Source organism: Sceloporus occidentalis, unplaced genomic scaffold, assembly GCF_023333645.1.
Source record: "Sceloporus occidentalis isolate IW3139 unplaced genomic scaffold, rSceOcc1.0.p SCAF_7, whole genome shotgun sequence".
NCBI classification, from domain to species: Eukaryota; Metazoa; Chordata; class Lepidosauria; order Squamata; family Phrynosomatidae; genus Sceloporus; species Sceloporus occidentalis.
The window spans coordinates 61,834,367-61,950,586 of NW_028316987.1; the positions used below are offsets into that span (position 1 = coordinate 61,834,367).

Here is a 116,220-nt window from a genome sequence, read left to right on the forward strand (position 1 = left end):
GTGCCTTTTTTTTCCACTGAAGGGTTTAGTTTACATGGGAAGAAAGAGAAAGGCTTTGAAAAATATTGGCAGCATCAAGGCCACTGTTTAAAGAGCAAGCTAGTGCAGTTGATGTGTCATGAACAAGTCATGTTCTATGTCCAGATGCAAAGGGAGAAAATGCACACCTAAATTGGTCAAAAGGGAACTCTCTCTTGAATGTGCCTCAGAACTATTATGGTGGACTATTATTGTTGAAAAGTGGCATACAAATATTGACAAGAGATACTTTCTCAGTATTTCTGCAACATTCAATTTTTTTTTTCAGAAAAGGAATCTAAAGCCACTTTGGGTTTTCTCCACAAGATGCACCAGCATTGGCTATTACTGGGTATACCCAAAAGTGTCTTCTACATTTTTCTCCCACTGATGCCATTTCAGTTTGCCCTGCACCTCCTCTGCCATCTCTGTGGAATTTATCACAGGTAGCTGGTGGCTTTAAAGGAGCTATCCAAGTTTTGAAACTATGTGAGAATAAGGTTCAGCCCCTCGGATAGCTCCTTGAAAGTCTGGACTGACGCCTGGAGCAGATACATCACCCCACTGACATGGAAGCCACAAACCATCATTGTTTCCTTCTAATGCTGTCAAGGATCCCAGCAGGACTTGTACTGAACACTGGAAGTATCATCTCTTTCCCACTGCTGTGCCTGCTCCCATCCAACATGGCAAGTGTGACAGTCCCAAACAAAACCTGTTCCCTTATGTCTCCCTACCCCTGGTTTCCAAGCCTTCATTGAGTTACATGTTGATGCATTTTGTCTGACTCATGTGTGGACTCTGTCCCAAGTTTCCCTATGTGGGCTTCTGAGTTTATGTTTGCACACTGACAGATTTTTTTAAAAAGCTGTTCCTGTAGAGCATCTGTTCACCAATGACATTTGAGTCAGGTGTGGGGTGTGGCTATCAAGTGTCCTTTGCTTGCTATTTCCATGGATGTGCCAATTAGGAATGGTTTTAGCAGTGAGTACCCAGTCCTATTAATGGTAGACTTCAAAAATATAGCCATGTTAGTCTGTAGAATAAGTATGTAGAGAGATCTTGCACCACCTATGAGACTAAGGGCCTGAACAGACAGACCAAAATAAAACTGCTTCAGGTCACTTTGGAGGTATGATGTTTAAATTACACATGCATCTTAAGAGACCAGAAGATGCACCAAAGCTGAACTCTAATCCTTAGGACTGTAGCGTGGCTTTGGCATGGCTTCCGGACTTTTAGGACGCATGCAACATTTAAACAGCATACATCCAAAGTGACCCAAAGCAGCTTTATTTTGGCCTGTCTGTTCATGCCTTAAGTGAAAGAAAAACATTGGCGACATGAGTTTCGTAGACTTAAGTCTACTTCCTCTGAGAAAGTAGTCTTAAGTCTATGAAAGCTCATGCTGCCAACTTCTTTTTTCAGTTAGTCTCAAAGATGTTACAAATTCTCTCTACATACCCAGTCCTATGCATTCTACTAAAGAACTTTGGATTCTCAGTTCTCAGGGCCTGGATCTTCTTCTCCAGTCTTCAGCGTGAGGTGTGAGGAATCTCAGAGTGAGGGCACTGTCTTGGAAAGTGCTGGCATATATTTTTCCTAATTTGTTTGTTTGTTGTCGTTGTGTGCCTTCAAGTAATGTCTGACTTATGGTGACCCCACAGCAAATCAACAACAAAGTTTATTGATTATTCAACAGACCATATCAATGAAAACCAAAAAACAAAATATCAGGGTATCAAAATACATGCATACAATGTTAAAAACTTGATCACACCTGAGGCTCGTATAAAATTAACTAGGAAGTTAAAACAAATAAAAATTGAATAAGAGCAGATTTAATATGATAGCAAACAGACTAAATGAAATAAAATAAAACCATCTAAAACAGGGTGGAGGAAATCAGTAGGAGGATTTAAATAAACTCATCACCATGGCACGGGACCCCATTTTGTAAGATAAATTGATCTCTCAGGCGAGCAGCTTTAACAATGAATTTTCTACAGCAATTCTATCACGGGGTTTTCTTGAAAGAATTTTATCAGGGTAGGGTTGCCTTTGGTTTCCTCTGAGGTTTTAGATGGTTTTATTTTATTTCATTTATTCTGTATCCTATCATATTTAATCTGCTCTGAAAGAATATGAATTTCCCAGTGGATTCCCATGTCCAAGCAGGGATTCCTAGTCTCCAAAGCTGACCTTCAGCACTCAAACCATTACATTACATTGTCTCTTCATTTGTTAGATATGATTTTTTTTTTTTGTTTGACTAGCATTGTCTGTGCAGTTGTGGCTGGTGCTTAATGAATCATGCTTAATGACATCATGAGAGGTCTTCAGTATAGGCCCTGAGATCTTAGTATCTGGGATGTTCCTCACCTAGGAAGCCTTAAGGAGTCCATAGTATGGCGCTCAATGGGACTTAATTCCAGATAATTGTGGTATGGGATTGTGACCTAGGTTTATGACCCTGGATGTGAATTGCAGAATGAACATTGTCTTGGAATTGCTTCAGAGTAATCATGCCCTGCTGAACAAGTATTTCCCCTTCTCTGGGTTACTTGGACCACCCGGAATATTTTATTTGTTCATAAAATTTTCCAGAACCGTGCCACATGCTATGAGCAATTATTTAATGCATTTTGCATTTAAGCCCAAGAGCTATACAATCTGCAGCTGAGAGCAGCTGTGAGACTGCGTTGCATGCACAACCATACCTTTAAGCCCCACTGAATTTCCATTTGTCTATGTGACAGCCTGCCATTCTGCACTGATCTGTGTATGTCAATGCTAATTTTTGGATTAGTCCTTTATTCTGAGCACAACAGAATCTAGTGTAAGAGCATGCAGAGAACAGCTGTTTTGTGCACTTGAAACGTCTTTTCCTCTTTGTAACACATTTTTTGAAATGCAGTCCTTGTTTACACCTTATTCACAAAGATGTTCAAATATCAGGAACAGAGTATTTAGAAGGCAATTTACAAAGGGACCAGCAGTCCTGAGATATCAATGGCATTTCCTAGTCTTTCCAGAAGCACAGTACTTTACAAAAACACATATTTCAGTGGAGCTAGCACAAAAGCAAGTATCAACTAACTGGAGGCATGTTCTCTTTGTCACTGCTTTGAATTTTTCAGCATTGCCATCCATTGTCCTGATCCTCTTTCAGCATACATTATTAAGAAGTGTGATTCCTCTCATCATTAATTTGTGACAGTATTTTTCTCACTCATCTAAGAGGTGGAACAGCAAGCAAGCACCACTGCTGTAATCCAAAGAACCTGTATTATTATTATTTTTATAAATGTAAGGTTTTAGGGAAGGAGACTTGGGAGGATTTGAACATGAGCTGCGGCAACTCCCAATCAGTTTTCCATTACTGTCTCCAGTCAGGGGTGAGCAATAATATGTAGGACCAACATGAATGCTTCTTTTCATTTAGATTATTATAACATACTCTACATAGGGCTGCCTTTGAAGAGTGTTTGGAAACTTTACCTGGTACAAACAGGTGCAGGGGTACAAGGCACCATAAAAGTGCTCTGCTTCAACAGCTCCATAATCTGTTTCCAGGCACAAATCAAAGTGATGGTTATGATTTATGAAATCCATTATGGATAAGGTTTAGGCTATCTGACAGACCATATCTCCACATATAAGTCTGTTTGCACCCTGAAATCTTCAGAAGAGGCCCTATCTCCTGTTCTTATCAGGCATGCCCATGAAGGTGGGGGCCTTCTCAATCGCTACCCCCAGACTCTTGAACTTTCTTCTCAGGAAGGGCACCATGGTCCCTCCTTTCTGTTCTTCTGATAAGAAGGCAAAGTTTTTTTTTTAATGCCAATAGACTTTTAGGACTGAAGGCTTTAAACTATTTCCCCCCCGTCAAATTATAGAATCATAGAGTTCGAAGAGGGATCAAGAACCATCCAATCCAATTCCCTGCCATGAAGGAAGACACAGTCAAAGCACCCCAAACAGATGGCCATTCAGCCTCTGTTTAAAAACCTCCAAAGAAGGATACTCCACCACTCTCCAAGGGAGTGTATTCCACTGTCAAACAGCTCTTACTGTCAGGAAGTTCTTCCTGATGTTGAGGTGGAATCTCTTTTCCTATATTTGAATCCATTGCTACATGTCCTATTTTCTGGAGCAGCAGAAAATAAGCTTGCTCCATCATAAATATGACATCCTTTTAAATATTTAAGCATGACTATCATGTTACCTCTTAACCTTCTCTTTCCAAGATTAAAACACCCATCTTCCTTTTTATCCTTTTTAAGTGTATATTCTAAATTGTTTTAATATTGTGAAATAGTTTAATTCTATCATAATACTGACCTTTGTATGTTTTCAGCGATACTGTATTTGAGGTTGAATTTCAATTTTGGGGAAGAGAGTATGTAAATAAAGAGGAAGAGGGAGGGGACAATGATGTTGGCATGAAAAACTAGTCCCAGTCTTGGGATGCATTCAGTACCTGCAAAATGGTGACGAATTTCTACAACATTTTGGCTGGAAAACTGGTAATGTGAGGCTCCTGAGCCTTCTGTGAGCCATCAGTTGAGACCCTACATCATCCTTACATAGTGTAAATCTACACTTATGTAGTTAAAGGATTGGTTGCACTATACCACTCTTCTGCTGAATACTAACCAATGGTATGTCTGTCAGTATGCTTGCTTTTCCCACACATCCAGTCTCTCAAGTAGTACATTGAAGGTACTGGTGAGTAGTTACACACTGATCAAGAATGTGAAACTGCTTGTGCAGCAGTTATGCTTGCAGAACTCAGCTTATACAACTGTAAGATGAATACAAATGTTACACCAAGACAAAAAGAGTACAACCCCATGTGTAAGGAAACTTACATATATGTAAAAGATCAACAAAATATCAACCACAGTGAGGTAGGGAATTGAAGAAAAAGAAAAAGTCATTATACTATCAAAGGTGAAAAATAATGTTAAGCAATGTATTAGGTTTAAAAAATCAAAAGTAACTTTTTTAAAAAAATAAAAAAATCAATAGACTATTGATTCTATCTGCTACAGGTTGGAGGACTGTGTTCTCAAAGAGTGAAGCTACATCCTACCCATTCCAGGAATATTTAAGAACAGCTACTAAAATGAGTGAGGTGCAAATACACAAATTCAGACAGTGATTTCCATGCACCAGATGCAACATGTGGCTTATTGACAATGTCTACATAAGTTTGTTACTTGTGGTTCTGTTCCATCTGTCATATTGCTCCTATGAGCAGACTTGCAATGTCTGTAGTCTTCTCTTTGCTTGTTTTGTTTGAGTCTCTTCTTTATCCCTGCTCTGTCTCACGCACAGTCATTGTTCCATTCAGGGCCCTTCATTGTTTTTCAATAGCATCACTGGCAAGTGGATAATGTCCAAGCAGTGTGAACCGTCTCTTGCATGGGAAAGGGCAGGAGCTTTTCTCTTGCAATTCTATGCTTTCTCTCCATCTCACTGAGTGACTTGCATGACAAATGATATGGTGAGGGGTTTTTGTTGTTGTTGTTGATAGAACCGATGATTACAACCCCAAGGCATCTGTCCTTTTTATAACTCATTTAGACTTTGCTATTTCAGTAGATTTCAAATATGCAGTTATTTCCACAGTTTAGTGCTACTGGCTGATCAACCATAGGATACCTTGAAACTCTCAGCAATATATCTGGTGTTTTTAATCGGGGGGGGGGGGGGGGGGACAAGACAAAGATCTGCATATGCTTTGTTTATGATCATCTATGAGAGAAGACGGGCTCTCAAAGAGAGGTGCCAGTCTTACATTTCTTCAAAAGACTGCTTAGTGGGTGTTCAGCTAAAAAGGCTCAATTGAAATTATGCACCAATTGTCTTCTTTTTATTAAAATCAGAAAGTGGTGATGATCGTGGGGATCTATGTTACCCCAACTGGGAGCGCTTCCAAAATGTGAATAATTAATCAATATATACAGCATATATCTCTCTCTGGAAGCAGAGGGCAAACAATGACACAAGAGAAAGTAATAAGAACATATTCTGGGTGGGTCCATTCAGGAATCTTGTCTACTCAATACATTTGATCCCAGCAAGGCACACACGCAGTGCCACATAAGATTGTTTCATAAGAATGTGGGTCATCCTAGATCAAAGATCAAAGATCATCCTAGATCAAAGACCAATCTTGTTTGTGAGTTTATTCTCACAATGATCCAGCCAAATGCTCATAGAAGTCTGCAAATAGGACACAAGCATGGCAGTATCCTCCCGTTTCTGTTCTTCACCAACTGGCAATGAAAGGCAAACTGTCTTCTATTCTTAAGATAACATAATGCCATCATTATTTCATATTGTTCCATGCTGCCCTTTCCTCAAACAAAGTCTGGCTTCCTTTAGGGAAGAAAGACAACTGGAGTGCCTCTGTAATAATTAATTCATTTACAAACCTAAATATATTTCACTCCTAGTATACAAATTTAATATTAACCACCTCCTTTGCTAAGCAATAAACTGCATAAGGCCAGATTTCCACATTAAAATAGATCTGTCTGATCCAGTTATGTAGGTCCAAAGCACACTGCAGAAATAATCCAGTTTGAGACTACTTTAACTGCCCTGGCTCAGTGCTAGGGAATCCTGGGAATTGTATTGTAGTTTATTGTGGCACCAGAGCTCTCTGACATAGAAGGCTAAATGTCTCACAAAACTGCAGTTCCCAGAAATCCCTAGCATTGAGTCGGGGCAGTTAAGGCCATCTCAAACTGGATTATTTTGGCAGTGTGTTTTGGATCATAGACACAAATCTAAAGTTTAGTAATGATGTTGTTTATATTTTAGAAACCCGTCTCGTAGCTAAGATCAAGTGTTGTATATTTTAGAGAGATAGCAATTTAGAGAGAGAGTATATTTTAGAGAGATAGTGTCCCTGTAGCTAAATGGTGGTCAACCTAAGGCCTTTGCCTAATTTCAATGAAAGTTAATAAATTCAAGTTTCCTCTGAAGTAATCAGTCCCTTACTCACAAATTTTGTGAGAAACAGTGAGAGGGAGACTTGATTTCCTTTGCATTCTTTTACTAATTCAGGGATGCAGAACCATGTTCAGTCCAATGGAACACATTTCACTCTGGGAAGGATCTTGGGGGCCACATTCCAGTTGCTGGCAGTGATCAAGGCCAAAGTGAAGCGGTTTGTACCAATGTGGCCATTTCCCCCACCAACTATGCTGAGTATGGCTACATTCTATGCAAGCCTACTCTGGAGTAAGCCTCAATATGTTTTTATCTGTGGTTTTGTCTTAAAGGAAGAATGGTCAGTGGATGAGCAGTGATGGCAGAATGATGTGGTCTAGCTGGTTGCATTTTGCACAAACGCTGAAACCAGCACTAGTCACTTAAGACAAGCCTGATTAAGAATTTTTATGCCCTTGAATGTTTGCTCACTTATTTGCAACTTTTTAGTGGAGCCCTTTAAAATTATTCTGTTGTTAGTGTGCATCTGTGGTTTTGTCATAAAGGAAGAATGGAAAGTGAATCTGGGAGTAAAGTACTATATGATACTAGAAGTATTTCCTGTCTCAATTCTTTTTCTCTTTCTCCTCACCTGTCCACTTGCAACTCCCTCTGTCTTTCCCTCTGCTCACTTAATTCCTCTTCTCTTTGCCATATAACAGGGATTTTGTTGCTTCCCTTTCTCCCCTGCTCTCATGTTCTATCTGTTAATGGTTTGAGGAGAGTTGTGATCCTGCAGAAACATGCACATCTTGTAGAAAAATGACAATCCCAGGCATGCTCCAAGCTTCATCTTTGGCAGTTAGGGAGGCCTGCCACCTAGTGCCTTGAGATAGTATTGCAAGTGACAGTTGGGTTTTAATTAATTAAATTTAATTAATTTTTAAAAAAAAAAAAAAAACCCACCTTGAGATGCACATCTCTAGGGTCTCCTTAGTGTACACACAACATTCCAAATGACTAGGCTTCATATTTTGTAACTATGTTGGAAGCAAACACATATGGACACAATTACTCTCCGATTGCTACAGATTATAGGTTTTTTAGAGTGAATTTTATCCATCTAAATTCATGGCAGTTGGATGATCTTCTTCTTCTTCTTCTTCCATTTGTGTAGGCAATTATTTTTCCAGCAACAGGGTGCTTGTTAAGCTGAATGTGTATACTGCAGGTTGCCGTGCAGGTGACAAATCCCCCAGCGCAGCACCAGATAAGGCAAATTGCAACCATACTTCACAGACTAGGCCCCTCTGGGTGGTGACAGGTTGATATCGCCCAGTGATATGGCAACAGCTGAGAGCGAAGTAGAAAATGAGACCTGCCTACTGTTAAATAAAACATCACAAATTGAAAATGAAGGTCTGCTTAATAAGCTTGAAGGAACTGGAGAAGCATTTAACAGCCCAGAAGGCTTCCTGCTGTGCTGCCATATGGTTGGAAAAGATGTGGAGAGCTTGGGCTCAGAAATGTAGCTGTGTGAAAGAATCTGGAGAGCCTGGAATAATGTTGAGGTAATCAGTAGGGTTTCTTTTGTTTTTCTTCTTCTTTTTTTTTACCCTTTCCTTCCTTCATGAAGTGCAGTATATCATACAGACAAGGTTCTGACTTTCTCTCTTTTATGTTCACATTACCTAACAAGGCAATTAGGTAGGGAGAGAATGACTGATCATAAGTCATCCAGGGCTCATTCTCACTTACACTGAAATCGCAGTGCAATTCGCATTCACTCCATGTTGGTAAATTGATTCCAAAAGGTCCCTCATTCCCACTATGAAAATGGATCTTTTCATTACCCACCCACCCCCCGTAATTGTTTCTTTTTCAGCACGATTGTCATCCCCACTAGTTTGCACTGCTTCAAATTGCATGTCAATCATCTGTGCATCATCAGTGATGTATGGCCAATCCAAGTGTGGCAGAGGGGAGGGAAATGGCAGGGTTCCCTCCCGGGCTCCTGCCACTCTTCAATCGGGCGATCCAAGCATGGGGAGAGGGAGACCCACGGGGGTCCCTCCCAGACTCCTGCCACCCTTGGATCGCCCAATCCAAGAATGGCAGGGGGAGGAAGACTCCCAAGGGTCCCTCCCAGACCCTTGCTGCCTTTCTGGCTGAATTAAGATTTAAACTTGAGTGTCCCAAAACATGGTCTCTCACCCTTCAACCTGCCAAAAGTTCTGCTAAATGGTCTGATCTGACTATGTGGAATCCAGTAGTGTACGTATGTGTCAACAAATGAATGAACATTTCTGTCAAACCACCACCACCCAATGTAGAAGGTCTTGAGACTACAACACATTCTCTTCTTCCGTTCACCTCACCTCTGGGGCAGAAAATGAATCAGTACTTGCACTTTGTTGTTATGTTCCTTCAAGTCAACTCTGACTTAAGGTGACCCTATCCTAGAATTTTCTTGGTGAGAATTATTCAGTGGAGGTTTGCAATTGCCTTCTTTTAAAGTTTCCATTGCTGAGCAGGGATTCAAACCCTGGCCTCTCAAAGTCCTATGCAACATTCAAACCACTACACCCCACTGGTTTAATACTTGAACTAGATGACATTTTTTCTACCGATGAATGAATTAGGCTGTATTACAGAACTATAAAAATAACTGAAAAGTTGTATTAATACTGCAAAAGCCACCCCTTCTTTAAAAAAATATCCTTTGTTAAATTGCTATCATAATGTAATGCAGTTGTACTTTGCTGAGATGTGGGCAACTTTCATTCAGCAAGAGGGCCAACTTTCCTGTTGGCTAAATGCTTGTAGGCTCATGACCCAAAGATGTGGCCTAAGAGGAAGAGAAAAAGCTCATTGAATTTTTAAAATAATAAATGAATCAATAGAACTACTTGTCCATTTATGATTGTTTTTATATTTTAGTATTTTAATTGTACAATTAATCACTGTCTGAAAAGAGTACTTCATATTTTTTTTAAAAAATCATTATCTATTAACAAATATTGTCCTTCTCTTACTCACACTTGATTAATTAGTGTTTTGAAATATTCATTTAATTATTAAGAAATACAATCTCCCCCACTCATGCTTGATTCAATATTATATTTATATATAAGTGAATTTTAAATGTACTTAAATTAATGTCATTGACTATACTGGTTGTAATAAATATGGTATTGACTGTGATAGTGACCATCTTACTTACTACTAAAGGCACTACAGTACTGATATTATTGATAATTATAGCATGTACTTCCTTGTCGACTACACTGCATTTAGTGGTGTGCCAGCAAATTATACACACACACACACACACACACACACACACACCACTAAAGCGTCCAAAATGTCTTGGAGGAACTTTCCAGCTATACTTTACCCATATGTGCTTTAGCTGCTAAGGAAAAGAATTAAAATAATTTATTATTAGTAGCAAGTTGTAATTTATTAGTAGCAGCAAGTTTTGGAACCATCATCTTTCCTTCCCCATTCCATTTTCTTTTCACATCATGCCCTTCCAGTTGTAAGGCTAATTCATTATTATAAAATAGAAACCAACTTTTAAAGAAAGACAGCACATGAGTGTAGTGCATAAATATAAGTCTGCTTATTTCGTTTTGGTTTAGTGGCAAGAAAACAACACTGAATGACAATTTTGATGTGTTTGGTAGTCAGATGCATAGAAAGGAATTTGCACTGTCTGCATGTAGCACTCCATAATTTACACTAGAGGGCAGACAGAACTCAATCCTAAAACAAGAGTGGAAAGTTTCCAATATTTAGAAAGGGAGCTTCCTGTGCTACAACACAACTGAGCAACTTCACAGGCTGGTACTTTCCAGATGCAGAATACAGATAATATTTCAGATTATTTCATTTCAAAATTTAATGTACCATCCATGGTGGTGATGCTTCTTTCTTTCTTTGTTTTGCACTAATTCAGCCAAAATGAGTATGGGAACTGGGCACACAAGCTCACTCTTAAATCATAGTAATATCCAGTATTTAACACTATTGGTGTACCCAGATGGCTTCCTATTGATTTTTCCTGGAAATGCCATGCAAAAATGAGTTCAGATTTTAAAACTTTGCATAGTTTCACAGCACTTTGCCATGTGCAAAAGGAACAGGGCAGCTGCTCTCCATCTAACTTTGGACACTGGCTCTGCAAGAAAAAGGGACAGACATTGAGCAATTCATTTCATTTTGAAACAGTGGTGATGTATATATGTGCATGCACATAAATAGAAAAATGCACTATGATGTCACTTTAACTATCTTGGTTCTATCCTATGGAAGCCCGGTACTTTTACTTTATTGAGGAACTAGAGCTCTCTGGATGTGCCACAGTGGCATAGTGATTTGAGTGTGGAATTAAGGCTCTGGAGTCCAAGATTTAATTCCCCACGCATCCATGAAACCCACTGGGTGATCTTGGACAAATCCCATGCCCTCAGCCTCAGAGGAAGGCAATGGCAAACCTCCTCTGAACAAATCTTGCCAAGAAAACCCCATAATAAGTTCACTTTAGGGTTTCCATAAGTCAGAAATAATAATAATAATAATAATAATAATAATAATAATAATAATAATAATGTTTTATTTATAACACCTCTTGAACAAAGAAAAGCACAGCTTCTAAATCAAGCCAAAGGTCCAACAACTTGTTTCATTCTGTGAGCAAACCAGAGTGTGGAAATACTACGTTTTGGGATTATGATTCCCAGCCACTGGCCATGATGGGTGGGAGATTCTGGGAATTGTTGTACCCAAAAGTAACTTTTCAAAATTGTGGAACAGAGAGATATTCTTCCCAGCAGAAACAAACACAAAAACATGGAAGGTCTATTTAACAACTGTAGCCAACAGGCCTAACCTTCCATCTTAACTTGTGAGCATGAATATACCTTTGTTGCTCTTCTGTGGCTTCAAGTCATTTACAACTTATGACAACCCTAAGGTGAATCTATCACAATTTTTAGGGTTGTTTTTTTTCCCCAAGATGTGTTCCAAGGGGACTTGCCTTTGCTCTCCTCTGAAGATGAGAGGATGTGTTTTGCCTAAGGTCACTCACTGCATTTCTGGTCTGTAGAGTGATAGTCCAATGCTGAAACTACCACATCACACTGGTCCTCATGAATATATCTTACAGCTGTGAATTTCATAAAAGATAGGGAGGAAATATTCTTCACCCACTTTATCCAAACTACTTTAAAAAAAAAAAGCAGCTCAGGAAGGTACACAAACTCAATACTACTTGAGAATCATGGTTGCTAACTAAAAATTAGCCCTAGTTATTTCAGTGCTTGGAACAGAACTTCCCATGCACTTTAACTGAAAGGAGCACAGAATCTGGTTAATATCATTTCCTTTGGAAGCTTCACTAAAATAACATTACATTTATATAGTGCTTTCCACTGTTTACAACTGAATATCTACTTGTAATCTCTGATGTTGAGAATGTGAGAACATGGTGCCCTGAAGTAACATTGAACTGAAACTCCCTTCAGCCTCATCTATCATATCCTATACTGAGTTGCTATAGTGGAGATAAAAGGATAGGGGGAGAAGGGGGAAATAAAGTTGAATGGAAGAGAAAGACTTTAGCAGCACCTTTGGGACTAACTGATTCATTTTTGGATGAAGTTCAATGGATTTATTTTAAATAATTTTTAGCCTGGAGCTCAAGCCATGCCAAAGTATGGCTTTGCCCACTGCTGCCCAACACACTGGTAACCCAAACTTCTGACAATGAGGTGTTCAAGAAAATGCATTTTATAACTGCATCCTGTTTTTGAGCCAAATGTGAGTAGTTGGCTTCTTCCTTCAACTGCTTACTTTGAAGTTGGGCCAACTTGGCCTATTAAAACACTGTAACTAGTTCCTTCCATGACACCACCTAAGTTTTTTTAAAAACTTCAGTAATGTTCCTTTTCCTCAAACATAAACACCAAAACTCAATTCAGATTATGGATTATAAAAAAAGACCAGGAACAAAGCACCAGATGCTGACACTTTTTAGGATTTCCGCTTAGGCCCTGGTAAATCTTCAGGAAATGACTACAAAAGCAGACATTTAATAACATCCATTCTATAATGGAGCCCTTGTGCTGGATAATTTTCTCTTCCATTTTCTTCAGTTTGCTGTGCTGCCTACACAGCATGACTCACTTTAATATGTTCTGAATGAGAAAGATTCTAACATACAAGTACCTTTACAGAGCAATTTTAACCCAGTCAAAAAAGCAAAGTGGTCGTTTCAGTAAACTTACTTATTTGAAGAAGGTATTGCATGCTGTGGCAGAAAATATTTGATAGTCCCAACCCCAATGTTTAAATCAAAAGTTTGAACAGGCCCCATTAGTTGCAGTTCAGTGCAGTTAACGCAAAGATGGAAATTATCTGGAATGCCCGGTGAAGGCTCCATAAGCCACCCCCACAGACCCCCTAGGACCAAAAGGCTTTGGGACCCCAAGTCTCCCAGTAATATGAGGCACAGTACAGACCACTCCTTTTTCCATCTGGAGGGACGCTGCAGCTGCCAGACCACACGGCGTCCATCTGGAGTAAAAAGAACCCAGAAAAACATTACTAGGCCGCCGGCACGTACTAGGGTTAGGGACCATGGAGTTGGTGTGCGGTCTCTAACCCTAAAATCAGCGTCAGCACGGTGCATTTAGCTCATCTGTTCCAGGCCATGAGTCTCCATTTTAAGGTGACAGAATCTTTTGAGGGACCTGAAATAGCCTTTATTCAAAACAGGATACAACTGTCTGGTTATTTCTAGTTTTGAAAAAAGGAACACATATGGGCTGCAGAAATTTGGGAAAGGAAAGGCAATTAGTTGTTCTGCATCTGCCCATTCCTGGGCTGAAGCAGTATCCTGGGCCTGAATTCAATCCCTTGTCACAGGAATTAGAAGTAGCTCATTGATATCCTCACAAGAAAACAAGCCAACCCAACTATCAGGCAAGTGACCATCTTCGACATACTTTTCTTCTGCAAAGGTTTCTTCTCCATAGCCTTGTTTCCTAAATAATTTGATTATGCAGCAACTACTACTTAGCAATCTGGACATTTTAAATTACAAACACAGGGATTTGATGGGTTCTCAGTTCTGTAGTTCCTTTTGAAGTGATGCTGTAACTCCATGGATGGAGCACTTTTTCCATGCCTATATTCAATCCTAATCATTTCTAGTTAAAAGGATCATGTAGCTAGTGATGAAGAAAACCATCCTAAGTAGTTTCACCCCATGGGGTGGGTAAGCTGCAACCCTGGGAGTGAAACTACTTAGGATGGGGACACATGTAGCCTCTGAGGTTTTGTTTGGGGTTTTTTTTGTTTCTTGCAGGCCTTGCCCCCTCCGGAATGGTGGTGGTGGGATTTTCTGACCAAAAGTAGGCTTCATCTGCTATTCTTCTAAAGGTGCCACTTCACAGTGTGCTTGTATGAGTTTGCTATTTTCAGCAGTCTGTAAGGCTTCTGGAGGGATGAAGAGGTAGAAAAATGGCCCACAGATCTATCACAGTTGGCCACCCTTGTTCTACTAGAACAGAGAACCCTTGACTAGATGGACTATTAAGTGTCCTAGTATAAAAGCAGCTTCCTGTGAAAAACTTTGCCTTTGTTGTGAAGGTTGAGATGTCAAGAGAGCAAAGGACAAACTTTACCCAAAGCAAAGCCTAAACTATGCATCCAATAGCCTTTCTCCAGACCTCCCATACCTGTGGCCAAAGAGAGACATGAGGTCCACTCCATTGAAAAACAAAGCCACAGAGTGCTGTCAAACTTGCAGGAACCCACATGTTGACTGGAGAAATTTTCATGGGCTAGCATTCTGTCTGTTTACAGAATTGTTGTTTTTTCCTGTGCATCTACCTCTCCAGCTCACATCCAAATGTACAAATATTTGGCAGTTATCTCACTACTTCAATGCCTTAAAAACAGTAACAGCAACTTTTAAAGGCATCCCATAGTTTCACACTATTTCACCACATGGTTACATTCTGTTCTGTTAGTAATAATTACATTATTCAGTTGTCATAGCTTTCAGAAACCAATGTGCTTTCAATTGTAAATTTGCTGACAGCTGTCAAGCCCATAGAACGGTCTTTGCCTTCTTATGCTACAAGTTGAAAGAATGGCATACTATTTTATGTTTCAGAAGACAAAAATATACAGTATTTTGAATTCAAGCCAGTTGTCATCATGGTTAGGGTGTCAGACAAGGACTGGGGGAACATCCACCATCTCAATTATTGTGGAATTTGTACTATCGAATTTATAGTGGTGACAACCAACTTGAGCCGACTGTAGTTGCAAGGGAATTTGACAAACCAGCCCTCATCTTACAGAGAAAATAAGAGGATCCAAGACAGAGGTGCAAAGCATGGTGTAGATAGAGAGATTCCCCACCCCTTTATGTCTTGCACTTATACTATTATAAATCTGGGTCATTCACTAAAGATGAATGATGGAAGATTTCAGGAAAAAGAAGACGACATTCTACTATGCAAAGTGTATGATGGAATTATGGAATCCTTTATTTCAGCATGTATAGGGATGATCACTTATGTGAAATGGGGATTATTCAAATTCTTGTCAGACAAGGCCACCAATGGCTCCTAGTCATTGTGGATATACACACTGTGTGTGTGTGTGTGTGTGTGTGTGTGTGTGTATTCCTCCATTCAAAAGATCCCTCTGAATATCAATTACTAGGGAAACCGCAGGAGGGCACTACCACACTCATGTCTTTTGTCTAGACCAGTGGTCTCCAAACTGTGCTCTTTAAGGGATTTTGGACTTGAGCTCCCAGAATCCCACCCTATTGGCCAACATGACAGAGGTTTCTGAGAGCTGAAGTCCAAAATCTATTAAAGGGCACAATTTGGAGACCACTGGTCTAGACTTTTCATTTGGTGCTCTAATTGGCCATTTGAAGAACAGAATACTTAGTCTTTCCTTTGACCTAACATGGCTCTTCTTATATGATTTCAATCCTCACTTAGCCATACAGCCAAACACTCAGTGTTTTAAACAATAATTCTCTCTCATGTGTCTTATAAGGGTAAAATACAGGATAAAAGGAAGGACATATTCCACCTTAAAGAAATTGCAGAATCAAAAATATTTTGTAGGCAATCTGCTTGATGCAGGAAATCCAATGCAGAAAAGTATCACCAAATAGATGGCTGTCTCACATCTGCTTGAAAACATTCAGCAAGAAGAACCTAGCTTAGATTTAGAAATCATCCCAAATTCTGGAGATCTATGATATTTAGAGGCAGGATGTTTAGAGAGGCACAGTGGCTGAAACACCTTTGGGAAAGACAAATGAAAAAAGCATGAATTTGTGGGAAAGGAAGAGTAAACAGTGAGTGTCATTTAAAAGAATCTGGTTAAAACAATTAATAGATCAGATAACTTTACTGATTAATGAGCTAAATTGATTCAAATTTGCACAAGGTAAAAAAACAATAGTCCTAAAGCAAGAAGCATACTTCAAGATGTGTCATGTCAGCCAGTGTTTTCAGGCAGAGGCAGGGTATTAAGGGGCAAAACAGGCTGCCCCTTTGAGCCAGCTTGGGGACATTGTCAGAGCATGGCATTTAGACACCGCAAACTCTGATGCCGTCCCCAAGCCGGTGTCACCCCGCCTGCCCACTCACAATGCAGGCAGCTTTGGCACTGTGGTGTTTAAATACTGCATGCCTCAGGAGTGCTGCAAAGCTGCAGTGGCCATGGAAAAGCCAGCTTTTTGCCAGCTCAGAAGTATTTTGCCCCTTATTTTTGTGCCAGCAAAAAGCTGGGTGGGGGGTGTGGTGTACAGTTGCTGCTGCCCCAACCCTGCTTTCAAAGGGGCAGCGACAAGCTGTCTGTTTCAGCCCTAACTGTTTGTCTCCAACTCTCATCAACCCTAGCTAGTACAGTATGACTGATGGTTGAAGATGACAGGAACTATAGGCCATTGTCTGAAGAGTCACAGACTCACTATCCCTGCAATCATCTCCAATTTGACAGAAAAAACAAATGACTGTTTGGGAATGATTCTTTGCCATTTGCTGTTTTAAAGCATATTCTGTCTTATTATTATCATTTTAAAAAAATCAGCCAATTAAACAGGAGGGCTTTTAATCAACAAAGGTATTTTAATTTATCGATGTAACCAATTAATTGATTAGACATGTAACAATTAATTGATTGGACATGTTTCAAACTCAGTACAATGGAATGAAATATAGCAATATGAGAAAAAGATGAAGAAAGATCACTATTTCCATCTGCAGGGGTACAAATCCAGGAGTCCTCTAGGTGTGACTCTCAGGGGTATTCTGGATAAGGCTGCCAGGAGTTGCAATCCAACAGCATCTAGATCCCCACATGATTTCCACTCTACCATATTATGTATCCCTATGGCAAACTACCTCCCATTTCTGGTAATGCATCACCATTGGATTTTATATGGAAACTCCCAATGACTCAGAAAATTCTTATATCAAGATCAAGCATTCCTGGAGGTGTCATATCGAACAATGGAAATTCTCCATGCAAACAAACAGACAAGTAGCTTGCCAAGTCAATAAAATAAAATGCAGTCTTGAAATTTCTGGCATCCCGCTGAAGAATTCCAATAGTAGTTTAGCTACTTCTGAAACAAACAAAAATGAGTAGTAGCATAAATTAAGTTATAAAAGCCATTTAATTCCCCAAAATGTGGCCATGTCAAATCACATACACAAGCAATATTGAGCTACAGGCACAGATCAAACAACCCTATGGACAGACACCAAAGTACCTGAAAGATGCTAATAAAAAGGAGTCCTTAAGTAATTTATTTCTGTTTTCCTGTATGTTCCCTTGCTGAATGTCCCTGGCCTACATTAGTGTACAGTGCACCAAATGGAGAGTTTCAAGTACAGCATCTAACATCTCAAGGCTCCAAAATTTATTCTTCTAAACAAAAGGAAAGCCTAGCCTAGAATTTTCGGCATGACACTGAAATAAGAGTCTTTCACGTGGACAGTACAAAATCCTCCAAGTCAGACGTGACTTTAGTTTTGTGCTTCATTCAGCCATCTTGATTTTCTTCCCCTTCTGATTCAGATTCTAAAGATCAAAAGAAAAAGAGGGGTAAAGATGAGGCTTTTTTCCAACTATTAAAACAGATATTGTGGAAATATTTAATTTTTAACTAATTTCAATTGCTGTTTGAAATCAATAATTCAAATGTGTATGTGTCCAGATTGATATTAGCCTGAAAACGTCCCTTCATGATACATGACTATTCAGCCCATTATAAACGGAAGGGCAGCTCATCAATGGAGAATCCATGAGCTGGAGCTAATGAAGTTAATTCTGGCATGTCTTTTAGAACTTGGTGACAGGGAATTACTTAAGAGCCTGCTTTGAGCATCAGCATATCTCATGAACAGGGAAGAGGTTTGCTAAAGATTCAGATCAAGTATTACCTTCCTCAGCATTCTGTAGCCACTCAACAAATTTCTTCATCTGGTCAAGGAAAACACTTTTGCCTTTAGCAAGATGTGCCTCTTTATACCATTTCAAGATGGCTTCTTCACTTAGGACATCCGCTGAAATTCAAAACCCAAAAGAGGAAGAAAGCAATCAGATATGTGTTTTGGACAGAGAATTAACTACTAAAATTTTGCTTTAAAAATAATTAAAATTTTAATTTTAATTTTTTAAAATGACCACAGCACTTGAAACACTATCAGCAATGACTGAAAAACAAACAAACAAACAAGCTTCATTTACATACCGCTTCATACCGCCTAAGCGGTTTACAACTGTAAGCTAATTTGCCCCCAACAATCTGGGTACTCATTTTAGTGACCTCGGAAGGATGCAAACCTGAGTCAAGCTTGAGCCCTTTTGCAGGTCTTGAACTCGCAACCTTGTGGTTTTGAGTGAATGGCTGCAGTATAGGCATTTAACCACTGCGCCACCAAAGAAATCTTAACTCTATCAACAGTATCCAGTATTGAACAAGATAATTCATTTTGTGTTTTGCATGTTACTTAAAAGAGCCAATAGTGTAGTGCTCAAAGTGTTGGACTAGGACTCTGGGAGACTAGGCTTTGGCCCTTCCTTGACCATGGAAACACACTAGCTGGCCTTGGTCAAAGTCACACTCTCTCAATAACAGAGAAAGGAACTGGCAAACCCTCTCTGAACAAACCTTGCCAACCTTGCTCCTGTGATAGGTTTATCCTAGTGTCATCATAAGTCGTAAGTCACAAAATACTTGAAGGCATGGAAACAACAATAAATGTTACTTAAAGTCACCATTTAGAGTTGTTTGAACTACAATTCCAAGAATCAGTGCTAATGAGTGAAGTACTTCTCCTGCTGGTCTGTCTATTCAGTCTAGGCATGTAATTCTTCACTAAGGGCCGAAACAGACCGAGCAACAAAATCTGACTTCCAGCTGGCTTGGAGACATGGCGTGCAGATGATGCATACCCCCAAGACACCTGGAAGCCAGCTTCATGCCGCTGGCAGCCCACACATGGACCGGTTTCTGGGTGCTCCAGCAGTACAGTGTTTAGATACTGTATGCTGCCAGAGTGCCGGGAAGCTGCCCCTGGGCTGTGGCAGAGCTGGAAAAGCTGTCTTTTTGCTGGCTTAAAAGGAGTGGCTTTTTGCCGCTCCTTTTTCAGCCAGCTTCAAGGTGAACTGGGGGTTGCGGTGTGTGGTTGCCATGGCCCCAATCTACATTTGTTGGGGCAGCTTGAATCTGCCCCTTCAGGGCCATCTGTTTTGGCCCTAAGATTCTTCTTGAATGTATCAATCAGTAACATCAGCAATTAGAAAGTTTTTGAAAACTAAGTTTTCATAGGCTATTTGCAATTCAGGAGTTATTCTATGAAAAGAAATCCCACATGGTTGTTTGTGCAGAAACCAGCATTTTTCTGCACAGGAAACAGCCCTTTCTCAATGGGAAAAAAATATATTTCAACGGATAAATATTAATTCCTGTACACAAAATGCCATTTTCTGCTCAGAAAATGTTGTAATTGGGGATTTATTCTGCATAAAATCATACACAGTTGGTTTACACCCAAAAAGAGCATTTTCTATGCAGGAATTAATATTTCTGCACTGAAATATTATTTTTCATACAAAAAAGGCTGTGTTCTACACAGAAAATGCCGTAATTGTAGATTTATTCTGCATAAAGTTTGCACCTGGTTTATCTCAACAGAAAACAGGATCATCTGTGCAGAAAATATTTTCTGTGCAAGAATTAAGCATTCTGGACTGCAATATTTGGTGTTTTAACACTGTTAGTCATCTTGAAATTTTCTTTTATTAAAGAAAAGATAAATAGAAAAAATGCATAATCTCAAAGTGATCATAAATTGATTAATACAAATCAATGCTCACAATAAGTGATCCAGTCAGATAGGTGTATCCTGATTATATGAGTATTTCTGTACTTGCTATAATTATTTCAAGCTGTGAGTAAGTTTATTACATTAATTTCAGGCTATAAAGACTGTGCTTCGTGTTAAATTTATTTAAAAATGCCATCTATAGTAGGCCTCTTAGCAATGATTTTAAGAAGAAAACAGCAAATCATAAAGGATTTCATTACCCTGAAAACATCTTGTGGTACAGCTGTATAAAGAGCATGAAAAAGTATTGTTTGGACTACGCTTCTAACAATGCTCCAGCCACTGTATCCAGTGGCTATGACCCTGGGTGGATTCTAGGAGTTGCAGTCCAAAAACTCAGCCTTCAGTCTCTGCCTGCACATTTCTTAGGGATGAAACCTATTCATTGCATGTGTACTGGAGAAGAGATCCACCATCACCCAACAAGACAATTTTTACACAAGTCTTCCTGGCTTGGCTGAGAAGCAGCCCAGTCTTTACATTTCTGTTGAAACAGAGATACTGTAATTAATTGCTAGGCAAACGTTGACAAGTATTCTGTTGAGTGCTCTATTTAGATCACTTAGCACTTAATTTAAATATTATGTGAAACCCTATGGATGCTACAGGCATGCAGGAACACATGTCAAGTTCAGGTGCTGCCTTGGAATGGAGCCTGTTTAACTAACACCTTCCTAGGGAAATAAGAGTACTGGAGTTTTTAAAAAAACTGATCATGATGGAAGAGGAGAAGGAACATCTGTATTATGCGCTCAAGAAAGAACAAAGATGATTCAAAACATGCCACAGTGAGCACAGAAATAGAGTGAAATGAGTCCGCAGTATGAATCAGGAGATCAACTGAACTTTCCCTTTATTTTGAGAAAAGGTTATTGGCAATTTATTCATGCTTTCAGTAACTCCAAAAAGATAATATTCTCTTGTCAACAGAGTGGGAAGAAAGAGACAGAGAGAGAGATGCGCAATTAAGCAATCATGCAGGACAAGGCACAATTAATTATATCCCTAGGTTACTTTCTGCTGTGCCAGGAACACTGGGGATAATTTATATTTAGATATTTATGATTAAAGATGATTAAGATGACATTTTAAATATGGCTGCAATTTTAGCTGAACTTTTGTGGGAAGCGTAATTCTCACTGCAGCCCCAAGTAATGTTGCTCTGAGGGAAACACACACACATACAGAGTGAAGAATGAAGAAAACTCCCAGTAGCTGTAACTGATTCCAGCCACCCACTATCTCAACCTTAAGGGATTTTTATAGACATGCAGAGAAAAGACACACATTGGAAACAGGTAGGGAAGCTGTGCAAGATTGGGAGACATTTTCTGATTTATGGAGCTAGGACACAGCTGATTAAAAACTGAATTAAAAGACACTTATCTCAATCTCTTTGATGGACAGAAGCCAAGTGGACTAGGTTAGGTGGTATGGTTAAGATTTTTTTAAAAAATTCCAAAAAGACAAAAGTATACAAGTAGCCAAAAATGCAGGGAATTGATAAATTTTCTTTAGAATAAGATATAGTTCTTATAAGATATAGGAATGAGATTACATTGCTCTTTTATGTATTTAAAATAATAAAGCAGAAATGCCACCACAGGACAAGAGTTTGGTTTTTACTAAGCCTACAGAAATCAAACCAATAACATCTGTCTGGCATAAAGTTAAGCAACAAGCATAACTTTTCTTATGTCCAAAACATACTGCAGAAATAATCCAGTTTGAGACTACTTTAACTGCCCTGGCTCAATACTAGGGTATCTTGGGAACTGTAGCTCGTTGTGGCACCAGAGCTCTCTGACAGAGAAGGCTAAATGTTTCATAAAACTACACTTCCCAGAATTTCCTAGCATTGAGCCAGAGCAGTTAAAGTGGTCTCAAACTGATATCAGTATAGGTAGGGGTTGGGAGATCAATGACTGAGAAACATACGACTTCTTAAAAATCTTTATAACAACACAAAATAAAAGAAAACAGTGGCCATTAAAACACTGGAATGTTTTAGGATCTGTTACAATTGATGAAGCATCACAAGACTTCATATGGTTGTTGGGGTTATCTTCTAGACCAGCCCCTTGCCACACCATCTTTCAAATAACCTGCCTCCCAAAGGAAGAAGTGGAAGGCATTCTGTTTCTGGACCACCTGGCAATGACAGGTAGAGAGGAACATAAGAAAATGTCTGTAAGCTGAACCTAACTACTTGTATAATCAACCTGACTAGACTTGTTCGTACCAAAAGCATTATGCAGAACATTCAATGGAAAGTAACAGGTTTTAGCATTCTATCCAAGATTCTTAAAGTTAAGTTTCTTACTTTATATTGTCTGTTTGTTTTTGTTATGTAGTAGTTTTTAGAAATGATTTGTGTTTGTTTTGTTAATATTTTTAAAAAGAATCTTAAAGCAATGCACTTAGGGTTGCTTAATGCACTTGTTTTTGTATACTCAGGATTTGGTGCTTCAAGCTTGGGTACTTTAAAGCAGGGTTGGACAAAGGGTGGCCTTTTGGGTTTTTCTGAATGTCAAATATCATCTTTCATGTTGGTGATGTTGGCTAGGGCCAATGGAAACAGCCACATCTAGTTCTGCCTTGGTTTAAACCATCTCTCTCACCTGTATCTAAAATAGGGAGCTCTAATTTAATGTATAATAACTATAATCTTAAACCATGGTTTGATCAAACACCAGAATTTTAAGTGAGGAATGGAGTCTCCCATTTTGGATATGAAGTAGAATTCTGATTTAACTGGATCAAGATTATGCCAAGCAAACACACAATGGGTAGCAGAGCAGGAAAATAGTGATGGAGCTCAGCTTTTCTTGGCTTGACCTGCAAGTTGGGATTGTTATATCCAAAATGGCCCAGCATTGTCTTATCTAAGTTCATTATCCTTTCAGTACCATATTTCGTAATGCAGGGTGGGGCGTGCGACCAGACATTGAACTGCAATGCTCAGCAGTCCCAGCCAGCACAGCCAATGGTAAGGGATGATAGGAGACACAGTCCAACAACATTTGGAGGGTTTTGTGTTGCCCAGTCGAGCATTAAAGGAATTTGAGTGTTCATTTTCTGAACTGAACTAGTGGGTAAGAACAGGCTTCTTGACTTTCAGGAGTCAGCCCAAAGCCCACAGTCTATTGTGGTCACCATGACACAACAATTGATAGAAAGAAAGCCCATTATGAAATCTTTTTGCAGAAGTTTTCCTCCAATTCACCTATTTATAGCAGCGATGTCATGTAACACTCAGCAAGAGACAGAGTTTTTGTCTCTATGACAACTCAGGCTAAACTAGCTATGAACCCAATCTTTATATAAAAGGAAAACTGGGGGAGGGGGATTTGGAGGGAAGGAGCCAATGGTTTATCCAAAGTATTGAGTGTCTTCTTGTATCTTTTTGAACGAGTCAAAAGATGTGCTTTTATTTAGCTCTTCCAGAGACACTCTTCCATCTGTATATTTAAGAGCCCATTCAATCTTTTTAAGAACCATAGTTACTTTTCAAACAGAAGTGTGATTCATGTTATGCTCAGCCAGCATGGGAAAAATCAATCGATTGAGACTCCTGAAAGGCACCTTCTGGCCTTTTGATGTTCAGAAAGCAATTCAAGGAATGCCTCCCTGAATTTCCAAGAATAAGACCCAAAATAGCTATTCGTACAAGTAGAAATGAGCCAACACCATTGCTACCGCCCCTCTCTAGCCAAAAACAAAGTCAGGTCCTAGACAGGGGAGTTTATCACACCGGAGGAATTTCTCTTAATTTCAAATGAAAATAAAGTGGGGCCAGAACGCATTCACGTGAATTCGCTAGTTTAGCGAATTTACGTGAATGCAAATTGCATTTGAACTGGCTTCCCATTGCCTGAAAATAGCATGCCCTTGCCCAAATTTGCGTGTGGTAGTCTATCACGCAATAACGTTAAACCCCATGATTGCATTCAGATTGCCATTGGATTATACTTCCAATTTCCCTTGTCTGATAAACTCCTAAGAATGGGGGAAACTGTGGTCCCTAGGCTGCACGTGGCCTTCAGACACCACATTTTTTTTCCAATTTTTGATACCTACCTAGTCCTGTTTCCCACAGCTGCCCAAAAGAAAACCCACAAAAAGGAGATACATACGAAAGCAACATCTCTCACCAGTATTTTTCCACAGCAACTGGTATTCAGAGACATGCTATCTCTAATCCTGAAGGCAGCATACTGCCATTGTGACTAGAAATTACTGACTAAACTGTAGACTAAGATTTAGTCAGCAATTAAACTGCCTGAATGAGTAATCTAAACATAATGCCTATGATTTGTAGCTTTGGAAGCTGTGATAGGATCCCCTTGCAGCTAAAGCAATGTCCTTAGATATTTTTTTAGTAGCTTCAATAATGAGTTGAGAAGCTACACACACAAGCAACAGATAACACAGGAGCCAGTGAAACCAAATCTTTCCCTGCTTCGCAGTATGCTTCTGACCGGGTTCTTCTCTAAGTCTATGGAATGCTCTGCAGAGTAGATCATTTTCAGTATATCTTAGCTGATTCTCCAAGATACCCTTTTTATTATGGATGTTTAGCAACTCTGAATGGCATTGTATTATGTCTGCACTATGTAATATGCTAGATAGTGATCACTAGGAAAATGCTTCCATTACATCTGCCATATATCTTCTGAAACCTGTCACACTCTCATTTTAAATGGAAATTCTCATGGGGGTTAGCTATTAGGGAGGGCAAAATGAAGACTTTCCCCCCAAAATAAGAATTCTACCCCATCAGTTAAATTTTTCTTTAGTCTCTAAATTTCTAGTATTGCAGTAACCTAGAACTTCAGTTGAGCATTTCAAAATCCAGTTTAGGTACCCAAAGAAAAGAGGCAGGCAGAATTAGCAAAGGAACACAAACAAAGCAAATGTAAGAGGGGATGCTTTGATTGAGAGTTCCTGCATGGCAAGGGTTGGACTGGATGGCCCTTGTGGTCTCTTCCAATTCTATGACTCTATGAGTATTTGCAGAGATGTCTCACTCTCCCCTCCCCTCCCCTCCCCTCAGCTATTGTCTGACCTTCTCCCATGAGTCCATTTGCTCTCCACATATTCTGGAAAGCATGGCAGAATTACTAAGTAATCCTCTGGAGAAATCTTTTTTAAAAGAAAGAAATGTCAGTAAGAGCTGCATGGCTTAGTGAAACAACAACAAAAACCACTAAAGGTGAGGTGCAAAGTATGCATACTTTGCTATATAAAGTGACTTCTTTACTGAAAAAGGATGAGACAAAATTGGAAAGGGGATAATGCAAGAAACAATGACAACAGGTTCCCCTTCCACACACGTGATCCATGACTGTTTTAAATGTAAGGCTACTGTTCAATGACATTTTCAATACTGAAAACTGAAGCTATATAATGAGCTCTCTTACACTTGGATCAAGTTTTAAAGCATAACAGTTCTATAGCTACTGTGATTCCTAGCTGTGTTCTGCTCATATTTCAAGAGCAAGATGATTTGTTATTATTGTAATGAGAGTGCTAGCATTACAGATGGAGCCACAGAAAGATTTAGATCATTGCAGTTTAGTGACGATTACTACCACATTGAGACTGCTCTCTCAAAAGTAAAGAGACACAGGCAACATCATTTGAGCCCTGGTGGTGCAGTGGTTAATACCTGTACTGCAGCCACTCACTCTCAAATCATAAAGTTGTGAGTTCAGTACCAGCCAAGGGTTCAAGCTCGACTCAGGCTTACATCCTTCCGAGGTCACTAAAATGAGTACCCGGCTTGTTGGGGGCAATTTGCTTACAGTTGTAAACCACTTAGAAACTGCTTAGGTGGTATGAAGCAGTATATAAATGAAGCTGCTATTGCTATGTACACCAAAGTTTTTCAGCCTTTAGTTCTCTTCAGAAGCTTTGGTTTTCAGTTCCCAGAAGCCCAGAACCACTGCTGTGTACCATAATAACCTTCTTAAACAAAGCACTCTATTACTGATCAACAGATGTTTGATTTTGTGCAGATTTTTACATTTTACCTAAGCTATTTGACATTAATTTAATATATATTTTTAAATAAAACAAACCAAGTGAAACAAAACAAACTGGGGATAAAAAGATACCTTTATAAAAGAGCACCACAATCTTCTGAAAGGCTTTCATAAAGTGGATGTTATCATAACAGTATTCTTGAACCTTCTGGAGAAGGATCAGCTCTGACTGGCCCTGGGTGCTGAAAACAGCCAGCAAAGGTGCATATTGCTAAAACAATCAGAGGAGAAACTAGTTAGTTATTGAAGAGACCATTATCTGACTATTTAAATAGAAAAGAAAAATCCAAGACACTAGGCCAACGGATAAAGAAAATATTATCTGCTGTCTTTTCAAGAACACACTTAGATGGAGAAAAGGGGATTTTTTTTTAGTTTTTCTAGATATTTTGGTTGGTGTTGTTATCTTCCCTGAGTGGTTTACTATGCCAGATGGGCAGGATATATATTCATATACAGAGCAAAAATATTTATTATAGATGACCTGTAGGAACCACATGTACATTTGTAAATGAAAAGTGATTACAAATTACTTAAACCATTTCTTTAGGATCATCTGGAAATCACTTCCTAAAGTCTACATCCAATGGACTTGGGAACATTTGACACTGCAGCATTACTGGAAGTTTGTACAAACTTGGAATTAATGGTATGTTTTTATTATTGTGAGGGGGCCCATATGAACAAGTTTTTAAAAATTATTATTAGACATGACTTCTATGCCTTCCTACAGTCAATAGTTAAACAAATGTGCATGCACAAACAACTGTGCCCACAGAGAACCTCTGCAGCCAATCTTATGTCCTTAGCATACAAACATTCCACTCTAGTACACCTTTAAATGTTTAAGTGCCTGCTCAGCAACCAGCTCTTCTTTCTTGTTCCATTCAACAGCATTCATTATACAGGTCCACAGGAGTCCAATCACTGCTGGCTCCTGCAGATCATTCCTCTTCATTTCTTCTTTTACATAAAGCACCATCTGCAGGGAGAGGTTTTTTTAAAAAAAATACCTTAAAACGATCTTCTTAAACAACATATCCTTGTCTGCTGCAAACCCCTGCTAACAAATAGACTTCTGCACAGTGTTAATCTAGCTATTGGTAGCCTCCAGAGAAAATGGAAAACTGACAGGAATATTAAAAAAAGGAAGTATGTCACTGTAACTCTGAGCTTTGCACGTGACTGAAGGCATGTTTTAATAAAACATTTAAAATCAGAGAGAATACTAACAACAGGGGTTCACTACACCTCAGTCTGCATACAGCAAGCAAGCATTCATGCTGTTACAACATACAACCAGGAGTAAACACTGGGCCCTGTTTTTTCAGTGTTGACAAATACTTTTCAATTTGTGCAGTCTGAAGATGTGGACAGGATTCTTGGGAGTGATAGCCACCACATATGTACTAGACCCTTTCCCTTTCTGACTAAGCAGGCCAGAATAAGACTAGCTGAGTGGAGAATGGAGGTGATTAATGCCTCTTTACAACAAGACAGGGTCCCAACATGTCTGAAGGAGGCTGTGGTAAGACCAGGAACGATTTTGCACAATTAAAGCTCATGCACCAACTATGCCTGTTCCTGGAGAATTTCAATCTGGCCACTTGGTTACTTCCTGTTTAAATTACTATAATGCACTCTACCTGGGACTTGTTCCCACCTCATCAAAACACTCAGAAACTTCAGTTGGTCCAAAGAGCTGCAGTCAGGTTGTTAAGTGTCGCTGGCTACAACTCCTTATTGCAAAAGCACCATTGGCTGCTGATCCATTTCTATGCACAATTAAAAGTGCTGGTCTTTACCTATAAAGCCATATAAAGCTTGGGTTCATGTTATTTGAAGGACCATATCTCCCTTTATGAGCCGATGACAGTTCAAGGATAACCTGGATAGGTGCTTCTTTCTGTCTCATCACGTTTTCAGACTCATTTGGTGGGAACAAGGGAGAGGGCCTTCATAGTGGCAGCTGCCAGACTTTGGAACTCCTTCCCTAGTGAGGCCAGGATGGCCCCATTCCACCTCTCCTTTTGAAGGCAAGTAAAAACATTTTGTGCTGTCAAGCTTTTCCTAATTGATGAGGTTTGGGCTTTGTGATTCAGATTTTAAGCTTCTATATTTTTTAAAATGTATCTTACTATTTTTAATGATTAATATTTTAAACTCTATACATTGTTTAATTGTTTTTTAAAGTTTATACTTATACTTTTTAAAATGTGTTTCTATTGTTTTTATTTATGGTTAGCCATCATATTATTATTATTATTATTAACCTTTATTTATATATTGGGAGAAAGGTGGGCTATTAAATCAATCAATCAATAATTGTTCTATTGGCAGCCAGTAGGCGGCAGATATCACATGAAGCTATTATCTCCTTTGGTAAGGGACTGCCTCAGACTGTCTGGACAGCTTTCAATACAAAAGGTGGAATGTTTTATCTTCTAAAGCATACGATAAGCCTTATTGCACAATGAACTATTCACACACACCATCAACATTAATCTTCCCTCTTGACAGTAGTTCAGCATTAACGGTGACACTACCAGTGACAACTTACTTCCAACAGCTGGATAGCTAGAAGCACCTAACATTACCTTTCTACCACTTGCTGTTTTTAAATGGCATTCTGAATAAAAACCAGAAGATGCTTAGCACTTCAGATACCTTGGATGATATATCTTTTGGACTTGCTTTATCTATCAAGCCCCTATTCTGATTTTAGGATTATTTATAAAGCAAAAAAGCATCAAGATAAAGCTGGTTGCTGAGAAGACAAAGAGTAGGAAAGAATAGAATGGGCAAGAATAGAGTTTTAGTTCTCTTTCGGTGATAATTTACCAAAACTGTAAAATTTAAATATGGGAGAAACCAAAACACACAGATTTGCCTGAAGTTGTGACAAATCAGGATGATGGGGTTAGTAGCTGGAATTTTAGGTCAAAATGTATGTCTGTTCTTCCAGCACAACAATTAGATATGTTGTTTCTTAATACTAACAAATAATTTGTTTTATCCTGTTTAAAAGACCGAGATGGCACAAAGCAAGGTAGGAACTATGACATGTGATCTCTGGAAAGTATTCCTACTGGGGTTTCTGAGATTTCACAGGAAATTGCTAATGCTGTTCACAAGATTGCATGTTTATTTGTACCAGAATTGTGAGAAAATATATTCTATTAAAATTTAAGTACACATTATAAGAATTCTAAGAATGTAAGGAGCATGCTGGATCATCAGACTGTCTTTCCAGCATTCTGTTCACACTTCTAGAAAACCCCAAAGTTGGGCATGGATAGTACCCTCTTCTATGTGCTCCCTAGTAACTGGCATACAGAAGCATAGTACTTGTATTTGTCCATCATGACTGGCAGCCTGTGATAGCCCTGCCTTCACGAATCAGCTTTTTAAAACCTTTTTAAAGATGACCAGATTGGTTGCCCTTGTCATCTGTATATAATGCATATAGTAAGTGTTTTCATGATTAATTTTCAAGGACATAAGTTGTTATAAAAACCTAACCAAAGCAATAGCTGCAATAGTTCATTTGTTCATTTTATATCCTGCCTTTCTTCCAACAAGGAACCCAAAGCAGGACACAGCATAGATTAAAACAAAATACAAGAAAAGAAAGGGGGAAAAAAAACAAATCAACTATCTTATTAAACACTACCACATTTTTTTCATATATCCTTTTTAGCAGAGATGTGAGTTTTCCAGAAAAGTAGAATTCTTATTCGAAATGGCACATTTGGCTTGAATGTTACATTGAAACACATTCAAAGAAATTATTTTATTGGACTATTACTAACAAGCTAAAGAGAATAGAATATACTTTCCTTATATTTAACAAAAATTTACCATACCTGAAAGAACACTATTTTTAAAGATCTCATTCCTAAAGAGAGCTGTACCTGATATATATCAACAGTTTAACTATCTTTTCCTGAAGTATAACTGTGCTGCTTTAAGATTCACTCACTTACTATTTGCAATACTTAGCAATACAATTTCAAGCTGAATAAAATCTGCTTCAGTATAACTAGTTGGACGTTTTTATTTCACTAAACGATTTTGTGATTCTGTGGGTATAGGCATCACATTTTGTCTTCTCTGCTTCTTGTACTTTTACTGATTGAAAAAGAAAAGAAAGGAAAGGAAAGGAAAAGAAAAGAAAAGAAAAAGTAGAGATTTTCCATGGAAAAATATACAAAAATATTTCCATGAAAAAATTTCTACCCCACAACTCTGCTCCTTAGGTATTCTAATCTCAACAGGTACATTATTCCTCTCTTCCCATAGTCTACACTCACTTAAACTGTTCCATTTTTCTTCTAATTTGAGTAAGAGAAAAAACAATTCCTCCACCTCTTTAATGGGGCATTCCTGAGAAAGACGTTCCTGGAGTTCTTTTTGTAGCTCTTTCCGAGTGCCCAGGGACTGCTGGACTCGGAGGAAATCTGAAAGCTCTTTGAGGCCAGCATCAGTGAAGTACTTGGCAAAATGCTCCACATTTTGCCGGTTGGGAGGAAAGAGTTCCTGGAAGGAAGGAAGTTGTAAAACATATTAGAATAATGTACAAAGTCATACCTAATTTTGTGAAGTTTGAGAAAACGTATATAAAACAGAAACACAAAACTTGAACTAGTATAAACACGCACTTTGCTGCCTAGCTGTGGCAAGCAGTCACTGTTTTAGGAGAGCACTTCAGTGGCCACTAAACCTGAATGGAAAAGTAGACAAACATTGGTGAAAGTTGCTTTTGAGGATCCTGGGACTGCATGTGGGCCTTTTTAATTTCATTTAGTTTTAATTTAAAGAACTGGGAATGTTTTAAAAGGCAGAAGGAACTCAGTAAACTATGGAGACCTAATTTCTGGCTAGGAGCCACCTGGAACAATCTGTAACACTTCCTAGTCTTTGGGCAAAGTGGCACAGAACAGGGATGTTCACATATGAAAGAGGCACATCTCAGGATTCTGTGGTGTATTATTATTAAAATGCCAAAACATTTCAGCCTTCAATTACTTCGAAGCCTTCTTGAGCAGTTTGCAGAAATCTCTGATAAAAGAGCTCCTATATACTGTAAAATGCTAGGGATGTTTTCTTTTCTTTTATTTAATTTTAGTAACAAACACTCCTAAAAAAGGCTTCAAAATATTTACAGGCCAAATCATATCAGGTATTTTAGCAATAGAACAACATGGAACACTGCAAAATTTCCCCCTCCATGACAGATTCCTGCAGGCTATACTCATGCACACTGATGGATCCATGGGAAAGGGATGTGGCCATCTAGACAATTTGTTGCAATGGGTCCCCAGGAGGACCCTATTTGGCCCTAGGACCTGAAGAGTCCATCGTTCTATTTACTGGGAACTATGTTTATTCAAGGATTAGCCTGTTAAAAGTATTTGCCAGTATTCACAGTTTCAACCAAAGAGAGAAATTTGGTGATCACTATGCCAAGCACCAAGTTCTCATAGCTATGCTTCCTTGGGAATAAGATCAGTAAGATTTTCTTTCAAGTCAGCATAGATCAGATTAGTCTGTATTGTCCAGTGAACCCCTTCTTAGGCACCCAATTTTGTTGAGCAGCATTTTTTAAGCTAGGTACTTCAGATTGTCTCTCTCTTATCTGAAATTCTTGGGACCAGAAGTATTTTGGATTTCAGATTTTTAATTTTTTTTTTGAAATATTTACATATTCATAATGAAGTATCTTGGACATGGTACCCAAGTCTAAACACAAAATTCATTTATGTTTCATATACACCTTATACATATAGACTGTACTTTTATACAACATTTTTCAATTTTTTTGTGCATGAAGCAAAGTTCTGTACATTGCACCATTGGAAAGCAAATTTGTCACTATCTTATCCACCTATGAAAAACGTTTTGGATTTTGGAACATTTTGGATTTCAGATATGAGAGAATCAACCTGTACCTCAAAAGCTCTCTCTTACTGCTTTCTTGGCCCAATCCTGATGTAGATTCAATTCACAATTGAATTGGCATCAGAAAGGAGACTGGGCTTGTCTTAGCAGTTCTCAGCTCCCTCAAAGCTGCTTATCTCAAACTCTAAAAAAGCTGAGCAACTTGAAAGGTCAAACAGCTTCCTGGATAGAGAAAGCTGGTCATCTAAAGCATTTCCTATGCACCTATCAGGAGGCAAGGTGAAATCACAAATTCAATACTAATATCCATTCCACAATGCTCAAGGCATAGCAAAAGAAATTCTTGTAAAGGATGGCCCCTAGAGACAGGGCTATTTAGTTGTAGTGATTGATTGTAGAATACCTTTCCCAGAACGTTTGCCTGATGTCACCACTGTGATCTTTTGCTTATCAACAGAAGGCCTCTTTACTTTATCTGAGTTTTCAATCATAGGACCTATTAGTGCTTTTCAAAATTATTTTTAGTAATGTTATGTCCCATGGCTTTTATTTTAGTTTTATATTGTTTTTGTATTTCACTTCTTTCATTGTTCTGAACTGTTACAAACTATAAGTAAACCTACATATTGGGCAGTTCACTAACAAGAACAACAACTACAAAATAAAAGAGGGAGGGAATACTTACTAGCAACCTCTTGTCTAAGTTAGCTTTTCTTAAAGAGGAGGTAACTGAATTGGCATCTTTTTCTAGCATCCAGGCTTTAAAAAGCTTGACCGCAAAAGAGGCTGCAATACCTAAAAGAGAATGAAAACAAAGCAAGCAAGAGTACAGATAGACACCAACTTAATTTATACTCAGCTGGAAACAATTTCCAAGAATATAGATTTAGAAGCAATAAAATTGATGACAGGCTGACACCGATAGCAAGAAAAAGTTGCAGAGAACATAGTGTTTCATATGTCATCATATTGAAGGATCTATACTGTATTACAGATGGCTATGTACAAAATCATAATGTTTGAAGTGTATACAGCATAAAAAAGTGTGCCAAGGTTGAAAGGCAATACCATCTGTACTTGTTTATTGTGTTTCCATAAAATATACAAGGTTGCAGGCTTTTTTCCCTTTAAAAGATATAAGTATGTCAAATGGCTGTTTCAATAAGTATAGCAGATGGATATAACATATCTGTTCAGAGTGAATTGCAAGAACCTGGTCTATAGTTACACAGGAGTTCACAGATATGACAAGAAATTTGGATGATCATGATGATTTTTAAAGTGACTGCATGTTTGATAGGCCAAACGTCTTATAGCACATTAGCCCACCTGCCCGGAAAACCCACATGAAAGCGTGTGAATGAAATGTACAAATCTTATTTGGGCAAGTGCAAGATCCAAGTAACTGAGTTACCATGGTTATCAGCTGCTGATAAAAACTAAAATATACTTTCCTGTGAGAGGCCTTCTGTGAAATAGAACAGGGGCACAAAGAGCAACAACAAGCTTTTATTCTGATTTAAACTGGCTGGGGGCTTTCATTTAGCTCTAGGATGCACCCCATATTCAAACTGAAGTCCTCAGCAATCAAAGAGATTTATTTCCAATTAAAATTTCTGAGTAACAGGGTAATAATATCTAAAGTTTTATCTGCAGCCCTGAATCATCCACCCACAGGTGCAGGATGCTACATTCAACCTCAAAGTTTGGGGAATGTGAGCAAGATGCCATAAAACAGTCCTCTTGACATGAACTAAACATACACAGAGATACAAACACACACATATATGTAACAGCTTCATCAGAGTAATTCATAGTCTACCACTAAAATTAATATTTTGAGCAGTGTCAATGGAAACAAATTTAGAAGTCATGGCCATTCGTATTTCCTAGTTGCCATGGGTCAAAGTCAACTTGAAAGCAGTATACAACAATGACAACTTATTTCTTTTCACCATGAGGTTACTGTTCAATCAGACCCTGATGTGTTACCTTCCATTATCAAAGCAAGTGTGGACAAATTTAGTGGGCCAGCAGGTTATCTGAGTAGCCTACCCAATTTGCTTCTGTCTCAAGTGAGAAGACCATCACCTCCTCAAAAAAGAGTGCTTCTGAATGGGTTTGAGTGTTCTTTTTTCCTTGGAACCCTGGAAAGGCAGGGAAGACTGCTGGGTTAGCAACTAGGAAGATGAGAACTAGGAATTTGACTCATGTTTGTAATCATGGTACATGATTAATCACAAGGTCTTCACTTGAGTTTCCCTTCCATAATGGATTTAAGTGAACAAAGGAAGATAATAATGATGATGCTCTGCATGCTTTCCCAAGTACCCTTTTATATCTAAAAAGGTCTAGAAAATATGAGGACAAAATATCTGTCAGAAGGCATTCATTTTGCCTCACTGGGCTCTAGGAAAACCATTTCTCACTGTGCCTTACTACCTCCAAGCTGAAGAAAGCTCAGAGGTCTATGAAAAAGCAGCAACTTACTCTGCCTTGCTTCTGTGAGAGTGGAATGGAGGGCCTTGACTCTGCTGTTTCCTGTTAAAAATGATCCCTGTTGTGCTTCAGCTTAGTTGCCATTTGACCTTTCATTCCACCTACAGGATCCTGTTCCAAATCAACACTATATTCCCAAGTTGTGTTTTGGTAAGATAGATGTATTATCCAACCCTAAATAATTATGTATTTATAAATGTCATTGCCTTAGCCTGTAGTTGGTCCCTTAGGTTAAGGCAAGCCAGCTGCTCTGAAATATCTTCAAAATTATTTTAAAATATCTTATTCTTCCCCCTTCTATTGATAAGACATCTCTCCCTTTTGTCCCCCTAGCATATACAAGAAATATGCAAAGCTTTAATTCAGAATGAGCACTTCTGAAACTTCTTTCAATACAGGTTCACAAAGAAGTGGTCACACTACTCAGAATAAATCCTATTAGCATAACCCCTGTGAATGATTGGTTTGGACCTATGGGTGGGGAAACTCTCAAGAGGGGTTTGGTCTTACTAGTTTGGGTCAGAAAGAAATGGAGCACTGGAGAGAAGAGGAGCTGCAGTTGACAGACTAATCATTAGACCCTTTTCATCTTGAATAAGGCTGTTGGGTTTTCAATTATGTATTTAGGAAGAGACAAAAGGGTAAATTTCTTATAATGGAATTTCTATTATGCATTTCCACTTATTTTATATCTTTTATTTAGGTTTACACCCAAGATTACAATACTACTTAGCAGTGCATGTAGAAAAGTCCTACAATGAAGTCCTGCATTGGCACTTCATTTGGACACATGCAACTTTTGGAACTTTGGATACATGCTCAATTTAGAATATAGTTTGTCACATTGTTGTTGGGGAAAATGGCTTAGATTTAAATTAATAATTGGCCCCAAAGAACCCAGAAAGAGGTACAGTACATTAGCACAATATGAAACTAGCTGATCAATTAATTACATTTTTAAAATGAGCAACAAAATAATTTACACATCTCAATCTATTTCCAGAAAGAGGCCGAAGATTACAAAAGACCTTCTTCAGAGCCCCAACACCCAAGCCTCTGGGAAGGCAAACTCATCTCCAAACCAGAGTTTAATATATCCTGCAAGCACTGCCAGAAAAAAGCAAGTTACCTTCTTTGACAATATTGTCAGTGAAAAGGCTTGTTAAAATGGTAGAAGGAAGCGTCCCGTTGGCAAGCAAAATCCCAGTGAGCATTGCCAACTTTGTCTGCTCCGTTTCAGAAAAGGCTTTAAGGAACAACAGGAGCTGTGAAACAAATAACAGACATACTTTTTAGAAACATTTTGGAAGCACCTAAAGCATTACTAGTGGTATGCACACACCCCTGCCTTCCATGAAATGCCAGTGCTTGCACAGATCCATGATTAAATATGAGCTCAAAACCTAGTCTAAGCATAAAACATAGATGTTACATTAAATGCAGAGCATCTAGTTCAGTGTTCAAAATCATGCAGCTTTCCAGAGGTTGTTGGAATGCAATTCTGAACAACCCTGGCCAGCACACCAATGATGAGAAGTTCTGGAAGCTGCAATCCAAAAACATCTGGGGGCCACAAGATTCCCACCCCTGATCTGTCTCTTAGATCCTTTCTTCCTAGCTCTTTAGGTAGCATATAGGGGCCCTGGTGAGAACAGACTGTGCAGGGGATAATTCCTGGGACATGAAGATACTCAGAACCAGAAATGTAAAACCAAGACTGCTTATGTCTAGGAATTTGACACAATCTGACAACTACTGCAATTTCTGCATTAGAAATAAGAATCAAGCAGCCCTTGAACAAGAATTCAGCAGATATTGCTGAACTGCATTTCCCAGAAGTCTTCACCATTGATTATGCTGGTTAGGGCTGAACGGAACATAAGGAGGATGGTAAGATTCCCAAGTCCTGGTCTCCATAATACATGTGGGGCAGATTTTAAGCACTTTTAATAGTCCTTTTGAGAAAAGGAGAGTTAAGGACATGCCAAACACTTCCAGTGGATTCAAACAGAATGCAAAACTGCTTCACTGTGAGAGAGACCCAATAGCTTTTGTGGTTTCTTTTCATTATTATTAATTTTTATTTAAGGAAGCCTGGATGTTAATGTTACCCCATAGGCTATGTGAGTTCAAGCAAATCTAAATGCATAAAAACAGCATGAATGATTTCTGCATGGATTTCTTAAACTTTACCATGATTCTGAACAATTATGAAACTAATTCTTATATGGTAATTCAAGATCACATGTAAAAGACATATTTGCTAGAGTGCAAAGCCACAGTAAGAGAAGAAAAATGAGGGTTAAATGTTTAATCTGCCCAGTCAAACTGCAGCAATTACATAAGAGAAGCTGTGAAATTATAACCTGCAAGAATTCTAACTGACTTGGTTGAAAGAACATTCACTATCTATTTTAGCAGGCATCTGCCAATTACCAGAATTTTCAAGTTAAGAACATCCAAAAGCAACAACTCATGTTCCATTTTAACCTTTACACAAGCCAACTGCATCTCATAACTTATTTCAAAACAGTTTTGAAAAATAAGATGACTTTATATTTCTCTAAGATGCAGGGCTTGAAATTGATACTGATTACTGGCTAGACTATAAAAAGGCATGATGTGGGGAATGGGGAGAAGAACTCTTGTTAAAAAAAAGTTTTAGAAAAGACTCTGAACCTCCTGGGGGAAATTATTTGCCTTCAAGGGCATAAAAGGCACCCACAGATTATCCTGTTCTATATGCAGAGAGAATGGTAGCATTTAAAAGATTTACAGTTCAATATTAATGTTTCCTTATCAGACAGCCTACAAAGAGTTCTCACAAACTCTGTCTCTTGTCATTGTTTGAAAGGGAAGAGAAATATGACACTCTTTTATGATACCCAAAACACAATAATGGGAGCTGTGTGGCTTACAGGCTTCATAAAGCTCTGGAGGCTTTTGCTTTCTCAAGCATTCCCAAGCTTTCAAGCTCCTAGACCTCTCCTCTAAAAAGCAGATTACTTTTTTGCCCCCAGGTGGTAGATGTCCACTTATGGAAGCTTCCAGGGCCTATCAAGACATGGAACCCAGATGCCACTGAGATTAATGGTGCCAAACATGGGACAAAATTAAGAGTGCCACCAATACTAGGGAGGTGCTATTTCACAGTGATCTCCTTAAGAGCAGGCCTTGGCTTCATTTAATTGTAAGTCAAGTGAGAATACAATTTGGGGCATGACCTACAACCAACAGCATCTCTAGCCAGAATGTTCCACTGTGAATGTCAGAAGAGTGTTGGACTGCACATGGCACAGTATACACAGTTTCTTCAAAATATTTTTCAAAACACATGTGGTGGATTTATCAAACTATTTAACAGAGTTTTGCATATGCAAGATATTTGTGGCATGTCCTGCTAAGGAAACATCAGTTCTAAATCTACAAATGGATATTTTTTAGCCTTATGCAAGATGAAACATATAATTGTTAATTATGGATAAATAATGGAACTGACAAAGAGTGTCAGACCCCACTTCTCAAAATAGGGTGTGCTCAATTTCTACATCATGGATTTTTTAAAACCACAGTTAGAACATCAAATAAAAACATAAACACATAAAATAAAGATCTGAATGTTGCAGGCCAACATGTAGAATGCAGTACTTAATAGAGGTCAACAATCATGCCATTCTCCTTGTCTCAAAGATGACTAGTATCATGAGATACTGGCAGAGGGCCACATTAGGATGCCTTTTATTTTATTTTTATACAAGGAGATCATTTCCCCTTGTTCAAAAGGTATTATTTGTTCCTGACTCAGTTGTTAAGCATTGGCTGAAATAGCTTCTGGGGGGGAAAATCCAATTCTAATTAACCCACTTAGAAAGCACAAAATTGAACAGTGTTCAGCTTCAGGTTGTTATTAGCCTCACCAACTTGCACAACTGATTGCTTTCAGTGCAGTTCTCCTCCTATTCCCTATACAGCTTTCGTTAAGAGCTCTATAGGGGAGGTCTTCAAACACTAGAGTGTTTCTGAATAATATTGCCCTCACACCCACTCAGCTCCAATTTATTTGCTGCCAGGCAATCACTGATTTAACTATAGGTGCTATACAAACAAGAGTTTGGTGATTACCTTTTAATTCTAGTAGGCTTTTGGGAATTGACTGTTTTACATTAAAAGAGCTTTCCTTTCTTCTTTTTTTAGTGTGCTATTGTGCTTTTTTTGTGAGCCAGCATGGGGTAACGGTTTGGTCTGAGCATTCAACTATGGCTCTGGAGACCATGGTTTGATTCCCTACTCAGCCATGAAACCTACTGGACAAGTCACATGCTCTCATCCTCAGGAGAAGGCAATGGCACACCTCCTCTAAACAGATCTTGCCAAGAAAATCCCAAGATAGGGTCACCTGAGAGTCACCATAAGCTGCAAATGATTGCTGTTTTTCATCCTTTCAAATTAATATGTTAAACTGTTTTCATTTAAAACTGTTTTAAACACAGTTTTTGTATGCTTTTAACCACAGCTGCAATCCAAAATCCCCTCAACCTAAGCAACCTAAATGAAAGAAAAGCAACACTGCATAATACTTGCCAATTACTGGGTGTCACTGTGCAATGCACTACTACAAGATGCACTATTGTTGTATATGCAACTCTGCTTTTGCTGAGATCAGCAGGAGATGTCCATTGTGCTATGCCCCACATGTGTAGAATGGGTTATGCATGTGTCACTAACCGATATGTGTTTTTATCTGTTGTCTCCTCTGTTTTGTAAACCCCTTTGAATCCCAGCTTGGTAGAAATAAGGGCCAGCATAAACATGTGTTGGATAGATGAATGGTTTTATTTTTAAAAATCATCATGGCAAATTTTTATTCTAGTGTCATGATCAAATTAATTCATTTTCCAGCATGAGGTTAAAGAAGACAATTAATCATTGCATTATGTGTATTGCAAAGGGAAGCACAGCCTATTGGCTACATGTGACAGTAATCCCCTATTTGTGACCTACTCCAAGTCTGTCCTGACTCCCAAAAGCGCATATATGCCCACAGTTTTTTGGGGTGTTTTTTTTTCCCCCAGGAGAAAAATGCCTCTAAGATTCTCCAGAAGTGTCACATGAATTCTTAAGTGCTCACAACCCTCCCACAACCAGAAGTTCATTCCAGTTCCAATGTTTTACTAAAAATGGATGTGGGCACACTAAGTGTGAAGGGGCAAAAACTGGCTGCATCCTTGGTACAGTTGCACACTCTGCCTCTAAACAAAAAAGCCAAGGTGTAAGGCTCACTGCCTTTTGCATTGCCAAAACTAGATGGAGGCCCAACTTTTTCTTTATAAACACATATGGCTCAATGACACTCTTTTTCAAAAAGACCTAACTCCAGAGCTTGGGAAACTTACATTTTCGGGCTACATGAATTCCATAAACAGATTCTGAAGGTTATCGCATCAGTGCCTGAAACGTTTCTATTCTGTTCCGAAAACGTTTCAAGATGTAACGTTATGGGAACGGATATTATCGCATTCGAAAATGTAAAGCGTTCCGAGAACGTAACGGGAACACAATTTACCGCATTTGTCCTTATAGGAAGCGTGATAAGTATGAGAACGTTTCAATATTTGCACATGCGTATTTGTAACAGTGTATTCTTGTTCATGAGTACCACATACACAGAACAAAAGGCTTTTACAGGGAGATATTTGTGCAAACACAACCTAATCTTTTTATATACAAGATACATATAGACACACACACACACACACACACACATGTATACACACATATAGTCCGCAATCTATATATACAAAAATTTATTTATATATATATATATACATATATATATATATATATATATATAATATGCATATATATGTATATATTGTGTGTAATATATTTATATTATATATAATATATATTTTGTATATATTACATATTTAAAATATGTATATTGTATATATGTTGTATGTATACTTTTAGACACACACACACACACACATATATATATATACATAAATGTTATACATATACATAAACATAGGGTTGCCATCCCTGGGGACCTCCAAACTAGGAAAAATGTAGGACAATGTTTTAAAATGTAAGACTTTTTTTTAAAATTTCCTGGCCAGGAAATTTTAAAAAGAAGGTCCTACATTTTTAAACCTTGTCCAGGGCCAGGCTAGAGCTGGGGAGACAGCCTCTCTCAAGCTCCAGCCAGGCTTTGGCGGACTCTGCAGTCGAGGAGCCCCATCCAGGGCCAGGCTAGAGCTGGGGAGACAGCCTCTCTCAAGTCCCAGCCAGGCTTTGGAGGACTCTGCAGTCGAGGAGCCCCATCCAGGGCCAGGCTAGAGCTGGGGAGACAGCCTCTCTCAAGTCCCAGCCAGGCTTTGGAGGACTCTGCAGTCGAGGAGCCCCATCCAGGGCCAGGCTAGAGCTGGGGAGACAGCCTCTCTCAAGCTCCAGCCAGGCTTTGGAGGACTCTGTAGTCGAAGAGCCCCATCCAGGGCCAGGCTAGAGCTTGGGAAACAGAATGCAGGGAGGGAAGTCCTTTCAGCCAATCACAACAAGGCAGAACATGGGAACGGAAGTAAGAACGGATTACATTACCGCTCTGACATTTCTTGGACCGTTTTAAAAACGTTTCCACAAGCTTGGATCACTTTCTCATCCGTTCCCTCCGAGGAACACATATGGAACACTTTGAGGGGTATGTAGAACGCGATGGGAACCCGATGGGGACAAAAACGTGCGGTAAAGTTGAAAGTGTTCCGTTCCAATTGGGTTCCAAAAATGTTCTCGGAACGCGATGCGATAAACTCCTCTGTTGCACCTCAAAAGTAACATTTCTAAGCGCTACCTAAATCTTCTTTGAGTGGATATTAAAGAGCAATTTCAGATAAAGGAATTTGCAAAAATCTCTCAGGAATACAGGAAACTGTCCTATGCATATTCAGACCACTATTCTATCTAGTTAAGTATTGCCTACTTTGACAGGCATTGATTTGCCATGGTTTCAGACAGAAGTCTTTCCTAGCTCTGTCTGGAGATACTGGAATTTTAACTTCAGTACGTAAAGCATGTGTGTTTAACACTGAGTTATCGGCTTTTTCTAAGTTCACGGTGTACTGAAGACTGACATGTACCCTTTCCAGATTATGATGTCAATCATTTCTTGTGTGATATATCTTCAGAGTCACTAACTTACTATCCCAGATGTAGCTGCAATTATTCATATCTCTGAAAGAGAAAAATAAATGATGGGGAAACCTGTGGCCATCCAAGCATTCTTGCATGCAAGTTTCATCATCCACCACTACAAGCTAAAACTGATGGATATTCTAATTAATTCCAGAAGATGATCATTCCTGATTTAAATGTAAAATCAGCAGACCAGTTCCACCCAACACAGATTATGTGTGTTGATGAGACTAAAAATACAGCCACAGATGCATGGGACCAATCCACTATACAACATGGTTTTCTTCATGGGTTCATTACCCATCACATTATGGCATGACTCTGGCTGATTAGGAGGAGTCATTAATTCATTTTCCAGCATACACTCTTTCATACATAACTTTTAATCTGTTAGTCATCAGAAAAAAAAATATGCTAGGTTGGTGACTGCTTTTTACTTAAACTGAAAGCCTTCAATAAACTCTAATCTTGAAGTATTTTTTAACAAAGGCTTTTGCATTTACGTACATGGAGCACAGTTTGCCACAACTGTGCTAAATATTAACAATCAAATATCCCTGGATGAAGTCAGCTGGGTGGGCAGTGATGGAAAGGAAAATGGATAGCTTAAATGAATATAAAGTGCTTTCAGCATGTGAAACAGAATGAATCAGTATTACTTCTAACAACAGATTATTGTAATTAATAGTAAAGGCAATGTTTGTAGAGTGTCAACAGCTGAATAGAATGAAGGGTACCCAATATTGAGCAACAGTTAAAAGGTAGTTTTGCTAGACCATCAGAAAATTAAAAGAACATTCTTTTAAAAACATTATCCATTCCCAAAAAGCCAAAGACTGGTTTTGTTTATTTAGAAGTTGCTATATATGCTTTCAATTTAGCATTCTGTGTCTCAGAATAGATACTGATTCCATACATCATGGAGATATTTTTTAAATATTTTTTTAAAAAATAAGCCCCAGACCATAAATATTAGCAGCATTACCTTTTTAATTTCATCTTCAAATGCCTTTTCCAAATATTTGTATCTCCTGATGAGTTTATTGAAGACCTAAATATAAGAAAAATATCCAGTATCAATGGAAACAGAAACTAGCAGTTCCTATATGTGCCCATAACTAATCTGCAATAAAAACGAAACACATATAAAAAAGTTTCCTTTAGACAAACTCAATTGCCTTGCAAATAGCCCAACCAAAAGTATATTTGACACTTATCCCCAGAGCATGGATGGGAGATATGCAGACTTCCAAATGTTGTTCATCTACAACTACAGAACCAATGTTCTTCACTTTTGATTATGCTATGCTATGCTTTGCTGTGTGGGCTGATAGGATTTCCAGTTCAACAATACTGACAAGGATATGTAATTCCCATCCCTGTCTCTGAGTCATGTTTTGTTGAAAAAACCACACAGAGGTAGACAGCCATTTTATGGCACTAGCTAAGAGCCTGCATTGGGCACCAGTGTCTGCAATGTGGAAATTTTAAAAAAAGAGATTTAAAATGATTGGGGGTATTCTAGTTTCCTGGCAAAGTAAAAGTTACTGTAGTCCATTCTTTGTGTTCTCTGTCCAAACCTGAGCATAATGTCGGAGGGCATCGTGATCTTCTTTTGCAGAAAACACACAGTGATTGGTCATCTTCGTCTTGTCATTGTCATCTATTCGAGTCCCTCCTGGGGCTGAAAAAACATAAGCAAAATAATCTCAGAATTAATGGAAAGATGTTATTGTAAACCACACAATATCATTTTAAGTTAGAAATAATGCATCCACTTTTTGTTTTAGTATCGGAAATGTTTGGTTAATGGTCACACCCCCTACAAAACTAATATACTGTATTTTCTGGTGTATAAGACTACTTTTTAACCCAGGAAAATCTTCTCAAAACTCGGGGGTCGTCTTATACGCCAGGTGTCATCTTATAGGGCAGGTACTGAAACTTCCAAGCTGGACTGGAGAATCTGCAGTCGCCACATGTGTAACTGAAGGGCAGAGCAAGGTGCAGGCGTCCAGAATGCCCGGGGTATGGAAATAATAGCCATGTTTGCAATACCGCTCTGATAGTCTTGGAGACAAGGAGGACTGAGCAGGCAGGGAGAGCTGACCAATCCAAGCAGGCTTTGTATACAACAAGTTTTCCTGTTAAGTATCTGCATGTCATAAGCATTTGAATTAAAATTACCATATTGAAATCAAATCTGATGTTTTTTAAATTTTTATTTGGTGTGCTTTGGAAGAGGGGTAGTCTTATACAGTGAGTATATCCCAAATTCTATATTTTAACTGGAAAAGTTGGGGGTCGTCTTATATGCCCAGTCGTCTTATGTGCCGGAAAATACGAGTAATATCTGAAGATGAAGAAATCTAATTTATACTTTTTAAGCTACAAATTGAACCATATACAATACTGCAGGTAATTTTTTTTTTAAGTTTTTAACTCAGTACATAAAATGTCAATCTAAATTGAGCAGTTAGATTCTAATTCAGAAAAAAAATTGTGAACTACTGTAAATTGTAAATTATGTCCTTTTGATTAAATAAACAATGACACTACTATCTATGGTCCAAAACACACTGCAGAAATAATCCAATTTGAGACCGTGTTAACTGCCCTGGCTCAGTGCTAGAGAATTCTGGAAAGTATCATGTTTATGAGTCATTTAGCCTTCCCTGTCAGAGAGCATTGGTACCGCAACAAACTACAGTTCCCAGTATTCCCTAGCACTGAGCCAGGGCAGTTAAAGCACTCAAACTGGATTATTTCTGCAGTGTGCTTTGGAACTGAGCAACACAATCACCTACTACCACTTCTCAAGGCACACTAGAGCTGGTTGATTGATGACTTGTAATTCATCACACAAGGATACAAACCAGTATTTGTCACACTCCCTCAAATTCCATCTCACACTCCCTGGGGATGCAGGGACCCCAGGCTGGGAACTTCTGCACTATGTATATATTTGCCAAAGTGTCATCTGTAACATAAAGACTATCCAAGCATGTGACTACAGAAAGACCCGAGCATCAGAACACTTGTTTGCCTATTTATTTGTTTGTCTGTTCAATTTGTACTCCATCTTTCTCTCTGCATAGGGTCCAGGGTGACTTTGAACCAATTAAAACAAAATACAACTAAAATTGTTTTAAAGCCAAAGTTTAAAAACAGTCTCTCCCCATCCACTGAAAATTACACTGTGCAAAAGCCTGAGGATAATGCCACAGTACTGAGGAACTTCTAATAAAAAGTCACAAAACAAATGTGTAAAAAATGAAGTGAAAACTATATGCCAGAAACTTTCCAAAGTAAAAAATTGCAGGCTTTATACATTCCATCGACCAACTTACTTTATGCCACTGGAGTCCACTACATTGTTGTTTGGATTCAGGCTGAAGAACAAGTGTTGTGACTTGAGATGCTCTCTGCATCTAATTTTAGCTTCCATCCTAAATATTATTTCACCCATTTGCAGTAGTCATGGATATCAAAACAAAGTCTATAAAAATGTACCAAGAGGTATGAAAAGCACGAAGATGAACTCAAGACACACATGCACACACAGAGCAGAAGGGAAGGGAGCTGAGGCAGAAGTAAATCATTACCAGAAAAAAACAAGAGGGCATGTTTCCAAGATTAGCTCTGAAAGTCGTGAAGTTTTCTGTGTGACAAACATACCTAGCATGCTGCCAGCTATCAAGATGTCAAAGAGAGTGTCGGCATAGCGGCGATAATCTAGCCTTGAGCCTGTTGCATCCAGAAATTTGGCTACAGCTTCCAAGTCATCACCAGCTTCATTGAGGCCTTGGACAATTGTATCCCGGAAGACTGTGGGTTCAAATTTCTCCTTTTCATCTAGAAGAGAGAACAAGTGATAATCACCTTGTGACATCTGCATGTCTTACTGAATTTCTCCATCACTTTCAAATATCTGTGCTCCTCAAGCATCAAATGACCTTTCTTAAATTATTCTTTCCCCTTTCAGCACATACATTTTAATAAAATGTTCTCATGGTTGCTGAATTTTATAGGATATTACTAAATATATGCTCTTTTCTATTTTCTTACTTTTTCTTCTATAACTCAGTTTTGTTTTAAGTTTATTTAAGGTCAGCTTCTCAAGATGAGACTGAATAACAGAGCATGTCAGAGCTATGAATTTAATATTAATTATCCACACTTAATATTTAATATATAAAATGTTGATAATTAATATTAAATCATCCACATTTTTATACTATCATAGTGGGTACATTTTTGGTATGCTGCTCTCTCAGTCCCAGAGAGCAGAACACAGGAGTAAGGAAACCAACATATCTCACTAGCTCAGCCTCTTGTGGCCAAATTGGTGGGGCAAATGAACATTTACATTACAGAATTTCTCCCTTTTTTCTTATGAAGAGTTTGTGGGAGTGTTACATAAGGATGCTCATAATGACTTGGTCTGCATGAAACACTAAGCCACAATTTAGCCAGTATTATCTTCTTGGGCTTGTGCACTATCTCACCCACTCCAACTATAGCAGAGCTGTGAGAAGGAGATCAGAAAATACACTTCTGTGTTCAACTGATCTGTTCCATACAAGCCAGGAAGTGTAGTTAACTTTAACTATGGTATACTGAAACAAGTCAGGATCCCATAATTTGTGTGGTATTTTCTGTGCCCAGTGACAATTTCAGTGTAGTTAGGATCAAGATTCCAATGTATACTTCTTATACATTCTGACTGTGGTGAGAATTCTGGCTCAACAAGAAATGCTAGTTTCTGAAATGGGGCAATATACTGACGATCAATACATGTCAGTATTACTTCTTGCCTCATGGTTTGATGAAAAATAGCATGGAACATTTTTGTGTGTCAATACACAAAAATGTCAGGATTTTAAAAGTTCATCAGTGGCAAAAAGCAATGCAAGTGTTGAATCTTTTTTACTTTTTGTTGCAGCTATTTTCTATTTATTAAAAAAATGGACAAGGCAGCTAGTTGAAATTTGGAGAAACTACGTATTTAGAACTGTTCAGCTGATAATGCTGAGGAATACCACATTGTAGATTTATTTCCCAGGGAATTCTGCAACAGAAAGTGGCCCTAGGGGACTAAGATGTCCCATCCTGATGCACAGGAATGTAAATACTATTTTGACAACTAGGAGGGGTATTGAACAAACAAACAAACAAAAAACCCCAATGTTTTAAATGTGTTTACTGTTCTAACATTGTGTTTCTCATTACAGTGTGACCTTAGTATCTGCAGACTCATCATCTGTGGATTTCAGCATCCACGGATGGCAGGCTCCCATTTGTCCCCAATGGCAGCATGTGCATGCAGCCACGGCACCCTTAGGGATGACGGACTTCACCTAATGTTCCGCTAACCTTAATGGTGGCATGGCTGCATGCATGCACCACCACTGGGGACAACGGAATTTGAAGATCCACAGATTTTGATATCCGCAGGGGTGATGGTGTCCGGAATGGATCCCCGACAGATACTGAGGTCCACTGTATTGACTTTTTGGATAATTAAGATTTTAGCTATACTTTGCTGGAAACTGCCTTGGTTTCCTTGCTGGGATAAAGGCAGGATATAAATTAAACAAACGCACACACCATTGATAGGGTTCAATAAACTTACAGCTATGTTTGCAAAGTGAAATGATCAAACTCACCCCTCTTCCTAGTTTTGAACCGTTGGCCTGTTAGCACCGGCTTCTGATGCTTATTCATAAAATTTCTGGAATACAAATTTAAAACATTTTAATAAAGAGGCTATAAATCAAAAGAGTATAAAAAATGAAAACTTAATGTAATATAAACTATCAAATACATTACATTAGGAGCAGTACATATGCTATATTTCTAGGTTGATTCAGGAAGATGACTCATAAACATGATACTTAATGCATGCCATGTTACTGCTATAATCAGTGTATGAACAGGTCACCCTACAAATTCCAATCCATACAGCCTAATGTTTGAAGCAATCCTACATCCCAAATCCCAGGCAATTATGGCCTTCCATTTTCTCCATCTGTCTTTCACTTTATTCCCATCTCTTGTATCCTTGGTACCCCAACTGTTCCTTCAGTTTCCAAAAGAATTTTTATCTTCAGCATCCTTGTCCTTCCTTCAGAAAACCCCTCTCTTAATTCTTAAATGTTATTATAAAATATCCACCTGTTCTAGTACCATATTTTCAAAATGAATTTTCTATGAACAAGTGGCCTCAGGCAAACCCCAAGCCATCAGCCTCCTTCCTTTCATTCTTCAAAACAGAATAGTGGAGGATTGTAGGATTGTCTCAAGAGATAACATGAAGCATGCTTGAACATGTAATATAAACTACATCAATGACAACCATACAATATTTGGAGTACAGGTGAAACAATATATTGCAGTTACTTGGCTTTTGTTTATTAAGTTCATTTGCTGGAACAGCTGAGCAACCTAATACAGACCAGTAAGCCTGCTATTTAAGTATAATACAGGAGTCCTTGACTGTGAAACTCCCTAGCCAAGGAAGTTAGGCTTCTATCTCTTTTAAGCTTCCAGCAGACAACCTAAAAAGGGCTGTTCATGGTATTCAGTGACTGAAATTTCAGCTTCACTGTTCCAAAACTGGTTCTTTACGTTTGTATTGTTTATTTCTTCATTGTCTCAGAAACCCTTGTGGCCTGGGTGGTGATATACAGGTGATACAAAATGTGTGTGTGTGCGCGTATTTCCAATAAAGGAAATAAAAATCAAATGTTATCAATATATGAGAGAGCCATCATGGTGTAATTGTTTGTGTGGTGGACTAGGACTCTGGAGACCAGGGTTCAAATCCCTGCTCAGTCATGGAAACCCGCTGAGTTACCTTATATAAGTCACACACTCCCAGCCTTAGAGGAAGGCAAAAGTAAACTCCCTCTGAACAAATCTTGCCAAGAAAACCTTGTGATAGGTTCACCATAAATCAGATATGACTTGAAGAAACACAAAAACATCATGGTATGATAAGGTGCATAATTGCCATTATCTACTTGTGGTTATACTACTACTACTAATAAAAATAAATATTATAGTATTATTAGTATGGTTAAAATGCTTGTGATTATACACATATTTCGCTTGACCAATTCATGCTTTTTCTTCCCAGTAATAAAAACTGTAACATTCTGGCAGACATATGTACTCTGCTATTCTGAATGCCAGTTTTCCAGCCTGAATGACACCAGCTTACCCCAAAAAGAATTACGGTAAGGTTACCTCTTGCACTTTTTTGTAATATAATGGGATATTTCTTCTCTTAATACTGATAGCATAAGCTGTGACTATTAGGAAGCAGCATATGGGTTGAGCAATACCAGTATTAGGCTGCCAAAATGGTCTGTTTCAAAACACCGGGATTACCTTATCATGAGCAAAAAGACTATTAGTCATGAAGGATAAATATTCCCTCCAGTAGTGGAAATAGTGGAAGGCTGTGTATAAGAGGATGCTGTTGCATTCCTGTCTTGCTTCTTGGTTTATCACTACAGGAACAGAATGCTGGATAGGCCTTTGGGCTGCTCCAAATTGTCTCTTCTTATGTGCAAACAAAAATATGTGCACTAAACAAACAAAATAATTGTATTTATATACTATATCAAGCTGGTGGGGGGGGGGAGGAAATGTCTTCATGTAAATGTAAAGAGGGCCAAAAAGTATAGAAAGTTTGAGAACCACTTCCCTAGAAGGTCCAGTACATAACAATAATAGAGGGCTATGAACTAGGATTGCCATGAGTGTGTGTGTGTGTGTATACAATATCCATTATAAAATAAGAGGACATGGATTTGCATAAAACTGCATATACTAATTTGCACATATAGGTGCAAAATTAAACATAACTTCTTATAATACAGAGCATTACAGTACATCTTAGCTGAAGAAGAGATACTGTGACCAGGTGAACTGTGTGTGCTGGTTGAGTCTGAAATTCAACAGCTAACTATGGGTAGGTGACTTCAAGGTCTTTGCTTGCCTTCCATATCATTCTTTATCTTTACACCACACTTTGTCTCTTCAAATAGAGGGCCTCTTTTAAAGGGGGAAAAATTGTCCTCTGGCAGCCCTTCAAAAAGAGGATTTGTCATCTGTAAAAGAGGATACAAGTATACCCTCATGTGAACATTTGCAGGATATTATTCTCTCACCATTCTGTAATCCTGCAAGTGACCCGCTATGGAATCCAGAGTCTAACCAGAGGCTAGAATTTTGAAATGCACTTGAACCCTGGCATAATACCCCATTCCCTGTGTAGAAACGCCACTGGTTGGAAAGGAAAGCAAATCAGAATACAGCCTCCCAGAGAATATTCTTCTGACTCCCATTCCACTTGGTCTGGCTCCTAAAAAAATTCTGAGTCCCAAGTTTTATTTTAAAACAAATCAACCCCAATAATAGTTCTCACTTTAGCAATCTGCAAGGACAGTTTCACATAGATTTAAATACTTACCTTCTAAAAACTAACACAAGATTACACAACTCACATTACCCATATTGGTAACATTTCTATTTGTTTTTTTCTTTGAAGGTGGCAGGGAGAATCTCATCATCTCATCTAATCTTTCACTTGGGATGAAAGATTATTCTTTGGGCAGTTAAATATAAGGGTTCATCAGTACAAAGCAAGGTAATAAAAATGATTGCTTAGTGTGATAATCAAGATACCCCCTCTCAGAACATACATGCAGATCACTGAGTCAACACTCCAGCTGCTTGACTCTGGAGCAATAGCAATCTAAAAATACATAAAGGTATTTATTTATATGTAAAGCTCCCTTATCCTTTATAACAAATTGAGACAATTAGACTGATAAAGCCTGCTAGCCTTTCCACAGGATCAAAGTCTTCTGAACAGATGTTCAGACGTCTGTTCACCATTGTGGTTTCTATTCATGTATATTTTTCTTTGTGGGTGGCTAAGGGGAAAAGAAGACAGAAAAGGAGTATTTCCCCACTCATAAAATAAGACTTCAAAAAGGGGAACGAATGGGTAGTTGAGATAAAGAGGTGGGGGGAGACTTAATAATAATAATAACCCAAGAGGAGAAACCCAAACTCACCACTTGCAGCAAATTTAACAAACTGACTTTCAGTGCAAAACAGGATTGTCACTCCAGAAGATATTAGTACCAAAATAGGATCTGGCTTCTATATTTAGCTTTAAAATGCATCACACTCTAATCTGCTTTGGCCAGGCTTTATAAGGTAGTTGCTAAAGCACTGGTCTAGGAATCTGAATTGGAGGGAGTCAGAGCAAAGGACAAGGCAAAAAGGAAAAAATATTTAAATATATCTCAGGCAAGGTATGTTAGAATCTGCATGAGGAAACTCTCACACAAGGAGAGAAATATAAAAAAATATACAAAAAAGTGGCAAAATTGTCTGAAGTTTTATATACACCTACCTGTGAGTAAGGTCCAAAACACACTGAAGAAATAGTCCAGTTTGAGACTGCTTTAACTGGCTCAGTACTAGGGAATTCTAGGAACTGTAATTTTGTGAGACATTTAGCTTTCCCCCTTGGAGAGCACTGCTGCCACAATAAACTGCAATTCCCATGATTTCCTAGCACTGAGCCAAGGCAGTTAAAGTAGTCTCAAACTGGATTATTTCTGCAGTGTGTTTTGGATAATATTTTTCCAAGATACTTACAGTCATGTATAATATTTCTCCTAGATATTTACAGTCAGCCATGGAATATTTTGCACAGACTGCACAGTATCAACAAAGTGTTCCAATTCAGCTAAGGACATCCATACTCATAAATATGGTTCTGCATGTATATCATTTACCAGATCAAGAACTATGGGCATAAATGGAACCCATCCTGGCATAAATCCAGCCTATCCACACTGCACTGCTTTCAAAACATATTTCAGATTCAAATAAGCAATGCAATTATGCATTCCCAACTTGGCACAGCTAATCGTAAAGCATGATTAAAGCTATGTTTTCTAAAATTATGAAACCATAAGAGAAGGATACAGTGTTTGATATAGTTCCTACATTTCCCAGGCTATTGGATAGATATATCATTACTTTCTCCTGGATGTTCCCTATTGACCTGAAGTAAAATCTGCAGTGGTCAGAATGACAGTGCAGTTAGAAAACAGATCTTAATAGAGAGATGTGCTCTGTTCTAGAATAATCAAGAGACAGGCAGCTGGGTTTTTCATGTTCTAATGTCAGTCCTTTGCAGTCTTGCCACTAGAGAGACCAGGAGCTAGCCTACTTCATTCTTTAATTAAAATCAAAATAACCCTGGCCATTGCAAGAAAATGATACCCTCTCCATAAAGCAGGAAACACAATAGGAGTTTACTGGTCAAATAGGAACAAGTGAAGAGTATGGAACTGAGATTGGAGGGATAAAAAACAACCAGTACAACTGGCATAAAGTATTTATTAAAAGAAATGTGGCAGGAGGATGTGCACCTACCAAAACTTCTTAGAAAATCTATTTGTATTTAGTTTGAAAATTACAAAACATAGATCGGTGTAGAACTAGCAAAGTCTTCATGGTACAAGAAAAAGAACCAATGCAACAAACCCAAATTAGTAAAACAAGACCATGACCACTGTTGTTACAGTTTCTCAAAAACAGCTACAGGTCTAAGAGCATCCACAGGTTCAAAACATTTTTAAAGAAGGAAACTATAAGTATGTTATTTTCACTGCTGCTCAAGTTCAAATTTGCAAACCTAGCTTTCCTAACCAGGACATGGATACTCAAAAATCTGAACCTGGAACGGAAGATCTCCTTTCCTCTTCCAATGTGGGTTTTCCAATCCATTTCCAGTTTTCTCCAACCACGGCTGGATGTGACACTCAATTAGGCCAACTGTGACTAGAGCCTTGACTGTAGTCATGTAAAATTGTGCTCATGCATGGTTTCAAAATAGCCCAAAATATAAAATTTCTGGAATTCTGAAACCATGGAAAAGCATATTTGGGACAGGGAGCTGGGGTGGGAGAAAGAGCAAAGTTAATGGGTAAAACTGAAATATATAGAATATTTTCTTAAGAAGCCTAAAACTTATTTCAATGCTCATAAAGCACTTGAAGCAAAAACATTTTACTGCTTCAACAACTGTAGTTACCATTCCCATTTTTACAAGTTGCCACCTAATGTAATCTAAGTATACTTTAGGGAGAAGAGGGTAATCCAAGTTGAAAATACAGTAGAAACTGAGCAGTAAACAAAATTAAAGTTCTATTATCTGAACTTATAAAACTGTGTAAAAACCAAAATATTTCCATTTAAAAAAAAAATCAGCAAACAAGCACCAGTCACATAATCAAGGACCAAGGAGCTAATTCAACTACACTTAAGGTCTTGAGCAAATCCAGTGAGATTTTTCACTTCCATCTTTCAAACAGGAGACTCCTGTACTATAAACAGCTTTTGACTGTCCCCTCATTTTCAGAACTAGTTTGCCAAGAGTTGGGCTTGTTAAGAAATGCAAATGTATATGCTTTTTGATATGTTGGAGAACGAAACAAGTTACACATGTCAATACAGAGCCAGGAAATTATTTGTTTATTTACTTAATTCCAACAATTCTGAACAAGGATTTAATATAGTAAAGCCATCAACCACAAACAAACAAAATTAGTACATTTAACTAAAGACAGGCTAAGTTATATTTACCATCAAACCCACAAGCTTTGGGTTTAACTTACCAAGATTTGTCTCATATTTCTGACATGTCCATTAATATATATATATTTGGAAAACTGATCTAGTTTTGACACTGATGTCACAGACAATTTTGGATCTTTTAGTAACCAAAGTAGTACATTACCTATGCATTATCTTAATAAAGTGGTTGCTGAAAATGACTAAGATCATTTAGGCTGACTGACCATTGCTTATCAACCAAAACACCAATCCTATACTCCAGCTGGGAATCAAACCCTGGTCTCCAGAGTCATGGTCCAGCACAATTATTTTAAGAACAGCAAAGAGACAAAACTGGTGTAAAATGAAATCTGAATATAACACAACTATCTGAAATCCCATACTTACCCAAACTCATATGATTTTCTCTGTAAGCATCAGTGATTCCCAAACGTTGTTCCTACATGTGTCTTGGACTTCAACTTCCAGAGGTTCTAGCCACCTTGCCCTACAGTCAGGAATTCTGAGAGCTGAAGTACAAAAGACCTAGAGGACCAAAGTTTGGGAAGCATTGCTATACTCATTTAGTTTGGGGTAAGTCTCATTGAACTTAATGACCCTAAATACATGTGCATAGCATTTCATTCTATGTGTGAAAGGGAGAAAATGAATCTCAATGGCATAGTCATAGAATGACAGGAGTTGTAAGGGGTCTCATGGGCCACCTAATCCAACCCCCTGCTCCATGCAGGATCTACAGTTAAAGCATCCCCAGCAGGCACAGAAAGAGACCCCGCCACCTCTCTAGGCAATTGATTTCATTGCCAAACTGCTCTTACTGTCAAGATGTCCCCTGTAATGTTCAATTTCAATCTACTGTCCTTTAGCTTGAAACCATCAGACCTGGTCCTACCGTCCGGGGCAGACGAGAACAGGACTTCCCCATCCCCTTTGTAACAGCTCTGGGGGTATTTATTTATTTGAGGTATTTAGAGTACAATCATGTCATCCCTCAGTATGAACAAACTGAACATGCTCAGTTCCTTCAACCTTTCTTCATATGCTTTGTTTTGCATACCTCTTATAATCTTTGTTGTCTTTCTCTGAAACTGCTCCAACATGTATATATTCTTCTTAAAATGAGGTACCCAGAACTGAACATAGTACTCTAGATGAGGCCCGAGCAGGTCATATAAATATTTCCTGACCAAAACCCATTGGGCTAATTAGTAGAACTAGAAAAGTAAAACTTTTAAAAAATACATCTTGAGGCACAGACTTTTATTGCCATAAAGTTTATTGGATACTTCTAACTAAGTAATTAACATTTAATTTGTTTCAAATGTTTCTGTTTTTGAACATTCAGTCCATCTAATAAAAGTTTATGAAACCCCTTGTGGCTTCGTTACATCACCTCCTTCTCATAGGTCCCTGCTTGAACAGATCCTTATTAAGCTCTGTTTGCTAGCCTGTCTTAACAGTAATTGTAATCTACCTTTATCCAAAGTGTAGACGTACTAGCAAAAGGTGACCAAGTTCACAGGCATTTGTCTGCTGCTCCCAAGCTCCAGTAAACTGAAGCCATTATAATCCAGTTACTGGTCAAAGGCTTTGCAAAGGTGCTTCCTTTTGCAAAACATTCAGCAACACCAAAAGAACCATAAAAAGTGTATCGAGGTAAAATTCTGCCCTGTGCTGAGCAACTTCATTAATATATTTGCTTGGAAGAAGTTTTGCATAAGAAGCTTTCTTGTTTGAATACTACAAATTTTCTACTTGCAGATCAGAAGGAAGGTATAACGCAAGCAGTTGCACAATTTTTTGCAGCTGCCATTGCAAATCGTAAACAGTTTGTTAAACAGATGTAATATGTTATAATATAATCTCAAAATCTGTATAGATGGCTTAATTTAACGGTAAAATTTCTAAATGAGGAGGCATGGCCATATTTTACCATACCGTCAAACTAATCTAGTTGGGGACTAAAGTCTAATGAAGCCACCCTAATCAGTTGCATCTGATTAATGGCATTTTGTAGTTTAACTCTTGCTTGGACAGGGGATATGATTGTGATTTTGAATTTATATGTCTCGAATGTGGTGCTCTATTATACAATATGATAGAGTTGTTTGCGAGGTGATGGCAGCCTACTTATTGTTGTGTGTTCGCCTGATCGTGCAGTCCTATCCTTGCTTTTTATCCTTACTTTTTATAGACCGTCAATTTTTTATACTCTCCAATCTGTACATGAACCTATGTTGTGTTTTAAACTGGAATTTTGTAATCGTGCTGGCCAATTGGCCGTAATAAAGTTATTATTATTGTTTGAATACTGTCCTGAAGATATTTGTCATTTTGGGGTGGGTGGGTATAAATTAATTAAATAAATAACAGGAGAGAGTGAAATGATAAGCTGGCTATGAGGAAAATGTTCTGTTTAATAATATTAAGATGGTATGTTGTTGTTCAGTTACTGTTCAAGCCTATGGAAATTTAACTGGAACTTGCACCCACCATGTTCAGTGGGTCTTATTCCCACCTTCAAGATTGTAACTTAAATTAGGTTTTGATGTTGTTGGATGCAAAATAGATTTTGGGATATATCACGAGCTACTGGGATAGAGGAAAATATGAGACTTCAAAAAAAAAAAAAGAAAGAAAGAAAGAAAGAAAGAAAGAAAGAAAAAGAAAAAGAAAAGAAAGTTTATGCAATGGCAGCAGAAAATTTCTGTAAGATTTTGTCTCAGACCAGTTAAGACAGGGCTTTTTTCCCCCCTGACAGAAATACATACGATACAGACCATGTTCCAAAGGCCCAGTTCAACCTTCTATGGAGGCATTTTAGGAGGGAAGAGATGGTGGGAAAGTCCCCCCCCCCCTTAAATTCTTTTAACATGCATTGCTAGTAAAGCCAAAACGTGGCTTCGTTTCCTTCCACTTGTCTGTTTATGAAGTCTTGTTGTTGTTCTACAATTGTAAAGAATTCTCAGGAATTGCAACAAAAGGTGTCTTCTTTAAGAGGGTTACAAGTTTTTGTTACTGTTTTTCTCATATAAACACACTGATGCTTAAAGAAAAACCATATGGATTTGGGTAAGTATGGGATTTCAGATTGTTGTGTTATATTCAGATTTCATTTTAGACCAGTTTTGTCTATTTGCTGTTCTTAAAATAATTGTGCTGGACTACGACTATGGAGATGAGGTTTTGATTCCCAGCTCAGCCACAAAACCCACTGGGTGACCTTGGGCAAGTCACACTTTCTCAGCCTCAGGGGAAGGCAATGGCAAACCTCCTCTAAACAAAACTTGCCAAGAAAACACCATAGGGTTGCCATAAATTAGAAATGACTTGAAGGCACACAACAGCAACAACAAATTACTACAAAAATTATCATTATTTTTAAAGGAATGAAACAAGATTTAATCCAACTTGACAATTAACCTTCACAGAACAGATATCAAGACTTATCAATGTCTATAATATAGTTCCCTGAATTCAGAAATTTTAATGCTGGTAGCTGGCATTCAGATAGATGTTTTAGTACTGGAAGGCAGTGATATAACCCTTATGGCTGATGCTATCTTCATTTCTGCAAGTTAGAAAATAGTTTTATCAACATTTTCTTTCAGATAGATTTAACAGATTCTTGTCCAGTGACATTGCTCTTCCCAGCCATCCTTTCTTGAATACTGTATGCCACGTAGGAGCTCCTCTGTACATGCATATCACTTCAGCTTCTAGATTATTACTGGGAAAATGCATCCTTTGAGAATGAGGATAAGAGTTCATATCATGTCCAAAACACACTGCAGAAATAATCCAGTTTGAGACTGCTTTAACTGCTGTGGCTCAGTGTTAGGAGCTCCTGGGATTTGTAGGTTATTGTGGCACCAGAGCTCTCTGACAGAGGCAGCTAAATGTCTCAATACTACAGTTCCCAGAATTCCTTAGCCAGAGAAGTTAAAGCGGTCTCAAATTGGATGATTTCTTCAGTGTGTTTTGGACCACAGGGACCTCAACCTATGATATGAAGCCAAACTCAACACTGGACTGTTAAGGTATTGTTTTTTTTTAATGGTCCATTATCTTGGGGGTGGGACAAAGTAACAGTGGCTTACGAATGGAAATGATATTCTTCGTTAATCATTTCCCAGTCATGAATTGGGTTTCTTCACAACCAAGAAACTCTATTGGGGAAAAAATAATTGAGCAGTGAGCCTTTTGTGTGTCTGTTCAACTTCCCTGAAGTAATTTTTCCAGTAGTAGGCCACCTGACAATTGAGTGTTTCAGACCATAAGAAATCTATCAAATCATCTCTACCATAACTCACAAACCCCTATAGTTAGCCAGCCAGCCAGTACAAAACTGACTGGGAATGTGTGGCACAGGCCTATATCATGCGTACAAGAGGAGGGCCTCTCACAAGATCTGTGGGTTCCCAAAAAAAAAAAAAAAAAAAAAAGATCTGTGGGTTCCCCAAAATCACAACTTCATAGGTACCTCCAAACTTATGTAGAGCTTGTTATGGCAGGCCCACCATTTGTGAGATAAGAAGGGTACACAATAAGGACATTGCTTAGCTTGGCTGAAGAGGAGTAAGAGTGGGTGCCTCTAAAGCTGCAGTCACAACAAATGAGTCCCCAGCACTTGGTAACTTGTCAGTTTGCTGCATACCAAATACTCTGTCATCATTCTGCGGTGAGTATAGCTGGCATCCACTTATTTCTCATCAAGAAATACCTCTCTGTAGAATAACATCCCACAAAATGCTACAGGATTTTCAAACAAGGGGAGAATCCTGGAACAGAATTTCTTCCACAGTGAGGGAGAAAATTACATTAATTATTCAGCTTTGTATGAACTGTATCCTTACAATGACTGCACAGGACCTGGCGTTCCCAGACAAAACCATTGTTTCAGATGGATAATCCTAGGTTCTAGTTTTGAAATTGGGAGTTTTAAGATTTATAAAGACAGTATGCTTCAACACACCTACAATCAGGAATAGATTACTTCAATGGCAGGGGGGGATCCTGTGATGGAGTCCAATGGGGAGTATTTTTTGATTGAAAATCATCTCTAAATGCAAGCCAAGAATTGACCCAAGACTACAGGAGTTCCTATTTTTATTTTCTGTTTTTTGGATGGTGGAATGGCTTTCAACAATTACATACGAGCGTGACAAATATAAAACTGCTTTACATGGCATTTTTGTGTAATTTGTGCATCATTTTATCACTTTTATATTTTTAAAAAACAGAAGGATCTGGGAGCTTGGAGTGCCCAGAAGGACTAGGGAGGCTACAAAAGGGAGTTCAGGCCATGTTGTCACCATTTGTGGTATACAGTGAAAGGTTTGTTCAGTCTGTAAAATTATGCTTGTATGTAGTCATGTTGGATTTACATGCAAAATAAGCAAGGTTGAGGCCCCCAGAAAAGGGGACTATAAATACTGTACCATTTTTTTAAAAAAACAAACTGTATTTCACATTTTATGAATTTGTCAGAATAATACATTTCTTTCTTTCTTTATTGCAATGTTCTGGGCTCTCTTAAATTTGATACTACTCAGGGTATTATTGCCCTCTCATTCACCCTCAACTAATCCCACATTGGCTTATACTTTAAATATCATTGCAATGACCTTGGCCAGCAAATTCTCTAAAAACAATGCTTTGGCAGTACATTAAAAAATATCTCATGCTTTAGTGCTTTGGTAGAGAAAGCTATTATACTAGAAGAGGAACTCAGATATGACTAAAACATATCTTTGACGATCACTGAACTTTTCTCAGCTCAAGGCAGCACATTAATCTCTACTTGTATGATACATATACAGGGATATGAAGTGTATTGTACTTTACCAGCTTTCTCACAGAAAATAAGTGAGTTAGGCATTCCATCTAAATGCATTTGAGTTGGCAGTTTGACAATGATATTTCACTGGATCCAGTTATAGTTGTACATAAAACAGACCCAACGAATCATGACTGACTTAAGTTCCATTGATTTGAGAGGGAGCATTCTAAGTATGACTAAGTATCTGGATCCTACTCAGTGTATATATTTATCTGTATAGATAAAAATAACATTCTCCATAGGATCATGCTTATATTTGCCAAATAAAATATGCTTACCATAAATAGAAACCTACAGTACTTTGTACAGTTTTATCCCTTAATGTTCAGAGCTTGTTCCTGCTGTGCCAGAAGAAACCACAGAAGGAAAGGACGAAGTGTCAAAACAGTATCTTAGATACACGAAAGAGTTTCACAACAAGCAAAAGATGCAACAATTGCAGAAGATGAGTTTTTCTACTGTAGGGAATACATTCTATTTAGTTTAACCCTCAGCCAGGCAGAGAAAGGGTAAACTTTATGACTCTGTTACAAGAAAGTTGTAAACAATGTCCCTGACATAAAACCACTTTGTTGCTGTGTGCCCTCAAGTGATTTCTGACTTATGGCTACCCTAAGGTGAAGCTCTCATGAAGTTGTTGCTGTTTTGCAAGAGTTGTTCAGAGGGGGTTTGTCTTTGTCCTTCTTGAGGTCAGGAGATTGTGACTAGCCCTCGGTCACCCAGAGGATTTCTATGACTGAGTAGAGATTTGAATCTTGGTCTCCCAGTATCCTAATACAGTGATTAAACCACTACACAGCACTGGCTCTCCTGCCCTGTAGGTATTCCTGTTTTGTCACATATAAAAAAAGTACTATTTTTGAAGATACAGAAATTAGTCAAATTTCCTTTTTTGTTTTGTGTGGTTTAAATTAACTGAGTAGAAGAATTGGTTATAATCAACATAGAAACTTCACACAACTAAAAATCATTAATCTATTATTACTCTGTTCCAATTATGTATTGTATGTATTGTAATTGAATTCCTTACCCAATATCTCCGTCAAATAGGTAACCAATTAATCAATTAAATAGTTGATCAATGAGTTAACTAGTTAATTAATTAGCTAATCAATTCAGTCAGTGAATCAATTGTTAGTGAAACTGAAATAATGGCCATTGATCTGTGTTGAACTAACATTTTCATCAACTCCAGGCTGGGGGGAAATTGGTCATAACAACAGATTAACAAGCCCTATGTACCTGCACACCTAAAGTCACTCAGCTGCATAGCTGCTTTTTTCATTTATTTACAAAACAAGAAATTATAAAGCACCTTGAGATGTAACAGAAAATATATGTACTTAAATATGATACCAGTGTGGTATAGTGGTTTGAACACTAGACTAGGACCCTGGGGGACCAGGATTCAAATCCCAGTTTGATCATGGAAACCCATTGGGTGACCTTGGCAACTCTCCGCCTCAGAGGATGGCAATGGGAAGCCCCCTCTGAAGAAATTAGCCAAGAAAATCCTGTGATAGGTCTCCCTTAGGGTCACCATAAATCAGAAACAACACACAACAAACAAAAAAATTATGACACTCACATATAATAAATTCAAGACATTTATTGTTGGATACCTAGAGATTTTACCATTTTAAAGAAGAGATCATGACTATTTTGCATTAGTTTTATCTTCCCTTCTTCGGTGGTATCATCATCTTTATTCGTATCCTGACTTTTCCTCAAGACTGGAGACTCAAGGTGGCTGTTTTTCAGAAACTCTTCAACACCATGTTCAGAGGGAACTAGGTTACTGTATTATATGCACATCTTCAGTCAGACAAATATCATCAGGCTGTTCCATAAACATTAGGGAACAAGTTGTATAAACTATATCTGACAACTGTTTGCAAGTAACAGATGAAAAACACTCTGAAGCTTAGTCTAAATGGTGGGAGTGGGGTGGACTTCTAAATAGTGTTGGACTACAATTCCAGACAGCCATAGCCAGCACAGCCAATTGGAAGGACTGTTGGAAGTTGCAGTCCAAAAATATCTTCAGGAAAGCCTAATTCTCACTCCTGGTCTAAGCAGTTTAGCAGCAATTACAACCATGAGAAAGGCTCCATTTATCAAGCCAGCCTTTTATGATATTTGACTAAAAGCCATTACAAGCCACATATGCAAATGTTTTTTACAATAATAGAAATACATGCAAAACCTCAGGTTAACAAGTCCCCTGTGCAGACCACTGCAGTAGCAATCATTGGTGGCAGAAATACCATTTTATCAAACAAAGCTGCTTTGTGCTTGAGGTATGGGGTCAGAAACTGACAGTAACCAGTGTACCTTTACAGAAGGACTTTCGACCCAATAAGGATTGCTAAGATCTGTCTCAGGAATCTCTCCCTGAGATTTTGTTCTAAGTGGCAGTAGTGTGAGATACTGTCTGTTTCTCCCATCCTACAAACACAGGACTTCAAACTTCTTGGGAAATGCCTCCATCTTCCATCCAAAAATGATTTGGGCACAGTCTGAAAATGTAATTCTGTAAACGCAGTTTTCAAAGAGGCAAAATACTGAACTTGTTTGTAAAAGTTTTCAGCAAGCAATACAAATGGCAAAAGTACTTATTAGTACCGTAATACAGCTGACTAAATGTTTCAATATATTTTTCTGTTAAACTGCAGTCTACAGCTGCCTAGATAGCTTTTATTACACACCTCACAGTGGCATTCCAATAGGCATATAAAATCATTTGATTTCCGCCCAGAAAAAAAGAGGGTTCAAACATATTGGATGCAGGAACATTTCAGACACTGAGAAAGGATTTTCCATTTTGCCTCAGGAACCTGAATAAATTTAAACTGTCGGTCAGGTGCAAAGAATCTTAATTGACACCCCTGTGGGATTTGGAACTATTTTACACAAAAGATTTTAAGTGACTTTGGTACAGAATTATGAAAATGTCAAACCACAGCACCTTCATTTCCCTCCGTTTTTCATACTAAATGTCATTTATAAACCTTTAATAATGAATTATCCCTTTTAAATACACAAAACAGTTCTTACACAAAACATGCTAAAGAGCCAAAAAATATGTTACGCTGTTTTTCATAAACTTCATAGTGAAGTGAGAAATCTTCTAAGGCCATGATTCTCATTCATTAGGAAGAAAGTGTGTGTGTGTGTGCCATCAAGTCACCTGCTAACTTATGGCAACCCCATTAATTTCATAGGGTTTTCTTAGGCAAGCAATACTCAAGAGGGGGTTTTGTCAGTTCCTTCCTCTGAAATATAGCCCACAGCACCTGGTATTAATTAGTGGTCTCCCATCCACATACTAACCAGACTGACCCTGCTTAGCTTCCAATGTCAGATGGCATCTGGTACCTTTACGACATTTAGGTCTGGTTGAAAAAGCAGGTATATGCAACTGTAAATGAAACAATGGGCCTGTACAGACAGGCCAAAATAAAGCTGCTTCTGGTCACTTTGGAGGTAAGCTGTTTAAATGACACACACATCTTAAGAGGCCGAGGCTACGCCAAAGCTGCACTCCAGTCCTTAGGACTGGAGCGTGGCTTTGGTGAGGCTTCTGGCCTCATAGGATGCATGCATCATTTAAACAGCATACCTCCAAAGTGACCCGAAACAGCTTTATTTTGGCCTGTCAGTACGGGCCCACTGTGTAACATGTGGGAAAGAAAAGGGCGTGAATTTGGGTAACTCCTTTCTGGTTTTCCCACGCAGGAAAATGAAGCAGAAAAGAGGTGGAAGAATAGACTCTGATGTTCTGGGTGTTTGTTTTGCTTTTACTGACATGGAGATTTTACACAGGAACCATTCAAACATGGCAACCCACAAAACCTTGTTTCACTTTATGCAGACACCAGCCTGAATATATTTTCCACACTCCAGACTCAGAAACCACAGACACTGGTTTGTATCAGACTCTAGTCCTGAAGCAAGGAAACACCACTGTTACCACTATTCTGGACTCTCCAGCAGTAACACATAAGTATCTCCATGAAAATGTAGTATCTTGAATCTAGGATTTCAGCCCCATGGAACGTAATCATACAGCTTACTACAAAGTGAACATGTTTATGATTAAGTGGGCAGCATTTACTATCCATGTGTCTACTGTTCAAGAGCTATATTAAAATTAAATCACGTTAGGTAGCGTAGCTATGGAAGGAGTCTAAAAGTAGTACTCGTACTCAGAAAGCATGCCTCTCTACAAGTCACAAATGCCGAATGGAAATTCCATTAATCCGCAGCTGAAATAAAAGCAGCAAAAAGCTCTCAATTTATTTTGTAGGTCAACTGTAATTCATTCAGGCTACAGCCCACAAACTCATCCATCTAAAAAAAGAACTTAAATTTCACTAGCATCAATGGGGTTATATTACTGACCAGTTGTGGAATTATCTTCTCCAGGACTACTACAACCCAATGAATAAAGTCATTTAAAATGATCTTTGGTACTTTTAAACAGCTAGTTTTCATGCTCGCTTTCTGCTAAGGTAAAAAGAAGGTGCAAACTTGAGTTCCCCTAAAGAGCTCAAATTTCCAATTTACCATAGGAACTTGACCTCATGTATAAATTGAAGGCAGGATTTTGATATGCCCAGTGGATAAGTCAAGGGTAAAATTTAGGGACATGAACCATATATACTCAACTATAAACCGAACTCATGTATAAGTTGAGGGCAGGTTTTGCAGACAACTTATGGATTTTGATATGACCCATGGATAAATTGAGGGTAAAACTTAGGGGCATGTAACAAAGAATCTAAAGAATGGAGCAAGGAAAACAATGCCAAAGAATTTACGGTATTCCAGCAGCCATAACTGTTTGTGCTCACACTAAAGCCTGAATGGATGAGAGAGTAGAGGAGGGCCAGTGCTTCCAAGACAGATTTCACTCTTGCTTTTCACCAGGGAATAAATTGATTTTTAAATAAGAGTTGCAAGTACGTATTTACATTGACCCATGGATAAGTTGACTCTGAATTTTTGGGTCAGTTTTTTGGGTAGACTTATACATTGAATATATACAGTAATAAAGGATCTCAAGGATGAAGCAAAGGAAAACAATGACAAAGAACCCAGAAAATTCTAGCAGGCACAACTGTGCTCACACTAAAGGCTGGATGGATGAGAGAGGAAAGGTGGGTCAGTGCTTCCATGACAAATTATACTCTTGCCTTTCACCAGGGAATGGTTCCCTTTATTCAGAAGAGCTAAATGACAGCACAGGACTTATCAGTGGATAAGTCAACTCAGGTTTTTTGAGTTAAATTTGCTTACTAAAATGTCTACTTATCCATGAGTACATACAGTAATTTGTGCAAAAAGTGGGCAACTTCACAAAAAGGAAAAACGCAACACAAGATTTTCTTTTTCTCTAAGAGGTTTTGCAAAACAAAGAGGTTTCCTTGAAAATACTTTAAAAACAGACAAATTCCCATGAGCAAATCTTGATTTTTTTCCCTTTTATATAAGGCAAGCCATTTTACTATGGCATTATACTGAGTACTTCTTGCCTAAGAAACCCTGAGAGTCATGGGGTGTCCATCAGTTGACAGACCATCTGAAGGCACACAGACACATGAACCTGTCTGCTCAGAGGGGAACCCCACTGCCTTCAAGGGGACCTAGTCCCAGGCTGGGCGTGCAGATTCTCACAACCTCCTGAAACGCGACCCGAAGCCCCGGGGGAGCGAGGCATCCTTGGTACACGACGCAGGTTAAGGTCGCCTCCACTCCAATGGCGCCTCTGCTAGAAAACTGCGTGAGCAGCAGCAGCATCAACAGCCTCCTCCCTCGCACCGATTGGTTCCACAACTACACAAGTAAGGCTGCATCCACACTGGAAAAATATTCCGCTTTGGCCCCGCTCACTCTTTGGTAGCTCAAGGCTACAAGCGGAGCACTCTGGGCCCCACAACCAACTCCCAGAATTCCATAGCCTTGAGCTACAAAAGAGAGTTAGCGAGGCCCAACCGGAATATATCTCCAGTGTGGATGTAGTCAAAGACACAAACACACACACACACACACACACACACACACGGGGTGACCAGATGTCCTCCCCACAAAGGAGGACCAGGCACCCTAGAATGGAGGACCTTCCAAGAAAAAGGGAGGACCCGACCCAAGAGAAGCTTCAGACGCTCAACAGAAACCCAGCTGGCCTTCCATATCCGCGGGTTGTCTAGCCACAGATTTAACCATCCACGCTTTGAAATATATGCCACAAAATACCTGAAGTCCCCAAAGCAAATGGGGGTACATTGGGGATTTATATAAAGGGGGGGCACCATTTCACGATGCCATTGCGTTCCATGGGACACGAACATCCACGGGTTTGGGTCGCTTTGGAAGTTCTGTATAGGCTGCCCTTCATAGCCACTGATCCGACCAGAACAGCTTGAAAGTCCCTTTGAAAGATACAAATCCCCCCCAAAAGCAAACCTTATTTTAGCCATTTGACACAAGGGCCACCATTTTGCTGTGCCATTTATGTATGTATGTCCTGGGACAGTCCTTGCCCATAGAGAATCATGGGGACGAGGGAGTCCTTCCCCCGAGATAGAGAACCATGGGGAATACAGGCCCGTGGACTAGCATCAAGGAATCCCCAGCGTTTCCTATGGCTTCCCTATGGGCAAATCATCCCCACGAGGCTCTCTGGGGAAGCCTGCTTCCTCTCTGGGCGAGTCGTGTCCTTTGGTTTTAGTAGCTGCCCTATTCTATTCTGATGGCACTGGAGCAGCCACAGCTTTTGCGATCCAGGGGGTTGGGGGGGGGGGTAGTATCCTGGAACCCAAACCTTAGCAGACCCCCTGTGTATCCAGTGGTGCTTCTTATGGAGGACATGTAAGGCTGGAATGGAGGACGGGTCCTGAAAAAGGAGGACGCACTAGAGACCACCACCACGAAGTTAGCCACAAACTGTCCTTCACACACACACACACTCACACACACACACACCCCAAACTGCATTTGAGTTGCCTAAAACTGCATCAAAATGGACCCCATTTGTGTGACAGGAAAGAAAGGGGGAATAAACCCCCCTTTTCCTCCCTCGGCTGCCTCTTTTCTGCCTTGGAGATGGAGCTAGACCCCTCAGCCTCCCTCCTCTTCCAAATGATAAGGCTTACCTCTCTCGGGGAAAGGGCCTTTCTCGGGGGAAAGCAAGCAGAAAGAGGCGGCGGCGGCGGCGGAGGAGCAGCAACGCGACCTGCCTCAGCCCCAGACAATGGAGAAGAAGTGAAGGGCAGCAGCAGCAGCAGCAGCAACATTGACACACAAACACACACACACACACACCCTCCGAGCCCTGGGCTGGGCGGGCCGGAAGTACCATTATTCCCAACACGGGGGGGGGTTAGGTTAAGAGGAGCAAAGAGATGCTGAGGGATAATTCCCTTTGGACAACCCACACTTTACGCTTTGGAGAGGGGCCGAAGAGGAGGCCTACAATGCCCACTTTGGGGACCAAATGGGAAAGAAAGGAGGAATGTTGTTGTTGTTGCTTCACTTCGCCCCCAACCCCCCCTCTGTAGGAATGGTCTCGCCCAGCCGGGGTCGGCAGAGGAGAGAGAGGAGGGTCCAAGGAGGCTGGAGCAGGCGGGGCTTGCCTTGCTCTCGGGGCGCTTGGCTGGCTCCAAGCAGGAAGAAGAAGAAGAAGAAGAGCTCCATTTGGGGGTGATTATTAGGAAGAGACGAGAGAAAGCCTGCCTGCCTGCCAGCCATGGCTCCGCCAAGGAAAGGGGACCTGAGCCAGGAAGAGCGCCAATTGCTGGAAGGCATTGGCCAAGGTAAGGCGGGCGCAACGCTGGGGAAAACCCTTCCTGCGCTGTGGTTGTTGGGGTTGCTGTTGGTGTTGCGTGCCCCCTTTCTTTCCCTTGGGGCGACCCTCTTGCTGCTGCTGCTGCTGCTACTGCTACTGCTACTGTGTGCCTCCAAGTCATTTCTGACTTATTTCTGGACCCTGTCGCTTGGGATGTATAGGAGGCCCCCCCCCCTGGGGTTTATGGAGGCCTGAATCAACCTCAAGGTTTCCCTCTTCCCAGCTGTTGCTGTCTGCCTTCATTTCCCACTTCTTTATGGCCACCCTAAGGCCACCCCATCATTTGGGATATATAGGGGGCCCTGGGGGGGGTGGGGTTCCATGCTGGATGCAACCTTTCGGGTATTTATTTATTGAGGCCTGAACAAAGGGCCTTTGCAGCTGTGACTGGTTTTAATGTCGTATTTGTATAATACCATATGTTTGTGTTTTATGTATATTTGTAACTATACGCAACTTATATACAGATGTTTCTCGGTAGAGGATGGAGGACAAATGCAACACCAAGCGCTGTCATCACTGTCAGCTTTATCACTCACCAGAAAGAGTGCTTCTCTGATCATTCTTATCCATGCCATTATAGATTTGTATCTTTCAGTTTTTGGATCTTGTAATATTTGTATCTTGTATTTAGATGTCTCTGGAGCGATTTTTATGGGTCTATGACTGTAATAAACAATATCCTGTGTTGAGGCCTGAACAAAGCTATTTCCGACTTATGACGACCTTATCATTTGGGATATGTAGTGGGTCTTGTAGGGTTTTCCATGCTGGATGCAACTTTTAGGGTATTTACTTAGGCCTGAATAAAGATAAAGGTTTCCTCTTTCCAGTTCTTGTCATTTCCAACTTATGGCAACCCAGAAGGTAGAAAAGGAGGGCCTCTGGGCACCCTGTTTGGAGGGAGTGTGCCATTGCCTTCCTCTTAGGCTGAGAGAGTGTGACTTGGCCAAGACCCTAGTCTCCAGTCCAGAGTCTAAGTTCATCCTTCAGACCACAACGCACATTGGTTCAAATGCTTCCTCTAGGCCCTTTAAAAACCCAAACCAAAAGGATTTGGAAATACAGTATATCCAAGAGATATCCCTATCTTTCTTGCTACTAATATGCTTTTATTGTTGCTTTTTATGCAAGAAAAAAAAGCCCATGAAGGTCCTGCAAAGGTGGTGGTGACCAGATGTCCCTCTTTTCCAGGATATGCCATACATTTCAACCTTCTGTCCAGGATGACTTTCAAAATGTCCTCAGTTTTGAGTATGGTTAAGAAGCATGCCTTTGCATTTGTATTAATGTGTTTAGCTTTTATTTGGTAATGTTCTACATTTTTCTTGAATGTCCAATATTTTGGGATGCCTTGTGCTGCTTTGGGGTTATGACATCTGGTCACCCTGGGTGGAAGGCTTGAGGAAAGGTCAGCATGGTTGGTAGGTCTATTTCCCTTTCCGGCTGCATCTGTACTGCAGAAATAATCCAGGTTGACCCCGCTTCAACCACTCTGGCTCAGTGCTATAGAATTCTGGGAAGTGTAGTTTGTTGTGGCACTAGAGCTCTCTGACAGGCAAGGCTAAATGTCTCACAAAACTACAGTCCCCAGAATTCCATAGCATTGAGCTGTGGCAGTTAAAGCAGTTTCAAACTGGGTTATTTTTGCAGTGCAAATGCAGCCATTTAGCTTTCTCCATCAGGGAGTTTTGGTGCCCCAACCAGGGTAAGCACGTGTCCTAACTACAAAGAAGGGCAAGACATGGCAAAATGTAGGAAGTTGAAGAACAATGTATGTAGAACATTACAAAAGAAAAGCTAAAAACAAGTTTGTAAATATAAATTTATTTCATATGGCTCATTTACAGCTATATTTGTTGTTATGTTCCTTCAGTTCCTTTCTAACGTGAACCTATCATGAAGTTTTCCTGGCAACTTTCCTCAGAGGTTTTTTGTGGGTTTTTTGGGCTATGTGGCTGTGTCCTAGAAGAGTTTCTTCCTGACGTTTCGTCAGCATCTGTGGCTGGCATCTTCAGAGAATGCTTGGTTGGAAAGGCGTTGGGTATAAATATACTGTGTGAGCCTGGGAATGCAGGAGTGATTTGCATGTATATTGTTCTGTTGCTAATGGCAGGCCTCAGGGTGGGAGGCTATGTAAAGGAGGATTAGTGTCTGCTTGACTAGTGCTCATTGTCTGCTGGGAAACCCCTGACCCTGGGAGATTTCTCATTTGCATTTGTTGGGTCTTCATCTTGCTATTTTTCAGGACATGTTAGCCAAACCTTGTTTACTTTAAGGGTTTCCTCTTTCCTGTTGAAATTGTCCAGGTGTTTGTGGATTTCAATGGCTTCCTTGTGCATCCTGACATGGTAGTGGTTGGCATGGTCCAGAATTTCAGTGTTTTCAAACAGTATTTTTTGCCCAGGATGGTTTGTAACATGTTCTGCTACTGCTGATTTTTCTGGCTGACCCAGTCTGCAGTGTCTCTCGTGTTCCTTGATTCTTGTTTGCACACTGCGTTTGGTGGTCCCTATGTAGACTTGTCCGCAGCTGCATGGTATGCGGTAAACTCCTGCAGCTGTGAGAGGGTCTCTCTGGTCCTTGGCTGAGCGAAGCATTTGCTGGATTTTCTTCGTCGGTTTGTAAACCATTTGCAGGTTGTGCTTGCTTACCACTTTGCCTATTCTGTCTGTGACTCCTTTGATATATGGTAAAAATACCTTCCCTTTGGGTGGCTGCTTGTCTTCCCTTCTCTGGTTTTTTCTGGGCCTGGCAGCCCTTCTGATGTCTGAGCTGTAATAACCATTAGCCTGTAGAGCCCAGTCCAGGTGCTTCAGTTCATCTTCCAAGAAGTGGGGTTCGCAGATGCGTTTTGCCCAGTCTACCAGTGTTTTGATTGTGCTGCTTTTTTGTCCTGGGTGATGATTGGAGTTCTTGTGTAGTTATCTGTCTGTATATGTAGGTTTTGTGTATACTGTGTGACCCAAATGTTCAGGAACACAGTCAGATCTTCTTCTCCACTTTCACCATTTGGAGCCATGGAGAAGAAGATCTGGCTGTGTTCCTGAACCATCTGAACAACATCCAATTCACTATGGAAAAAGGAAAGGAAAGAACACTGCCATTCTTGGATGTCCTAGTCATCCACAAACTGAACCATTTCATTTCAGATATGTCATACTGCATTATTTCTGCAGTACATATGGAGCCTAAGTTGCATTTGCCATCCAACCCACAAGCTTTGTTGGTTCTGTGGTTCAATTTACCAAGATTTGTCTCATATTTAACTGCCATGGCTCAATGCTGTGGAATTCTGGGGGTTGTAGTTTTGTGAGACACTTAGCCTTTTCTGTCAGAGCGCTCTGGTGCCACAACAGTTCTCAGAATTCCATAGGCTGGAGCCATGACAGTAATACTGTTGTCAGTTGCAGTTATTTCCACAGTACAGATGCAGCACAGGGATGTCCAGGCCTCCTGCAGCTGATCATTGGGATGGGTCCCTCATAGAAACACCAATTGCAGCTTGAGTGCTGCTGCATGTGTATGTCTTCATTTTATTTATTTATTTATTTATTTATTTATTTATTGTATTTATACCCTGCCCTTCAGCCCTAAAGGCTATCAGAGCAGCTTACAATTATTATTTTTAATTAGACGGTTCCCTGCCCTCAGGCTTACAATCTATACATTGCATGTTTTTATTCTGTTCTGGAATAAACAGTTAAGAAAGAAATGTTTGTATTTATTAAATTGTCATGTTGGCCCATTCTACCAAGTGGCTCAGAATACATTTCCTCCCCCATCCATCCCCCCAAAATATTGTAGCCTCACTTTGTTGTTATGTGCTTTCAAAGCTGACTTCAAGTTATGGTGACCCTGCCCTAGGTTTTATTCAGAAGAGGCTTAGAGTGTGTGTCTTGCCTAAGGTCAGCCAGTGGGTTTCCATGGCTGAACCATGATTTGAACTCTGGTCTCCTGCAGTCTTGGTTGAACTTTCAGGCCACTACCCCATGTAGTTTATCTCTCATGTAAGATTGTGACTGTTGGGGCTTTATGGCTTAGCCTTAGGGGCAAAATAGACCACCCTGAAGGGGAGGCTTCCAAAGGCATATTGGGGCTGCGGCAACCACATACCACAGCCCCAATCCGCCTTTTTGCCAGCCGAAAAAGGAGCGGCAAAGAGCCGCTCTTTTTTTGTGCAAGGAAAAGCTGGGTTTTCTTCCCTGACATGGCCAGAAAGGTGCTCTGGTGCATGCAGTGTATAAACGCCGCACGTTGGAGCACCTGGAAGCCAGCCCACATCCAGGCAGCTTGAAGGTGGCATGCGTTGCCTGTACACTGCTTTTTATGCTGGTCTGTTCCGGCCCTTAGAAGGGAATTGAAGCTGGTGGGTTGTTTGTTTGTTTGTTTGTTTGTTTTGGCCCTCTAAGTAGTGGGCGGAGTGCAGTCCTAGAGCTGCCTGCCATCTCTCAAGGCTGTCTTGTGTGCCCTTGACATCTCCAGGTGTCTCCCCCTTTTCCAACCAACAAAAAGTGAATGGCCTCTTGTGGCAATTTGCCTTTACAGGAATGTAGTCACACTGCAGAATTAAAGTAGTTTGACACCACTTTAATAGCTATGACTCCTGGGAGAATCCTGTGATTTGTAGTTTGGTGAGGCACCAAGAGCTGTCTGACAAACCAGGTTGAATACCTCCCCAAGCTACAGTTCCTGGTATTCTATAAGATAGAGTTGTGACAATTAAAGTGGTGCCAAACTGCTTTAATTCTGCAGTGTGGATATATTGCAAGTGGCAATTCACCCTTTAAATTGGCTGCAGAGTTCCCCTGTGCTATTTAACATTATAAATACACCTTTTATCCACATCTATTTTTATTTTATTTTTTGTCTTTTGGAGCAGTTTATGCAGCCCCTGGAGGGTGTTAGGAACAGAAAACTGCCTCTGGATTGACTGCAGCTGCCCAATTTATCCCCTAATCACTGGCTGCCAGTAGTTCCTTTTCATGGAAAGGTTCAGGCTACAGAAGAGTTAAACTGGATTGCCATGTGAAACCAACATTTTGTTTACTGTCATATTGCCCAGGAGAGGCAGGCTTTGTCAGTAACTGGGCCTAAGCAGCAGTTTTCCTTTGCTGTCTTTACTGTTCATGATTTGGCTTTTTAAAGGCAGATTAGGAAATAAGAGGCTCTATGACTGGAGAATTGCCCTCTTCTTTTGAAGTCAGCCCTTGCTTTCTGCCTCTTGATTAATGAATAGACTGGTGGCAGCAAAGCTTCATCATCCTGGGCAGATTGTTTTCCTTATTCCAGATTATCTATAACAACAAAAATAATGGCCTAAAGAGCTAAGTATTTTTTTTTTGTACAATCAATTTAATTACAGCAGCCACTGTCTATGCTAACTCCAACTGGTTGTTGATATCATGAAAGCCATCATGTCTTGGCCTGTTATGTGCTGGAAACAGCAGCCACTGAGTTTTAGGAAGCTTCTGCTTTACTCGGTCATCATATTTTATTAAAACTCAGTGTATGTAGATCTTTGCTTGTTTTGTCAATTTATTTGCTTTCAGCTTTGTTGTTATCTTAGTCCCCTTGGTTTCTATCTTGGGAAAAAGGACTGCCTTTTTATAATTATATATTAAATGAATAAAATGAATTTGTTTCTGAGCTGCAGAAGGTAGTAATTGAAGTTGGCCTTGTGGAAAAGACATGTGAAGAAAAATACTTCATTAGATATTAGTATACTAATCCTCTGATTCTCCACAAATTATCATCCAAGGCAGCTCTCATTGTAAACGTATAATTCCAGGATTTTGGTTTTTAAAAAGGCAGATTTAAAAAAAAAAGATATGAGCAAAAACCAACTCCAAGATAAAAACAAGAGCAGATAAAATTTATTTCATCAGGAATAAAGCAACTAAAAGGTTTGTTTACTTGTTTCTTTTTTAAAAAGCCCAATTTACTTCTACAGACCAATTGCCTTAGACCAGTGGTTCCCAACCTTCCTAATGCCGCGACCCTTTAATACAGTTTGTCATGTTGTGGTGACCCAAACCCATGAAATTATTCTCATTGCTACTTCATAACTGTAATTAAATAGGTGTTTTTCAATGGCCTTAGGCGACCCCCATGAAAGGGTTATTTGACCCCCAAAGGGGTCCCGACCCACAGGTTGGGAACCACTGCCTTAGACAAACCTCGTTCTTTCATTTAAGAAAATATTTCAGTTGCAAAATAATCTGGGCAGAGATTGCATTTTTATAAGAATCCTTGAGGCATTTCTCTTTTTTTTTTTCTGTCTCCTATGAATTCTGATGCATCTGTTGCACAATGTGAACACATGTGTAGCTGTTTCACACCCCTAAAAAGATCAATTGCATGCTAAACTTAATTGGCACAGTAAGTGTTCAGTCAGTCAGTCAAAATTTTATTGCAATTAGCAAAGAACCTTTATACCAATATATTACAAACATCTCCTTTGGACTGTGCATGTAAGTACAAGGCCAAAGCCAAGAATTCAGCAGTTCTAGCAGTTACATATTTGTTACAAAAGATCCAATGAAAAGTACAGCTTTTCCAGGGGTAACCATCCTGCAAGTGTTCCAAAAGAGTAACTGTTTATGTGAGTGGGTTTACTGTCTTTATTTTTGTAATATGTGATCTCTTTTGTACACAAGGAAAGTGCCATAGTAGTCCACTTTTCATGAAGCTTTCTATTCACATTTAGGTCATGTTAACATACAATGGTGACCTAGAGTGCAACAGAACCTTCACATACCTTAAGCTCTGCACTCATCCAGTTGTTCATTCCTAGTTGGCATCTTTGACTAGCAGGAGCAGCTGTGCATTAGCGTGGAGTCTCTTAGTTTTTTACTTCCAAGCAAGCCAGAAATGATAAACCAAGAATATATTCTGATTTGTGCTCCAGGCTTGTAGGGATTGGGACAAGTCAGGAACCTCACTTGAAATGATATTGTTTCCTAGTTAATTTAGTCACTTCCAACTAGTACCAAGCCAAGCAGAACAACAGACTTTGTTTATGATGATTCAGGATTTCTTTCTCCTTTTTTTATGCGGCCCCATGTGAGCAGAGGTACTACAGATCAAGACTCAACAGTGTTGAATGGAATAGTGCTACTTCTCTGTGTGTACTATACAAAACACAGTCTTTACAACAGTGGTAGACTCCTGTGGCTCTCTAGATTTGCCAGGAGGAAGTTGTAGGCCAGAAACATATTGAACCCAGATCATCTAGAGGGCAACTCTTGCCCACCCTTATCTAAAATGTCCCATGTCAGAACCACAGGAAGTTGCCTTAGTCATTTTTGTGTGCCACCATTCCTTGTCAATTCGAAATATATAAATTCCTATTTGACATCAATTGATTTAATGCTAAATATTGTGAAGTCAAGCTGGGTGGAAATGTGAAAGTGTTTCAGTGCCATTCTGAAAATAGTTTGCATAAATGTGACCATTCAGAGGCATGTGAACATGCAATGATTTTTAAGTTGCCCTTGTGGTAACAAGAATCTTTGATATCTATTTTTCTCATCATTTAATAACTTTGGTAACAGAAATAAAGTGCTTACAAAATTTGTTACAGCTTTGCACTTGGTGAAAAATGTGATGGCAGTTGTATATTACACCTCATAACCTGCATGGAGCCTTTGGTCACTGTCAGTGTTCTGTGTCTCCTCAGTCTAACTGATAAGCAAAAGTAGTGCTTCTCAAAGTAGTGATCCATGGATTAATATAGGTTTGGACAGTTAACCTGTCCAAATAGAGATTCAAGTCTGCAAGCCACCAGTTACCTGTCCAAATAGAGATTCAAGAAAAAAAAAACAAAGTAAGTGAGAAACAATGGAAATAAATATGGTGCTAGTCCCTGGCACACCAGAAAACAAAATTGCTGGTCAGCACATCAGATAGCACAACAGAGGAGAGCACCTGCTATTCAGGTGCTTACGTTTTGATGGAGCCTGCTTACTTAGACATGCATAGCATTGTACTGTGGATCTTTCACAGCCAGCCTTTCCAGAAACAATGCAATTTTATACTGAGTACCACTTTGCCCTACTAGTAAATGCAATCTAGCATTTAAACAGTTGTGTGGTTGGAAGTGTAAAGGAATGAGGCCTAGTGCATTGCAGAGTGTCAACACTATAATGGAGGATGGGAAATCTATTCTGCTGTTATGGAATAACAACCAAATCGGTTGTGTTTTTCTTGTAAAAACTATCCCTCCCCACCAGCTCTACTTAACAAGTAAAAAGCATGGTAGTAAAAATAATGCTGGCTAATAACTTCCATAGTTTATTTAAAAAAAAAAAAAAAGATTGGGTTAATTTTCCTGCATGCATAGGGGATAGCCAACAGAAAGTTAGTTTTTAAATAATAAAATTTTACATTATGAGTCAGAAAACATCACTACAATTTATATAATAAAACATAAACCTTCAGCACATCTTTCAAAAGTCATTAAGTTTATTGATTCATGAGTATTTGTACTAGTGTGTATTTCCTACTAGTGTGTATTTTCTTTAATGGGCCAGCTAAAAGTTTCAGCCCTGGTTTTGTTTTAACCAAGATGGAGAAATTGGAGTCTAGATGTAGGAACACACATTGACAGTGGCCCTTCATTATCAACATAGGGAATTGCCTTATATTGAGTCAAGCCTTTAGAGCATTTATCCTTACGTTTTGTCTACTGTAACCTTAAGCCTGGTTTAAATTTCTTAATCTTTAATGTTACCATGAATAACTTTAATTGTCTTTCTTAAAGTTTTCTGTTGAAGGTTTAGAAATGGCCATGGTATAATGGTTAAAGTATCTCTCAGCCTAATCTATCCAACAAGGTTGCGTGATATTAGACTGGTGTGAGGGGAGAACCACACTGTACTCATCTTGGGATCCTCGGGGGGGGGGGGAGGGGGAGTTATGAGAAAATAATAAATATACACTGGTATATTTTTATGGTTTCTTAGACTTCATGAATGTTTTTTCTATCCTTAGGAAACACTGAAGAAGCTGCAAGGCTACTGGGCAGCAAGAATGTCCGTGTGAATTGTTTGGATGAGGTAAAAGTCTGGGCTAAAAATATTTTTCCTAAGTTGTGAAAGTTCAGATAAGCAATAGCTAATAAATTCAAAGCTTGTCAGATTTCCTTTAGCAAAATATTAGTTAACGGGAAGTGTGAAATAGGACTTCAGTGTACCTGCTTTGGGAAGGATCTCAGCTACGCCATGTTTTGAGTACATCTCAAACTGGCCACACTCAAGGTTGTAGTCCGAATATGTCCTTTCCATTTTTTAAATCAAAGATGTTATGAATGTTTTATTTTAGAAATTATATAACATGCCTGAAGGGATACACACACACACACACACACACACCACACACCTGTCTGCTAATTGATTCTGCAGTCTTGAAAGGATATTTAACAATTGTATTAAATGGAGACATTGAGTTGCATTTCTTCCATCAATTTAGTGGAGCCCGAGCTAATCATAAGTTCCACTGGTCTCATTGGAACTGAATTCAGCTCCTTAGACTGGAGAAATGTAAGGTACTGCACTTAGGGTTGAAAAATGAAATATATAGATATGAGGACACTTGGCTTAATGAGACTATGTATGAAAGGGAACTAGTAGACCACAAACTGAACATGAATCACCAGCGTGATGCGGCAGCTAAAAAGGCCAATGCAATTCTAGGCTGCATCAATACAAGTATAGTGTCTAGATCAAGGGTAGTAATTGTACCACTCTATTCTGCTTTGACCATGCCTCACCTGGTATACTGTGTCCAGTTCTGGGCACCACATTTAAAAAAGGATGTTGACATCCTGGAGCAAAGGAGGGCAGCTAAAATGGCGAAGTGACTGGAAACCATGCCTTATGAGGAGCGACTTAGGGAGCTGGGTATGTTTAGCCTGGGGAAGAGAAGGTTAAGAGGTGACATGATAGCTCTGTTTAAATATTTGAAGGGATATTATATTGAGGATGGAGCAAGCTTGTTTTCTGCTGCTCCAGAGACTAGGACAGGGAACAACGGATGCAAGCTGCAGGAAAAGAGATTCCACCTCAACTTTAGGAGGAACTTTCTGACATTAAGAGTTGTTCTACAATGGAAGACGCTCCCTCAGAGAGTAGTGGAGTCTCCCTCTTTGGAGGTCTTTAAACAGAGGCTGGATGGCCATCTGTCATGGATGCTTTGATTGTGAGTTCCTGCATGGCAGGGGTTTTCACTGGATGGTTCTTGTGGTCACTTCCAACTCTATGATTCTACAACTCGTTTCTCCCTTAAATTCTACTTGGCGCCTAAAGTACCATCATTAGGTTGCAGCAGAGAAACTGATGAGAAGTAATGTCAGGCTGTCTACTCTGCTAAAAAGCAAGCTCCATTTTAGCTTCTACATGAACCATTTCCATTCTAGCTGGTAGTCAAAGGACTCTTTAACTTTTAAGAATTAGTACTTGAATTTGCTTCATTTCCTCTTCCCATTTCATTCTGTGTTTTGTGTGCGTTGGTTGTAGCCTGGATTATAAACCTGCATAGAGGATCTCTCTTGTTGTTATCCAGGAGCCTTTTGACCAAAAGGCAAGATAAAAAAAAATACTTTGAATAACTTGATGTGGATCTCAGCTATTATATCTGAAGCATACTTTTCATGATTTCTTCCATGAGTGTTACATATGTTACTTCCTAAATCCAGCATCATACTACTTTGTACAACAGTGCTGTCTTCTTCACCAAAATAGTTTCAAAGTAGTTATTCTTATTTTTTAAATTATTTTTAACTTGGAAAATGTAGGTATGGTGGTATGAGTCAGCATTGCTGCAGCTCTGTTAGAAAATTCAAAGGACCAGCTTGTTCTTCTTATCTTTGTTATCAATCTTCAAGGCAGGGAAATACCTTCATTACACAGCTGCCATTCTATGCAGGTGGCCTCTGCATCATTACTCCTTAATGGGTTTTATGTATAGAATTTTCCTTCCCACTGCTTGGATCACCTAGGTTATATTTTCAGTGTGTGAAAATAAGTGCTTAACTTAAATGATTCTTCTTAATTATATTCTTTTTAGTCTCTCTGTAAAGGACACAGGAAAAGAAAGCTGTTGAAAAGGGTGTAACAATTGAAGTGTGGATCCAGAATTCATTTTTTTCCTGACAAGACCTCAGTGGCTTAATAAGTAATGTGTCACACATTGTATAAGAATTGCTGTTTAAAATGCCATATTTTTTTTAACCATATGTTGTTGCTAAAGAAACTGGGGGAAACATGGTCATCATGCTCCATCTCCTCTTAAATAAACAGTTTCCTAAAATAACATTTTCCAAATTTCCTTATTGTATAAGGTGGCATGTAATGCAGTGCCATCTATAAAGAGGCCTTTTGTGGGCGTTCCTCCTTGATGACTTGAACTTCTCAGAAAAATATGTTTGTTCTTGAACCAAACTAGGCATGTTGTGTGAAAGGAAGTAGCATGCATGTTTTAAAAATTGTAAATAGCAGCCAAGGGGAACCATGATCTGGAATGGAGTTAACCCTTCCTTCTGTAGACTGTAAGTGCATGCCCAGATACCCCAGTGTAAAGAGAATCTGCCAATTATTCAATTATTCCAAAGAACCCTAGAATTAAGAGTGGAATAAATAGTGACGAAAAAGTGACACCAGATATTAAATAATTAACTGTAATGTACAAGATACTTCTATTATTTGTTTGCCCTGATATGAGTTAAATAACATAAAGAAGCAGAAATGAAAGAGTAGGGAGTGCACAAGCCCAGAAGTCATTCACATAGCACTACAGAGCTCAGAAACAATTTTTTGTACTATTGCTCAGTACTTCCCCAGACAATATGGCCAGTGGTTATACTGAATAGTAAAGGGTGGGAGTTGTAGTCCAAGTGTAATTCTTCCCATATTTAATAACAAAATGTGGTTTAATTTTAGGATTGCCAGATGAAATAAGGAGTCTTGTCTTGTTAATGGTTGTGTAGAATAGGGTGTTGTTCGTGTAACAATTGCTGAAATTCTCTCTTCTACACTTCCATAAAAGGAACAGAATCCTTGTCCCTTATTTCACCTGACAACCCTACTTAGCTTATATTCCAGTATGAGCACAATGTTAAACAGAGACACCTTTTAACAATGCTATCAATGGATTATAATCCATTAGTCTTTGAGCAATCTAAAGATGAGGATAATTTTGGTTCAGTAGCCTAGTCAGCCCACACAACACATTGATGAACTTGCAGTGTTCAGTTGAATGTTAGAGATCCCTCTCATTAAAGCCATTTCTCAACAGCTTGTTCCATTGTGTATTACAGCAGCTTTGTGCCAAATTGGGCAAGACATTTCATTTTCAGCTGCATATTGCAGGTGGCATTTGTATGCATATGGAACTGTGAAACAGGTAACCCTTATACAGCCCAGATGGACCATATGGGATTTTAAAAAATGGAAAGAGAACATCAGTGTGAGTTCAGAGAGGGATGGTGGGAAGCTAGCAGTAGGCAGCATTTACACACACACACACACACACACACACACACACACACACACACACAGTGATCTTTAGCCCTCAGCAGCTCTTTTTTATTATTTTAACAAAACTAAACAGTTTCTTTCAACATTCCTTAGGCTTAGGGAGATGTGGGGATGAATTTTCTGTGTTTTGGAAACTCTAGGGCTGTTTTTAAGCCCATCAGGGCTTCATCCACACTGAAGAAATAATCCAGTTTGACATCACTTTAACCAGCATGGCTCAATGTTATGGAACTCTGGGAATTGTAATTTTGTGAGACATTTAGCCTTCTCTGTCAGAGAGCTCTGGTGCCACAACAAACTACATTTTCCAGAATTCTGTTGCATTGAGCCATGACAGTAAAAGTGGTGTCAAGCTGGATTGTTTCTGCAGTATGGATGCAGCCCAGGAAGTACACCAGAACTCTGCTTCCTGTTTGGTATGCTCATGAGTGGTTAGTTATTTTTAAAAATCAGAGGAACAGGAGTCTCAAAGTCCTGCAGGGGCCTAAACTAGCCCCAAAACTCCTGTCACATGCCCATCCCTGCTTTACAGTGAAAATTGTTCTCTCTGGAACATATTCAGTGCAACTATCACCCCCCAGCATCATAGCTCCCAATATAGGGTTTAAATTGGAATCACATTCTCACTGCCTTCTTTATTCTGGCAACATCAGAAGGCTGAAAGGACTCATATCCCTAGAGCTCCTTCCCTGCTAAAGTGCCAGGCATCAGTGTCTATTGAAAACAATACAGTACAGCTACACTAGATCAACGTTTGGGTACACCTTTGGATACGTACTCTGAGACCAGGTTTTCTTAAAGCTGCACTTTTAGAGCAGACCTGGGGAATGCATAGTCCTTTAGCTGGCATTGGATTACAGTTCCCATCTGACAGCTGGTGGTGAGGACTACTAGGAGTTGCAATTCTTCAACATCTGGAAGACTCCATACTGCCCAGCTTTGTTTAACAGAATATTTAGGAATGTGGGTTCAGAAAAGGCACACCTTTCAGCACAAGGGGCGTGAGGCAACCTAATGTCCTTTAGACATTGTGAAATACAGTTTATAATCCCTGACCATTAGGCATGGTGGGGTTTATGCAGATTGTCCTCAGAAATATTTTAGTGCAATTGCCTCACTTATAGGTCTTCAGGCAAACCTGTTTGCTCTATGAAATCTTACTGCAGCAGATGTGATTTTCTGCAGTTGTGCTACACTTGCAAACATGTCTGGCAAAGCATTCTCACTGATACAACTGAAAGACTGATATATACCCATTGGTAAAATTTTGTCCCAGTTCCACTGAGAAATGGAGAGGAGTATTTGCCTATGTTGCTTTGTACAGGCTTGAGTGTTTGTCGCTGATCCTAATAAGAGAGTTACCAGGAACAGAGAGCTGAGTTTGCTGCTCCTTGTGGCTGGTCTCATTTGACACTTCACACTGCCCTGTCAGTGGTTGGTTCCAAAGTGGATGGGATTGAAAGTGCTGGATTTGAATGTATGGTTCTGGTGAAGACAAAATGGCAGGGAGCCTGCAACAGGGGAGGGTGACTGCTATGTGCAGAGGATATATGTGTGAATTTACCAACCCCCATTGATTTTTTGGGTTTGCCATAGTATTATGGATATTATGGCCTCCTTGGTCCATGTCCACACTGGTTTCTAATGCTAGTGTTTCCTGTGTATCTTTTAAAAATACAGGTTTGTTTGTTTGTTTGTTTTTGTTAAGTGCCTTCAAGTTGTTTCCAATTTATGACGACCCTATTTTAGAGTGTTCATGGCAAGATTTATTCAGAGGAGGTTTGTCATTGCCTTCCTCTGAGGTTGGGATGTTGCCCAGGATTATCCACTGGGTTTCCATGGCCAAACGTGGATTCAGACCCTGGTCTCTCAGAGTCCTAGTCCAGCACTCAAACCACTACACCATGCTGGCTTGCTTTAGAATAATTTATTTTAACACAAATCAGCATCTTATCCATTGAAAAGGGCTTTGAAGTAATTCTTTTTGCTGACTGATTGACATATAATGGATTCCAGCTTTGTCTCCTGTTCATGAGTAGAGGAGAGAACCCCCAAATTCTATCGCTGCCACCACCATTATTTTACCCCACATGAAGCAGTAACTTAGTGGGAATTACTGAGGGATTTAATGTGCATTTTTCCCCACCTCTGACCCTTTAGAGATTTCTGTCCCCCCTCCCATGGGGATGAGAATCCTATACGCATACACATACACACACACACACATACACACACACACACATACACACACACACACACCAAGCAAAGACACATGAAGAGAGTGTGGAAAAGGGGAAAGTTTTTATTCTAAGTAAGCAATTTTACATTAGCAAAAGGTACATGAAGACAAGTTACCGGGGAGAGGGTATTTAAGTTTCACCTGGTTATTATTGGAATAGTTGCACAGAATTTAAAAGTTTAAGTATTTCACTGTAGGCTGGTAATATGTCCCTTTCCAGCTTTTTAAAAACCAAAATGTAAAATGTTTGGTAGCAACGTCCTGCAGATGCTCAGTGTTAATTGCTCATCTCTCTGATCTAGGTAAAGAAGCTCTTCTAACTGCTGATATAGCTGTTCACCTTTGAATATGACTGTTGCAAGCATATTTTTATTAGAAAAACACGAGGTAGAAACTTAAACATGAGGTTTAAGAAAAAACGATAGCACTTATCCACATAGGAAACAAACAATCATAGCTAACACTTTTTTCTCATTATGAGGCTTGCATAGTGTCATTAAAGCTGAATACATACTAGGGTTTAGTTTGTTTTTGAAGAGCTGGCATCTAGTGGGAAAATATAGTGTAGGAAATGTTCTCATGAAGCAGTGTAACAAATGAACATCATATGCCATGATTACCTTTTCATTTCAAGACCTCTTCATAATTTGCCTCCCCACTCTAGTCCATTTAAGCAGTACCTTGTTCATTGATACTGAACTTTGGCTGAAGCAGAATAAATGAATAATTTTTAAAAAAAGAATTTCATCTTTTTCTCCCCCAATTAGCATGGCATGACTCCTCTTATGCATGCAGCATACAAGGGGAAAGTTGATGTGTGCAAACTGCTGTTGCGACACGGGGCTGATGTAAACTGCAATGAACATGAACATGGATATACTGCCCTGATGTTTGCTGGACTTTCTGGTAGGTTTCTCTTCCCATTAACTACACGGTGAAAAGAATGACTGGTCAAATATTTGTAGAGTTCCTGGCAAGGTCTGTCTCTTTTGACTGCTGGGCAAAAGTGGTCATGCTGGCTTTGATATGATATTCTTCTGTTTATGTTTTGCTGCTTTTCTGGTCTTAATGGTGTGTTCTCAAGTGCTGTTTTTAACATTCTATTTTATTCTAAGCTATTGTGGTGGTGGCATTTGTTGTAGAGCTAATAACTAGCCAGAATATAAAAGACTCAGCTCTGGTTTTGGCTTAAACCTAGCTGTTAGTTCTAACTAGAGTAGACCTGTTGAATCACTGAAGCTTGCATAAGAGCAGATCACCAAGTTCTCATTGTTTCAGTGGGTTGGATCAAATTGGAATGAGCAGTTGGATTTAAGATGATGTGTAACATTTCAGTCTATAACTAAGTAATGATTGCTGGAGATGTAGATTGTTATATGATTGATGTAAAGGTATTTAGGTGCTTGGCTATGTTTCCGTTTAATGTGATTGTGTGTGTCTCAATGCACTGAATTTGCTTATAGGCGAGAAGTTTTATTCCTAATGAGGGAATGTGCAGAATCAAGTCCTTATTTAAGCAGATTGACCTTTGGAAGGAAGGGAGCAGGGGCTGGGAAGTGTCCCCAGTCAATTATTTAGAAAATAATAATGTAATAACACTTGCTTCACCTTTGCAAGGAGAAACCACTAGATATTCATTTCAAACCAGATGCATTTTGCATTCATTTTGAAGAGACTGCTGTTTGAAACATCCCCACTAATTTCAGTGGTTTATGTGAAACTATCCCAGAGATAATTTTTTATTATTTGCTATCTAGTTAACTTGAACTTATTGTGGCCCTGTGAACGAGAGAACTTCAAGAGTCCCTGTCATCAAGTTCAGGTCTTGCAAACTTGTCTTCCTTTATTGAATCAGTCCACCTGTTGTGCAATCTCTCTCATTCTACGGCCTTCTACTTTACTAAGCATTATCATCTTTTCCAGTAAGCCATGTCATTTGGGGATATGTCCAAAGCAAGTCAGCCTAACATTACCTTTCTGTGGTGATGGGATTGTATGCTCTTGTGAGGCAAGAGGTTATGCTGATGGTAGAACTTTTGCTAATAGGATCTTCCTTCTCAGATCAGTTTTTCTGAGAAGCCAGACTAAATGTCTGGGCAGCAGCTCAGTATGACCTAGGGATGACACTGGCAAAGGATCTCTCAGAGACAATGGCAGCAGCAATATAGCTAACACTAAAGGAAATAATCCTGCCCAGAAGAAAAAGTAGTTTACCACTGCCTTAAGTCTTTGATGAGAAAAGGATGATTTGCTGTTAAAACTGATTTTTCAGTATTATGAATATTTATTTAGTTACCGGTATTGTTATGCTTATATGCTACTTTTCTCCTGGAGCAGGGCCCAAGACGACTCACCCAAAAAAAGAAGAAGAAGAAGAAAAGAAAGAAAGAAAAGAAAGAGTACTAGCTATAACTTTTTATAATGTGTTGCAACTATTTGTTGTTAACTGCATCAAGTCAACTTGATTTATGACAACTGTATGAATGAGAGATCTTGAAATCGCCTTATCATCACCAGCCTTCCTCAGGTCTTGCAAACTCAGGACCATGGCAACCTTGATTGAGTTCATCCATCTGTAATGTGGTCTTTCTCTTTTCCTATTGCCTTCTGTCTTACCAAGTATTATTGTCCCTTCTGGTGCGTCAAGACTTCTGAAGATATGGCCAAAGTACAGCAGTCTCAGTTTAGTCTTGGCTTCTAGGGAGCACTGAGCCTTGATTTGCTCTAGGACCCATTTATTTGTCTTTTTAGCACTATACCATATCTGTAGAGTGGTTCTCAAGCACCACATTTCAAATGAGTTTATTTTCTTCCTACCAGTTCCCTTCACAGCCATACATAGAAATTGGAAATATGACTGCATGGACAATCCTAGCTTTAACATTCAGTTATATATCTTTACACTTCAGGATCATGTCTAGTTCCTTCACAGCTGCCCTTCCCAAATCTTAGTTTGATTTTTCGACTGCAGTCTCCATTCTGATTAATGACTGAACCAAAGTATTGATATATGGATTTATATGAAAAAGCAATATAATCCCAAACTTTTGTCTTCTCATCCCTAGTTCCAGAATCTTACATGTTTAAATTTGTTTCGCTTTCTCTCTAAAGTTGCAAATATTTTAAGTAAAATTGCTTTTACTTGAAGGCAGAGGTTGCTCTAATCTGTTAATTCACTTGGAAGTAGGTTCCATTGGACAAAATGTCTCTTAAAGTGAAATTAAACATGCATAGCACAGTGTTGTATGTGTCCAGAATTCTCATGAATGCCTGTGTCACATGGGGGAGATATCATAAATATTTATAATTTGAGAAGTAGAAACTGCAAATTTTTGAAAGTTATAAAACAAGAAAGTCTATGCCAATGCTTCCTAGGCAATCTGATGTGTGTGTGTGTGGGGGGGGGGGGGGGGCGTTCACTAGACTTTTTTCTTAATATACCAGGGATTGGTTACTGTATTTGTGCCCATTGGCTATAATTCTTCCTTTCCTTCCTGGATATAAGACAAGGATTGGCAACCGGTGGTTTGTGGCCTGACACCAGTCTATGGATCATCACTTGAGTAGGATAGACATGGCAACAGAAGAAGAAAAAATAGGTAGAGAGGGCCTTTCCATTCTTTTTGAGGAGGGGGCAGCTTAATTTGGCTCCTCCTCTCCCTATGCTGTGTCCATTCAATTAAATAAATTATAAGATCTTAATAAATTTAAAACCTCAGCGGCAGATAAGACTGTTAATGGTTACCAATCATGATAGCTATATTTACCTCCAGTATCAGAGTGGCGATAAGACTTAAAACTGACCACACCAGGTTTGAATGTTGGATTCTGGGAGACAGAAGAAGACAATAACAAGCCACTTCTGAATAAACCTTGCCAGGAAAACCATAGGGTAGGATTGTCATACACGGGAGTTGAGTTAAAGGCACATAACAACAATAAACTTTAGAATACAAGTTTCTGGGGGAAATAACTGGAAGTAGCCTGTGGGCTACTGTAGTCATCTGATTGATCAATAAGAGATGTTGGCTAAGATTTGTCTGGATTCTTTTATAGGCCATAGGCAAAAGATGAGCTTTTTTTCTTGGTGGGTTTTTTTAAAAATTATGTTTTGTTTTGTTTTTTTCAGAGGCGGGAGGATTGAATTTTTTGAGAGGAGAATGGGAACATTTCAAAAATTGAAAAATACAATATATTTAAAAGTACTGCATTATATTTTTTACAGATTGAAAGTCACTGCTACTTTACAAAATGCATTATATATAACTTGGTTAGACATAAAATTATCATGTTTGATACATTAAAAGTACATCTTATTCAGAAATTAGCTACAAACTGAATTTACTTTTTTAAATTGTATTTTTTGCTACAAATTAATCTAGAATGTTTTGAATTTAAAAGCACCCTCTTTGGTTCTGCTAGCAAAAAGCCCTAACAAAAACAGAAGAAACCATCAACATTAGTAAAACAAGGCAACATCTCTTGTTTCCATTAGTTCTCCATAGTGTCAAACAGACATAAGAAAACCACAAAAAGAGCTGAGAAAAGAAAATCAGTGGGTGAAGTGGACAGGGCAAAAGGAGCGGCCAGAGGTCACTCCCGGCCTGATCGCTCTGGAGCCATGGTGACTGGATGCCATGGTCCTGAAGCCAGCCACTGCCACAGTCCTGAATGGGCTGCCAGCAAGAGCAGAATTTTGCCAATATATAGGATGACATCTCCTGCAACTTTTTATTTGTGATTACTTATTAGTCCTTAGATACATTAGGAAATTAACAATCATTAAATGTAAAATATAGCACTGTGTCATTTTTTATACTTAACCACAGATTTGTAGGAAGAGGATTTACATAAAACATACCTGGACAGATACTTCAAAGTATGCAAGATAATGACTTGGAATTGCCTCAAAGCAGACAAACAGGGAGACCATACCATAGATGAGGTTTTTAAATTAATGTTTAGTATTTTAATTACTAGACCTCTGTCCAAAGATAAGGTGGTTAAATAAAATAAAATAAAAATAAAGCAAAAGCTTTACATAAATTGGGTTGGCCATAGTCTGCTTTGAAACTGCATTTTAATTGAAAATAGGTTTATTTGTTTTTAACCAGATTATAATTGGACAAAGGATATAGAATAGTCTTCCATGATCTGATATCATTCAGATGTGTTGAGCTGAAACACGTCCCCAGCCAGCATGGCCTGCATAAGGCAGAATACTTTTAAGACAGAGTGCATCTACACTGTAGAAATAATGCAGTTTGACACCACTTTTAAGTGCTGTAGTTCCATCTTATGGAATTCTAGGATCTGTAGTTTTACAAGGTCTTTAGCCTTCTCTGCCTAAGAGTGCTTGATGCCTCACAAAACTACAAATTCCAGGATTCTGTAGGATGAAAGCATGGCAATCAAAGTGGTGTCAAATTACATTATTTCTACAGTGTGAACCTTGAGATTGGGTTGGTAGGCCGAGATTGACTTAAAGCATTACACTGGCTGATTCATTACCCATGTCTGTATAAAGTTAAATAATTATGGATAGGGGAGGGCTTGGCATATCTGGAATACTTACTTAGAGGTGGAAATTGCCAGGTAATTAGTGGAAAGGAATGCTAGAAGTTGTAATGCAACAACATCTGGAAAGCTACACAGCTCTCACCTCTATTATTAGGTAACACTTTGAAAAATTGTGTAGCATTCCAAGATCTGTTGTATATCTGTCTGCAACATAGGTAAATTATATTTATTGAGAGGTGAAACATCTTGCGAGAACAAAGAAGATTGAATAGGCCTTGTGCTTTTTTTTGCTCAAATGACTATAAAATTGCAAACAGTCATGTGCAGAAATGTTACAAATCAGTGGCTCTTCCACCCATTGTTATAGAGAATTAGCGCAGGTTAGATGTAAAGATAACATGAATAGGAAATTGTTCCTAAAGTGTGTGCTTCAAAAGGAAGCCAATGTTTTCATTCATACTGAAGCTTTTTCCCTTTACTCTTTCTCCCCCCTCCCACCTCCTTTTCAGTGTTTATTCCAATATATATTAACATTACTAGCATATAGAGAAGAAAGTGAAAAATAACCTATTTATTTCCTTTTTGAAAGAGAAAAGATTGATTTAGAGTAGGAATATTAATGTGCTGTTCCTTTGGTTATCTTAACGAAACTTTAAATTTTTAGTTGGAAAGACACATTCTTTTTAAAAATGTTAACAGGTATATGTGTCTGTGTGTACGTTCATGGGCAGTATTACTCACTGTTGGACACTAGTGGCTGTATTTGTCCATCACACTAATTCATGGATTACTTAATGGTGTGTCCCATAGATAACCAAATAAACTAGAGTATGGCACAGTACAGACCAGCACTTTGTGCCGGCCTGGATCCAAAAATAGGGCTCAGGAGAGCAGAGTGTCCGGATGCTCCCAAGACCTACCGTGCTGTCCAGCACCATCTTGGCACCTGCAGGTTTAGACAGCGCACGTGACAATAACATGCCTTGTGCGTCACGTCTAAACGGCACGGCACACAAGGAACGTCACTGCACCACTCCAGGGCACTAATGGTGCCTTGGCAGTGGTGGAGAAAGGAGTTGCATTTCACAGCTCCTTTTTCCAGGTGCATCATTGCCACACTGTTTGGTTGGCGCAACCACAATCCGGGAGAGAACAATCCAGGGCCACAATCCGCCTCTTTCCCCCAGTCTGTACAGGCCCTTAGTTTTCCCCATTTTGGCCTATGCCTCTCCTCCCTGTTTTGTGAGCTTTAGTTTCACAGTGGGCAGATGAGGAAATAAAGCAAGGACAATTCTGAATTCTTATACAGTGGTATCTACTGGGGTTTGGTTTTAGCACCACCCATGGATACCAAGATCCATGGATGTTCAAGTCCAATTATATACAATGGATAGTAAAATGGTGTCCCATAAATGGCAAAATCAAGGTTTGATATTCTCTAAAAATCAAACCTTGATTGTGTGTGTGTGTATTCAAACTATGGATGCTTAAATCCATGGACAAAGAATCCATGGATAAGGAGGAATAGCTATATAATAAACCATAGCTTAAACAGTACCATGGCTTCTAATTTTGATTTGCATGTGGACATGGCTTCAAACCTGAAGAGAATGTTTTCTTAGTAGTTGGCAATTCTTCAGAAACTAAGTAGGAGGAAGACCTCAGCTTTACTTGTCAGAGGCCTGAGCTACATTCGTAACATATCCAGTGAATAATGAGAAAGATATCTGCCTGAAACCCTGGAGAGGTGCTCTTAGAGTAATAGGCAATTTGGAGTTAGATGAACTAGTGGTCTCACTCTTTATATAAGTAGCTTCTTATATTACTAATGTTCACTGACAGCAGCTTAAACAACAGTTTATAAAGTTCTGGAAAGTTTAACTTGATTAGGAGGCAAGGAAATCCACCATTACAAACACATTTTACTGAAAATGTTTTTACAGATTCAAAAAGATGTTAAAACAAATCCTGCTTTCTTTTGTATTTAGGCAACAAAGAAATCACCTGGATGATGCTAGAGGCTGGAGCAGAGACAGATGTTGTGAATTCTGTGGGGAGGACAGCAGCTCAGATGGCTGCCTTTGTGGGTAAATGGAAAAATGGCCTTGATTTCCACTCCATGGAGGCTATGAGATGATACACTTTGATATGATTTGACATACTGGTTGTACAGGTTGAGTCTGCCTTATCTGGAATTCCAAAATTGAATATACTCCAAAAACCAAAACTTTTTTAATGGCTGAGATAGTGACACCTTTGCTTTCTCGTGGTTCAACGTACACAAACTTTGATTCATATACAAATTTATTAATAAATATTGTATAAAATTACCTTCAGGCTATGTGTATAAGATATATATGAAACATAAATGAATTTTGTACTTAGACTTGGGTCGCATATCCATGATATCTCAGTATGCATGTATATGCAAATACAGGCATTCCAAAATCAAAAATAAATAAATAAGTATTCAAAACACTCCTGGTACCATGCATTATAGATGAGGGATGCTCAAATTGTATTTAACTTTTTACAGTAAAAAACACCTGCCACTTCTGTGTTGGATTTAAATTGTTCACTCCACAGTTGGTAATTACTGGTGTCTTCTTCTGATACTATTCAGTACAGCTGAGGAGGATGAATTTAGAACATAGGGGAGCAGAAAACATTAAAAAACAAACAAACCCCTTTTCTTGTTGGAATCAGAGTCCAGTGCAAAATGAGGCTTGCCCCCACTATTTGCTAGTCCTTCCTGATAGTTTCCCTTTGAGAATGGGGAGAGTTTGTGCCATGCTTGACTATTATTTATGAAAATGATTCTTTAGACCTAAGGGATAAATATCTGAGTCTATAAACTACAGTAGCCCCTTCCAATTCACAGGGAATCCATTCCAGATATACACCCCCGAAAAAATGGCGACTCGCAAATATTTGAGTCCCATTGAAAATAATGGCCTGCAGATGGGCGCACACTGCCATTTTATCCCTCCTTGCTTGTCCCTCTTGCAAAGAGCAAGACCGCAGACTCCCAAGTCCACAAAAAGGGACAGACAAGTGTAGTCTAGAATTCACTTAAAGATGATTGCATGCATCAGTTTCCATCTTGGAAAGAATTACACATCTGTTGTACGGCATTTTGAACAATCCTTTTGGTCTTGGTCTTTGTAATGTAAGTGCCACCCTGTATATGATCTTTGCAATTAACACTTTGAAAAACCAAAAAACTTGCTAATGAAACTTAATCACTAATTATTCTACCATCAGATAAAAACTGAATAAACTGCAGTCATATAATCTCACATGAGGTGTTTTCAATATTCTGATGAAATACAGTCTCCTTCTCCAGTAGGATTAAATCTTTCCCTGGTACCATCACCACATGGATATTCTTTTTAAGTTTAATTTGTAGAGTGAGTTAGAACCAATAAACTCCAACTTGTAAAAGTGGAAGTAACTTTGGAACTAAGTCTGAAATGCATCTCAACAATATTAATCAGAGACACTGATCAGGAGAGTTGATTTGGATTCATTTGTCATATTGTGGTCTTTAAAATGTGATAGAAGAATTATCTCTCACTCATGAGGAGGTATTTCTGCTCTATTCCTCATTAGAATTTATTAATATATTTCTCTTTCTCCAAGTGTAATTTGTGCTTGGCCAACTGTATGCATTGATGACTTGGATTTCTTCCTTTCACTTCATAAAGATACACTGTTCTCTATTCTTTTTTTTAGGTCAGCATGACTGTGTAACAGTTATCAACAATTTCTTCCCTCGGGAAAGGCTAGACTACTATACAAAACCACAAGGACTAGACAAAGAACCTAAATTGCCTGTAAAGTTAGCTGGACCTCTGCATAAGATCATTACAACTACCAATTTGCATCCTGTTAAGGTATAGTGCCTTCACCTCCAGGAGTGTTACTTGATAATGTGAAGCTTGCTAAATGAGGTCATTCTTCTAGTAGGTGTTGATCCTATAAACTATAGAGTATAAGGTAGAAAAATTGGGTGAGATCATGTTTAGATTTTGACATTCCATAGTCAAGGCCTGCTTTCAGGAAACAGCACCACATTTTCACATGGCAGAATAGTATGTTTAAAAAAAGTCCTTGTATAAAACCCTTCAAGATCACCCTGCAGAAGAGGAAAACGTTATTTCAATCATAACCAAGATCTTGTTTTCACTTAGGGCTGCTTTCTTGAAGCATATGAACCTAAAACATTACCTTGGACTAAATAGTGAAGCTTAGAAAAATTGCCTTTTGAACTGTGAGTTTCAGAATTCACTGGCCATGCTGGCTGGGGGATTCTAGAAGTTGTAATCTAGAAATATTAACTTTTCTCAACAAAACTATGTAAATGGGTGTCTGCCTGCTTTGCTTTGGCTAATTAAAATTCCTTAAAAGTGCATCAAAACAGGACACATGGAGGTATTTGTGACTTGCTTGTTGGGGCATTTCCTATGAAGTCCTGAGAAAGGGCATGTTCTTGGTATCTTAGGGGTGAAACACATAAGCAGCTTGGAGCAGCCTCTGGCCCCTCCAGCCACAATCGCCTTATGATTGGCTAGTGACCACAATGAACAGCTGGCCAGGTCTAAACGTGGGATGCCATCATAGTCCCAAATAGGCTGCCAGCAAGGAGCAGATTTTCTCCACTCCTGCCTCACTCCCACCGGTGCCTCCTTGGAAGCTGAGTCACCAGATCCAGGAGGACTAAGGGGAGGGTCGGTGGGGACTTGCTGCCTGGCTGAGCCCAAAATGAGGGTCCCAGACTGCCCCCCCCCCAGACTGAAGGAAGACCCCATCCCGGTCCCCAAGGCAAAGCTAAGCCCCGGGGGATGAAAGAGGGAAGGAGGGAGGACTTGTCCCATTGTTCCCTATAGTGCCATTGGCAACAATGGGACTTGAGTATTCATGAATTTTGGTATCCATGAGGGGTCTGGAACAGATCCCCCATGAATACTGAGGGACAACTGTACTTAATATAATTTGCTGTACTTTAAGTAAAACAACTATTTTGGAGAAAAAGATAATGCAGCAGTAAGTTCTGTTATAATAAGACCTTAGCAGTTACCTTTAGCACCTGTTTCAAATAATCTCAGAAGTGGGATTGGAAAGGATTGTTCATTAGATACACCTTTTGTTAATGTTTCCTGCAGATTGTGTTGCTAGTGAAAGAAAATCCACTTCTGGCAGAAACTGAAGCGATGCAGAAATGCTACAAAGTTTTGGATCTGATCTGTGAGAAATGCATGAAGCAGAGAGATATGAATGAAGTACTGGCAATGAAAATGCACTATCTTAGCAGCATTTTGCAGAAGTGCATCTACTTTCTTAAGGAACGAGAGGATAAATTGGATGGATTAATTAAAAGGTATGGTCTTAATATAAAATGACTTTGAATCTCTGAATGTGTTTTATCCAAGTAGAAACAAATTATTATTATTATTATTATTATTATTATTATTATTATTATTATTATTATGCTTTATTTATATAGTGCTGTAGATTTACACAGTGTTGTACATACAAGTAATAGTACTCAAGTCTTTACCTTTAAGATCATACATTAGCTAGCTGTGGATGTAAAGCCCTCCTTTGGAATATATTTGAGTGCTAGCTGGGAATTTAGAGCTGATTTCCCCTACACACATGGGAGACATTTAGTCGGTAGGGTAAAACCTTGGTGTTTAGAACATTTAAAATGGCTACAGTTAAAGTTGGCAGTGCTTTTTGTGGTTGTAAAAGAAGATTTTCTTCTTAACTGAAATATAGTTAACATAAAATTAGAAAAATGTAATACATTTTCATCTTATATATTCTCTGTTGCTCACAGGTTTCTCTGCTTGCAGTTTTCTTTTTTCATGCAGCAGACATCCTGTTGGAACATTAAATCCTTTCTTGGGCTCTTGCCACACTGCAGAATTAATGTAGTTTGACACTTCTTTAAGTGTCTTGGCTCCATTGTATGGAATCCTGGGGTTTGTGGTTTGTTGCAGCACCAGGACTCTCTGTCAGTAAGAGATGTTAAATTGCATTCTACAGTGTAGATGCAGCCTTTGATGTTGTATTAGGAATTCTAGAATTTGTCCAATAGTTTTAGCATGACCTTTCATCCTTTTTAATAATTCCAGTTTACTAAAAGGCAGAGATAAAGATGGCTTTCCAGTGTATCAAGAGAAGCTCATCAGGGAATGCATTCGAAAATTTCCTTACTGTGAAGCTACTTTGCTCCAGCAGCTTGTGAGAAGCATTGCTCCAGTTGAAATTGTGAGTGTCTTTGGTTGAATACCATCATTCTCTGTGGTTTGGACTTACTTGACAGATGCTTGAAATCCACAAAATGAATAAGTTAACCTAAAACAAATGTTATGACTGGTGTTCTAGGAGAGATTATGCAAATCCAATACTTCTTCATAAAAACTGGATTTCAGTTGCCTCATAAAATCTGTTTTACCTGTGTAGATAACTCTCAGTCAGGATTTGTTTTGCTGAATTTTGGTTTGTATTAGTGTCAAACCACAACCTAACAAGAAACCATGGCTTACTTTTCTGCTACAGAACCCATTTTGAAAAGGTGTGGCTAATAAGTCCTGAGCATAGATGTATTGGTCTCAGAGTGCTTTAACCATGCTTTGCTATATCCAAGCACAGAATCCTGTCTTATTCCCACCTTAGATCCCTTCTGGGAGAAAGGTAGCATACAAATGAAATGAAATAGACACCCTTACTTTAATATTTCACACACTCATTGCCCTGGTATGTGCCTTTGTTTTCCCCTTATAAAATCTTATTCCAGTATAAAGCTGGAGTAGTTTCAGTATAAAGCTGAAAATAGTACAGTGGGCCCTCCACATTCACTGGGGTTAAGGACACAGGGACCCCCATGAAAGTGGGAAAACTGCTAATAAAAAATCACTACTTTTTTACATGAGAGAACAACTCTCTAGGAATCTCTGTGTCCTCCAGAGCAACATCCACTAGAAGCTGACAATAGAATTGTGGTGGAGGATCTACAAATGCCCAGAGAATCTCTAGGTCAGGGGTAGGCAACCGTTTTGAGCCGGGGGCCGGGTTGCTGTCCCTCAGACAACTGGGGGGGCCGAAGCAAAAAAATAAATAATTAAATATTTTTTTAAAAAAAATTAAATAAATAAACCGGGACAAATGTGGGACAAAATTTTCAAATGGAGGACACATTTTTTTAAAAAAAGTGGAGGACACGCAAAAAAATTTGCTGATTTTTAAAAAAATGTTAATATAAATGCATGTTTCTGACGCGTCTATAGACAATTGCCCCCCTTGCCCCTGCGCGCAAGAGGCCAAAGGCCCCGGTGGCAATTGGCGGCAGGACCAGGCTGGGGCCAGTCCCAAGGCCTCACCAGGCCGCATCCGGCCCGCGGGCCGCAGGTTGCCTACCCCTGCTCTAGGTCCTCCAGTACAACTTCTGGAAAAAGTTGTCCATAGAGTTATGTTGGAGGACTTAAGAGATTCCTAGGCAGAGTATATTAATCAAATCCATGAATAATCAAATCTGCAAAAGTCAAAGCCATGGAGGGCCAATGGTATACAGGAGGAGGAATCTGATTGAACCTTTCTTTCTGACATGCCTGCAAGGATGGTGGAGATGTTGGTGACCCAGCAAAGATGTAAGCTATTTGGGTTTGTTTGTTTGTTAATGTATACATTCCTATTTTAAGTGCCACATAAGCAGCCAATATTTTCATGATTTCAAAATGGAAAAAAATGATTTGGATACCTTCAGCATAAAAGGTAAAAAATCATAGGGGAATTTTTTTAAGCCCTTCTATTTTTATTCATCTGTAATATACATTTACAGCACTGTTCTTGCATGGCATTCAGGTATTTAGGTTTATTATACTCCCCTTGCTATAAAGGATGTGTTTGTATTCCTAGACATAGGGCCTGTACAGACAGGCCAAAATAAAGCTGCTTCGGGTCACTTTAGAGGTATGCTATTTAAATGATGCATGCATCCTAAGAGTCCAGAAGCAACCCCAAAGATACGCTCCAGTCCTTAGGACTGAAGCATGGCTTTGGCATGGTTTCTGGGCTCATAGGACACATGCATCATTTAAACAGCATACCTCCAAAGTGACTCGAAGCAACTTTATTTTGGCCTCTCTGTACGGGGCCATAGTAAGCATCCTACATCCCCCTCCTGTTCAAGACAGAGATTGCTTAATCCTTCACTGAATATTTTTGCCAATATGCACAAATCATTGTATAACAAAACTGTCATAACTAGTGTCCTTCATATTTGGAATGATCATTGAAATTGATCTCTAAATGTAGCAAAATAATGTCCTTCTTTCATTTTCCACATACACAAGGGAAATAACTTTGTTCTTTTAACCTCTGAGTTAAAGAGTAGCAAAATGTGCTATGTACATAATGAAGATAGATTTCTCTCTTAAGTCTGGAGCTTGAATATTGTAGATACACATTTCTGATTGACTGGGGTGATTGACTGTGTGCTCATTCAGGATTTTTATTGGCATTCTGATTTCATCCCCCCCCCCTTCCTTTCACACTCCCAGGGATGTGATCCTACAGCTTTTTCTGTCCTTACACAAGCCATAACTGGACAAGTGGGCTTCATGGAGACTGAGTTTTGCACAACGTGTGGGGAGAAAGGTGCAGCCAAAAGATGTTCAGTGTGCAAAATGGTAAGAATTTATAGGTAACTACTACTAATGGTTTGAAATTCTAGCAAGTTATGCAAGCATTGCCTACATATAGAAAGTCACCATATCTTCGTTTCTTCTTCAAAAGGAGTTGGAGAATCTAAAGCAAAAATGAGCAAATAGCCACTAGTTGTTCAGTCTTGCACTGATTGGGCAAATGCAAAACTATGGACTCATTCTCACTGAAATAAGCGACTTATTACAAGACTGAGAACTCTGATTTTCCCTAAAAATGAAAGAATTTATGTACCCTTGATGATTAAAACATGGATACATTATTTTCTATCAGTCCACCATAGCACCCTGAAATGCAGCATTCTCATCTGATTCAAGAACAGAGTGGGGTCATGCCCAGTTAATGTGTGGACCACCGAAAATATCCAGCAGGACTAGGAAAGAATCTGGCCTGAGTCCTAGGGAACTGTAGCCAGTCAGAGTTGACAGTAAGAGGATGGATAGACAGACAGACAGATAGATTGGCTGTTTATAAAGCAGCTTCCTATATTCATATCAAAATAATTATATCCATTGTATTTTTCTTAGGTGATCTACTGTGATCAGAACTGTCAAAAATTGCACTGGTTTACACACAAGAAAGTGTGCAAGATGCTAAAAGAGGCCCATGAGAAGCAGGAGCTGGAAGCTGCCAAAGAAAAAAGGGAACAAGAAAAAAAGCAAAAGAAAGGTGAATTACCATTACAATGCTAATTCATGTCATGTTCTCGTAAGGGGAGTCATGGTCTGCCAAATAGCTTGGACTGGAGCCATATAGGATTTTATAGGTGATAACCAGCACTTTGAATTGTACCCATAAATAAACTGACAACCAGGGGAGTTGTTTTAACAGGGAACTATGGTCCCTGCAACCTGCCCCAGTTAATACCCTTGCTGCAGCTCTTTGTACTAGATCAAGTTTCTGAAAACATTTCAAAAGCTGCGCCAGGTAGACAACATTACAGTAGGCCAAATGGGCTGTAACTAAAGTGTGTAACATGGTGGCCAGATCCGATGTATGAGAGAATGGGTTCAGTCGGTGCATAGGATTTAAATATACAAATGCATTCCTGGTCAATGCAGAAGCCTCCAGGTTTAAAGCTGAATCCGGGTGTTTCCCCAAATTGAAAACCTGTACCTGCAGGAAAGTGTAACCCCATCTAACATAGGCTGAATCCCTTCCCTGATGTGCCTTGCAACTGATCAGGAGCACCTCTGTCTTGTCTGGATTAAATTATAATTTGTTTGCCCTCATCCAGTCCATTAGTGATAACAGACACTGGTTTAGGACCAAGACAGCCTGCTTGGATTGAGGTCGGAAGGATTAGAAGGGTTTGTCATCCACAAATTGATGGCACTGCACCCTAAAACTCCAGACAACCTTTCCCAGTGGTTTCATGTATATATTAAACAACCTGGTACATAAAACAAAACCTTGAAAGACTCCACAGGTTAATGGTTATGGGGTTGAACAGGAGTCCCCTAGCAGCACTTCAGTTAGAGTTAGACTCTCCATAAAGAAATAGAGTGACTATAAGATAGTGCTGCCAAGTCCCATCCCAGTGAGGCAGCCTGAGAGGATTGATGATTGTGAAAGCCACATGTCCAGCAGGACCAACAGGGACACACTACCCCTGTCCAGTTCCTGGCATAGGTTCTCCACCAGGGCAATCAAAACTGTCTCTGTTCCATAACCAGGCTTGAAACCAAATTGAAATGGGTTTAGATAATCTATTTTGTCCAGGGGCTGGGAAGTCACTGAAAACTCCAATACCTTGCCCATAAATGGTATGTTAGACACTGGCCAATAATTATCCATTGTGGAGGAATTTAGGGATGGCTTTTTCAACAAAGACCTAACTACAGCCGGCCCTTCTTATACATGGATTTCTTGTACATGGATTCAAGCATCCACGGTTTGAAAATGTTTTTTAAAAAAGTATACATTTCAAATATCAAACCTTGATTTTCCATTTGGCTATGTCATATTTAATGGGACTAGAGCATCCATGGATGTTGTTATCCACAGGAGATCTTGGAACCAACCCCAGCATATAACAAAGGTCCACTGTACAAGCTCCTTTAGGCAAACTGGAATTTTGTCTTGTTGTAAAGACGCATTGACTGCCCCCTCAGTCCCCATTTGGCCTGTTTAATGAGCCAGGAAGGACAAGGATCTAGTGGACAAGGATCTAGTACACATGTGGTGTATCTTCCCTCTCCAAGGATCCTGTCCACATCCTCAGGCTCACAAATTGAAAAGTATCTTAATTAAATAGGACAAACAGGAGTCAAGGTCACATCCACTAGAACTGTATCAACTACAGCATCAGAGTAATTTTACATGCCAAGTTCTATGCAAATTCTTCACAGTGAGCTGTCAAATAGTTTCCATTTTCTGCTTGAGGACTAGTGTGTATAAGTTTCCAACAAGCTTCACTAGACGGCTCCTTAGCAGATACAGTGGTGGCAGCAAAGAACAATTTCTTTACTGCTCACATTGCCAAGGAGTAGGCCTTCAAATAGGCTCTAGCTTGGTTTGTTCAGACTTGCTTTGAGTTTTCTGCCAATGTCACTTCCCATTGTGATGATTTCATGAGGAGTTTCCAGTCCTGTTGATTTCTGATGGCACCAAACTTCTACATTTCATTCCCTAATTGTCTGTGTGGTTTTCTTCCCCAGAGGCAGCTCAAGCAGCAGAATCAGCTTTAACAAGTGAAGAACAGTTGGTATCTGAATCTGGGGATGATAAGGAAGTAGAACTAAAATGTGGAGAAGACAGAACTGAAAAGACAATTCCTAGCAAGGAATCATCTTTACCCTCTCCTCAAGATGATAACTTCTTTGAAGGGGAGACTAATTTAGAAGATGTTGCTATTGAAAAAGCACAAGAAACAGAGGAGTGAATGATGCTTTTTGGAGATGTCTTGTAGATCAGTTTTATGAAATATACAATCCATGAGTTGTAGTGTAATGCTCACTGCAAAATATTTTATGACTCAGCATATGTCAACTTGTTTGTCCACTGCAGCTGTGTCATGCCAACCTAGACTGTGAAGACAAGCACTTAACCATCTGGTTAAAATTATAATAGTGTACCCATCTGTGTTTGCACCTGTGAAACCAAAAAAATCTGTTGGGGGGAAAAAACCTTGAAAACAAATTGAAAAGTGCTATTTTAAATCAAAGTAATGTAACCATGTACATATGCTGCAACTGCTGAAGGTATAAAAAAAAGTGCTGGATTATTAACTAGATATTGAGAATGAATTCTTGCTATGTGTCTGTCTCCATTAAAGAGTGCTGCTAATCCATGTTCGGTTAATTTGTTTGAACTATATTTCTTTCTAAATTGGGCTGACAATTGCAGTTATGAAATCACATTCTTTTAAAACATTGAAAGAGGAGTTGGTCTGCTTCACAATGACAAAAGGATGGTGAGTCTTGTAGCTCCTTGAAGACTAAATAGATTTATTTTAGCATAAATTTCCATGGGTTGTAACATATATACTAGTCTATAAGTTGAAAAATTTAAGCCCAAAAATGGGCTCCAAAATCTTAAGGTCATATAAAAATCCATGATTTTGCCCCCAAAACCTGTCCTTGGCTTATACACGAGTATATATGGTAATTCATTTAAGGTTTTGTTTCTTGGATAAAGAAATGTTGTACACCATCTGTACAGTGTTGCCTTGCTGCACTTTGGTAAGAATTAGCACAGGTGTTTTGTTGTTGAAAACATCACTAAAATCCTGATCCTCAAATAATATCTACAGAGTGCCCATATTTAGGTCAGACAGGTTTGTACCATTAAGAAAACTGAATATTCGAGAGAAGGAGAAGGGCTGTCAAGGGAATGAGACACTTTTATTTATATCCCAAACATGTGCAGTTTCATAGAATCATAGAGTTGTAAGATACCACAAGGGTCATCCAGTCCAACCCCTGTTCATGCAGGAACTCAAAGGACCCCTGACAGATGGTCATCCAGCCTCTGTTTAAAAACCTCCAAAGAAGGAGACCCCACCACACTCTGAGGGAGTGTGTTCCACTGTCAAACAGCTCTGTCTGTCAGAAAGTTCCTCCTAATTAGGTAGAATCTCTTTTTCTGCAGCTTGTATCCATTGTTGTGGGTCCTATTATCTGGAGCAGCAGAATACATGCTTGCTCCATCCTAAATATTATATCCCATTAAACAGGGCTATCATATCACCTCTTAACCATCTCTTCTCCAGACAAAAGATACCAAGCTCCATATGTCTGTCTTCATATGGTCTCCAGGCCCTTCACCATTTTAGTTGCCCATCTTTGTATACACTCCAGCTTGTCAACATCCTTCGTGAATTGTGGTGCCCAGAACTGGACACAGTATTCCAGGTGACGCTAACCAAAACAGAATAAAGTGGCATATGACTTCCCTTGATCTAGACACTATACTTCTATTGATGCAGCCTAGAACTGCATTTGCCTTTAGCTGCCTCATCAAACTGTTGACTCATGTTCAACTTGTGGTTTACTAGGACCCCTAGATCCCTTTCACATGTAGTCTTGTTAAACCAGGTGTCCCCCATCCTATATCTATGAATTTCATTTTTCTGCACTAAGTGCAATGCAGTGGGTCCTCCCCTTATGTGGGGATCCGTTCCGGATCCCTCCACAAAAGGGGAAATCCGCCTATGCTGGGGCCCCATTAGTTCTTCCAGGGCACACGAGGGGCTCTGCCAGCACGGCTTTCAGCCCAGGCCCCCCACTGGTCACTTCTCTCCAAGATGAAGAGGAACCATTGCTCTTCCTTGGGTTTGCCTGGTCAAGCAAATACTAATAGACTGCCTAAACAATCATTTATTTCATAACTCCAGTGGTTTCCTTCACTGCATGATATAAACTATCAAGAATTTGAGGGACAACCTTTGTCTAATGTGGACTGTAAGAAAAGATTTCCCTTACCCTTCAATTTGAGAGGCCATCCTAACATATCTTCATCCCCAAATGTGATGAAGGTGAAGAGAGAACCTTCTATATACTCTGTCATCATAACTGTTGTCTCTAGAGTAAATCTGTTTGGGACTTGTGTTCTCCAGGAGTACTCAAAGATTATTGCCAATGGCTCTGGGATTATTATTTTCTGTCTTTAAGAGATAGTGGCAAAAATAGATCCCTTGTCTCTCAGATTCCTAATCTAACACTCAAACCACTACACCATTCTGGCCCCTACTTTATATGTAAGACCACTGTGGAGAGCTAGCATGGTGTCTGAGTGTTGGACTAGGACTCTGGAAAACCAGGGTTCAAATTCCTGCTCAGCCATGGAAAGTCACTGAGGTGATCTTGGGCAAGTCACACTCTTTCTGCCTCTAAAGAAGACAGTGGAAAATATCTGAATAAATCTTACCAGTTAATTGCATGATTTATGGCAGCCAGAGAGAGAGAGTGTGTGACTTGCTTAGAGTCACCCAGTGGATTTCCATGGTTGAGCAGGGAGGAGTTCGATTTCTGCTCTCCCGGAGTCCTAGTCCAACCTTCAAAATCCAACACCACTCTGGCTATCTACCTACAAATTGGACCATAGCCAACTTGAGGGCACATAACAGCAGCAACAACAAAGAGCACCATGGTATGTACTTATATGCTATGCTGCTGAATAACTATCAGTATAATGTAAGCACAGGGTAGAACTGAGACTTTTGTCACCCCTAAGACATGTCAAAATTAAGAGACCAAGTAGCATTATCAAAATAGATCCATTATTTTATCAGGTTTTTAAAAAATATTTTCTTGTGAGGTTACCCCTTCTTTATAAGGACCTAAAACTGTAGTTGACTGAGCTTGTGGATAAATCCAGCACTTGGTAAACAAGTTCAAAATACTTTCATCACAGTCATTTGCTTTGACATCTATACCAGAGAAATGTGCCTATTTATGATGTTTAAAACAACAATTCTTTTCTGCAACCATGAAGGAAGGAGGAAGAAAAGGAGCGAAGGGAATGTCATTGCAAGTATGTTGCATGGTACACCACTATTGACAAAGGGGGAATGACTTGCCACCAACCATAGCTTCTTTAAAAGTGGCTCACAGGGTATTTTCTACTGACGTGTTTGGATTTCTCAGTGAACACCATGCTTGCAGGTTGTCACAAGGATCACTAGAGGCTGAATTTCCATGATTGGTTTTCTTAGCAATGTTACTCAAGCTCCTAATTGCATGGTTCAATGGATAAATTTGTTTAATAGCTCTGTTTAAGCACACCTTCCTTCACAAGTTCTTCTCTGTCTCAGAATTCAAAGACGTAGCCATGTTAGTCTGTAGAATCACTATGTAGAGAGATCTTGTAGCACTTTTGAGGCTAGCTGAAAGAAAGAAGTTGGTAGCATGAGCTTTTGTAGACTCAAGTCTACTTCCTCAGTGTCCTTATACCTATGAGGGAAGCTCTTTCAGTAGAAGGGAAGGTAGGCCTATGTTGCTGGCCCTGGCCCTTGATGGTGTGTACTTCCATGGTGCTACCTCTGTAATTCATACTTTGACGGTGGCAGTCTGCAGAAGGGAAACCCATATGAAATCACCAACACTGCACAATTAGCATGTCTCATCAAGTGGATTTATGGTCTCACCATGCAGAACTAGGGAAGGTTTAAAAGAATTCATCTCTGCTATCCCATAGAGCTTTAGGCCTGAAACAGATGGGCAAAATGACATGGCTTCAGGCCACGTTGGGGGCATGCCATTTACACAACGCATGCCTCAAACGTGGCCTGAAAAAGAATTGAGCCAAGAAAGAGCTGATAGAATCTCCTCTTTCTCGCAGCCCAGTTCAGGATTGTGGTGGCGACCCAGATTGAAACCAGGCATGTGCGGTTGCCATGGTCCCAGCATGAACAGCACAAACATGGCATCAGAACACTCCTTTGGGTCCATCTGCTTCAGGCCTTAAAGACACTGAAACACCAGCTCATGGTCAGGGATATATCTTTCTCACTGCATAGAAGGTTCCTTTATAAGAGTAGGTAACAAAGTGTTTCATGAGTAGATACATGGTGGGAAGTAACGTGGAAGGACATCAGCACAGTCTTGTTGAAACTTAGAGGAGCAGTTTCTTGTACTGGAGTGCTGAAAAGTTCTTAAGCACATCCAAGAAGGAAATGACCTAGACTAGAGCCACAAAAGATGCTATTCCATCCATATATTCACACTGACGTTTGACACAGCTGGCATGTTGTTTCTCAAGTTTATTTGACCCTTAAATTTAGAAAGTGGAAAAAAAATTCTCCACAGCTTCAATAGCAGGCCAATTTCTCTTATTTTTGGCACACCTGAGTAATTTTAAGAAGGCAGATAGACGTCAATTCATTGGTTTAAGAGAGGTGGGTGCTAGGAGGCTCTGAGGGCCTCAAAGCCAGCCTTGGAGACTTTCTGTGGCCCCTCAGTTACACATTCCCCACTCCTATTTTAATGGCAATACATTTTGTTGTCAGTAAACATTATGGTGTTGAGAGTTATGGTGTTGAGAGTCAGCATAGCATAGTGGTTTGAGCATTAGACTCTGACTCTGGAGACTAGGGTTTGAGTCCCAGATCGGCCATGAAACCCACTGGTTGACCTTGGGCCAGTCACGCTCTCTCTGCCTCGGGGGATGTCAATGGTAGTTTCCATCCTCTGAATAAACTTGCCAAGAAAGCCCCATGATAGGTTCTCCTTAGGATCGCCATAAATTAGAAACAGCTTGAAGGCACACAAGAACAACAACAAACTTCACAATAATAGCACATGCAGTTTTTGCTAGTTTTGTTTTAGCGCTAGTGTTTTTAAAATATGTGTGAAATCTTTAGTCCTTTTTTCACTGGTTTTGGTGGGAGGAAATTGTGATTATAGACTTCTGTTGGTTACCACTGCATTGTTTGACCTGGCCAAGATCTCTAATTCTTTGATATAATTTTATTCATGCGATTCTAAATGGAGTTTTCCTAAACAAATTGCCTTGGAGCTTAAATGTGTTGGATTTGGTCATCCTTATAGACCTGAAGAGGGATCTGCTAAAACAAGCTGGATTTATACATAAAGTGGGCTGCTCAGTTATGTACCACACAAATACTATTTTGATAGACCCTGGCCTTTCTTTAGACTGTCTTTGTACCATTAAATGACTTTATCACTGTGCTTCAAAACAATCTAAATTTGTACAGCAGGCAGGCACTTCTATTTGTAGCTTGTTTTTGCCATAGCATTGAACTGAAATAACTATATCACAAGAAAAATGAAAGAAATGTCAAGGCAGGCATGCAGCTGAGAAGTGAGCCCCCTACATTTGGGCAGCCCCCAATATAAGGAATGATAACTGATTTGCAAAAGCCACAAAGCAATATTTGAAGGGTTTGCAAGTCTCCCTTACAAAAAGGCACTGAAACTGGGACAGAGGCAATGGCAAAAGACAGAGTGAGTAAGAAAAAGAGCTTTGCCTCTAGCAATTCAGTTTAACTAAAGTCTAAAAGGTAACACTACTGGTATTATAATCTGAAACTGTGCTCTTCAATTGGAAAGATGTCTGCTTTAAAGATTAGCTACTGCAATCTTATAGTAAATATTTCTCTCTTTGAAGGCAGCATTCCAGAGCATTTACTAGATCATGGCTTTATTTTTTCATTTCCCACAGTTAATTTTCTTAATAGTTTCTATGATTAGCTTTGTTTTTCCTAGAAATCACAGTGTTTTGTTTTTTGTTTTGTTTTTTAGAATTGGGCATCACATTTGCAAGAATAATACGAGTGATAACCCAGACCAACCATTTGTTAGGCCCAGTACAATCGGGCATGATGCGCTGTCCTGGCGCTGATTCTAGCGTTCGGGAGCGCACAGCGACTGCATGCTCCCAAACCCTAGTCTGTATGGGCGCCGCCATCATGACAGCCTCCTGTCCACATGGGGGCCACTATGATGATGCAAGTGCAGCACGATGTCCACACATCGCGGCGCTGTGCTCGTGTCATCAACACGTGACAGTGCACCAATGGCACACTTGTTGCGTTGGCTGTACACCTCCAGCCCACCCTTTCAGAGCGGTCTGTCAAGCCCTTTAGTTTCTAAAAGAAGCTAGCTGGGATATACCCTGGACACCTTGGAATTTTGAAGCCTGCCCATTTAATTCCTGTGATGCTGTGTTAGATTGCACCTAAGCACAGATTTTGGAAGTAATGAACTACAGGTAGTCTAGTTACGTGTAACGCATTATACAGAACTTAGTGGTGACAGCTACCAAATATCATTACATGTGGATGAAATGTAGTGGACTAAGACTTTCATTTTCCCATATAAACCTGACAGACTGAGATCTTTAGGGGAGGCCATCCCCTCTGTCCTGTTAGAGTTGTAGCGCAGCGCGTGATGTACCACATCAACGTCTGGCACCCGGATCACCACCTCACAAGCACCAGTCAGCTGCATGCAATCTGGAGAAATGCCTCTCCCCTTCTAGAAGCTGACAAAAGAGACTCTAGCCAGATATCTCTTCACGAGGCTTTTATTCTTCGAAGTTCCACTATCTACAGCAACCATATACAACACACAAACACCGTCCTCCATCCACCAACAACTACCCACAATGTGACTAGAGGCACCACCTCCCTTATATAGTAAGGGTTCCATGTGGCCTTTTGGCCCTGCCTCTTCCTCCTGTGTCACACTGATCTTTGTACCCTCATCCAGGGTGAGACTGCACTTTTGTAGCAGTTTGCTGCACTTGGTGACAATCATCTGATGTCACTTCCCATGACTCAGCACTGGTGGAAAATGTTTTGTCATAATGTCAGACAGTGACCCTTTGTTACCCAGCCACCTTTATCCTACATTGTACATTTTCATCTGGATTATATCCCACCATATCCCACCATCCCTCATAGGCACATCTGCTGGAGACATGGAAGAAGGCGTTCTCAGTTGCTGCTCCCAGCGTCTGAAACTCCCTTGCTATAGAGATTAGACTGGCCTGCTTCATGGTATCCTTCTGGGAGCAGGTGAAGATTTTTGTTTTATTTTGAAAAGGGTTTATAATAGTGTCCTGTTTTGTTCTTGTTTCTTGCCTTTTTACAGAATCTGTTTAAAATTGTTTTTAATTCTATTGATATTTTAAAATTCTCTATTACCTTTGAACAATTTTGTACAATTTTACTGATTTGAATGTTTCACTGTATTTGCTTTAATTTTTGTAAGCTACCTTGTGTCCCAGGGCTAGGGTGAAAGTGGAATATTAAGTATTACTGTTGTTGTTCTTATTTATTATTGTTGTTATTATCCGTGCAATAAAAATAGGTTCCCTCTGTTACTTGGCTTGTACCCTGTACCCTCCTCTCACTGAGAATTAACCTCCTTTTCTTTCTGGTTTTCTTCCTCATTCCTAAAAACCAAAATATCTTATTTTGCTCCCTCTTGGGAGCAAAAAGAAGCTGCTAAAAGCAGCTTCCTGGAAAGGGTGTCATAGTGGCACTCACATCCATGATGACGCCTCTTCCATGGAGCACTGTTTGGGCACTCTGCTGCCCGTGCGTCATAATGGCACGCCCCATTATGCCATAATGGCACATGGGCAGTGAAAATAGGGCTTGGTGCGTGTAATTGCTCAGCCCTATCTAGCCCTACTTTCAGCCCCAGGCTGGCACAAATGCCAGTCTGTTTAGGGCCTATGTTACTATTTTAAAAAAGAAAATGTTCTGGTATACTGAAGCTCAATTTGGCAATTCAGACCTAGGCCCAGTTCAGATTGATACAGAGATGACCTGATCTGGAATCTGAACTTGAACTGAGGTTTGTGGATCAATATTGCCACTCCTCCCTTATTGGCTTGCATTGGAAAAACCATATTGGCTGTAACTTGGCTTTTCAGCTAATGACTAAATAATGTGCCATGGCACATTTTCTATTTGCTAGTATGTCTTATGGTTTGAGCTAGGGTTGACTAGATGCATGGAAATTAAGACATTTTCTATTGCCATCATTAAGATGGCAGTTCTTAATGCCATCTTAATGATGGCAATATCAATATAATGATATTTATATTCCAAAATTTACCTGTTATAATCAATGACTCACCCTTTGTTAAATGGGAGAAAGACCTATTAAAATTCATTTGGAGTAATAAAAAACCCAGAGTGAGGAAGAAAATACTGTACGACTCAATCGAAAAAGGTGGACTGGCATTACCTAATTTAAAATGGTACAGTTATGCGTGTATTTTAAATTGGCTGATGGATTGGCTTAGATTAGAAGATAAAAGAGTAATTAATTTGGAAAAAATAGACTTAAAATTTGGCTTGCATGGGTACCTCTTCTATGATAAAATAAAATTGGATACACATTTTAAAAATCATATAATTAGGAAATTGTTGATAAGAATTTGGTTTAAATATAAAAAAATATGGTGTACAAAATTACCAGTATGGATATCATCCAATGAAGCTCTCTTTAATAGGGAAGTGCTGAAAGAAGACTATGGGTAACGTATGAAGATTTAACCAAAACACAAAATGAGAAAAGAATTATGAAATCTCAATATGAATTAAATGAGGAGGGGTATGTATGCAACTGGTTTGCTTACAGACAACTGAGGGAAAGATTTAAGTTGGATGAGAAAAATGAGGGTATAGGTAAGAGCGATTCGGATTTGGAAAAAATAATTAAAAACCCAAAAAAACAAATCTCAAATCTCTATAGACTAATTCGTAAAGTGGAACTGGAAACTGAAACGATAAAAGAATACATAATTAAATGGGCAAAAGATTTGAGGGAACCTATTCAATTAGATAGTTGGGAAAAATTATGGAATACATACCTGAAATACACCCCGTCTGTGGAGATTAGAGAAAATGTTTACAAATCGATTTTTCATTGGTATTTAACCCCCTTCAGACTTTCTAAAATGTTTAAAGATTGCAATAATACTTGTTGGAAATGTAAGGAAATAGGAACTTACATGCACTGCTGGTGGCACTGCAGTAGAGTCCAAAAATATTGGAAGGATATTCATCAAGAAATATAAACAATTTTTAATTTTAAAGGAAGACCTGATCCGAAAATGTATCTCCTAAACATAACAGATTTAGAAGACGGGACTGCTGAGAGAGGAAAGGTTTTATTTTATATGATTGTTGCAGCAAGAACTATACTCGCTAAATATTGGAAATCGAATCAAATTCTGACGATTCAAGAATGGAAACTGAAAGTTATGGATATGTTTGAGATGGATAAGTTAACTTGTATATTAAGAAAAAATACGTTGGGAAATTTTTATAAGGAATGGGAACCCTGGAAAAAATACATGCAAGTCAAAGAAACGGGAAATATATATTTATCTTTTGAGAAGGAGTAGAGATATTTGTGAGTCCAGGAGTGTATGATCTATTTTGGCTCCTAGGGTTACATAGTAATTTTATATTATATGTGATAAGTCCTTACTTGATATAGACACAGCCTTACAGAAAGGAAACAGCCAAGAAGGTTACCTTTACTATGATTAGAAAAAAGAGTTAGTAAATGTTTATTCATGGTAGATTACGATTCTTCAGAGAAGATACTGAAATGACAATTGGTTGAGAAATATGCTTGGGTCATATAAATGTATGTACACTTTTTAATAATATTTTTTTTTTTTTTAAAAAAGGGAAATTAAGACATTTTCTCTTTTCTAAGTTAATACTTGTGCACCAAGATGGGAATTTTTTATCCCTCAGAACTACTTATTATCACATAACCCACAAAGAACTAGACCTATAGTGTAAATATTCTGCTACATAGTCATCTGAAGAGCTGTAAATAGTGTCTCCAGACTTGCTTGTTGCCATGTTCAGTTTTTCCTGCTAAAAATGGTCAAGGGAAAAATACCCTTCTCCCCAATCAATTGATTGATCTTTGCCAATTGATACTCTTTTTATGTGTGCGTCAGGCAGTGTAATGCATTGGGACAAAAACAAACAAAGAAACCATTTACTGATGAACCTTGATGAAGCAGAGCACCAGTTATCAGTAGACTTGCTCCCTTGGTGGGGAATTACAATTCCTTCCATTGGTATGAAACTGGAATTGTTTCAAGTTAGGGAGAAAAACCGTAATATAAGTGCAGATTGCATTTCATTTGAATTTACTTTCATTCCATGTTCTGTTTTCTGTATCTGGGTGCTTCAATAGAACACACTTGAATCTTCAGTCACAAACAGTTTGGTCATGGACCAGTTTTATACCTTGCAGTACATTGGCACAATCAATGAGTTCAGAATATCTCCCACAGCCCAGAAAGCTTTTTGTTTTGTTTTTTTTAAAAAAATAATCTTAGTATATGAGAGTTGAGCTGCTTCCCCGCTTCAGAAGTTGATGCATTTCTTTAATCCTCCTACCTGTAGCAATGGAAGCCATGCTACGTAGCCAAACCCTCTTCCATCTTTTCCTGTCTAATCCCTTTTGAGCCACTGGGTAGAATGGCTGCAGTCACTGTTTTCTTCTTTTTAACCAAGCTAAGACATTAATATTATAGCTCCTCACAGGGTGGAGATAGCTTGTAAACAGAGATGGGGGAAGAGAGATAACAGCTTCTTGTTGTTGTCTGCCTTTAAGTTGTTCCCAATTTAGGGTGATGCTAAGGTGAACCTATCTGGGGAAGATTTATTCAGAGGGGTTTGCTTTTGCCTTCCTCAGAGTCTGAGAGAATGTGACTTGCCCAAGTCAGCTAGAGAACTGCCATGTCCGAAAGGGAATTTAAACCCTAGCCACCAGAGTCTTTATCAAACACTCAGACCCACCAGACCATGCTGGTTCTCAGAGATTACAACAACTATCAGCTATCAGCAGTAATTACAGCAGGAAAGCAAAGGGTTAATGCAGCAAGAAGCCTAAAGCACAAGAAAAGTGAACATTGCAGTCCTCTCCTCATAGACTCTCAATTCTCAGAAAAATAATGTAAAACCTGGAGGTTACAGTTGGCTGCTATTGTGCAATTTAGTTTTCCTAATAAAGTCCAAAATCTTGACTGTTGGTGAAATTTAATTTAATCAAATCTTTAGGGACATCATTAATGTGCATGTGATTTCACAGATGTGGTTGGCTTCTCCAAACATATGTGTAATGGCTGCCAAGCTTTTGTAAAGAGGCAAAACAAAAAGGAAATCAAGATATGAGGTTGTTTCCTCTAGGTTTGGAGATACCTTAATATTTCAGCATGTCAGCCATTGGAAAATAATGCAAGTGGAATGCTATACATAATACTTGGCAGTCCTCACAGGTAACACTGAATGTGAAATTCTTTTGAGATTCTTCTCCAGCCAATGAAGGATTTTTCTGCTTTTCCTGAGAAGAGGAGGATTGGAAAAATATGGGCCATACTTGTAAGCCAATGGGCATATAGCTTGATCATAGGTCACATTTCCACTCTTGTTCCAAACCCTCCAACAGCTCATTATCATATCCCTTCTGTTACTTAAGAATGGAGGGTGAACTGATGAAGGCATGTGGACAAGACAGAAAAAGTATTATCCTCCCTTATCACTTGTCACAAGACAACCACAGGATCCTTATACAAGTGTATAAAAATTAAGTGAGAAAGATTAAGGTGAACACTGTAATTGTTATCTAAATAAGAAAGGTAAAAATTAATCTACTGGAGCAGCCTTTTATCTTATTTCTCCCTTTTCTGTCAACTGGCACAATTTTAACACTAGTCTTCTAGTCCCAGCAAGTTTTCAAAGTGCTATGTTGGTATTTTGCCCATCATACCTTTAAGTTTTTAAACATAAAGCACGGCACAGTTCTCCTATCTGTCTTTTATTTTAAAAACATTCAAGTAACTTCTCAATAATATTTTATAATGCAGGGGATGGTGGAGGAGACATGTAGGTGAGGTCTGAACAAATTGTTCTATGGAGTGTTAACACTTCATCTGCCAGCATGCTGTGATAACATTTTGCCTTGTTAAAACGGTACAGGAAATGAAAGGAAAGAAATGAAAAGGCAGTGAAGAACCTCTCCGAAAAATAATGTGTAGTGGGGCATAATATTCCTTTCTGCTGGGTTCTGCTTGGCTTCCTGTTAAAAATATTCTATAGGCACCACTGGACATTGGTAGTACAATTTGTTTATAGGTTGTATTGTATGCAGAACCCTATTCTATGCCAGTAGCTGTATGGTCAAATGTTGGTAGTGAGGAAAGGGAAGCAAAATCAACCAGCTGCTAGAAACCAATTTTACCAGTGCTCTGCTTGCTTCATTGCACTTGTGCCTGTGGCCTTTTTCTTCCTGCCACCATCACCTACTCTAGTGTAATTTTGTTGGCATAATGCAACAGGAGTGTGCTTAAACATCAGGTCTGTGTTCTGAAGATACAGTATCTGTTATTTCCTTTTCCAGCATTTTGTTTACAAGGTAACTACGATTACTCTACAGAGATTTAATGTCGTTCCCACCTGAAACTTTAGAGTATAATACAATAGCGAATCAACTTCAGGCTTAGGAAGTGCACTTTCCCAACTTTACCCCTTTTTTTACTAGTGCCTTGAAATCCACTAATAAGAGTCTAAGACAAAAGACATATATTTAGAAACCAGTAATTCTGAACCTAGGATTTTGTTTTGAGTATCAGAACAGAACACTTTTTCCAAGCACACATCCATGCCTGCGTACTGCAAGCTTTCTTCAATTTGGCAGGATAATTTAGGGTAATGATGGTCATTTAGTTGCTGCTAGCAAGCCCCTGGGAGTCAGAAATCCTTGTCAGTCTGCTGCATATGGTTTAGAGATTGCCCACTAGATCCAGATCTATCTTCTGCTCAGCCTACTCCAATATGGGGGATGGAAAGGTAGAACCAAAGAAGCAAGTTTAAGCACCAAATTTTAAAGTGATATTATGTAATTTACTTATTTTGTAGGGTAGTTGGGTAGAAGACTGGTGCATTGTATTGTTAGTGTATTTATCCTGGTAGATCTTTACACACCATGCTCCATGACTTTTAACTTGTTCATGTCAACAGTCCTGACAGTGAAAAACAAATGTGAGGTCAGAAAAACAGATCATGATCAGAATACCAAGCTTGGTCTCAGCCAATCCTCAACACTTAGGCAATTGGCAACACAGCCAATAGCATCCCAGTATTCAAATGAGCCTGTTCATTGTCCATGTTGGTTTGTGATCCTGCAGATGCAGATTGTTTAACAGTAATCCCACAACAGGCAGAAATGTGAGTTACCCTGATATTCTGTTTTTAAAACAATGTATTGGTAAGTGATGATTTTGTCACATAATTTATAACTTGATTTTTTATTTTTGCTATTTGTGAAAGGCAGGAGGTGGAATGAAGCTTCATAGCAACCATGGAAGAAAGGTTTTATTTTGCTGGAAACTGGCTTTCGGCCTCTCCTTCTTGTTCAATGTGTCTGCTTCCAAAGCTGTGTGTTCATCTGTATGCTATTTGAAGCTAACACTCAGCTGGAGAAAGTGGGCTATGTCAGAGGTATACAACCATTGCTTGCCTAGAGAGAAACTCCTTTACAAGAAGATGGCTGGTGTATTGGTGATACCAAAAGGAAAAGGAAAAGATGCCTGTAGACTGGGAGCCAACTTCACTATACCACCAAACACAGTGGACTGGATAGCCTTCAATGCAAGAGGCAACTGTACTTTCAAAGAGAAAATCAAGGCAGCTCTAGGGAAGGGCAGTAGTGATATCCTAATCTATGCTCATTCATGTCGAGACAGAAAGTGTTTCATTTTTCTTCATGGTGGAGCAGGTGATATTGCTGCCAGAATGATTAATAGTCGGAAAGTAAAGCAGATTCTGCGGTTGATCCAGGCAGGCATCCGGGTAACTGCAACAACTGAGATACTAACAACACCATGCTTCACGGTCACCTATCTGTTCTTTAATTTTGAATGTTGTTTAATTTTGACATTTGCATTTTTTGTTTTTCTATGCTACATTGCCAGGAAGATGGTGGGAAGACAGGGAGAACAATCCACAAAAACAGAACTCAAGAACACTATTCGCTCACTTGAGTCACGCAAGTTAAAAAAAGGTGAATTTGAGCTTCCTGAAGAGACTTGTGTGGTTTGCTTTGAGGCGTATAAGCTTAGAGAAGTAGTGCGCATTTTAACCTGCAAGCATATCTTTCACAAAAGATGCATTGACCCCTGGCTCCTAAAGCAGGGGACCTGCCCGTTGTGCAACTGTTCCATTATCCAAAACTGAGAAAGGGAATCTGATGCCTTACCCCTTAAACTCAAGACTACTTCATTTTGTGGCCCCAATAAAAAGACTACGTTTTCTTCTCTAAACAGGAAGTTTTTCCAGGAAGTTTTCAGAGCTACTGCCACTTGTCAATATTAATTAATATCCTAAACATTCAGGGAAGAACTCCAAAATCTGAAACTGCCTCCCTGAAGAGTAACCTTTTGCTCGATGTTTATGTGTTGTGGGAGTGGATCAGCAACCAATTGATGAAGCTTTCTAGTTCCAGAAATAAAACATATATACATATATGAAGCATTCTGATTCTTCCTGTTCTTGGTTCTGTTTTGGCAAGTAATAAGCACAGGATTAGCTTCTTTTACGTCATCTGAATGTCTTTTGAAGGGCTTTGCCTTTTTGGGAAATACTATGTTAAGTCACAGTGGCAGAAATAGTGATGTAATGCCAGCTGAACTGAAATGGTCATTCACTGTGCTCTTACTTGTTTTCATGTTTGTCATGATGATGATTGGTTACATTTTTATTAAATATATGTGATTTTAGAGTTATAATTGTCTTCTGCATAGGATGTTAGCTGCCCTTATCTCTTTGCCCTTCCTTCTTCCTTGTTTTTTTTAATTCTTTTTTTCTGTTGCACATTTCGCATTGTTCCATTGCACATTCTGTTGCACATTCTTTTTTGCTTGCACATTTTGCTAGGGAACCTATAGCATTTAAGAAAACACATACACAGCTAAAAAAACAGAATGCTACAAAATAAGTTGTAATGATTACAGGTTTGTTTTCTCTTAAAGAATAACATCTGAGATATCTTCAGTATCTCTTTAACTATAGACTTGTTGTAAGACCCACATCCATTTGTTGTTGTTATTAACTGCTTTCAGGTTGATCCCAACTCATGGTAATCCTGTGAATGAGAGGTCTCCAAGACTCCCAGTCCCTCACTGTTCTCCTTAGGTCATATAAATTCATACCTGTGAACTTCCTAATTGAGTTTATCCATCTAGCATGCAGCCTTCCTCTTTTTTTACTTTCCTCCACCTTTTTTAGTCTTATTTTCTTTTCTCATGAGTCTTGCCTTCTCATGATATGTCCAAAGTATAATAGCCTCAGTTTGACCATCTTGGCTTCCAGGGAGATTTCAGGCTTGATCTGTTTAAGGACTCACTTGTTTGCCTTTTTGCTGCCCATAGTATCCTCAGCAATCTTCTCCACAATCACATCTCAAATGAATTTATTTTCTTCTTATCTGCTTTCTTCACTGTCCAGCTCTCACATTCATACATGATGTTACGGAATATTCTAGCTTGTACAATTCTAACTTTAGTGCTCAGTACTATATCTTTATTTTTTAGGATTTTGTCAATTTCTTTCATAGTCTTTCTTCTGATTTCTTGACTGCAGTCTCCTTTCTGACTGATGTTTTATCCAAAGTATGGGAATTCTTCTACTATTTAGATGTCCTCATTGTCTAGGTGGAATGTATGTGGGTCTTCTGTGATTATTATTTTAGTTTTCTTTATGTTCAGCATTAAGCCTGCCTTTACACTTTTTTCTTTGATCCTCCTTGGTAAAATCTTTCAAGTCAATGATGGTTTCTGCTAATAGTATAGTGCCCTCAGTATATCTTACTTTGTTGATATTCATTCCTCCTATCTTCACTCCTCCTCCTTCTGTGTCCAGTCCGGCTCTTCGTATGACATTTTCTGCATACAAGTTGAACAACTGCATGATAGAATGCAGACTTGCCTGACTCCTTTGCCAATTGCAAACCATTCTAATTCTCCATATCGTGTTTTAACAGTTGCCTCTTGTCCTAAATACAAATTTCTCATCAGGACTGTCAGATATATTGGCACTCCCATGTCTGTTCCATATTTTTCTGTGATCAGTGGAGACAAAGGCTTTGCTATAGTCTGTAAAGCACATGCTGATTTTCTTTTGGAATTCATTGGTGTGCTCCATTAGCCATTGTTTGTTTGCTATGTGGTCCCTAGTGCCTCTTCCTTTCCAATACTAGATCTTTCAGATCCCCTCACACATAGAAGATTTTCATACCTGCCTGCATCGCTGCTAAAATGTCCCTGAAACATCCTTCAAACATGGAGGAAGTGCCTGTGTCTGAACACCAGGTGCACTTCTTTAATAGTCAGGGAAATGTCACTCACTCATTAGCATCCCTGAATCGTTCCTGGGGAGTGGATTTCCTCTGAACGCAAAGTTTAATAGGCTAAGCACAGTACTAAGGGGGTCAGATGTGTTTGGCCAACTCTAACCAAGTATATCGCACCAGCTATAGAGACTTGCTGATTGCTACTGATGGCTGGCCTTTTGGATAGCTCAGGAAGCTAGCATGACTCATCCAGCTTTCCTCCTCCCCAGCTCAAAACCAAATAAGTGTGCCTAGAGCACAGGCTGAAGATACACTGAAAAAAAGGCACATCTAGGTTTGGGAGTTCTAGCTAGACCATTGTGGAGATGCTGGTTGTTTCCTAGGACAGAAGTAGGCAACCTACAAACCATGGACTGTGTCTGCTTCTCCTCTAGTTGCTTTTGAGTGACAACCCCCCCTCCTCGCCAGCCTCCAATTTGCCACCAGT

At 39.2% G+C, this 116,220-nt stretch overlaps 2 protein-coding genes across 4 annotated transcripts; one reads left to right on the forward strand and one right to left on the reverse strand.

Annotated features, from left to right (window-relative positions):
* Positions 1-17,670: 17,670 nt before the first annotated feature.
* BZW2 (basic leucine zipper and W2 domains 2) lies at positions 17,671-66,796 on the reverse strand. Of its 2 annotated transcripts, none has more exons than XM_089533123.1 (12): positions 66,716-66,796; positions 47,713-47,777; positions 45,722-45,898; positions 43,624-43,727; positions 43,029-43,094; positions 35,985-36,120; positions 33,042-33,151; positions 30,824-30,994; positions 27,291-27,437; positions 26,528-26,666; positions 18,459-18,581; positions 17,671-18,096 (listed from the first exon to the last, which is right to left on the reverse strand). In XM_089533123.1, exons 2-12 carry the CDS (start codon positions 47,768-47,770, stop codon positions 18,059-18,061), a joined length of 1,269 nt encoding a protein of 422 aa, XP_089389249.1. In that variant the 5' UTR covers positions 47,771-47,777; positions 66,716-66,796; the 3' UTR covers positions 17,671-18,058. The 2 variants fall into 2 exon arrangements, with proteins under 2 accessions (XP_089389249.1, XP_089389250.1); XM_089533124.1 differs by lacking the exon at positions 66,716-66,796 and adding an exon at positions 51,136-51,154.
* A 360-nt stretch (positions 66,797-67,156) lies between these two features.
* ANKMY2 (ankyrin repeat and MYND domain containing 2) lies at positions 67,157-99,735 on the forward strand. 2 transcript variants are annotated; one of them, XM_089533125.1, is made up of 10 exons: positions 67,157-67,375; positions 76,402-76,466; positions 82,950-83,088; positions 89,691-89,789; positions 91,438-91,598; positions 92,868-93,082; positions 93,843-93,978; positions 96,270-96,398; positions 96,960-97,101; positions 99,093-99,735. In XM_089533125.1, exons 1-10 carry the CDS (start codon positions 67,309-67,311, stop codon positions 99,314-99,316), a joined length of 1,377 nt encoding a protein of 458 aa, XP_089389251.1. In that variant the 5' UTR covers positions 67,157-67,308; the 3' UTR covers positions 99,317-99,735. The 2 variants fall into 2 exon arrangements, with proteins under 2 accessions (XP_089389251.1, XP_089389253.1); XM_089533127.1 differs by lacking the exons at positions 67,157-67,375; positions 76,402-76,466; positions 82,950-83,088 and adding an exon at positions 85,628-85,781.
* Positions 99,736-116,220: the final 16,485 nt, after the last annotated feature.

What these genes read in the sequence shown, in the direction of transcription:
- BZW2 (XM_089533123.1), bottom strand. Translation starts at nt 47,770, where the DNA reads ATGAATAAGCATCAGAAGCCGGTGCTAACAGGCCAACGGTTCAAAACT. An exon ending in AGGAATGCCCCATTAAAGAG is followed by an intron (nt 27,438 to 30,823) that starts GTGGAGGAATTG and finishes CTCTCCCTGCAG; the next exon opens with ATGGTGCTTTATGTAAAAGA. An exon ending in AGGCACTTAAACATTTAAAG is followed by an intron (nt 26,667 to 27,290) that starts GTGTACTAGAGT and finishes TGATTGTTTTAG; the next exon opens with CAATATGCACCTTTGCTGGC.
- ANKMY2 (XM_089533125.1), top strand. Translation starts at nt 67,309, where the DNA reads ATGGCTCCGCCAAGGAAAGGGGACCTGAGCCAGGAAGAGCGCCAATTG. An exon ending in GTGTGAATTGTTTGGATGAG is followed by an intron (nt 76,467 to 82,949) that starts GTAAAAGTCTGG and finishes TCCCCCAATTAG; the next exon opens with CATGGCATGACTCCTCTTAT. An exon ending in GATGTTTGCTGGACTTTCTG is followed by an intron (nt 83,089 to 89,690) that starts GTAGGTTTCTCT and finishes TTTTGTATTTAG; the next exon opens with GCAACAAAGAAATCACCTGG.